The sequence below is a fragment of the Lissotriton helveticus genome, chromosome 5_1 (assembly GCF_964261635.1).
Source record: "Lissotriton helveticus chromosome 5_1, aLisHel1.1, whole genome shotgun sequence".
Taxonomy (NCBI): domain Eukaryota; kingdom Metazoa; phylum Chordata; class Amphibia; order Caudata; family Salamandridae; genus Lissotriton; species Lissotriton helveticus.
The window spans coordinates 30,995,971-31,140,149 of NC_136065.1; the positions used below are offsets into that span (position 1 = coordinate 30,995,971).

The window sequence follows — 144,179 nt, forward strand, 5'->3', positions numbered from 1 at the left end:
AAGGTGAGTCCTATAATGAGATCCTAGCCCTGTTCTCTAGCTCCCGTCAGTCTCCAGGTGAGGGAAGGTGAGTCCTTATTATGAGATCCCAGCACTGGTCTCAAGCCTCCCGTCAGCCTCCAGGTGAGGGAAGGTGAGTCCTTATAATGAGATGCCATCCCTGTTCTCAAGCTGTCGTCAGCCTCTAGGTGAGGGAAGGTGAGTCCTTATAATGAGATCCCAGCCCTGTTCTCAAGCTTCTCGTCACTCTCCAGGGAAGGGGAGTCCTTATAATGAGATCCCAGCCCTCTTCTAAAGCCTCTCGTCAGTCAAGTGAGGGAAGGTGAGTCCTTATAATGAGATCCCAGCCCTGTTCTAAAGCTTCTCGTCACTCTCCAGGTGAGGGAAGGTGAGTCCTTATAATGAGATCCTAACCCTGCTCTCTAGCTCCGGTCAGTCTCCAGGTGAGGGAAGGTTAGTCCTTATAATGAGATCCCAGCCCTGTTCTCTAGCTCCCGTCAGTCTCCAGGTGAGGGAAGGTGAGTCCTTATAATGAGATCCTAGCCCTGTTCTCTAGCTCCCGTCAGTCTCCAGCTGAGGGAAGGTGAGTCTTTATAATGAGATCCTAGCCCTGTTCTCTAGCTCCCGTCAGTCTCCAGGTGAGGGAAGGTGAGTCCTTATAATGAGATCCTAGCCCTGTTCTCTAGCTCCCGTCAGTCTCCAGCCGAGGGAAGGTGAGTCTTTATAATGAGATCCTAGCCCTGTTCTCTAGCTCCTGTCAGTCTCCAGGTGAGGGAAGGTGAGTCCTTATAATGAGATCCTAGCCCTGTTCTCTAGCTCCCGTCAGTCTCCCGCTGAGGGAAGGTGAGTCCTTATAATGAGATCCTAGCCCTGTTCTCTAGCTCCCGTCAGTCTCCAGCTGAGGGAAGGTGAGTCTTTATAATGAGATCCTAGCCCTGTTCTCTAGCTCCTGTCAGTTTCCAGGTGAGGGAAGGTGAGTCCTTATAATGAGATCCCAGCCCTGTTCTTAAACCTCTCATCAGCCTTCGGGTGATGTAAGGGGAGTCCTGTAAGGCTCCTCGCATTAAAGGGCCAATTTGTGGATTCCTCCCAGGGACGCCACTAGGACCCCTGCGTAATTTACATATCCTTTTCTTTCCAGAATGCATCTGTGCAGGATAATCATCCATATTCATTGCTATTATCACACGGGACATCTTCCCAGTTAGAATCTCCCCGGTACCATCGCCGGCATGCGAGGCGCTGCACTTTGCCATTAAATTGAATGCGTCACACAATTTTAAGGGAGTGCTTATCTACAGGCCACCAGGACCTCGCTCAGAATTTCTCTCCACCTTTACCTCCTGGTTGGAACCCCTAGCCATTGAGGATTCCTTTATGGCATTAGGAGACATAAACTTCCATCTGGACAGGACAGATGAGGCGGATACACAAACGCTATTAGCAGAATGTAACACACTGGGCTTAAACCAGTACATAAAAGCTCCAACACATGACGCAGGACACACCCTGGACGCTATCTTTTCTAACATCAGTGAGCTGGAGGTATCTAAAATTCTGCCGCTCACATGGACAGATCACCATGCTATTTTGTGTCACCTACCGTTTAAACGACCCAAACCGGATAAACAGGCCCATTATCAAAATAAATTCAGAGTATGGAAGGACATCGACGACGAAACCTTCAAGATTTCCTTATCCAAGACTTGTCCGAATATTCAGTCTGACCCCACTGAAGCAGTGGGGCAGTATCTCAACTGGGTAGGCAATGCGGTAGACATGCACGCTCCACTAAAAACCATATCAAAAAACAGAAAGGTGCCTTCAGCACCGTGGTACTCAAAAACCCTCAGAAAGCAAAAACAGATCTGTAGAAACAAGGAAAGAACCTGGCGCAAGACATACGACAACTTAAGCAAAGCCCAGTATAAAGATGAACTCACCATCTATAAAAAAATGATTCAGGAGGTAAAAAAGGACTACTTCGAGCAGCAAATTAATAAATCAAAAAATTCGAGTCGACAACTGTTTGAAGTAGTTAAGACTCTGGCAGGGAAGGTGGTAGATCTGAACCCTCCTCACACTCAGGAATTCTGCAATAATCTAGCAGGTTTCTTTTTTTCAAAAGTAAACGATATATATGCAGAATTCTCGGTTACTCCATCAAGCACCAGCATACATCCTAAATCATCAAAAAATAGCTTGGATTGTTCGTTTACTCGATTTAGGGATATGACGAATCAGGAAATAGGAGATCTCATGAGACTGGTAAAAACAGGCTCATCCTTAGATCCCTGCCCCCCTAAAATCCTCATTCCAGTAATTGATGTGGTGAGCAAAGTCATTACTCCCATCTGTAACGCCATGTTCCAATCTGGGATTTTCCCAGATAAGTTAAAAAACACTCTGCTGAAACCCCTATTGAAAAAAACTGGTCTTGATAAAACAACTCTCAAAAACTACAGACCCATTGCCAGCCTGCCCTACCTGGCTAAAATAGTGGAAAGAGCAATGAATATTCAACTAGCTGAATATATCGAACAAAATGACCTCCTGGATGAGTCGCAGTTTGGGTTCCGGAAACTTCATGGAACGGAGACTGCCCTCATTAAGGCCGCCGATGATATCAGAACCATTAGGGACCAAGGAGGAACAGCTATACTGGTCCTGCTGGATCTCTCGGCGGCCTTCGACACGGTCAATCATGCTGTCCTGATTGACCGTGTCGAGGATATGGGCATTTGCTCAAAGGCCAAGGAGCTTCTGGCTTCATTCCTGTCCAATAGAACGCAGGCAGTGACATTGGGCGCATTTCAATCCCCTGAGCTCGCCCTCCCATGTGGCGTCCCGCAAGGCTCATCCCTAAGTCCGACACTCTTCAACATCTATGTGTCGGACTTAGCAAGGGTGATTAAGAACTACCGGATGAGCCTTACCTCTTACGCCGACGACACCCAGCTGGTGATCGCAATTAAGAACAATGGTGAGGAGGTTGCCGCCAGATTCCAAGAAGGCATGCTTGCCATCAAGGAATGGATGTCTGAGAACTGCTTGCGCCTCAACTCGGAGAAAACCGAGGTAATGATCTTTGGAAATCTATCGCCGCAGTGGTCCACTCTTTGGTGGCCGACACCTCTCGGAGCCCCCCCAGAACCAGTGAAAAAGGTCAGGAATTTAGGAATTATATTTGACGACAATCTTAATTTTTCCAACCATGCCAACCAGGTTGCGTCGTCTGCTTTCTACAAGCTTAAGATCATTAGAAAAATCCTGCCCTATCTCCCTGAGAGTGCTAGGAAAACAGTGGTGAGCTCCTTAGTACTCTCATCACTTGATTACTGTAACGGACTGTTTGTAAATTCCCAGGCACGGGTGGTGGCCAAACTGCAGCTCATACAAAACGCTGCCGCAAGGCTACTAGCTGGCATTCCTAAGTTTCAGTCCACCAAGCAAGCGATAAGAAACTTCCACTGGTTAACAGTGAGAAATCGCATTAGATTCAAGACCTTGTGTCTCACCTATAAAGCCCTCAAGGGTCTTGGACCAGCATTTCTCAAACAGAAACTCTGTTACTATCTACCAAAAAGATCCTTACGCTCCGAACAGAGACACCTACTGGTAGTACCACGCACCAGGACGGTGACATGGGGCGATAGAAGCTTTACCAACGCTGCTGCCAAACTCTGGAACATGCTTCCAAAGGAAATAAAACTGTCACCCTCGTTACTTCAATTTAGAAAATTGGTAAAAACCTGGTTATTCGACCAATAATCTGTTCAGTACAATACGTTTTAAGGTAGATACATCTTCAATTTGGGATTTTCAGCAAAGTTATAGCGCCAAGACACCCACGGGTATACGCTGCGCTTTATAAATTTTTAAAATAAATTTAAAATAAATAAATTTATTTACGCTGAAGCTCAGAAATAAAATATTTAAAAAAACAATACAACAATAAACTTTGGCTGTACTGATCTTTATTCAAAGATGCAAATCGCCAAGGTAACAACAACCGAATTATTGTCAACCTCCTCGGATATTATTCAAAAACATATTTTATTTTTCATTTTTCAAAAATCCTTTTGTATTTTACATAGTATCATGAATCAACGATTTTTGACGTTATACCACAAGACCAACAAAACGATTTACCACAAATTTAATAACTCCAAATAAGTACTTAAAAAATTAACAACATTCAAAGACGACTTACTCACATACGCAACATAAAACAAAGAACATATACACTGAATGGTCTTTTTCACAATTTTTTTACATTGATTAATCAAACTTGAGAAACCAAGAACAACAGTGTGAATGCTTTAACGGAAACATTTCTGCACTATGCCAATTTATGGACATGCATTTCATAATTCTCTTAACCATGCAGAAAAGACATCTTATCAATGATCCCACTTGTTTTATAATCACAAAGAAGGGGGTTGTTTGATAATCACAACAAAAGAAGGTCGACGCGTTTTGAACCCCGTAAGTTGTAAGCTGGGGCTTCTCTTCAGGACCAAACACTATTTAGCGAAATGAGCCGATTTCGCATCTAGACTGAATCAATAGCTGACTAAAAAAAGTATTAGTCTTGTATAATGTCAAAAATCGTTGATTCATGATACTATGTAAAATACAAAAGGATTTTTGAAAAATGAAAAATAAAAATATATTTTTGAATAATATTTGAGGAGGTTGACGATAATTTGGTTGTTGTTAACTTGCTGATTTGCATCTTTGAATAAGGATCAGTACCGGCAAGGTTCATTGTTGTATTTTGATTAATGGCTCAGCCTTGCTAATTAGAGCCAGACCCTGTTTTGTTAGAAGCTCAGAAATAGGCAGTTAAAGCACAGTGCTGCTCACAAGAAGATTTCAACCACAAAACCTGTGAAATCTAAAGTAGGATCCTACAATTCATAACTACTTTAATGTGTTTGAGTTTAATATATTTGGAAATGATAAATGTTCTTTCATTTTGTTTTCACTGGTATCTCATCATCTCAATACCAGTTTTTCATCCCTTTAACTGTGTGTGATGTTATGCATTCTCTATTTACTGGATATTACATCATAACTTTCCTATAACTGCTGGTGATGTCATGCATTGACCATTCCCTCTTTATAGCATCCCAAATGTATCTTGCCTGCTTCTCATACAAAGTGGTAATGATCAGTTATCTGTCTGACATAACCCCATCCCTTTGACTGACTGTGATGGCATACAGTGATTATTCCATATCTATGACATCACACCTCACTTGCATACTGTGATGTCATATATTCACTAATCCGTGTCTATGACATCACACCATCTCACTGACAGACTGTGATGTCATACATTGATTATTGCTTTTTATGATAACACGCCATCTCATTGTTTTATTGTGATGTTCTACATTGACTATTCCCGGCCTATGAGATCACACGATCCCATTGATTAATCCCTGTCAATGACATCACGCCACCCCATTGAGTGGCTGTGATATCATATATTGATTATTCCCTATATATCACCACACCTTCTCATTGACTAGCAGTGATGTCTTCCATTGACTATTCCCTGGCTTTGGCATCTTACTTGGCTGGTTGTGATGTCATATACTAATTAATCTCTTTGTATGACATCATGTCATCCATTGAGTGACTATTATGTCATAAAGTGATGAATTCCAGTCTGTGACATCACACCATCCCATTGAGTGACTATGAAGTCACAGGAAATTAATATTCAACACCACAAACGGTCCATGGAATGTCAATAAAGACATCAAACTTTTTAGTGGCACCTCCTAGACCAGTCTTTTCTTATTACATAATTTGATATATGATTTTAGGGAGAGGAAACAGATCCTAAGACGAATCAAAAAAGGAATTAGGTGAGGAGGAAAAAAGCATGCTGCCTGTCGCAGAACCTTCTTGCTTACTTCAATGCAGTTGTGACTCAGTACCTTGCTCTGCACCATTACTGGTCAGGAGAAGAGTCTCCGAGTTTAAGATCCTCCATGTTGTTGTGAACCTCTTCCCTCATGACCAACATCAAACCCACACCAATCTGCAAACCCTTCCAAAGTATGCTAAATGTTCACCCTCAAATGAGATGCCGCTACCACTGACTCATGTAAGCCCTAGTACTCAATCGTACCCCCTGGTAGTCAATCCAAGACCCATCAGTTGTTATTGGCATAGTCCAGGTCCTCGAACTGTGTTTTGTACCGGTCTGTTTGTACCGAGGCATAGAGGGGGTGTTGAGCCTCCACGGCCCGCGGGCAGCTCTCTTCTGTTTCCCAGGGTCCTGCCCAGGGGCAGTGGGCTGCGGCGCCCCATTCAGCAGAGTCACCACGTCTGCGTACTGGATGCCGGAGTCAGTCATCTGCTGGACCGCTGCTGGTTTCATCACCTTCAGATTGGCGTAGCACATCTTCTGCAATGAGAGAGTTTTGAGGACCATGAAGGCTTCTCAATGCTCCACAGAAGAGACACAACCACATTCATTCAACACAAATTTACTACATGATAAATTCATATCAGGGGACACAAAAGAGAATGGTGCTCCTCTTAAGAGTACACAATACATACCATTCCCTCTCCTTCAGTCATATCCTTGTTCTATTATCACCTGCCACCTCCTCATCAAGGTGTGGGCAGCATTATTTTATCAATTACCTTGCCATAGCGTCCTCTATTTACTACTCACACAGGTCTTGCCTTTTTAAGATTACTTTTCATTGAATAGCTAATATTTAAATATTTCTGACTTATCCAAACCCTATAACTAAATATAATTAACACTGCCCCTCGTTTAATGTTATTACATGTTTTTACTTATTTAAATGCTTTTAAATTTTATTTTTAATACCTGAATCTAATGCTAAAGCTATGTTGTATCTCTAGAAATCTCTTCCACAAAGCAATTTGCACCCCCATCTTGATTTTAAGTTATTAAATTCATGTAAAAATTATTTTACATGTTTAAATTAATTTAATTTAATTGGGGGACCCATATTTTGACCCTAATGCTAATCATAACCTTAACCGATGTTTAATGACTTAGGGCCATATTTAGAGTTTGGTGAACTGTTTCCTCCATCACAAAAGTGGTGCTTAAGTGGACACCTTTCTGCACAAAAACAATCCTTAGAGTAATTTCCCTCTTTCAATGGGTGCTCCGTTACTCTAGATTCATCAAGCCAGGCAGGGCCACGCAAGGTGGCCTTGGGTGACTTGATATATCTGATTTAGTAGTTGTGTCACTCTTGCGCCCCCTTGCGTGGCGGCGCAACTCAATGATCAATCTGCCTCATGTGTTTTGGTCGCGTTCAACAACTTTTTTATTTTTAAACAAACTCCCAAAGTGGGAGCTTCTTTTTGAAAAACAAAAAAAGGACCTAATGTCATGGTTATTGTTGTATTTAACTGTCCATGGTGGTCCAGGACAGGGTACTCACGTGACAGTCGCCCCATCCAAAATAGGTCTCTATGACCTGGACAGGGCACCAGGTCAAATGCTTCAACCAGCAGAGCCAGCAAGGGTCACTGGTGGAAACCCTGTGAACTTAACCAGCTTGGTGCATTTATGGCCATTTACCTACTGAGGCATCTCTCTGGAGTATATCTATTTAGGCTCCTTTGTAAGGGCACAGGGTCCATGCCCTGAAGGGCCTTAAAGACGATACACAACACTTGGACTCTATAAAGTCTATTTATAAGATATTCCGGTGCCCCAAGTAACAGCGAGTTACAATAATTGACTTGCTTTAGGGAATGTATTGTTGTATTTTAAATCCAACACCTTCCTTACTGTTGCACAGACTGGAGTTGGAATAGTAAAATATACTATTCCAAAGTCCAGCACTTCCTTAAGGCAAGTCGTTGTAACAACTTGCGTTGTAATGGAACATGTGGTAACTACACGTTTGTTGTATTGCCAGCATTGTAAAGGCATGCGTTGTAAAAGCATGCATGAATACATCATACAGCCAGGCTGCACACTAATTGAGATTTAGCTTGAGCTGGCAGCAGTGGGAAAACCTTCCTAAGACTACACAGAAGCACAAAGCAGGTCCCTAATACTTTAATGACATGGTTCTCCAGGGATAGTTTTTACATCAAAAGTGACCCCAAGGTTGCGGACCGTGTCAGGAAGAAGCAGCTATTGCTCAGTTGGAAGCGGCCAGACATTAGAGGAGAGTGTCATGGGGACATTGTTTGCAGAACAGCATAAGAATTCAGTTTTCCCCCATTAAAATTGAGGGAATTTGTATTCAACCAGTTAACAATGTCTATCACAAGGTTATCGAAGGAGTCAACGACATCTTGCAGGTTATTATTGATTGACAGCGTGACTGCGTGTGGTCAGCACTGTTAACTAGCCTGATATGGGCTTTGATAAGGGTGATGAGAGGCCTCGTATAAATATTAAAGAGGATAGAATGAGTGCCGAACCCTGTGGAACTCTATGTTGGATAGTTTTGAAAGCAGAACGATATGGGGGTAGGGCAACCAACCTGGCACCTAAATGAAAGATAGGAGCTTATCCACTTCAATACGGTCCCACCACCTCCAAAAGTGGCTAGTCTATTCAGGCGGGTTTAGTGGTTGACCTATCAAAGGTGGCCGACAGATCGAGCAGTATTGGCAGCTGTCCACCTTCAACTGGATTTCGTCCAGGGCAAGGAGTAGGGTCAACCAGTCCCATACCCTGGCCTAAAACCAAGCTGGGTATGCTCAGACGTGAGTCCCCTGCTCACTTTGCAACTGGATTCAAGCACGCCGGGCTGAAGACGGCTGCAATGCCAGAAACCGGTCCTCGGAAGCTTGTTTCCGGTCCAGGGAAGGGATGGCTTGGCAGTTCGGGCGGGACTGTTCCCCTGAGGCACAGGGTCAGACTGATTTGCATATAGCCATGTCTGAACTGGGGTGGCAGAATGGGGTAAAGAACGGTGATGGATTAAACCCAGATCAGTTGACTGGGGGTGAGTGCTTGTATTGTCAACGCTCCGTCCATCACCACCTTTGGTTTTGCTTTGTTCGCCATAAGTTGGCAGGGTATGCTCAGACGTGAGTCCCTTGCTCACTTTGCCACTTGATTCAAGCAAGCCGGGCTGAAGACGGCTGCAATGCCAGAAACCGGTCCTCGGAAGCTTTTTTCCGGTCCAGGGAAGGCATGGCTTGGCAGTTCGGGCTGGACTGTTCCCATGAGGCACAGGGTCAGACTGATTTGCATATAGCCATGTCTGAACTGGGGTGGCAGATTGGGCTAAAGAACGGTGATGGATTAAACCCAGATCAGTTGACTAGGGGCGAGTGCTTGTATTGTCAACGCTACGTCCATCACCACCTTTGGTTTTACTCACCCGTAAGGGCCTCAAGGCGCTGGTCGTGCTGGGTGCAGGATCATTCTAAGAGCCAGGTCTGGAAGACCTTCTTGAATTGGTTCAGTGATGCAGATTGCCTGAGGTGGAGGGGCAGGGTGTTCCAGGTCTTGGCGGTGAGGTAGGAGAACAAACTTCCTCCGGTTCTGGTCCTGTGGATCCTGGGATGGAGACTAGGGCGAGTTGGGTGGAGCAGACTTGTCTGGCAGGAGGGTGGAATCCGAGGCAGTGGTTCAGGTATGCTGGTCCTTCGTCTGTAGAGCTTGGTAGGCATGAGTGAGAAACGTGTTTCTCTTGTTGACTGGGAGCCAGTGGAGTTGTCAAAGGTGTTGACTGATGTGGCTGCGGCGGGGATGTCGAGGACCAGTCTGGCTGCGGTGTTTTGAATGTTCTGTAGTTTCTTGAGTTGTTTCTGGGTGACGCCGACGTAGAGTACCTTGCCGTAGTCAAGTCTGCTGGTGGTGAGTGCATGGGTGATCGTCTTTCTGGATTCTGTGGTGATCCATCTAAATGTCTTTAAAAGCATGCACTGCGTGTGGAATCAGGCTGAGGAAACTGCGTTGATGTGGCAGTTCATTGTGAGCAATGAGTCCAGAATGATGCTGAGGTTGCGTGCCTGGCCCGTCTGGGTGGCGGGGAATCCCAGAGCATCTGGCCGCCAGGAGTCATCCCAGCCTGAAGGAGTTGGTCTCAGGATGAGTACTTCGTCTTGTCCAAGTTGAGCATGAGGTAGCTGTCTTTTATCCAGGTAGCAACAGCCTTCATTCCACTGTGGAAGTTGGTTCTGGCGGTTGTGGGTTCCTTGGTGAGAGAGGATCAGCTGGGTGTCGTCGGCGTAGGAGACGATGTGGAGTCCGTAGCTTCTGACACTGGCCATAAGAGGGCCATGTAGATGTTGAAGAAGGAGGGGCTCAGGAGGGAATCCTGGGACACTCCACAGCTGATCTCTCTGTGTTCTGAGTTAGAGAGTGGTAGTCTAACTCGCTGAGTCTGGCCGGTGAGGAAGGAGTGGATCCAGTCCAGTGCCTTGTCATTGATGTCGACGTCATGGAGTCTCGTGGGTAAGGTGCGTTGGGAGACAGTGTCAAAGGCGGCCAAGAAGTCTAGTAGGATGAGGGCTTTGGTCTCGCCCCGGTCGAGGAGGGAACGGATGGCGGCGAGGATTGTGGTCTCTGTGCTGTGGTTGCTTCGGAAGCCGGATTGGAAGGTGTCCAGAAGGTGATTAACTTTGATGAACTTGGAGAGTTGGCCAATGATAGCCTTCTTGATGACCTTGGCTGGGAAAGGAAGGAGGGAAATGGGTCTGAAGTTCTTGACGTCCTTCAGGTAAAAGGACGGCTTCTTCAGCAGGGAGTTGATCTTGACGTGTTTCCAGTCGTTGGGGAAGGTGACGGTTTCGATGGAGCAGTTGATGGTGTGGCAAAGCTGGGGGGCCATGGTGGTGTCTTCTCTGTGGAAGATGTGGTATGGGGAAGGATTCGTCAGGGCTCCTGAGTTGGTGCTCTTCATGGTCTTGAGTCTGTTGTGAGCAGGCTCCAGCAGAGCACGGTCTGTTGGGGTGCAGTGTGGTTGTTTTCTATGGTGCCGGGTCTAGGGTGTCCAAGCTGTTGTGGATCTTCCTGATCTTGTGGTGCAAGAAGGTGCTGAGTTTGTCGGCGAGGTCTTGGGAGGGAGGAACGTCTGTGGTCTCGCTGTTGGGCCTGGCAAACTCCTTAATGATGGCAAAGAGTTTTTTGCTGTTGTGTGTGTTGGCATTGATTCTGTCTAGAAGGTCCATTTTCTTTGTGTTTTTGAGGAGGAGGTGGTGTACGTTGACAGCAGATTTGAAGGCTGCATGAGTTTCTGGGGTTTTGTTGTTCCTCCATCTCTTCTCAAGTCGTCTACAGGTGCTCCTGGACTCGTGGACCTGGCTTTCTTGGAAGGTTGCTTGCATGGTCTTTTCTTGAGGGGTGCCAGGGTGATTGGCGCAGTTGGAGATCCATCGGTGGAGGCCATGTGATGTAGTGTTGGAACCCATTGGTGTAGGTGGAGTGGTTGTGCTGAGGGATTTGACGAGTAGTTCTTCGGTGGCCTTGATCCAGCTGGGATAGGGGGCGATGAGGGTGGTGATGTACATTGGATGTGACGAAGGCGAGATGAACGCAGTGGTGGTCGGTCCAGGAGAGTTTGGTGGTGTGGCTGTAGCTGATGTTCCTGCTGGCGAGGAGGATGGGGATGAGTGTGTGTCCAGCTGTGTGGGTTGGTGCAGTAACTAGCTGGTCGAGACCAATGTTGTTGAGGTTCTCCAGAAGGCAGGTGGTGTTCTTGTCCCTGGGGTTGTCCATGTGGTCATTGAGTTCTCTGAGTAAGATTTAGACAGTGGATGCAAGAGACTGGTGTGCAATGAGGTCTATGATGGTGTAGGTGAAGAGTGGTCAGGCCGGGGGGCCTGCAGATTAGGGTGCCACGACAGGAGGCATTGGGTTTGGTCCAGATCTGGAAGTGGAGGTGTTCCATGGTCATCTTTGGGTCATTAGAGTGCGTGGTCAGTCGGAGTGTGCTCTTGTGGATGATGGTGATGCCTCCTCCTGAGCGGTCGGGTCAGTATTTACGGGTGATTTTGTAACCGTCGGGGATGGCGATGTCCAGTCCAGAGCAGGGGTTAGTACAGGTTTCTGTGAAGAAAGCGATGTCAGGAGAGGTGGCATTGAATAGGTCCCAAATTTTGGTGGCATGTTTGTGGAGGGATCACATGTTGAGGAGGATGCAGTTGAGCCGGACAGGTGCGCTGTTGGTCGGCTGGACAACGAGAGGACCTGGCGTGTTGATGTGGGTGAAGGTGTGGTTGCAGTTCCGGCAGGCAAAGGGTCCATGGGCCTTCTTCACTAATGCAAGATGACAGGCAGTGTGGCGTCCAGGGTTGAGGGCGAGGAGGGTGCTGGCGTCATAGTGGTGCAATGTCTGAGAAGCAGGGTCCCTGGCGCTGGGTGCGGTCCAGGTGTGGACGGGCACAGACAGGGTTGCCTTTGGCAAGCCGTGTCTGCCATTAAGTAGTGCTGTGGGGGCTGGACAGCTGGGAGGTGGAAATGAACACTGGAGAGGTGTCTGGTAATGGGGGATCGCAGTGGCAGGGGTGACAAGGGAGAAAAAGCAGGAGGAAAAGGTAAAGGGAAGCAGAAATAAAAAGAGAGAGAGAAACACAGAAAGAGAGACAGAAAAAGCTGAAAGAGAGCCAGATGGGCCGTCAAGCAGCAGAGCGGTGATGCTCTACCACTGGACCATCATGGATGAGGCACAGGCAGGTGCCTGTGGTTGGAGGAGGGCCTCAAACTCTTGACCTTTGGGTCAGCAGCAGCAGATGGGGACAGCAGCAGCTACCAGACGGTGCTGCACTGTGGAAGGAGCAAGTCCACTAAAAGATAGTGTACCGCACTTTCACCGTGCCACCATTAAGTCTTGTTGCGGGTGGGCTGGACAGCTGGAAGGTGGGAAAACCCAGAGGCTGGAAAGGACACTGGAGGATGGCATGGCTGTGGGGGATCGCAGAGGCGAAGAGAGAGAAAAAATAGGAGTAAAAGGAAAAGGAAAGAAAACAAGCCAAAGGCAGATGCAAAAATAAAAAGAGAGAGAAACGCAGAAAGAGAGACAGAGAAAGCGGAAAGAAAGACAGAAGAGCAGTCAAGCAGCAGAGCGGTGACGCTTTACCAGTGGACCACCGGGGTTTTGGCACAGGTAGGAGCCTGCGGTTGGAGAAGGGCCTCGAATTCATGACTTCTGGGTCAGCAGCAGATGGGGCCAGCAGCAGTCACCAGACGGTGCTGCGCAGTGGAAATGCAAGTCCACTAAAGGATAGTGATCTTCTATGCTCTATTAGGAATGGCCATGATAGCAGCGGCATAGTAGTCGGCCTTTACTTTGCATACAACTGTTTTATATTCATTCAGAGAGTTCTTTAAACATTTTTTGTCCTTTTCTGAATAAGACCTTAGCCACTGCCTTCAAGTTTTTTACAGACTTGTTTTAACTCTTTAAAAGATGTGCCATATTATGGGGCAGAGGGTCGGCGAGGCGTTTTTAGATTAGTGAGGGGTATTTCTTTATCTAGTGTTGCTAAGAAATCCTACTCGAGGGCAGAGCAATTGTTCTCTGCTGTGTTCCTAGAGTTAAAGGTATTAGAAAGGCTGAAAACCTGCCCATATGTTCGCCTAGTACCTGCCCATATGTGCGGATAGTACCTGTCCATATGTTCGCCTAGTGAGTGTAAGCCAGGCCCTACCTTTCCTTGTTATGGCTGAGCCCGTCTTTGGAGTGTGAGGTTATTTTATATTGAGGAGGAAGGCTAATAATTCTAGGTCGGTCCATTACAAAGCTAAGATCTCTTTTACTTGGATTGACCCATCAGGTGAAAAAATAGGATCAAGGGTATGACCACCCCTGTGGGTGGGGCCTTGCACTAACTGCTGCAGTCCCAGAATTCCTTTGCTTCACATTTGATTTCCAGAGATACTGCTTCTTCTTATACTTGCTCTTGTTTTCTACTATCCCTGACTAAGACGACTGTTTAGGAATCAGAAAGAATAAAGGAGACGAACTATCTTTTTCAATCTGAAGCAATTAAGAGCCCTCCCTGGATTAGGGTATCAGATGCAGTCTTAGACGGAACAGTCAAGGATACAGTGATGTGCATTCTGAACTGTGCTCGAATAAATATTCAGCCAAATAAATGAGCCCTTTTTCTTAAGACCCCATTCCTAGTTTCCATAACTTCTGACTGAAGATAGAGTGATGGGGCGTGGCTTGGACAGCAATGAGGACGGGCGCCTGAGTCCGTTACTCCCACCAACCCGAGGAAAAAAACGCGAATAAATGAGCGAAACGATCAACTGTGAGACCTGAAAACCACATACAAAGACGTCGGAATATTGGGGGCACAAACAGGCAAGCGAACTGGACCGAGCGAGACATAAGAGGAGCAAGAAGATGGTGCCGCACCGAAGCTGAGTCCGCGGGCAAAGGAGACCAGGCGGGAGAGGGAGAACTGTAGCAGAGACACTCCGCACTCAGACCCCCAACACCCCGGTGCCGCCGCCCAAACCAGCCAAGTAAGTGCAAGCGGAGGCAGTAGGCAGTAACGGCAAGCGCCAGAGGGGTTAGAACAAGTTTGCGAGGAAACGAAACTGAAAGCGAACACAGGCAGCAGACATTTTGGCTGTAACACACGCCAATGCAGAGGCCCTAGTCAGCTATAAGCACAGGCAGGAGGGCTGACGGTCCGGCACAGATGAGCGGCGTACAAGCAGCCGAATGCACAACAGCCCCCTGTTGCGACTAGCTACCATCCAGCAGCCAAACAGCCATGCAGCCAAGCAGCCAAGCAACCAGGTGTGGCCGAGCTGAAGCGAGAAGGGAGCGAAACCGGACATGCTACAGGGAGGGGGAAACACCCGGCTATGGAGGCACACTCACGGGGAGTGCGAAGCCAGCGACCCAACTGGCCTAACCCCCCACACGAAATCGGAAGTGAAGCACCATAACACAGAAGGGGGCAGTATTTTGGGGACACCAGGCACCGGAGAAATGAGTACGCAGCCCAACCTAGCGATAAAGCACACGGCAGCGGAGATAGCACGCCGCAAGATCGCCCAGGGCACGAGAAGGTCAGACAAGGGGAGACCACAAACAGTGAACAGCAAGACCGTCTGGGAAGCCCCGATGAGACACGAAACAAAACAGAAAGCCCTGGTTAAGGGAGCGGCCATTTTGGACACACCGTGCGATTGAGAAATCAAACCTAATCAACCCAAAGGCCAGTCAAGACCTGGGGAAGGGGCAGAGAAAGTCATAAGCAAATGACACAGCGCACATCTGTCCAGGCAAACCTCCCACAGCAGACATAGACCCAAGCCAGGCCAGACCTCGCAGCGACAATTATCGAACAGCAGGCCCAGCCCACAGCAGGACCACACAGTTTTATACAATACATCGCAAGGCAGGCCCCGAAGGGAACGATACAAGGCAGCACACCAGGGCCTCTTGCCAGCACCCAAAGGCGGAGCTGGCGGGTGCAAAAACCAGAACAAGGTCCATCCGGGAACCAAGCAGATACAGACTCGACCGCCAACACACAAGGAAGAGCCTACCAGGCTCGGTAGGAGAACAGCCCAGCTCAGCAGTAGTAGCACAGCGGAAAGGCGGTAGGCTAGAAAGTTACCTAGCCAGAAGGGGTTTCAGCGAAATGGCAAACCAAGAAGACAAAGGTGCCAGCGAAGTCAAGAAATATAAAAACAACCCTCCAGACTCACCCCTAAAGCTGAGAAACGATATAACTCTGGACATGATCCTCAGGAAAGTCCACGAAGGGAACGAAGTTGCAAATTCCACCAAACAATCGATAACATGCAGCTAGAGCTAGCAGCTAGAAGGGCGGATCAACACTAAACAAACAGCAGGATGGACACTGTCGAAATGCGAATCAGCGACATCGAGGATGTCAACACACAGTCAAACAAGGCACTGCTTTCAGTCTCCAAAGCCACCAATATCCTCCAGAAGCAGCTGGCTGAGCAAGACGACCGCACCAGAAGAGGGAACATAAGGCTGCTTGGAATTTCGGAAGGCGAAGAGGACAGTCAGGATCCTGCTCAGCCCTCCTAGAAGAGCTTATCCCACAAATTACGGGGCTCAAGTTCGACAGACAATTTGAGCTGGACAAAGCATATCAAGTACCTGTGATGAAACTCCAAAATGGTCGGGGCCCGCACCCAATCATATGCAAACCCCTAAGGTCGCAGCAAACAGAGGCTATCCTTACAGTTGCAAGGAAAAATCAGACCTTAAAATGGAAGGACAACAAAATAATAATCACACAAGACTTCCTACGTTAAACCGTGGACACGAGGAAAGGCTTCCTGGCACTGAGAGAAAGAATGAGGAAGGACAGCATCACTTTTAGCTTCGCAGGCCCGGCAAAACTGAGAATCATGGTCAAAGGGCGTACCCTTGTCTTCGATGACCCGGACGAACTAAGAAGACACCTCCGCGGTCCTCCTCCAGAGGATATGGAAGCCCAACCCTCGGGTACGGCAAAGAGAAGAGCTTCGCTGGACAACACAGGGCCACTCCAGCCCAGGTCACTAATGCGGACACAAGGAAAGGTCAACCATGGGAAACAACAATCGTACCTCAAGCAACCGCCCTACCACAGCTTTACCTCAAACTTTGGACTGCTACCCGGAAAAGTGAGACACCTCAGTCCCGGGGTGGGACCTAACACTACCTTATTGCACCGACTCTACCTCAGGGTAGGCCACTCTACCTCACCCACCCAGGGACAGGGGAAACTGCAACAATGTAGAGACTTTTTCGTATGTGGACCACAAGTATATCCTTTACTAGTGATCATTATGCAAGCGCCTGAGGCCGAGATTTATGAGGGGGAAGAGGGTATGCAGGGTAATCTAACCCTTGTCTGCCACTTAGATCTGCTCACTTCGAATACCTCGGGGGAGGGATGGGGGAGGGAACTTTGCTGGTGCACACCCATATTTCAAAACGCGGGGGGAGAGGGGGAGGGAGGGCGGGGGGCAGGGGAGGCGGGAGGGTGTCTCAGTACAGATTATACACATCTATTTTGTCTTTCTCTAACTTTCACCTTCTTAACGGATATGCATACTCGGTCAGCAAGACTATCGGAGCAGCCCATCTGGTAACATAAGGATGCACCATCGGAGGGCGGGGCGGATACAACTGCAGGGGGGGCCTATTCCCCAAGGAGAACACCAAAAAAGAGCGACAATAATCACAAACCATGACACAACATAAGCATTCCCAGCTACTCTCAGATCTAAAAGTAATCTCACTTAACGTTAAAGGGTTCAACCACCCGATCAAAAGAAGGAAAGTAATCGACTACTTAACAAAACTTAAAAGTGATGTGTGCGTGCTTCAGGAAACGAAACTATCTGAAGAGGACGCACAACGTCTGAAGGCGAATTGGATAGGCCTAACCCTCTGCTCGCCAGCTGTGCACAAAAAGAGAGGTGTAATAAACTAATAATCAAGAAAGCTAGACTAACCCTACACGAGTATTATGCAGGTGAGGATGGGAGATTGCTAATAACTAGTCTCAAACATGGGGAGGAAACAGTACATATCGCCAATATTTACGGCCCTAACACAGAGGACGAGTCCTTCTGGAGAGAGGCAGAGAACAAACTCAGCAATCTCCCCCAGGACGAGCTCCTGATAGTAGCCGGAGATCTCAATCAGGTTCTGGCTCAAGCCATAGATAGACACCCACAAAGAGCCAGCCACCAAACTCAGGGACAACACACCCTTAAGAATCTGTGAGCCAAGCTCCACCTCGAAGACCCATGGAGACTCCAACACCCAGACGCTAGAGACTACACTTTTTACTCTCACCCTCATAACTCGTACAGCAGAATAGACTACATCCTTATCTCAGCCACACACACTCACCTCATAGAGCATACAGAGATCGCGCCGAGAGCAGTGTCAGATCACTCCCTCATCAGCCTAACACTTAGCGGACCCCATAACGAACAAATAAGCCATAGATGGAGATTCAACAGCGACATCATTAGGAACCCAGCGAATGCAGTTGCCATGGAGGAGGCCATTAAAGATTACCTAGAATTCAACGACAAGCCAGGCACAGACAAAGGAGTACTCTGGGGTGCCATGAAAGCCACAATCATGGGCAAAATAATAAGCATCAAGTCTAGAATGAACAGGGATAGAAATAAAACACTACTGGAACTAGAGGGGCAGATCAAAGACATGGAGATGCACCATAGCGCCAATCTAGCCGACAAAAACACACTGACGGCCCTAACGAGGAAAAAATACGACCTTAATAAACTATTAAGCGAGAGGGTTGGCACCTGGATAAACAGATACAAAGCCATAAACCTCTGTTCAGCGAATAAAGCAGGTAAAGCCCTTGCCTCATACCTTAAAAAGTAAGCAGAGGCAACACGCCATTGCGGCAATGACAGACTCTAACAAGACATCCCAAACAGCCAATAAGGGTCTTTAAAGACTTCTATGAGGAGGTGTACAAAGAAGACAAAGACCTTAACTCGGATGGGGGAGCTGCTCTCCTGGACAAGCTGAACCTACCCAAGCTAACAGAGGCACAACGTGCATCCCTAGAGCCAGACATAACAGGAGCAGCGATAGACATGGCAGTGGCTGCCCTAAAGGATAACAAGGCACCTGGCCCGGACGGCTACACAGCAAAATTCTACAAATGCTTCCTCCCCCTAATTAAGAACACAATGAAAGAGGTTTTCGCACACTGTATCAAAAAAGGGAAGATGACAAATTCAATGGTGGAGGCCAACATAATAGTGATCTCCAAATAAGGAAAAGACACACACTTCCCGCAAAACTACTGCCTTGTCTCTCTAATTAACGTAGATTGCAAGATCCACGCGAAAATACTAGCAGGGAGACTCAACGCGCAGCTCCCAAGCCTCATCCACAAGACGCAGGTGGGCTACCTTAAAAACAGGCTATCCCAAGACAATACCAGACTCCTATACAACATAATAAACCACGCCTCTGCCAACACAAAACCAGCGGGTATGATCGCGCTGGACGCAGAAAAGGCTTTTGATAGAGTTTCATGGCCCTTCCTTGACCAGTGCATGCAAAAGTTCGGTCTAGGTGACAACTATAGGACAATGGTGATGGCACTATACAAAGATCCTAATGCCCGGGTAGTAATAAATGGGGGCACATCAGAGCCCCTTTGTCTGGAAAGGGGAACCAGACAAGGCTGCCCACTTTCCCCGGCACTTTTCCTACTGACCTTAGAACCCTTGCTGACCATGATCAGGAACAACACCGGGATAAAAAGGTATGCCGGTCAAGGGCAACACGGTCAAACTAGCTGCATATGCAGATGAAGTACTCATCATGACAGAGGACCCAGAGCCCTCTATAGAAGCACTAATGAACAGCATCGAAGAATATGCAAAGGTTTCCGGATACAAGCTCAATAGAAGCAAGTCCGAATGTAAGCCACTCAATGTTCACACCACTAAGGACGTGCTGGGGTCTCAGGACTACACTGGCAAAGAGGCGCCCTAAAATACCTAGGTATCTATTTCGACAGGGACCTCAAGTCAACACTTGATCACAACGAAAAATCAATAATAAATAAGATAAAAGAGAGGCTAGACACATGGTCCCCCAAGTATGTCAGCTGGTGGGGCAGGGTAGAAACAATAAAAATGATTATAACCCCCATGGTTAACTACTTACTGAGCATGCTCCCACTAATAGTCATGGAAGACTTTCACAAAAAGTTAAACATCATGACAAATAAGTTCCTCTGGAGACGTAAGAAAGCCAGGATAAGCCTCCTGAAACTAATGCTGAGCAAAGACCTAGGGGGGCTGGACGTCACAAAATTTAAGACTTTCCAGACAGCCTGCCTAGCCAGACAAGGCATATACTGGCTTACGCCAGACCAGGGTTATACACCGGCTTGGCTGGAGCTAGAGTGAGCAATGTTAAGTGGCCTTAACCCAGCGGCTCTCCTCACTGCAAACAAACACCCAGAAGCGGGCAACATAATTCTCAAGAACACCAAAAACGCCCTCCTATATGTAGACATAAGAATGGAAAGGAGCATTAGGAACACAAAATGGGAATTCATTTGGTTCAACACCAAAATAAAATACAAAGACAGTATACTTACCTTAGCCTCATGGTCTCAGTGGGGAATCTCTACCCCATCCCACCCAGAGGAACACGATTCCCCGACCACTTTTGCCAGCCTATAACATGTGTACGACCTTCCTGACAAAGAACTATATAACTTTCTTAAAATAAAGGCAGCAATCACTAAAGCAGGCCTGAGCAAGGAGATCCCAACAATCCATCAATACATGGCCAACCTCAACAAAATTGGGCACCAAACGTCACACCTATATAAACTCCTAAGCGCAAAGACAACAAGATTAAATAGGAAGACCATAGATTACTGGGAAATGCTGCACGCCGGTCATTTTAGCGAGAGAGAAAGGGGACACCTCAGGTCATCAGCAAGCAGGAACAAAGTCACCACTACGGGAGCACAAACCAAATTCTGGCTCCTACATAGAGCGTACTGGACCCCGGCGCGCCTAGCGGCTGTCGGGCTCAGAAACAACAATATATGTTGGAACTGCCAGAAACAAAGGGGAGACTTAGCACACATTATCATCCACTGCCCTAAAGTAAAGACATTTTGGGGGAAGGTAAGAGATTTCATCTATAACGTAATGGGGTACACACCACAACTAGACATCCTCAACACAGCCACCGCTTTCATGGCCCCAGAGATACACTCTAATAACGACCTACTCCTCACAGCGGCAACTAAGAATATCCTTTCTAACTGGAAGGACACAGGGAAAGCCACTTTCAAAGTCTGGTTCAACTGGGTCACCTTCCTAAGGGGAGCAGACAACATAACACAAAAACGCACTTCCCAAGACGGCCCAGACAACCAGATGTGGCATTCCCTGGACAAATACCTTGACTCGCAAAAACTGCAGTGAACACACCACACAGCCATCCCTCCCGCCTCTGACCCCCCCCCCGGTGCCGCCCGTCTCTATGCTCTGAAGTCAAAGCCACCAACCACTAACTAAACTCGTGTCCGTTTTCCCTCTTCCTCTCTCCTTTTCCTCCCTTCTCTCCTACTTACCTCTATACACTGTCTCTTCCGGCTTACGAAGGCAACGCACAGGAACGCTAAAATGCTGCCAAGGATATAAGTCGATTATGTATAAGCATCACTCAAGCGTCTCAGCATAGCCAGTATTTATCATCAGTTATGTCCGACGCAACAACAAGACCAGTATTGCCTTCGTTTTGTTTTACTCTGTACTGTGATTGTCAAAAATTTCTTTCTAATAAAATCTTTTGAAATCAAAAAAAATAAGATAGAGTGATGTGCATTCTGAACTGTGCTCGAATAATTATTCAGCCAAATAAATGAGCCCTTTTTCTTAAGACCCCATTCCTAGTTTCCATAACTTCTGAATGAAGAGTCAGTGAAATCCAAGCATATCTAGCTTCAGAGCTTTATTTACACACAAGCTAAGTCTGCCAGTTCCATCTAAACAGGGGTCATGTGCTTATTTAAAATATAATTCGGGGGGTTGTAACTAGGGGGTGGGTGGGGCTGCAGCACCCACAGGTAACCTTTGAGGGCTAAGCTGGATTTCAGCCATGAAGAGGGCCTTACAGTTCATTTTCACGCAAAGTAGTAAGCCCCAGCCAGCGCGCTCCACGATAAATCCTCCATAAATGAGAGACGAACATCACAACATTGCTCGAGTCATAGAAGACAGTGTTTGTAAACTGAGACTACCCTCACTAAAGGAACAATCTGTTGGCGCGTAAAATCTATTTACTTGCTGGACAACAATGACACTCTTGTGATACCACTTCGGATCACCTTTTAAAATTTCTACCAAACCCACACAAACTACAACCAGTGCTGGTAACACTACCCTAGCTGCTTGCTAGTTCTATGCAAACCACGATTATCCTATCCCTGAAATGTTGATGTGCATATCCTTGATTGTGGGATCCTCTGCTACAGTCTACTGGTGTCCTTTCTCTATATATATATTTTGCATCCTGAAGAAGACCCTCTTCTAAATAATTGTTATTGAGGTCGAAATATCAACAGGCAACTATTACAGTGGTCTGTTTTTAAATTGATATAGTATATCAAGACTCCAAATGGAAGTGTTTGCTTTAACATCCTGAATGTCCTTATCCGTCACATGTAAAGACTTGCATCATGTATTGCACTTGCGCACTATTCAGTCACCTTATCACTATCACTGCGCCATCATACTTTAGGAGCACCTTGTTATAAGATTGATTTGAGAAATTGAATTCTTGTTAATAACGAGACATTTTCATTATGAAATACCAATAAAATTATACACTAAATTAAAAAGCCTTATTAGTGAGGGTTTTTCTATACCTATTGCCATGGAAGTCAAGGGCTACACTTCTGCCATAAGGACCAATTATGCCTTTATTAGTTGTCCTGCCCAGATACCAGGGTTACTGGGTTGCCCCTTATTTTTAAATATTTAGCTTCCTATGATAGACTCCTTCCATTTCTCCCATTGTGGAGATCTGTGTTTTCCTGTCATTCCTGTACCTAGGGATGCTCGTGCATGGTACATAACTGTGAAAATGGGGTTGTTAGACTATGGAATTTTTTTGACACACTTGTAAAGTAAAATATTAGCTTAATTTGTGTAATTTCAAGTTATATCAGTCCATCCAGAAAACCACCTCACAGCAAGCGGAAGGTCGTCCCTCTTCCCTCCCCCTCCCCTGTGACCTCCTCTCCTATTCCTCCCCTTCACAGTATGCCCCCTCCCACATCACTTCAGCCTTACCGCTAGCTAATACGCTCCTCGTCCAATCTGCACCATCCCGGTACTCCAAACTCCTCTCCTCCCCCATATTCCTTCCCATCAACCCCCTTTTTAGTCCACCTCTCCTCCAACCTTCTCCCACAGTGAACTTTCCCTACGCTCCCCTTATCCCTGCCTCCATCCCTCCTTTCCACCCCCTCCTTCCCTCATTATTCACCCCGATTTCTCCACAATCCCACTGCATCTCTCTCCTCCCTCCCACTCCTCCAGCAAGGCTGTGCTACTCCCTTTCCCCCCTTGGTAACCCTTTCCATTTCCCTCCCTCGAGCCCAGCAGAACCACTTCCTTTCCTCAACTTCCCTTTCTCTCAACCCCCTCAATCTGCCAGATGCCCATTCCTTCACAGCCACCTCTACTAGCTGACAGGACCTCCACAACCACCTCACCTCTTTTCCTCCCAAACCTCCGACATTCCCATGACTCCACACAGTGCTCCCCTCTCCTTCTACCCTACCGCTGTTTTCCGCACCCATCTCCCTCTAAATTTGTCCTTAATTCCTCTCCTTCTTGCAATACCAACAAAGACAACTCTCCCTTCAACTCCCGCTCTCAACCTCCACCTTTCTCCACTTGTGAACCCTATACCCCAACTCACCTCCTGTCCCCCCACCTCTCCCTGCCTTCCACCACTAATTCCGCCCCCCCCCCCCTGTTTCCATCGAGCCACCCAACCTTCCGTGCTCTGCCTTACCCTCTCTGGAAAATAAGCTAGGCTCTCTTATCACCTCCATCTCCCAGCTTACAGCTGCCATTTCACTTTTAAGCTCTAAGATTTCCACCCTTCCATGCACCTCTACTCCTTCCCAACTTCCCACGAGATGCACCTCGCCCCCTCACCCCAATACAGCCAAGCTCAACCTGTCGTCTGCAAACTTCGTTAACTCCCACAAGCCCTTTTTTTTTTTTTGGGGAGTTTTATATAGCGCGAACTAGAACCGAACCGAATCAGTTATCAGAGCGCTTTACATAGAACCAGTTACGTTACATGAGGACACACTTTCATTTTTTTAGGCACGGGGAGATTAAGTGATTTGCCCAGAATCACAGGGGGTTATTGACGTTGTTACCGAGACTCGAACCCAGATCCCCAGGTCCGAGGTCGAGCGCCTCAGCCGTTAGGCCAACCCCTCTCCAACCCTTGAACACCACCTTTCTACAACCTGCATCCCCTAGCAACCCTACTATCTATACTATTCCGACCATCTCCTCTGTCAGAACCAAGCATCCACCTAAACCCTCCCGAGCACCCCCCGCATAAGTACAATATCCTGATCACCTTCAGAGCCCAAGTGCCCCGTCACCAAAACAGTCTTGACAGAGCTGCGCTGTCTGCTCCACAACTGCATATCTGCAGTAAAACACAAACTTGAAATCTCCGATACCATCACCCATCACATTATTGACATGCTCTTCCTCACAGAGACCTGGTTCAAAGATACCTCTCACTCTATGTTTGATCTCCTATTACCCACAGACTATTCTATATTTAGGAATGACAGAACTGACAACACGGGGGAGGTGTTGCCGTCATCTTTAGAAACTCCCTACAACTTAAGGCTTCTCCTATCAGCTCCTCCCACACCTTTGAATGCCTTTCTCTTGAGCTATCTCCTGGTTCCGTGATGCTAAAAATATTGATGTCGGTCCCCTCTGTGAATCAGCTTTGTTATCACTTCCAAGGCTAGACCCGAACCTAGATGTTGACGAACTCACCTCCCAATGCCTCACTGTTCTTGCAGCCGAAATCAATAACGTTGCTCCACTCAAAAGCAAAAGGATAAGGCCCACTCCCTCAGCACCTTGGTTCAACAAATCCCTCTATGAAGAAAGGAAGCAGCTAAGATTCCTGGAGAAACAATGGAGGCAAGTGCCCTTCACCGATAATTTGGCCACGCTTCGCTCAGCAAGATCCAAGTACCACAAGCACATCTTCCTTGGGAAAGCGGCGCACTTCAAAACCCTCTTTGACTCAGCCAAAAATAGACCCAAAAAACTATTCGATCTCATCAAGACTCCTAACTGCTCTCCCCCAACCTCCAAGTTGGAGGATTCTACAAAGAGAGCAGCGGATTTCGATATATTTTACGATGAAAAAGTGAAATCACTTGTGGATCAGGTCGCTCATCCTACCCCTCCAGAGGAGCGCAAATCTTTAGCCATTTGGCAGAACTTTGACCCCATATCTGAAGATGCCCTTCTCAAGTGCATCCGCGAAACAAAGCCCTCCAACCATTATCTGGACCCCATCCCCAGTGCCATTGCCATTGACTTCTATACCCTTTCCCTTTCCTATTGGACCACTCTGGTCAACCTCTCCCTCTATCAAGGCTCCCTTCCTGTCTCCTTCAAAACTGGGCAGGTCACGCCTCTGCTTAAAAAACCCACTGCTGATGTGACTGACCTCAACAACTTCCGCCCCATCACTAACCTACCCTTTCCTGCGAAGATCACAGAAAGATGTGTAGCGAAACAACTCTCTCGTCATATCAAGGACAATGATCTTCTTGACAATTGTCAGTCCGGCTTCATCCAAAACTGCAGCACTGAAACAGCCCTACTGCAAGTGGTTGTTGACGCGCTGAGGATACTCGATTCGGCGGGGTCCTGTCTTCTAATTCTCCTTGACCTTTCTGCAGCCTTTGACACTGTCAATCACAACACCCTCCTCAATACTCTTCACCAGAGAATGTGCATGGAGGGCACTGTGCAAAAAATGGTTTGCTTTCTTCCTCTCTGACAGATCCCTAATGATCCAAATAGCGAACAGTCTTTCACCTCCTGTGGCGGTAGGTTAAGGTGTTCATCAAGGCTCTATACTTGCACCCACATTGTTCAATCTCTATTTAGAACCACTGGGAAATCTCCTAAGTAAATCCGGGATCCACTATCATCTCTATGCAGACGACACTCAAATCTACCTCAAGGTTGCCTCCACTCACGATCTCTCCATCCTAAGCTCTACTCTCGACTCCATTCAAAACTGGATGTCAACTCATCAACTGGTTCTGAATCCCTCCAAAACTGAATTCCTCCTCTTCTCCTCCTCACTCTCTCCTCTCCCGGTTCAAACATGGATGGATCAGATGAAACTACTTAACAATAAACCCATCATTGTCGACAGCGTAAAATCCCTTGGTGTCCTACTCGACAAAAAACTCAATCTAATCTCCCACATCAATTCCATTGCAAATTCTGCTCGATACCAACTGCGACTTCTTTGGGGAATACGGCGCTTCTTCCCGGAGCAGGACCTTTTAACCCTGGTGCAATCGCTGGTCCTCTCCGGACTGGACTACTGCAATTCTTTTCTTACTGGCCTCCCCAAATCCCACTTGTCCCCCCTTAAATCTGTTTTCAATTCAGCAGCTCATTTCATTTATGGGGCCAAAAGAAACGACCACATCACACCGATGTCATCCACCCTCCGCTGGCTTTCCATCGAGGCTAAAGCTATCTACAACTCTGCCTGCATCACCCACAAAGCCTTCACTCTCCTCCCCTCGCTACCTGGCGAATAAACTGAAACTCTCTGGAGGCTATAGACCATGGGTACTCACAAACTTTCTCTCGGGGGCCAAATTTACAGTGTGGTTTGTTTCCGAGGGCCGCACCGGTGGGGGCGGGGTCAGTAGGGCAGGGGGCGGGGCTAGATCAACAAAAAAAACTATGACCATGAGGTTGATCACAGGTCCCTGCAGCGGATGCCTTCTTCGACTGCGCCACCACACCCGGCATACACACATCTATCTCTCTCCCTCGCTCCCTCTCTCCCTCCCTCCCTCTCTCGCTCTGTCTCCCTCCATCCCTCTCTCGCTCCCTCTCTCTCCCTCCCTCACTCTCCCTCCCGAGCTCCCTCTTTCTCTCCATCCCTCACTACCTCCCTCCCTCCCTCCCTCCCTCCCTCTCTCTCCCTCCCTCTCGCTCTCTCCCTCCATCCCTCTCTCCCTCCCTCTCTCGCTTCCTCTCTCGCTCCCTCTCTCGCTGCCTCTCTCCCTCCCTTGATCCCTCTCTCTCTCCCTTACTCCCTCGCTCCCTCCCTGTCTGTCTATCTGTCTCTCTCACTCCCTCTCTCTCTAACTCCCTCTCTCCCTCACTCCCTCTCTCCCTCACTCCCTCTCTCGCTCCCTCTCTCCTTCTCTCCCTCCCTCCCTCCCTCCCTCCCTCTGTCCCTCCCTCCCTCCCTCCCTCTCTCCCTCCCTCTGTCTTCCTCCCTCTGTCTGTCTCTCTCTCTCTCTCACTACCTCCCACTCCCTCCCCCCCTCACTCCCACCCTCACTCCCTGCCCTCACTCCCCCGCCCTCACTCCCTCGCCCACATTCCCTCACCAACACTCCCTCGCCCACACTCCCTCCGTCGCCCTTACTCCCTCCGTCGCCCTCACTCCCTCTGTCGCCCTCACTCCCTCTGTCGCCCTCACTCCCTCCGTCGCCCTCACTACCTCTATTACCCCCACTCCCTCCGTCACCCTTACTCCCTCCGTCACCCTCACTCCCTCCATCACCCTCACTCCCTCCATCGTCCTCCTCTGTCGCCGCCCTCCCTCTGTCTCCATTTTTCTGTCTCCCTTTCCCTGTGTCCCTTTCTCTGTGTCCCTCTCCCTCCCTTTCCCTCTACCCTCTCTCTCCCTCTCTCTCCCTCCCTTTCCCTCTCTCCCTCTGTCTCCCTCTCTTTCCATCCCTCCCTCTGTCTCTGTCCCTCGACCTCCCTCTGTCACCCTCTGTCATCTCACCCTGCCTGTGTGTCAGCCCCGGGTGAGACAGCTTCCTGGCACACACAGCCGCACCCAAGCACTTCACGGGTTGTTAAGGCCATTTGCATGCTAATGAGGCTTTGTTGTATTGCACCTCTTCTTAGGCCCCTGCAGCTCCACTCTGGCTAAGTGAGAATCGCCCGCCCCTGACCCCCACAGAGCAGCAGAGACTCTCAGAGTGCTGCAACTACATTTACATTTACATTTACTATGAGTACCCATGCTCTAGACCATCACGTAACGCGGAAATTCTACTGCTTGAACCTCCCACTTTCAAGAAGGAAAGATCGATGGCCCAATCCTTTTCAGGCGACGTGGTGAGAATCTGGAACTCCCTTCCGACTCAGCTCCGGACCACCGCCTCCTCCCAGGCCTTCAAAATGGACCTCAAAGTTCTCTTCCTCCAAAGACACTTCCAAAAGTAATTCACGTCCTCTCTATTATATGAAGGAAGACCTCCCATTACTGAAAATTCTATTCTCCATGACTATGGAAGTGCCTTCCCAGTGTGTTCTTGTAGTTGGAGTGTTTGCCATTTTTTGCAGTATTATCCTTGTACCTGTGTTTGGAACTCTTTTGTAACATGCACACAACAATTTTCTCTTGTAACACACTGTTTGCTACCTCTCACATTTTGTTTGTCTTTGATACATGCACAAGTGCCACCATTGCCTACGTAACGTTTGTTCTTGTGCCTGAGTGTCTAGCATATATTGCAGTATTATACCTCTAATTGTACTTTGTTTTCTCTTGTAACCAGCATACTTGTCACTTTTTCCTCCTGTGCACTGTTTGCTACCTCATGTATTTTGTTTGCTCACAATTGTCACTTTTACCTCATGTAACTTAATGTTTGCTTTTATAATCTGTTCACGTGTAATGTTCTCCTCATGTATCAGTTCTGTTCCTATTGTGAAGCGTTCTGATGCCTTCGGGTAAAGTCCGTGCTATATAAAAACACATAAATAAATAATTGCAACAGTACCACAATGGGCTAAATGTACAGCTACATATGTGAAAAATTACTCCATATGTGTCACCACACTTCATGCCTCATTTTTATTTTTTAAATACTAAATCAGAAGGTTGATGTTCATGCTTTACCTCCCTATTTAGCAAAGGGTTTATTTTGGAGTTAAATATTGTTTTTATTTTTGCTATACTTTACCACACAGTTGGGATGAAGAACTCTGCATGGTAGAGTATAGGAAAAATAAAAAAGTTTAAGTCAAATATCAAATATTAATATAAATATATTGTATACATTTATTTTATATGTAGAACAAAATAGAAAAGCTACAGCACAAGTAACTTAATTACAAGAAATATATAAAATTAAATTGCAATTATTTTCTGAAGTTTAAATTAAAACATTAATTTCCACCTAAAGAAAAATATTTTTTATTATGCAATACTAACTATTAAAAGTGACGTAAAGAATTAATTGAAATGAAATGAATTATATTTTCCTAAAAAATATTATTTTAATTGTTCAAACCAAAATAAGGTAAACATGTTCTATTTTTATATATGTTTACCATTACATTAGTTATATTTTAAACTATTTTTAAAAAAAATATTAATTAAATGTAATGTTATTTCCCATAAGGTTTTATTTTAATTCCCTACCTCCATTATTTTTTGGGGAGGGTTTTCAACACCAGTGGTAAGCCATTTTGGTTCTTAACTTACTGCCGTGTTTTTTCATAGTAACGTCCGCTTGGTTTGGGTTTATAGCCTAAAGTAGTAAACTTACTCAAAAGTGTAAGTCACCTTTGTGAATCAGGCTCTGTATTTCTGAAGGCCTCACTTGTCTTGGCTCAGTCCTCAGGATGGGAGTTACATTTGATGTGGTCAATGTTTCAGAATGAGACAATTTGTAAAACTGCACAAACCGCATATTTCTTCAGAAAAAGAAAGAGAGAGACAAGACAGGGGCAGATCGTCCTCTGAGAGACAATCAAATAACGCTAGGATTATTCATTGGCCTTAGAAAGCTCACGTCAGTGGCCAATATCCCGACTATCAAAATGTTCCCGCATCACTGATATAATGTGCAGGGAAGTCTATATCTGTAGCAGAAGCAGGCCCCCCGAAAGTGCGGCCAGTCACAAGGGCAGAAGTACCTGCATCCTACAGATGTGGCTCTCAGTCACAGCTGTGGCATAGGTAAAGTGGGGGGCTGGAGGGGACGAGGGGACGAAGTAATAAAAAAACATACCTGACGACACCGGCCACCTCGGTGCTCTTCTCCGGCTCTCCTCTAGGCAGTCACTAGGGCACAAGCTACCCACCCAATCCCAGCACTGCTCCCAGTAGCATGAGAGCAACACCAAGATTAGTCTGAGCGGCCCGGTTCGCCACTCAGAAAAAGCCTTGGGGTCTGTGCTGTTTCTCCAACCTGGCTGTGCAGCAAAGCTGGGTTGGAGAAACATAAGTGCGCATGTCTGTTTGGCCAGACTAAGATTCACACTTTACAGTACCCATCACTTCTCCCCATGGTCCAGCCCCGCACCGCCCTACAATGACATCGGGTTAGTAAGTCAGCGGAAAATAAAATGATAATATTGTTTTATTATCATTTTATTTTTCTCTGACTGACTTTGACAAGTGAGGCTATGCTCCTCCGCCATTAGAGAGGAGCCGCCCCTTAGTCTGGAAGTACAACAAACCCATTCACATGGTGCTTGTTTGGGTCACAGAAGTCACCCGCCTCCCTCCCTTAAAGTCCCTGCTTGTAATCTATTCACAGATGAGGGGTGAATCGAATGCTTGTTCCTATGGTAGCCATGTTTCTCTTAGTCCCACAGATGCCCCCTCTCAGCACTGGCACCTGTTTATCAGTTTTCAATGTCCAGCCCTCCCCGACCCCTACTTAATGGTGGCCGCTGCGGGGACAGGCAAGAAAGACCACTGACTCATTGTCAGTGAAATTGCTCTCCCACCTGCGCAGCTCCACCATTAAGTGAGGCCTACCCCTGCACTCTCGAGTGTTGGTGATCGAGGCCCTCCTCCACCCGCAGGTTTCCCTGCGCCTCATCCCTGGTGGTCCAGTGGACCTCTGTCTCCTTCCTCTCGCTCTGCTTTTTCACTCGTTTTCACTCGTTTTTCTACCCTCTTTGATTTTTCACCTTTCTGCACTTTTCTGCTTCTCTGCTCTTTTCTGCTTTATTTCTGATTATTTTCCCTTTTCCTTTATTCCTTATTTCCTCCCTTTACCTTTACCCTCCGCTGCTGCCCCCACGGCCCCTCCCCACCAGCATGACCAGTGCGACTGGCCCAATCCAGCTCCCCTCCCTGCTCCCGGCTGTCCAGCCCTCCCTGACCCCTACTTAATGGGCACGGCAAAGGCAAGCCCGTCTGCGCCCGTCCGCGACCAGCGCCATGAACCCTGGACCTCCGCACCACCAACGCTATGACCCAGCAGCACTCCACGCACTGCCAGGAACTCAGACCCAGCACAACCCAACCGTAAGAACACACCCAAACCGAAGACCCTGCAATACATCCTCCTCAACGTCCGATCCCTCAACAAACACGCCACCGAAATCTGGGACCTCCTCGACAGCACCAGCCCGGATGTAGCATCCTGCACCGAAACCTGGACCAACACCACCTCGGGACTGGACATTGCCACCGCCATTTCCCAAGGATACAAGATCTCCAGGACGGACCACCACACCCGCCCAGGAGGAGGAATCGCCATCGTCCACAAATCCACCCTTCGCCTGAGCACACTCCTCAACGAGCCCACAGACATGATGGAACACCTAAACTTCAGGATACTGACCTGCCCCACCACCACCCTCCGAGGAACCCTCATCTACCGACTCCCTGGACCCCACGGACCGTTCACCAACTCCATCACAGACATTATTTCCCTGCATGCATTCGCTTCCACCAGCTACATCCTGTTGGGAGACCTCAACTTCCAACTCAACAACCAACTGGACCCCAACACCGAATTCCTCCTGGACAACCTCCACATTGGACTCTACCAAATCATGACCGAACCCACGCACTCAGCAGGACATACCCTCGACCCCCTCTTCGCAACAGGAACCTCTATCACCTTCAGCCACACCACCGAAGTCCCATGGACTGACCACTGATGCGTCCACTTCACCTTCAGAACACCCACCATCCACAGACACCAGCACCTGCTCCCACGAAGAAACTGGACCAGAATCACCGACGACCAGCTCACCTCTCACTCAGCAACTCCACCCCAACCATCGCAGAAAACGACGACCCCAACACCGCAGCCCGAACCCTGCACAGATGGATCTGTGACAGCACCAACACCATAACCCCCCTCAAGCAAAACAACAACACCCACGCCAAGAAAGCCAGATGGTTTACCACTGAACTTCGAGAGTCCAGACGCTACTGCTGCTGCCTCAAAATAGCCTGGAGGAACACCAAATCCACAGAAGCACACAACAACTTCAGAGCCGCCACCAACACTCACCACCGACTCATCAGAATAACGAGGAAAAAAGCGATTGAAGACAGAATCTCCACACACGCACACAACAACAAAGAACTCTTCAACATCATCAAGGAGTTCGCCCAACCCACAAGCTAGTCTACTGACATCCCTCCCTCCCAAAACCTCTGCGATAAACTCAGCACCTTATTTCACCACAAAATCAAGAGCATCTATGACAAGTTCGACAAAGACAACCAACACACTGAAACCCCACCAACCACCCCGACACCGTGAAGCCAGCGATTGACAACTGAAAAACCCTCACCACCGAAGACACACTTAAGACGATGAAATCAATCCACTTCGGGGCCCCGCAGACCCCTGCCCGCACCACATCTTCAACAGAGCTGCTGACACCATCGCACCCTTGCTCCGCCACACCATCAACCGCTCCCTGGCGACCGCCTTGTTCCCCGACGACTGGAAACACGCTGAGGTCAAAGCCTTTCTGACGAAACCCTTGGCAGACGTCACCGACCTCAAAAACTACAGACCCATCTCCCTGCTCCCGTTCCCAACGAAAGTCATTGAGAAAGCCATCAACAGCCAACTCGCCACATTCATCGAAGAGCACAACATCCTCAACTTCTCCCAATCTGGCTCCAGAAAAAAACACAGTACAGAAACTGCCCTCCTCGCCACAACAGAAGACATCCGCATCTTACTGGACAAAGGAGAAACAATAGCCCTCATCCTCCTCGACCTCTCAGCGGCTTTCGACACAGTCTCCCATCGCACCCTAATACGCAGACTCCATGACGCAGGGATCCAGGACAAGGTCCTCGACTGGACAAGGTCCTCGACTGGTTCCGCTCCTTCCTCTCTGGCAGAACTCAGCGGGTCAGACTTCCCCCTTTTCTCTCGGACCCTACACCAACCACCTGCGAAGTCCCTCAGGGGTCCTCCCTCAGCCCCACGCTCTTCAACGTCTAATGGCTCCGCTCGCCCTTATCATCAGAATCTACGGCCTCAACATTGTGTCATACGCAGACAACACCCAACTCATCCTCTCCCTATCCAACGAACCCAACCCCGCCAGACACAACTTTTGAGAAGGCATGGAAGCCATCGCCAAATGCATGAAAAACAGCTGCCTACAACTAAACACCAACAAGACAGAAGTACTCATCATGGGCTCAAACCCCGACGCCTGGAACGACACCTGGTGGCCCCCCGCCCTCGGAAACCCGCCCACCCCCATGGACCAAGCACACAACATAGGAATCGTCCTGGACTCCAAGCTCATAATGGACCACCAGATCAACTCCGTCTCACCCTCCTGCTACCACACCCTCCGCCTCCTACGCAAGACCTAAAAATGGATCCTTTTGTAAATAACAGGGAGAGGCCCTACTATCCAAGGTACAGGGTGCCCAATATAGTAACAATAGAAAAAGTATTCCCTTGGACTAACTACCAACCTGTGAGCCATATTCAACCATACATCAGGTAATATCCTTTCATAAATGTATACTTTTGACACGCATAATTATAAAAATACACAAATTTATATAAAAATGACATACATTTATTTAATGTACATTAACAATGACCAATAATACAATTCTTTAAAAAACAGCAAACACTGTCCACAATTCATAAAAACATTTCATATGACAAATCCATCAACAAAATAAAGAGACAACACCAGGTGACATATTAAAATCATCACTAAACCGTTAATTCAATTGAATCTATATTGCAGTCATGTCATAAAGAAAATCCTTTGACTCAATAGTTCCTGGAATTTAACACCCCAGCAGCGTAGAAGCGTTTCGGTGTGCAAACAAATAGAGCCCCACCTACATGAGGACTTTTCACAATAACTGTCTTTTTATGAGGAACTAGCTGCCCGTCCCGACGTTGTCCGGGTATGAAATGTTATGTGTGTAATGTTTGTAATAGTAAATGTTAATTTATAGTAAGATTTCACGGTATACCACATTTTTGGTCTCATTTGAATCTGGCCATAGAATAAATTGATTTTGCACATTGCTGCCTACCTTCAGTGTCTGCTGGAGCTGTTGGAGCGTGAATGTCGTGGTGACTGAATTGCGCGTTTGTGCCCGCCTTTTTTTTTCTTCCCTGCAGCCAGTTCAGAGAAATGTTGATTTCCTAAAACAGTCAAGTTTTGTTTTGTTTGTTTAATTGTGTACTCCGTATGGCAAGTGCCGTCAATGCGGCGCCCGTTGGTGTTTTGATACGGCCGTGTGAGAAGTGATCAGAACGCCAATGCGTAGCGTGAATGTGCGCGCACATTGGTGGCGAAATCTGCGCCCCTTGTTATGTTTATTTTAGTGCAGCCCCCTCTGACAACGTGAATGTACGCGCATATTGCTGGCGAAAGGCGCGCCCCTTTTTATGTTAATTTTGGTGCAGCCCCCTCTGACAACGATGACGCCCACAAAGGCTGCGCCGCAGTATATGTGATTAATGGCACCTGAATGGCAAATGCGGCGCAGCTTGGTGTTTGTAGACGGACATGTGAGACACAAAGGTGGATCGTGAATGTGCACGCACATTATTTGTGAAAGGCGCGCTACTGAAGTACGCGGCCATTTTTTGTTTCATTTGTGGCATGGCCCTATGACAACGTTGTGTGGCACGCCCCTCTAACAACGCTGTTGTGCCACGCCATTTGTGTCACGCCCCTCTGACAACGCTGTTGTGCCACGCCCCTCTGTTACTGCTGCACGCCCACAAAGGAATAATGTAGTGCAGTTTGACACGCCCATGCCAACGCCCTAGTGTACTTTGACACGCCCACACCAACGCCCACAAGGGACTACTTTACCCCTAAGGTTGTTTGACCTTTGTAATGTATATGGTGGCCAGCTGTATAGCCTATGTCCATCTGCTGCATCCCCCCTTTACAGTGCTGTATTGGGTGTTGTGATTGGTGCGTACTTCTGGAGTTTACCCGCCTCAAAGGTTTCAGTTCTCTCTTTATAATAGTAGTATAGATAGAAGATATAGATATAGATAGCACATAAACATGTGTGCCTTAGAAAATGGATATAAAAGGCAGAGCTTAATGTCCGTGTGATTTTCACTTTAGTCTCTGCTAAATGGGCGTTGTGTTGTCTGATTTAGTGTGAATATGTATTGGCGGACACGTTTCCTTACATAAGGGAAAAGGCCATGCTGAACAACGTCAGAGCCTATCATCAAATGGACACAATAACGTTTTTATTGGTAAAAACACCCTCGATAATTTGTCTACGTCCAAAGATTAAAATCTGTGATGTAGGTCCCTTGTTGTTTGGGTTTGTAAGGTCTCTTAGCATATTATTATGTATGCAAATGACGTCTTATTTTTCATATCTGATGTTATCCTTCGTAATTTCTTCAAACCCAGTTTCAAACGATGCCTCTCGTATTCCCTTGCATCCAACGCCCTGGTCACCAGCCGACTTGACTACGGCAACACACTCTACACCGGAATAAACACAAACCACAAAGACTGGTCCTTAACCTGCCAAGACACTGCCACATCTCCCAGCACCTGCACACACTCCGCTGGCTCACCATCGAGCCTAGAGTCACCATCAAGATATTCACCCACGCAACAAGGCCCTCCACGACACCGGAACACTCCCAGGATGCTTGCTTCCAGTCCAGGGAAGACATGGCTTGGCATTTCGGGCTGGACTGTTCCCATGAGGCACAGGGTCAGACTGATTTGCATATGGCAATGTCTGAACTGGGTTGGTGGAGTGAGCTAAAGAATGATGATGGATTAAACCCAGATCAGTTGACTGGGGGTGAGTGTTTGATTTGCTCAAATGCTCCGTCCATCATCCCCCTTTGGTATTGCTTTGTTCGCCCTAAGTTGGCAGGGTATGCCCAGACGTGGGTCCCTTGCTCACTGTGCCACTGGATTCAAGCTAGCCTGGTCGATGACGGCTGATTAGCCAGAAACAGGTCCCAGGATGCTTGTTTCCGGTCCAGGGAAGACATGGCTTGGAATTTCGGGCTGGACTGTTCCCATGAGGCACAGGGTCAGACTGATTTGCAGATGGCAATGTCTGAACTGGGTTGGTGGAGTGAGCTAAAGAATGATGATGGATTAAACCCAGATCAGTTGACTGGGGGTGAGTGTTTGATTTGCTCAAACGCTCCGTCCATCATCCCCCTTTGTTATCGCTTTGTTCGCCCTAAGTTGCCTGGGTTGCCCAGACATGGGTCCCTTGCCCACTTTGCCACTGGATTCAAGCTAGCCTGGCTGATGACGGCTGATTAGCCAGAAACCGGTCCCAGGATGCTTGTTTCCGGTCCAGGAAAGACATGGCTGGGCCCGTCGGGCTGGACTGTTCCCATGAGGCACAGGGTCAGACTGATTTGCATATGGCCATGTCTGAACTGGGGAGGTGGAGTGAGCTAAAGAATGATGATGGATTAAACCCAGATCAGTTGACTGGGGGTGAGTGTTTGCAATGTTCAACACTCCGTCCATCATCCCCTTTGGTATCGCTTTGTTCGCCCTAAGTTGGCAGGGTATACCCAGACGTGGGTCCCTTGCTCACTTTGCCACTGGATTCAAGATAGCCTGGCTGATGAGGGGTATAAACCCAAAACCGGTCCCAGGGTGCTTGTTTCCGGTCCAGGGAAGACATGGCTTGACAGTTCGGGCTGGACTTTTCCCATGAGGCACAGGGTCAGACTGATTTGCATATGGCCATATCTGAACTGGGCTGGTGGAGTGAGATAAAGAATGATGATGGATTAAACCAAGATCAGTTGACTGGGGGTGAGTGTTTGATTTGCTCAAACGCTCCGTACATCACCCCCCTTTGGTATCGCTTTGATCTAATTAAGGGTGTGGCGTAAAAACACGTAAGCTAAAAATGTGTGCTTAGCATAGTGTGCCGCCCAACCGTTATTGTGCTGCCTCTGTCATTGCATCCAGATATATAATACAATAAGTAGCATTATACCTACAACAAGCCAGGACTATTGACTTTGTTAATGGTTGTTAGTTGCATAGGATAAATAAGCAATAACTACAGCTTCGTTGAATATATTGAAAATGCCTGAGTTCTGAAATGATCAGACTGAAAAAACTATAAAAAGTCCTCTGAAGTTACACCAAAGGCTTTCACCAGTTGCACTGCTGCAGAGTTGAGATTTTTGTTTTACCCTGAGTGTGAGGGCAAAAATTAAGAGCCTGATAGGGACCTGTCTCAGCACCGGCTTTTAAAAATTCAGCATCAGCAGGACCCAGCCCACTTAAAGCCCTGGGCTTGCTGCATGCTTTTTGTTAATAGAGCAAGGCTGCGGGCAGATTGTGTGCATTTTCGAAAGTATACACGTTAATTGCAGCAATTAACATAAATACTTTAAAAAATGCACACAATCATCCTGCAGCCACGCTCTATTAACAAAAAGCATGCAGTAAGTCCAAAAGCAGGAGGTGTGCTTTCAGAATCAATACATATATTAGCGATTGCAAAAGCACACGTCATGTTTTTAGGCTTGCTGCATGTCTTTTGTTAATAGCGGGCGGCAGATTGCGTGCCTTTTGGAAAGTTTTCATGTTAATTCCAGAGCACGACATACTAATACATGGGGCTGCATTTATCATGAAAACTTTCAATAAGGCACACAATCTGCCACGCTCTATTAACAGCAAGCCTAAAAGAACAACGTGTGTTTACACATCGTTCTTTTCTGCTGGCTGCATTTATTTTCTTAATAGAGCACGGCTGCGAGCTTATTATGGGCTATCGTGAAAATATTTATGTTAATTGCAGCACCGTCATGCGCTGCACTTAGATGCCAAGGTTTCAGATTGCTTATGTGTGACATTTTCATAATTTCAATGTAATTATGAGTGACATTCAAAGACTATGAGTGACACTTTCACGCACACAAAATCATGCAATGAAGACGAGGGGAACATATAAATGTCAGAAATTATACCCATTTGAGCAACGAGATGCATAGGATGACTTTTTGGGCTTTTTTTTTAAACTCGTTTAACTCTGCTCTTAACATTCACCCTGCTCGGTACACTTCAACAAATAATAAAGCCTCCGCCTTTTCCGAACAGCTCCTTAGTGCCCACACCGTCATCCGCTCCCCCCAACATGTCACATTTTGTCCATATAATGATCACACTGGACACATTGTTTATGGGTAAGAACTGCTGCAGGTTTATTTTCATACAACAAATTACGACGTTTGTGGGTTATTTTACGGGCGATCCAAGGCGGCAGCCCCTGGCTGCCCCGCCTGCCTAACGAGCCAGCCAGCACGGTGGGTCCACGCCCGGATAGTGCAGCACCTTTGTAGATCACTCCTCTGGACGACCACGTGATCTTGACTTATACTCCCGCCCCTTTCCGGGCTGAGCGGTATGGCACACCCCCGGTTGGTTTATGCCCCCCAACCGCCCGAAGGACTAACGAGGCGCCGTCGTGGTTTTCCCAGAACCTCTTGCGGCTCCAGGTCCTTGGCTCAGGCACCCTTACTGTACCCTTACTGTACCAGTCTGCCGCAGGGGTACCCTTACTGTACCCGTCTGCCTCCAGATCGCCCTGTAACTCCGCCTGCAACACAAGAAAAAACGTTAAAACAAGGATAGGGTGGGTGCAGCGCGGCAGGCGGGTTGCAATAGTCCCAGTCAAGGACTAACGCAAAAAGAGGCCGATCTGGGGGTGACCGGGGCATAAGTACCCGCACCCCCATGCACCACGCGCCCTCCCCCAAAAGTGCGTCCAATGCGGTCCCCGGGGAGGGCAGGAATGCTCAAAGGGGGCCTCCCCCCTCGCCCTGGGAAGGGGGGAGGGGGGGGCTGCGACTAGTGGCCACTAAGGGAGATGCCCTGCTGATGTCCCCCTGCGTGGGACGCGGGCAGCGGCATAGTGCCCACACCGTCATCCGCTCCCCCCAACATGTCACATTTTATCCATATAATGATCACACTGGACACATTGTTTATGGGTAAGAACTTCTGCAGGTTTATTTTCATAAAACAAAGTATGACGTTTGTGGGTTATCTTACGGGCGATCCAAGGCGGCAGCCCTTCGCTGCCCCGCCTGCCTAATGAGCCAGCCAGCACGGTGGGTCGACGCCCGGACAGTGCAGCACCTTTGTAGATCACTCCTCCGGATGACCACGTGATCTTGACTTATACTCCTGCCCCTTTCCGGACGGAGCGGTATGGCACACCCCCGGTTGGTCAGGCCCCCCAACCGCCCGAAGGACAACCGGGGCGCTGTCGCGGTTTTCCCAGAACCACTTGCGGCTCCAGGCCCTTGGCTCAGGCACCCTTGCTGTGCCAGGCAGAGGTACCCTTACTGTACCAGTCTGCCGCAGAGGTACCCTTACTGTACCCGTCTGCCTCCAGATCACCCTGTAACTCTGCCACAGCTCTGGATGAGGCTACCGTCGATGACAGAGCCCCCCCACCTCAGAGTTCCCAATTTGCATCCTGCAGCTTCAAGTGCCGCGTGCACATCAAGGAGACCATATTTATCCTGATTTGAACAGGTGCACACCATCTACACTTCAAGAAATAATGAAGGCTCCGCCTTTTCCGACCAGCCCCTTTCTCACCACTCTAGTGCCTTACATGATCACACGTGGACCCACTTAATGTGATCCCATGCGTAGTGCGCCGGCCCACCTCAAACACACGAGGAACTGATCTTGACACTTCTTTTCAGAGTGGGATAACACGCAGTGCCCACTGGCGTAACGAAAAGTGAGGGGGCCTCCCTGCACGGTACTTAGGGGAGCCCCCTCCGAGCTCAATCAGGAGCTCTCCGGCCAGAGTGCAGTGCCGAGGGGGCCCCTTGGAGCTAGGGGCCCCCCGCACTGCGTGGCTGCAGGGGCCTGTGTTACGCCCCTGGCAGTGCCCGCTCACATGAGCAGGCGTTACTCGGGCGGGGCCTCTTGGCTCCTCCCTTATAATTATTAATGATGCTTCAGTCTTGGAGCAATCACGTCAAGGTCTCTCTCCCAGGTGGGACCCTGCCCAAACAGCATGTGTGTGAAGCAACCCCAACTGACGCAGGAACACATTGTGGACCTGGGCTGGCCATCTGTGTTGCTAACAATGACCTACCTTCAAACCTTGACTTGTGACTGGGACTGGGCCCTTGGCTCCTCCCTTGTAATTAATAATGATGCTGCTTAATAACATCACTCCAGGTGCTCTCTCCCATGTGGGTCTGAGACCTGGACCAAACAGGATGTGTGAGCCCCCAACACACTGGTGCCTAGTTTTGCCAGGCAGGCAGGCAAAAAAACAGAGCACTGAGATTGACAGCCAAATCAATCTGGAGAACACCATCTCAGGACTCTGGGACTCTCTCTGTGACACGAGTGACGTCACCCGGCCCAACAGCAGTGATCATGTGATAGGCCTCAATGCAACAGTTAGTCACGGACCCACCTGTGTCTCGGTGATGGAGCACCCACTAAGTAACTCAGACAGCAAGCAGCTGCAGAAGCGCCATGATCGCGTGCTCCTAGGCATTGGTATTTAATTTGTGTTAACACTGACAAACACTCTGGGGTAGCAAATGGCTGGTAAACAACTGTCTACTTCCAACTGAATGATCTTTAAAGGCAGCGTGACTCAATTAACATAAATATTTTAACAATGGGCCACAATCAGCCCGCAGCCGTGCTCCATTAAGAAAAGAAATGCATCAAGTCCAAAAGAACGACGTGTACAGCACACGTAGTGCTTTTGGACTTGCTGTATTTCTTCTCTTAAAGGAGCGCGGCTGCGGGCTGATTGAAGGCCATTATGAAAATATTCCTGTTAATTGCAGCGCATCACGGTGCTGCAATTAACAGGAATATTTTCACAATGGTCCACAAACAACCCTCAGCCGCCCTTCCTTAAGAAGGAACAACAGCAGCAAGTACAGGAGCCAAGGCGACCAGGAAATTAGCATTTTTCGCACTGCTCCCTTTCTAAAAGTGGCGGCTCGAATGCTTTCCTGGAATGTGCTGTGGATGTGCGCTCCACACACAGCACTGCACGCTCGGGGGATCAGACGTGCGCGCGCGTTACTCGGAACACTACTCTGGGCACCCTCACAGGATGAGTCAGCCGTTAGACCTGCTAGCTCTACCATGCCACTGCCACCCCCCTGTATTCTACAGTGTGGTAGGTAGTTTCTGGCAACCACTATACATGACCACCCTGATTCCTCAGGTTTCAAGAAAGCGGCACAGTATCTTTAGCTCAGTCACTCGTGCTTGCTTTCTTTCTATATATAGAATGACGATTGTTAGTTAGTTTAGGTTATTGTTAATTAATTGCAATTTTACAATGTTAGGAAAAATAAAAATATCATGAAAGAAATCAATTTTACCATTATTGTTAAAATCACTAATTGTGTTAAAAGCATGTTTACATATCTACATTTATAGGGAAGCGACAAAGGACAATTTCCTCATATAATAGATAAGAACGTTTTTGTACATAAGACTTAAAAGTATGATCACATAAATATATGCCATTATTGTTTCCACTGCTCTCATAAATTTCACAAATATACAATTAAATTCCATATCAAATGGGTTAAGACATGCTATCACCGCTTGTGATAGCATGTCTTAAACCACTACCGTGAATGACGATTGGAAAGGTTTCAATAATTATTTACTGGTCAAGCGTCAGTCTAGTATGAAACATGTTAGCGGTGTAGGAATCTGGCTCTGTATATACTTGACCCAGGCCACCTGTCAGGTCGCTCCTTGGTTCGTGCACCGCATTGTCTTCTCTGCCATCGGTAATTGCGTCCTGCTCTGCTAATTGCACTGTATTTTGCACTTTTGTGATTGCCTGTTTACCTGTATTTGCACCGTTGTCTTTTGTCCTTGGCCACCCGTCCCCCCCCTTCGCTTCCGGCTGCTGAATTCCCTGCGGCCCCGTCCACCGGCTCTCCCATTTGCAACACCACTCCCGCCTCCCAGCTGCTCCTCCCTCCCACATCCCCTCATATGAAGGCCGCGCAGTAGCCCCGTGCAGCGGGGGCACAGCTGGCGCGCCGCATCGCGCCTAAGGCAAGCCCGTCTGCGCCTATCCGTGCCTGGACCGCGCCCAGCACCAGGACCCCTGGCCCACGCAAACGTCACAATGCCCATCTCCGCTATGACTCCAGCACCCTCCAAGCACTCAACGCCGGACTGCCTGGCTGCCCCGAAGCACACACAAGGACCCTTCTTCTGCCTGAACTGCAGCTTCACCAGCCTCCGCCCCGCCAACCCACCTACCAAAGAACCTAACTACCTCAGATACATCCTACTTAACACCCGCTCCGCCGCAAACACGCCGTCGAACTCTGGGACCCACTTGACTCTGGCTGAACGACTCCTCGGCACCCGACATCACCATAGCCATCCCAGAAGGCTACAAGATCACCGGCAAGGACCTCACCAACGGAGTAGGAGGAGGAATAGCCATCGTCCACAGGAACACCCTCAGAGTCTCGACCAGCACAGACGACACCCTCAGCATCGCCAAACACCTGCACTTCCAGATCCACACTGACCCCAACACCACCATCAGAGGAACCCTCGTCTACAGACCCCACAGATCCTGACCACAGTTCAGCAACGCCATCGCCGACTTCGTCAGCACACGCGCCCTCGCCTCCATTGAGTACATCCTCCTCGGGGGACCTGAACTTCCACCTCGAGAACAACAACGACTCTAACTCTTCCACCCTGATCGCCAACCTCGCCAACCTCGAAGTCAGACAACTCGTCACAACACCCACCCACTCCGCCGTCCACACGCTTGACCCCATCTTCTCCGCAAACGCCCACATCTCCTTCAACCACACCACCGAACTCCATGGGACAGACCACCGCTGCATCCACTTCACCTTCTGGAATCCCTCCACACACCACCGCACCCAACAGATGCCTCGCTGCTGCTGGAGCAAAGTCACCAAAGACCAGCTAACCACCACCCTCGCCCGGAGCCCAACTGCAGGCCCGACCGACCCCAATGTCGCCGCCCGCAACCTCAGACAGTGGATCGATGACTGCGTCAACACCCTCACCCGCTGGTCCAAATCTCTCATAATACCATTGACGGACATCACACACCCACACCCGACGGAGTTCCCAATAGAGTGGCAATCAGATCCAGTAAAATATCTCGGGGTCTGGTATCACCAGAATCCAGAAGTAGTGATCCGCACAAATGATGGCAGGGTGATTAATGTAATGGAAGACAAAATAGGGCATTGGATTCAATTACCGTTATCATTGGCTGATTGCCTGGCCATTGTCAAGATGGTAATTTTGCCAAAATGTTGATATCTTTTCAATATTATCCCTATTACTCCCCCAACTGCAGTTTTTTGAAGATTATCAGCAATGGTGATTCGCCTGATATGGGAGGGCAAACAGGCCCGCATTGAGCTGCGTGCTCTTGCACTAACCTACTCACGTGGAGGGTTTCAAGTACCGGATTTTCTGCTTTATTTTTTATGTGCACAAGCGCAATAGCGCATTTTTGGTATCATCCAGTCCCTTTTCTCACTCATGTGGCAATTGAAGAGGGAGATGCGTTCCCAATCCCGTTAAACGCTATCATAACTCATGGCCGGCCCCCTCTTAATGATCGAGATATAAATTCTATAGATACAACAAACACTGCTTGGCGTAAAATGGGTAGACTAGCGCATAAACTACCATTATATGCCCCTGCACTGCCACTACATCATCACCCAGAATTATCGGTTAATCAGGAAGAAGTGGACACGGGTCTGCTGAAACAAGTGGGCATCAATACCATGGGGGAATTATACGATAATAGCACATTTAAAGCACCTAATGCTCTGAAGTACATTAGTAATCAGAATTTAATGTGTAGATTCACATATCATAGATTACAGGGAGCGGTCAAGAAATTATACCCCTCGTATCCCACGGAGCCACCACAGCTGACAGCATTACAATGGATGCTTACTACTCCTAGTAACACGCACATGGTATCCAAACTGTACATCAAACTACAGGATGACATAGCGGACACCACGCACAATGCCTTAAGAAAATGGAATGCTGTACTAGATGACCCACTAACAGAGGAGGAATGGGCTACTTCGTGTTCCCTAACTGGTACGCTAATACCCAATGGAAATTTACGTATGTTGCACTATAAGTATCTTCACCAAACCTACTACACCCCAGCTAGGCTTTGCAGATATGGTCTACGCACAGATTCAAAATGTCAACGCTGCAAAGCCGAAATAGCAGAGTTTATACACCTTGCATGGTCCTGCACAGCAGTAAATGATTCTTGGGTAAAAGTAATACAGATGCTGGGTGCCATGGTGGGTATTAACGTTGTATGCACTATCCGCACCTGCTTGCTAGGCCTTATACGTGATGTGCGCGCTACTAAGCGCACATTTTGCATAATTGCTTTGCTTATAGCTAAGCGTAGAATTTCGATGTGCTGGGGCAGTAGAGATATCCCAAAGATTAGACAGTGGATTCAGGATATGACATATTGTAAAGATACTCTGAAAACTTACGAGGAGGAGCTGCTTAGTGGTTCCAAGCCTAGAGACTACTGGAAGCATTTTACTGAATATTTGCAAACGGACCAAGTTTATTAATTGTGCATAACAACTGTACTGTAGCAAGTGTATTGATAGGTAACATTGTAAAATCGCAGCAACTGGATGATGGATGTTGTTGTACAATGGTCTGTATGTTTTTCGAAGGTTTGGACATTGTATGTCTTTGAAAATGCTAATAAAAATTAAAAAAATTTAAAAACACCCTCGCCCCGCTCAAGAAACCCTCCAACAGCCACACCAGAAAGAAAGCCAGCTAGTTCACTGAAGACCTCCAGACCTCCATGCAAACCTGCCAAAAGCTAGAGAAGAACTGGATTGGTTAAACGAACACCAGAAAGCTACGCAGCCCACAAGAACGCCACCCGCAGACACCACCACCTAATCAGATCCGCCAAAAGGCCTCCTTCAAAGACTGCCTAGACAACAACGCACACAACAGCAAAGATCTCTTCAACATCATGAAGGAACTCTCCAACCCCAGCTTCAACACCAACGTCATCTCGCCTTCGCAAGACCTGTGCGACTCGCTGGCCACCTTCTTCCGCCGCAAGTTCACAGACATCCACGACAGCTTTGATGCCGCGACCGCCCCAGCAACACCGAGACCTCCACCCCCACGGCCACCACCCACAAAAACTGCCTGCTCTCCTGGACCAACATCAACGACAACAACACCATCAAGATCATGAACACTGTCCACTCCGGATCCCCGTCAGACCCATGCCCACACCCCATCTCCAGAAAGCCATCAACAGCAACCTTACCGGAGAGTTGGAAGCACGTCGAGATCAACGCCTTACTCAAGAAACCCAAGGCGGACCCGTAGGACCTCAATAACTTTCGTCCCATCTCCCTGCTCCCGTTCCCGGCGAAGGTCATCTAGAAGGCCGTCAACAATCAACTGACCAGCTTACTCGAGGAGGACAACATCCTGGACACGTCCCAGTTCGGGTTCCGCAGCAACCACAGCACCGAAACTGCCCTCATCGTCGCCACCGATGACATCAGGACCCTGCTAGACAACGTAGAAACCGCGGCCCTCATCCTCCTGGACCTGTCAGCCGCCTTCGACACGGTCTGCCACAGCACACTACGAACACGCCTCCACGATGCCGGGATCCAAGAGAAAGCCCTAGACTGCACCAACTCCTTCCTCTCTGCAAGAGCGTCCGCCTCCCTCCCTTCTGCTCCAAAGCCACCAAGATCATCTGCGGCGTACCCCAGGGATCATCCCTCAGTCCAACACTGTTCAACATCTACATGGCACCGCTCGCCCACGGCGCCCGACTGCACAACCTCAACATCATCTCTTACGCTAATGACACCCAGCTGATTTTCTCCCTCACCAAGGACCCCCACACCGCCAAAACCAACCTCCACAAAGGAATGAAGGCCGTCGCCGACTGGATGAGAAACAGCCGACTGAAGCTGAACTCGGACAAAACAGAGGTCCTCATCCTCGGATCCTCCCCCCGGCATGGGATGACTCCTGGTGGGGATGTATGACATTACAACGCATGCTTTTACCACGCATGCCTTTACAACGCGGTATTTACAACGAATACCTTTACAACGCATAGTGCTTTGGGGCGCTGGATAGTGAATAGTTTAATTTACTATTCCAACTCCAGTCCCCATGGATAGTAGGGAAGGTGTTGGATAGTAAATTAAATCTATTCCCTATCCTAGAGCGCCCCCCAGCGCAATGCGTTGTAATGGTTTGCATTGTAAAAGTTGCGTCGTAAAGGCACTGCGTGGTAAAAGTTGCGTTGTAAAGGATGTTTCCCCCCTGGTGGCCGACCACACTAGGAACAGCGCCAACACCCACTGACCAACACCCACTGACCACGCACGCAACCTAGGGGTCATCCTCGACTCCACCCTCTCCATGACGAAGCAGGTCAACACCGTCTCTTCCTCTTGCTTCAACACTCTCTGCCTGCTCCGCAGGATCTACAAGTGGATCCCCCACCATAACAAGAAGGACGGTCACCCAGGCCCTCGTCAGCAGCAGACTGGAATACGGAAACGCCCTATTCACAGGAACCTCGGACAAACTCCTGAAATCGCTACAACGCATCCAGAATGCTTCCGCGCGCCTGATCATTGACATCCCTCGCCACAGCCACATCACACCCCACCTGAGAGACCTGCACTGGCTCCCCGTCAACAAGAGAATAACCTTCAAGCTCCTCACCCATGCACACAAAGCACTCCACAACACTGGACCAACGTACCTCAACAGCCGACTCAGCTTCTACACCCCCACCTGCCAGCTCTGCCCTGCTGACCACGCCCTCACCACTGTCCCCCACATCCGTAGAGTGGCCACCGCCAGTGGGAGGGGGGCATAAGCCTTTCCCTGGTTGGCTGAGTCCTCCCATCTGCAAGATGGTGGGGACTGAGAGTTGTGCTTCACCTCGCCTACCCCACGTGTGGGCAGGAGTTGGCAGAGTTGGGCACACCTATCTTCCTCACTTGTTTTTCCCGCCGGTTCACCCACCCAAAGTGGGGGTCAGAACCAGTTGCTGAAAGCAGCGAGTGGCCTGGGGAAGCTCACAAAGGTGGCAAGCCTTTGAAGCTTCCCTTTCGTGAACCCTGCCCATCCTGGGGAAGGAGGCTTGGCACCTTGTCCTAGGATGTGCATTGTTTCAGGCCCCCAAGAGCAGCAGGGTCTCGACCCAGGGGTCCAGAAACATGTCTGGTGGTGGCAACTGAAAGCAGCCACTTAGCCTTGACACTAGTGGTAGGTAATTTTTCAAGGGGCATCTCTAAGATGCCCTCTGTGTGCATTTTTCATTAAATACCACACTGGCATCAGTGTGGGTTTAATGTGCTGAGAAGTTTGATAACAAACTTCTCAGAAGCAGCCATCTTCAGTGCAGCCATTATGGTGCTGTGGAGTTCGTAATGACAAACTACCAGCACCATATACTCTTTTTTTTAAATGTTTTATTAATTTTATGACAGCAGATAGTTATTTAAGGTACAATACATAACAAATACATACAGAAGAAGAATAATACAAAAAACCATACTAAAGAGAAAAAGAGAGTCAATCCAGCATAGCATCCTTTACAAAGTAGTGTAGAGATATTGCAAAAGGAAAGAAGAAGAAAAAGACATGGAGAATAATTTATAACATTAATTCAAGATTAGCAAAGTTAAATCCAGTTAGAAATAGGGGCCCAATGTTTTTGACCAAATAACTTTCTTCTCCGTCCCTTTAGTTTGTAAATCGCTTTTTCAAGATGATAGATATTTAATAATTTAGATTGCCAAAGCTGAAAGGTTGGTGGGTCAATATCTAGCCAGCGTGAAGTTATACAGTAGCGAAATACAGACATGCATATAAACATCAGGCCTTCTTCTTCCATTGGTTTTTTACCAATTTGGTCCGATTGTATTCCCAATATTACTAATTCTGCGGATAAATGAGTTGATGTCCCCAAAATATTGTTTAGAAAATATTGTATGTCATTAATAAATTGAGTTAATTTGGGGCAACTAAAAACATGTGAATAGCGTCCGCCACAAAAAGGTTGCATCGGCTGCATTTATCTCCTCTGTTAGCTTTCCATTTAGCAAGTTTTGCTGGGGTGTAATATAAATCAAAAACAGACATAAAATGTTGGCTTTTAAACGAACCGTTAAATAATACCCTGCTAGCCAGTTCAATTGGCCTAGATAGATCGATAGTTCCAATTCCAAACTTTCTTTGCCATTTATCTATACATACATACAAATCGTCCTGTGTTCTATTTATCATCATCTGATATATACACCGATTTTACTTCCTTTCCTACAGCTTTCTAATACATCTATTTTTCCCATCATTATAGTATTTAATACATTTTTGACTCCAAAAAACTCAGTATTTGTAAATATTTAAAAAAAATCTGTTTTTATTAAATTATATTTTTTCTGTAGGTGGGAGTATGAGGAAAATTGCCCCGCTAAATATAAATCTACCAATAAACACAGCTCATTGGTATGCCATCTCTGAATTATAAGGCCTCTAAAGATTTCGGGTAAGACCGGATTAAACAAAAGAGGTGTATAATAGGTTAAATCTAAGCAGCAATTAAATCTCTTTTTGAACTGTTTCCAAATTTGAAACACTGAAATCATAATTTTAAATGTTGTTTTCTTGTAGTAACTGGGTTCTATTAATCTCAACAAACATTGTCGTGCTTCAGAGCCCAAAACCATTTCATAAATTGACGGTCTAACTGAATCATCCATAGGGTAATTTTGGAAAATTAGAATACACATATATCTTAAGGAAACTGCCCAACAGTATAACATAAAATTTGGAACCCCCCAGCCTCCCCTAATCCTAGGTAAAGTACACCATTTAAGAGATGATCTGGCTCTCCGATAGCCCCAGAAGAATCTGGAGACAGTTCTATCTAGTTTACTAAAAAAAATAGAAGGGAACAATAAAGGTATAGTGCGAAACAAATAAAGAAATTTAGGGAATATCCTCATTTTTAGTACATTAGTACGACCGTACAGAGATAAATGCAAATTATTCAGTCTCTCCAAGGTCCTATTTACTGTATCTAACAAGGGGTCTGTATTAAGTCGCACAATATCTTCCACTTTGGCGGATATTTTTATACCAAGGTATGATGCTTCAGACGAGATCGTCATACCATCCGGTCTGCCCTTAGTAGAATGAATCACTTTCAATTTATATCCAGATGATGCGCCAAATTCTTGTGCTAGTTCTATGATTTTAGGTAACGCCGATTGGATGTTAGAAGTGACAATCGCGACGTCGTCGGCATATGCAAAAACTTTGTATTCTACTTGATGAATTTTGACCGGGGGAATAGCGACTTCTTTTGTTAATCTATTCAAATAAGGATCGATATATAACGCGAATAACAAGGGGGAGCAAGGACACCCTTGCCTTGTCCCCCTTGTTATCATTAGAGGTTCGGAGGTCTCAGTAGCGACCAGAATAGCGGCTTTAGGATTGGAGTATAACACCCTTATTGCATTTATATATTCAATAGGAAATCCTTTCCATATCAGAACAGACCACAGGAATCCCCAGTCGACCCTATCAAATGCTTTTTCTGCATCCAGTTGGGTTGGTCCGACTGGGGATCCCATGGCCTGCGCCCAGTCCAGCAGGGCAATAATACGTCTGACATGGTCAGTTGTGTCTCTTTATTTAATAAAACCATGTTGAAACTTGGAAACCAGAATGGGCATAAAATCCTGTAGCCTATTGGCGAGAATTCTGGAAAAAATCTTGCTATCCGCTGTTATAAGAGAAATTGGCATGTATGATCCTAATTCAGTACCATCTTTGCCTTTTTTCCTAAACACGACTATAGTGGCCAGAGACCAAGAATCAGGTGGTTAACCCTGAAAAGCTTGTTGGTACAACTTAAATAGTTCTGGTTTCAGGACATTACGAAAAGTGCGATAAAATTCCAGTGGTATACTATCGGGACCCATCGCTTTACCCAAAGCAAGACTTAGGATTGCTGATTCGATCTCCTCCCAAGCGATGGGAGCAGCAAGTATCACCTTATCGCTTTCTGTAAGTGCAAGCTTATCCAAACTATTCAAATATGCCGATAAATCACTTGCCATACCTGGACAGTCATTTGACTTATTATATAAAGTGGAGAAGTGTGGCTCACTGGTTAGAGGAGGCAGACCTGGAAGCAGAGGTCAGCCCTGGACCAGGGTTCAATTCCCAGCTCGGCGGGGTCTTGAGTCCTAAAATGTCCATGGACTCGACAAATCTCGCTCCAGTGCCTACTCGATTCACGGGTTCACACTCTGCGACTCTGGGCAATAGCTTGCTTAATCTCCACAACGGCCCCTCGCGGCAGGATGCCTGGCTTTCACCTTGCGGATACCCTGCCGGGGTTATCTCACAGGGGAATACCAGGATGGGTTCCCTAAGCAAGCGCTTAGAAACCGCTTGGTGATTCGTGCTATATAAATTCCTGTACATTTACATTTACATTTACATAAAGAATAATAAAATTCACGGAACGCCTTTAAAATCCCAGCTTTAGATTCCTGAATTACTCCATTTTGATCTATAATCTTTATAATATCATAAGCAGCTTTTTGTCTAAGTCTTTGTGCTAACATTTTGCCAGTTTGTTCATTTAACTCATAACATTCAGTCTTGTATTGATTATATTTAAGTGCTAACTGATCAGCTAAATAAGAATGCACACCGACGTGCTCGATGGTTAAAGCACGTTGAGCATCTTCTATACCATGACCGATTTTAATATTAGTAGCAAGTCTTATTTCTGCCTTCATCACTTAATCTAAATCTTGTTTAAATTTGATGCGCTTTTTTACCTGTAAAAAATTGGAGTAACTGATGGTTTCTCCCCTAATAATTGATTTAAAGGCGTCCCAGACTTTTTGGACCGAAGCCGTCTCGTTGTTACGTGCAAAAAACTCAATAATAATTTTGGACATATGTTGTAGGTAGTCCTCATCTAACAACAAATTTCTTTGAAAAGACCACTGACGGCAAAATTTTCTGTGTTGAGAAACTAATTGTATTTCCAAAATAACAGGGTTATGATCTGAAACTAACTGTGGCTTAATATCAATATTTGCTTTCTCTAAAAGTTCTGAAGAAATAAAGAAATAATCTAGACGCACAAATTTTTGGTGTGGAGCCGAAAAAAACATAAAGCCAGACTCCAGAGGTCGCAGCCTATTCCACGCATCAATCAGACTATTTCCCAGAACAAGTTCTCTAAGGGCTTTATAGGTCTTAGTCTTATGCCCATTATAACTCCAAGTTGTCCTAATATTGATGTCAGCATCAATGTGCACATTTAAATCACCACAGAATATTATCGGTATTAACCAGGTGGCAAGCTCTAAGTTAACTGCATTCAATGCCACACTATCATCTAGATTTGGCCCGTACATTGAGCAAACGGTAAGCCTGTTTCCCTCAATATCTAATGTTACTAAACCCCATCTGCCCCACTTATCTGCTAGGGTTCTGATACAGTTCCCCAATCCCTGTTTCATAAGAATAGCAATTCCTCTTTTTATCCCAGTCTGTCTTGAACAAATTAGAAGTTCCAGACCCAGTTGCTTCAACACGTTCCGCTTGTCCCAGGAAATATGTGTCTCTTGTAGACACAAAATATCTATTTGTGATAACTGAATTATATTACGTAAAATCACTCTTTTCTTGAAATCATTAAGACCATTGATTTTCAGCGTACATATTTTAATTTTTCGATTCATTGTAATGCTTTTAGAAATGGCAAGATTAGAACTTCCTTATTTTCATACATACCACACACGCCACCTAATACATTAATCTACACTACTATATTTTCTGAAATAACTATCGCTGTCTTACACCCCACACCCCTCCACCCACCACAAACCCACCACCACCCCCTGGCCGGTAGCCACCCCCCCACCCTGCCCACCCATCCCATCAAATGAGGCATTGGGACCATTAGTCCCTGGGAACCCTAGGTGCCCCTCTGCTCCTTTACAGGTTGGAAACAAGAGAAATATTATAAAGAAGAACCACTTTTTTTTTTTTTTACAAATTACTGGTGATCATTGACATCAAGCTCAGATTAAGGAGGAACAGAAAACCACTATGGCTTTAAGAATAAGAAAATAACATAAGCAATAGAAATAGGATTGTTAGATGCATGTGACCATTCTATAATGACATCAAATATTCCTTGGCCATTATTTCTGAGACAAAAAATGTTGTTTGTCCTTTAATAGTTACTTTTAACTTTGCCGGGTTTTGAAGATACACAGTAGCTCCTTTCTCTTGAAAGCCGGCAATGAGTTGCCGTAAATGCCAACGTTTCGAAACAGTAGCAGGGCAGAAATCGGGCCTTACAAAAAAACGACACCCCTTTGCTGACCTCAATTTGTCGGGCCTAGCCAGGCCGAAAACCGCCTCCCTAGCCAGAAACGTATTAAAGCGGACTAGAATTGCTCTAGGTCGTTCAATCTCTGATTGTTTTGGTTTTCTCAATAGAAAAGGGAAGCGGTGTGCCCGTTCAATGACAGTGGGCCAATCCCAAGAGGTGAGTTCTGGAAAAGTGTCTTGAAAAAGATCACACACAAATTTCCATACATCAGGCCCCCCAGTTCTTCCGGGACCCCTAAGATACGCAGGTTACTCCTTCGTACTTGATTTTCTAATTCAGTAAGTTTGAAAGTTATATCGTCCCGTTGAGCCTTTATAGCATTAAGTTCTGTTTTTTGCGCAGCTACAACGTCCTCTAACGTAGATATTCTTGATTCAGCCTCTGTAACTCTGAAGGACATGTCTGAGCAGATCTTAGTAACTTGTCTGACAGCATTTTGAACCTTCCTGCATGTAGCTTGTGTGCGAGAAATTTCCATTTTAGTTTCTGCCCGATGAGCGACCATCGTCTTGTAGATCATATCTAATGTCACTTCTGAAGCATTATCTGGCTCATGGACCTGACTGGTATTAGAGTTCACCACTTGCGTTCCATCTTCCATCCTGGCCTCCCCAGCCTCAGATGTTTTACCCTTTGAGGTAGATTTCCTAGCTTTATGTCTCCTAATAGTTGTAACTGACGTTGGCGAGATCTCACTTGCTCTAGAATCTTCATCAATGCTACTATCATCCGGATAATCTCCCCAAGCCTTATCAATACGCTCATCTGAGGAGGGATCTGACATAGAATAGAAGTTATCAGCCGCCTCTTCGGGAGCCAAAGAATTAACATCAATCGCCAGAGGTATTATTGTCTCCTCGGTAGTCTCATTAGGCTTGACAAGATTGGAAAGGCTCAGACCTGGAGTTGGTCGGACTCCAACTCCCATAATGCACCCACTCGAATTCGTTATAACTTTATCGTTAACCGCCGGTTGCTCTCCCATCCCTGTGATAGCTGGTGGTGTAATAGCAACATCATTACCTTGAGTACCAATTCCAACTCCCATAATGCACCTACTTGGGCTTTGCTCGGCGTTTTCCCTGATTAATATAGGAGTTTTAGGAGGAGCAGCAGAGTCTAATAGTACAGTAATAACATTTTCACCCTGGATTTGCGGACACGATAGCACATCCTTAGTGGGCGCTTGTGGATTAGTGTGCATCGCCTGTTTGCCAAACATTTCGGGAAGCGTTAAAGTTGTATTTTTCTTGCGCTCACCTCCTTTTTTAGAATTCGGCTCCATCTCTGGCTGCAATCCGCTCGACGGAGTTTTTTCAATCACAAGTGCCTCCTCAGCAACCACCTTCGTTTTACAACTTCTGGTGACTGGAGCTTTCACCGGAGGTTTCAGTGGCATCCTCGTCCGTGAGCAGGTTCCTCCACACAAATATGCTGATACTCCGAGGGAAAAGGAAAGCTGCCGCCAAACAGATATTCGAGGGAAGCCAGAACACAAGAGAGCGGCAATCATGAAGCAGTGAGAGGCCAACGCCCCCGGTCTTTACAGGATACAGCCGCTGGTCGTGAATAACGAGGAGGTAAGAGCCAAAGATAATCCTTTCACTGTCCACCGATATACTACATAGCCGTAAAGCCAAACAGCCGCATGTCCAACGAGGTTCAAAAACCGAGTATCACGCTAAGCTTCACACAGGGCGAATTCCGGCATTTAAAACGGCAGTATAGCACCAGCAATTTTCTCCTCTTCCTTCCAGCCGAGAAGCAGAGAGCAGGCACCTCCCTCGGCCACTGCAGCGGCCGCCATCTTGCCTCCAGCCCCATATACTCTTAATGGCAGCACTGCACTTACAATGTCTAAGAATTGACTTAGACACTGTAGTGGTACAGGGCTCACGCTCCTGTACACTCACCACTGGCATAAGGCACCCAGCTAGAGGGGTGACTGACCTATGCCAGGGCAATGGGTTGTAGGCATGGCACACAGGGAGGTGTGCCATGTCGACTCTTGCACTTTGTTCTGCACCAAAACACGAAGCCTGCAAAGGCAGTGTGTGAGTGTGAAGGTACAGGACCTCTAATGGTGGCACAATAAGTGCTGCAGCCCTTAGAGGCCTTCTCTGGTCACAGTGCCCTGGGTACCGGTGGTACCATTTACCAGGGGGTGACCAGTGGCCAGAGATGCCAATTGGGTTTAGGCATCAATGCAGTTTTAGGTAAAGAACATGGGCCCTGGGTACCTGATTAGCAGGAGCCCAGGGCACACTCAGACAAAACACATCAGCAATTCAGTAAAAAGTGGGGGCAACCATGCAGGTGGCATACACCCAAGTGTTGTGGTGTGTCATGGAATCGCATAGAGTGATGTGGAGTGGAGCAGGTTGAGTGGAATGGAGCAGAGTGGAGTGTTACGGAGTGTTTTTGAGGGAGTAGAGTGTCATAGAGCAGAGTGGCGCAGAGTGGAGTGGCGTACAGTGGAGTAAAGTGACATACAGGGAGTTGTGTACAGTGGAGTAGAGTTTTGCAGCATATAGTGAAGAAGATTGGCGTAGAGTGGAGTGGCTTAGAGTGGGCTAGAGTGTTATAGAATGGAGTGGCATAGGCTGTCAAGGAGTGGTAGAGTAATGTGGAGTGGTGTAGTGTAGAGTGGGGTAGAGGGGAGTGGGGAGTCAAGGAGTGTTGCGGAGGGAGTAGAGTGGAGTGAAGAGGAGTAGGCAAGCATAGAGTAGAGGGGTGTAGAGTGGAGTAGTGTGTCGTACAGTAGAGTGACGTAGAGTTGTGTGGCGTAAAGTGAAGTAAAGTAGCATGGAGCGGCATATAGCAAGTTATGTACAGTAGAGCATTGTGGCATATAATGCAGTAGATTGCCATAGAGTGGAGTGGCATAGGGCAGAGTAGAGTGTCATAGAATAGAGTGTCACAGACTATCAAGTTGTGGCATAAAATGTCGTGGAGTAGAGCAGAGTGGAGTGGCATGGGGTGGAGTAGCATAGAGTATCATGGGGTAGCATAAAGTGTCATGGAGTGCGTGGAGTGGTGTAGAGTGGTACAGAGTGTCCTGCCATGAGTAGAGTGCCATGAAGGGGGATAAAGTGGAGTTGAGTGAGTAGAGTGGCCTCGAGCGGAGTAAAGTGATGTGGAGTGGCATAGAGAGACTTGTACAGAGTGGAGTAGCAAGTTGTAGAGTAGAGTGGCGTAGAGTGGAGTGGCACAGAGTGGATTACAGTGTCATAGAGTAGAGTATCGTTGAGTGCAGTGTCGGAGAGTGAAGTGTCATCGAGTAGAATGTTGTCGAGTAGAATGTTGTCAAGTAGATTAGTGTGGTACGTAGAGTGGAATGTCATATAGTAGAGTGTCGTACAGTGGATCGGAGTGTCGTGGAGTAGAGTGGAGTGTCATAGAGTGTCATACAGTGGAGTGCATAGAGTGGCGTTGTGGAGTAGAGTAAAATAGTGTGTCATAGAGTGGAGTGGCATGAAGGGAGTTGTGCAGAGTGTTGTAGAGTAGCATAGAGTGGAGCAGAGTGTTATAGATTGGAGTGGCATATAGTGTTTTAAAGGGGAGATGGGTAGAGTGGAGTAGAGTGGAATAGAGTGGTGTATCATAGAGTGAAGAAAAATGATGTAGAGTTCAGTGCCGTGGAGTGGAGAGTCATAGATTGAAGTGTAGTAGAGTGGCATGTCGTAGAGAGGTGTGCCATAGAGTGGAGGGATGTAACGTGGAGTGCTGTGTCATAGAGTAGAGTTGTGTGTTATAGAGTGGCATAGAGTGGAGTGGCATAGAGCGGAGGTGATGATCATTGCCAAACGTGTGGAACATATGTTGAAATGTGTTAGTGAATTAAGTAAGGTGGGCAAATCACCTAGTCAACCAGAGAAAGTAGAAGTTGTGTGTCAGGCTGTACAAAAACCTGTTTCCTATAACAACAAAAGTAAAGAAGCAGAGAATAAGACTGTAAGTGCTAACTATGAGAAAAGAAATGTAATGGTATTTCAGGGAACTTGGTTTTGCTGTGGTAAATTTGGAAACAAAGCGAATGCAAGAGAATGTCCTGCTCTCAAAGTGGTTTGTAGTTCTTGTGGGAGAAGGGGTCACTTCACAAAGGTCTGTCATTTTCGTAACAAGTCTAACAGTAGGGATGAAATGAGAGAGGTTTCATTTCAAGTGAATGAGAATGGGGTGGAACATCCCTCTGAGTGGGTGAAGGTTAAGGTGGAGGATGTAGATGTTAAAATGAAATTTGACTCATGTTCTCATCTCACTTTTATTTCCAAGGAGGAGTTTGTAAATAATTTTTCAAGTAAGGTCAAGTTATTGAAGCCTGATGTAAGACCTACTGGTTATGGAGGTACTCCCATAAAAATGATAGGTCATTTTATGAGTTGTATAGAATACAATGGGAGATTCACTGATGCCAAGATTTATGTGGCGGAGAAAGGAGACAATTTGTTGAGTTGGACTCATCAGGCACATTTAGGTGTTATCCTAAATCCTTATGGGAAACCTCCTGTACAGGTACAGTCTATTGAGAATGTTGACAACAAGTTTGTAAAAAAGTTTGATGGTTTGTTTAAAGACTCTTTAGGGCGTTTAAAAGGCTATAACCATAAGATCAAACTCAAGCTTGGTGCAAGACCCGTTACAGCATAAGTGAGAAGAATTCCTATCAGTGTGCAGGAGGCTGTTCAGAAAGAGATTGATAAATTATTGGTTGATGGTGTGATAGACTCTGCGGAAGCTACCGAGTGGTTGGCTCCCATAGTGGTAGCACGTAGGACCAATAATGAGATTCATCTGTGTGTGGATCTTCGTGCACTGAATAAGGAGGTAGTTGTGGACAAGTTTCCACTACCTAATATTGAAGAAATGGTGTCCACTCTAGATGGTGCTTGTTATTTTAGTACCTTAGACTTAGCATTGGCTTACCACCAAGTGCCTCTTTGTGAAAGCTCACAAGAGTTGACAGCGTTTATAACTCCTATGGGGGCATTTAAATTTAAAAGGATGCCTTTCGGGCTAGTTTCAGCCGCCTCTATTTTTCAGAGAATTATGACTGATGTCATCAAAGGGATTCCAGGTGTTAGATGTTACCAGGATGATGTGTTGATATTTGGAAAAAACATTGAAGAGCATGATTGCAGGGGAACTAAGGTTCTAGAGAGATTACTTAAGGCAGGACTGACTTTACGTCGAGACAAATGTAAGTTTGGTGTAACTGAGGTTGATTATCTTGGACATCATATTTCTGGAGGTGGGGTTTCACCAAAAAAGGAGTTAGTGGACACCATAGAGAGATTGAAAGAACCTTGTTCGAAAGAAGAACTGTCCTCTCTCTTAGGGATGGCTGAATTTTACTGTAAATTTGTAAAAAAAATTTGCAGATAAGACAATACATCTTAGGAGTTTACTTCATAAAAATGTTGAGTTTGTGTGGGATGAAGTGTGTAAGGAACATTTTTTAAGAGTTAAGATGGAACTAAAAAATGCTCTTAATTTACAGGCATTTAAACCAGGTGATGTGACATTTATAGTAACTGATGCCAGCAAAAAAGGTTTGGGTGCTCTTTTGTATCAAATGAGAGATGGGCATGAGCAATTGGTTGTGTGCGCTTCCAGGTGTCTAAAGGGTGCTGAACTAAATTATTCAGTAATAGAAAAAGAGGCTCTTGCCATTTTCTGGGCACTCAACAAATTCAAAAAGTTTGTTTGGGGTACTTCTTTTATTGTCAGATCTGATCATAAGCCTCTAAAATAATTTTGGGGAAAAAAAGGTCTTGATGCAATTTCCTCTAGGATTAGGAGGTGAGTTATTTCTTTGCAAGAGTATGATTTTCTTTTTGAATATATTCCTGGGAGTTTGAATGTGTCTGCTGACTGTCTCTCGCGTTTAGTGGACAATGTGGAGTCAAATGATCTCTCTTGTGATGAGGGAATGGAAGATGGGTTTGATGTACGTGTGTGTGATGTCACTTTAGGAGTGATAAAAGAGAATGAGTGGAAGGATGAATTAAAGAAAGATGAGGAGATTTTAGGAGTAATGGAGTTGTTTTCAGAAAACAAAGAAAACAAACTTGTGAAGCCCTGGTCATTGGTGTCAAATGAACTTGCCATTGTTGATGGCATTTTGACTAGAGGTACCAGACTTGTTCCACCAGAGAGTTTAAGGAACATCATTGTTAAGATGGCCCATGAAGGACACATAGGTATTTCTAAAACAAAAGAATGCATTAGACAAGATGACTGGTGGCCTGGGTTAGATATCATGGTATCATGCGGTGCGCGATTGTGTTCCTTGCTCTTTAAGCGACAAAATTCTCAAGCCCAGACAGTCTCCCATGGTTTGTAGGAAATTACCCATGTGTCCTTGGGATGAAGTGTCTATAGACATTGTTGGGCCTCTTCATGGGGAACACCAAACACCATATTTGATTGTGTTGTTAGATTTGTATTCACGATGGGTTGAAGTGAGTGCAGTGAGGGACATCACGCCACAGTGTATAATCAAGTTTTTGGATTCAATCTTCAAGCATGAAAGCTTTCCTTGTTCTTTGCTCTCGGACAATGGGCCACAATTTTGTTCACGAGAGATGGAAGAATATTTGGTGAAGTGTGGAATTGAACATAAAAGAATTTCACTATATCATCTAGAGTCTAATTGTGCCATTGAGAGATTCAATAAAACTTTGAAGGAAAGCTAGCAAGAGTTAACTGTTTAAACTGGAAGGAAGAATTACAAAATCGAATTTCAGTGTACAGATTTACACCTCACTCTACAACTGGGAAGACACCTTTTGAATTATTTAAAGGAAGATCTGCAAATACCATTTTGTGTCCAGGGTGGATGTTTCTGGATAAAGCTCTAAAGGACAATAGTATTGGTGAATGGAGGAACAAGGAATTAGCTCTTCAAGGGAAAAGGAAGGTTTATTTTGATCCACGTAAAACTTGTAAGGTTAATAGGTTCAATATTGCTGATAAAGTTAAAATCAAAGCTCCAGTTGGATGTCAAAACTGGTCAAAATTCACGCCTGTAAAATGTGTGGTTAAACTGTTTAAAAATGCTGTTAAAACTAATGGTGAAGGCATTAGGAACCACAGTCGAGTCGTTCATGTTAGGCCTAATTACAAAAAGATGGAAGTATCGAGTTTTCTTGACAGAGTCTCTCCTTGTTTGGAAAGCGGGTCCACTCGCAAGAGTGTTAGAGTCAGGAAAATCCCAAGTCATTTTAATGATTTTGTGAGGTATTGATTCTGCATTCATTGGTTTTTTGTACTGCTTATTGTTTTGGTTATCCAGTGGGAAGAAGCTATGTTTTATTGGTTTACTTGTGTTTGTATTTCTTTATTCTCTTTAAAAATGTATTTCAAGTGTAAGAAGGAAGAAGTGTGACATGGTCTGGTTCCACGCTCCATGTTCTAGCGTGGAACCATAGTATCGGGGAATTCTAGTGGAGGCAGTTTGCCCAGCCGTCTAATGGTTGGGGTTGTATTAATAGTCTTTCTTAGACTTTCTTCATAGTCCCTGTAGCTTTATTACAGATGTAACGTGGGGTGCTGTGTCATACAGCAGAGTGACCTGCCGTAGAGTAGAGTGGTGTGTTATAGAGTGGCATACAGTGGAGGGATGTAACATGGAGTGCTGTGTCATAGAGTAGAGTAACCTGCCGTAGAGTAGAGTGGTGTGTTATAGAGTGGCATAGAGTGGAGTGGCATAGAGTGGAGGGATGTAACGTGGAGTGCTGTGTCATAGAGTATAGTGGCTTGCCGTAGAGTAGAGTGGTGTGTTACAGAGTGGCATAGAGTGGAGTGGCATAGAGTGGAGTGTCAGGAAGGGAGTGGCTTGTTGTAGAGCATCAGAGTGGAGGGGCATGGAGTGGCATGTCATAGAGTACATTGGAATGGGGTGCCGTATAGAGGAGTGGTATGTCATAGAGTGGAATGGAGTAAAGTGACGTGGAGTGGAGTGTCATAGAGTGGAGTGGAGTAGAGTGACGTGGAGTGGATTGTCGTGAAGTGGAATGTCAGAGAGTAGAGAGGGGTCTCATTGAGTGGAGTGTCAAGGAATGAAGTGACTTGTCATAAAGTGTCACTGAATGCTGTAAAGTGGAGGGGCATTAGTGGAATAGAGTATTGTAGAGTGGAAGGGCATAGAGTGGAGTAGAGTGTTGTACAGCGGAGGGGCATAGAGTGGAGTAGAGTGTTGTAGAGTGGAAGGGCATAGAGTGGAGTAGAGTGTTGTAGACTGGAGGGGCATAGAGTGGAGTAGAGTGTTGTAGACTGGAGGGGCATAGAGTGGAGTAGAATGTTGTAGAGTGGAAGGGCATAGAGTGGAGTAGAGTGTTGTAGAATGGAGGGGCCTAGAGTGGAAGTGTTGTAGAGTGGAAGGGCATAGAGTGAAGTAGAGTGTTGTAGAGTGGAAGGGCATAGAATGAAGTAGAGTGTTGTACGGCGGAGGGGCATATAGTGGAGTAGAGTGTTGTAGTGTGGAAGGGCATAGAGTGGAGTAGATTGTTGTAGAGTGGAGGGGCATAGAGTGGAGTAGAGTGTTGTAGAGTAGAAGGGCATAGAGTGGAGTAGAGTGTTGTAGAGTGGAGGGGCCTAGAGTGGAGTAGAGTGTTGTAGAGTGGAAGGGCATAGAGTGGAGTAGAGTGTTAGAGTGGAGTCGTGTAGTGTGAAGTGGTGTAATGTGGAGTATGCATGGGGTGGTAGTGCACTGCCATTACAGACAACACATTTTCAATTGAAGTGTCTATTACATTTGCACAGACATACAGTTTTACGGATAAAAAGGGCACAACGTACAAACTATGATGTGTGGAAATGTCGTCACCTAGAGTATTGATTTAATTTGATCATATTAAAATATGTGTTTCCTCCACATTTAAGAGAGCGAGAGTGGGAGAAAGAGAGAGAGAGAGAAAGAAAGAAAGAAAGAAAGAAAGAGGGGAAGAAAGAGATTTTTTGGGTTGTTTGTAAGATGCAGGTTAAACTGAAAGCAAGAGCCTGTGGCCTGACTTTGGTTGTAGCCCAGCTTGAGGTCCCAAAGGAATTTATCATATTTAAACACGCTGTTTGTTGCATAATGTACATGTCAACGACTTTCAGGACTCTGCTCATGCGTGGACTTAGAGTCACTGGCTGCATGTGTGTGGTTAAAGGGAGGGTATATTTAAGTGAAATGTCAGTTAAAACTTTTTGTGAGTGGGAACAAGCTATTCTTTCATGTGCCTGGTTACATGATTTATTTTGCTTATTTAGAGTTTCTTATTGTATTGTATTGTACTGTATTGTATGTTAGATTTCTATAGCGCCTTATCACCCAGGGGTCTCTAAGCGCTTTGCAGAGAGTGAGCACCATACTAGAGGGGAGAGAGTTAGGCATTACCCCAGGCCTCCTGAAACAGCACCGTTTTTAGCTTTTTTCTGAAAGATAAGAGGTTTGTTTCTTTGCGCAGGCTCTCTGGCAGTTTGTTCCATGCACTGGGAATTGTATGGGAAAACGTGCGCCCTCCAAAGGAGGATAGCTTAAAACGCGGACAAATCAGTAGAGCAGCGTCTGCTGATCGTAAATTCCTGCTTGGGGCGTATGGAACTAAACGTTTCTTGATATATTTTGGGGCTTGTCCGTACAGTGCTTTATGCGTTATGCATAGGCCCTTGAATTTGGCCCGTTGTTTCACCGGCAGCCAATGGAGTTTATGGAGGAGGAGAGTAGCCTGAGTCCTTCTAGGTTAGTTGAAGATCAGTCTGGCGGCGTCGTTCATGACTATCTGCAGTCTGCTCGACAATTTTTGAGGGATATTGTCATACAGAACGTTGCCGTAATCCAGGCGTGCCAGGATCAGTGCTGATACTGCTCTTCTAAGCGTGTCTACCGTCAGGATAGGGGATAGTTTGCGCAATTGCCTCATTAGCCCCACACAAGTACCCACTACAGCTGAGACTTGGGCAGACATGGTGAGGTTTGCATCGATAATCAGGCCCAAGCTTTTTACTGCTTCAGCTGGTATTGGGGATGGCCCTAATTCGGTAGGCCAGAGGAGGTCGTTCCAGGGGCTCGATGCCGTAGTGATCGCCAACACCTCGGTCTTATCGGGATTTATTTTTAATGAGTTGGTCGTCATCCAGTTCACGGTGAATTTTAGAATGTATAGCGCTACATAACCACAAAGGGTGTCAGTGTGCTATATGAAAGGGTGCCCTCACTGTGTACTTTTTAAACTAACAAAACCACTGATATTCACCATTTCTCTAGTAACTAAACTATAACTTGCATCCCCCCATCCAAAGTGCTGTTTTCAGGGGCCGTTAGGGATGTTATCAATTAAGTCATTGAACATGTCATGAGTGAAGCAACGTCAGGGTACAAGCTGAGTTGTAATTACTTTAGGGCACAAGTTATAGTTCTGGTGTTCTGGTGTTCCAGGGGTGGAGGAGCATTTCAGTCAGGACCACACAGGACCATATAAGACCATATAGGACCACGAACTCCGCGGGCGGCCAACTCGGGGGGGGGGGGCACAATCAAGGGCTCAGGCAAAGGAAGGGAAGGGAAGAGACCCATTCAGTTTGCCTACTTCGTATGTTTTTCCGTCAAAAAGGCGAACGCAAAGGACGGTCGGCATCTTGCACAGAAAGGAGAAAATAACGAAAAATCCTGTGGCAAGCGCAAATTTGAGCAGGAAAACAGGAAGCGCTTGGAAAATCAAACATTCGTAGACAAAAGTTACCTAAAGAGACCACCGACAGAGGAACAGGCGACCACAGGAGCCCCAGGCGCCCTTAGGTTCCGGTACAAGGAATAAATAAAGAAAAAAGAAAAAAAGAAGAAAAAAAAATATATAGACATAACAATAACAGAATGAGATCTGGAACAAAACAGCAAACTGCCCCAAGCAAAAGACAGAAGAAAAAAAAATTCAAAATTTGCACGATCCTCCAAAGAGGTCTCTACTCTATCAACAAAAGGCGAGACTGTGGCACAGGGAGAAAGTGAGAGGTTGTACTCAGGAGGTTTGGTCTCAATAAACGACAATCCCGGCCCAGCCTCAGGAAAACAGCAGCAAAAAATTAACTAATTTTTTTTTTTTAAAGACCCTGTTTCAGCGATCTTTGCATCTACAAAGGAGGCGCAATATCTCCCGAGTCCAATCCAGCCTGACATGATAAATCCTTTACCCCCGTCAGAGACATTTAACAAAGACAAACAGCTAACGGATCCATTTCATCACGAGAGTCCAATCAAACCACCTGATTTAAAGGCCCAGACAGAGAAAACCAACACTCCGGAAAAATATACGGAAACCGTACAAGCCCAAGTCCACAAATCTATTGGGCAATTCAACAACACGGATCCCAATATGGACACGGTCAACAAAACTCCAAGCTCTCCAAGTATACAAGAAGTAAAAGTCACACGTAAAACTCCACCATACCTATTGACATCACTGGGACAGGAGTCGTTTGAAAACATCTTTGTCGAATCAGGATCCTTAAACAAAAGTAACAAAGACCAAGGCAAGTTACATAAAACAAACAAAAGGAGAGAATTAGGTGGCATGATAACTCAGAGACAAGAAGGGGAGGAAACTCGGGCAAACTCCCTCCTAGTTTCAAGCGTCCTAAAACCAATTGAAACAACTAACATAAAAACAAAAACACGGAGGGTACTTCAACTAGGGCAAACTATAATGAAACTCCCTACTACAAAGGAGTGCAGGCAAGAGCCAGTGGAATCAACACAGCGCAACTTAGAGGTCAGCAGCAGCAGTCATAGAATCCTGATTGACGACCCCACCAGCGACGGTAGCAATGTAAACAAGGATCTCCAGTCGGAACCTATTTCAATCTCATCAGCAAGTAGGATCGAACAGCCGGATGATCATTCAGGGAATGGAGGTAGTCCACAACCCAACACAAACTGGGGGAAGGCCCTAATTAGCTCATTGGACCAGGCAATAAGAGCCCTAAACTACCAATCTGATAAAATGGAGGTTCAAATAGACCTAATAAATATCATCGCAAAGCATATAGCAAATATAAGCTCTAAGGCAGACACCATAATGACCCTACTGGTTAACAAGGGAAACGCAGACAAAACTACAAACACAGACAAATACATCAAAGGAAATATAAAACAAATCCCAAATAAAGTTAAACAAAACAGCTGTGAATGTGGGAGTATAATTGAAAAACTCACGTCTCTCCCAGACATTTTAAATAACATTCTAGGAGTAGTAAAATCTTCATGTGACCCAAAGGGAAATCGGGAATACCCAGATAACATCCCCAACAAAGAAATATCAAAAGCCCCAATTGGCTGATCAAAACTGAATACTGACAACAAAGGGGTCTGGAAAGATAACCCTCGCACAATCAAATAGCCTGAAGAAGGGGTAATGGAAAGCCACGAGGTACAAATAAATGATCATTCACCTTTCCCTCCATCGGAGCTCCAAGACAAACTAACAAAAAGACAAAGGAAGAGAGCCAGGAAGGCACGGCCTAAACAAAAAAATAAACAAAACGTAGACTCTGAACACCTCTTACCTATCTTTACAAAGAACGTAAGTCAAGGGCTCGAAACGAATAACGTCATGTTGAAAGCTTCCACCAGCAGACAGGACCAACTATACTCGGAAAGGGTGAGCTTCTCGTTTGAGAACTCGACAACGGTGGAATCTTCTCATGAATTAGAACTAATAATTTCAGAGGGTTTAAGGCCGAGCATACAACAAATTGTAGGCTCACACAATCCCAAGAGGACAATAAAACAAATAGCGCATCCAAGAATTCCAGCGGAAAATCATTTAAAGGAATGCATAAAAGAACCAGCTCTCCAAGACATACTCAACAACATAGAGGTTAGCCTGGCCCCATTACGTGGAAAAAAAGGAGACAAAGTACGAAATTCAAATAACGGGCCCCCGAGCGACAAAACAAGAAACCAAAATAGGGAACTGTTAGAACTGGCTATTTCTGGTAGGCTAAGGCTGGCGCCAAAGTCAGGCAGAAACCACCATTCTAGTCAGGGCAATGGAGTCACACGCCAAGATAAGCCCTGCTCACCCCCTTGGTAGCTTGGCACGAGCAGTAAGGCTAAACTCGGAGGCAATGTGTAAAGCATTTGCGCCAGCACACAACAGCAACAACATCCAAGGCACACCACAAAAGGAACTCCACACAAGGTTATATTCAAATAACTTTTGTATTGTCAAAACACATCAGATAGAAATCACACATGTACATTGTGCCAACTGGCACGGGCAATATTCATAAGGGATTATTTACAAGACAGGGCCACATGGGCCACTGTCAGAATCTTTAGAAATAGAAATACTGTCAGAAATTAGAATAAAAGGATATAAAATCACTGTAGCACAAATTAGCAAGAATAGTGTTATATAGCTCCTATATATCCTTATATCGTGTTAAGTTAGCATAGGTACATTTGAGATTTAAACGCCATTTTTCCTTTCTTGCAACTTCTGCACACGACCCTTAATTGTTGACTTAGCTTTCAACCTAGTTGTTTGCCGTGGTGTATGTGAGAATAATATGTTATTGCTCTGATATCAGTTTTGTTTAATAAACCATGTCTGCACGGAGAGTGCTGAAGTTTCAGGAGCAACACGATATGGAATTGTTATGAGGTCTGACCTCCACGCCTTCATAGTCATAACACAAGTGCAGCCTTTGCCAACTTGGGCTTGAGGCGGGATTGATATTGCTTTGCACGAGAATTGTTAACACACTTGATGCGGTGCACATGCAGAGAGAGCTGGTGTATGCTGATGTGATTCCTTCATGCTAGGACACTAAGGTATGGGCCCGCCCTAAAACAACCCAAAGAGACCTTCTTAGCTAATAATATAATATATGTGTTAGGGAGGGTGAGATATAAGTGTTGTTAACTCTTATTCATTACAGCATGTTAACATGCTGTCACCATTCGCTTTTTATGTCTTAGTAACTATGCTGATAATTTTGATACTGATAATAAGTATACTTGTATTATCTAAGATACTGCGCCTGAGAAGACGGCATTAGTAAATAAACATTTCAAATGCACATGTGTCTTCTTTACTCCATGTTCTGGTTTGTAATGATAAATATAACGAAAGAGTGTTCATGAGTCCCACGTACCCTGAGGTACTGTAAGTTCATGTTCTGGTTTGTCTAAATATTGGGAGTTTGATATGTCCAATGAGACACTGTAGCTAGCTCGGTAAGGGGTGAGTTGGTTGCTAAGGTAAGTTTTGGGACACCCTAATTTGCCGAGGTTCCACTCCTCTGTGCACAGTTCTGTGTGAGTACAGAAACCCTGCAACATGGCGCCCAACGGTTTCGGTGGTCTTATATCATGACACTCGAGTAGTTTATCGTTCAAGCCTTAACCCCTTCACATCCGTTTCCGGAAAACGGGGTGTCGGTGAAACCTACCTATTTTTTGAAATAGGTCTTTATTCAAGCTTGATTCTTTCTTAAACGGTTTCTTTGAATTACTACCCAGTTGTGCTACAAAGTATTCTTTGTGTGTTCTTGTTTCCAGTGTTGTCATGGCGGCGGTGGCTATTGCGCAGCATAGTCGCGTAGCGGTACGCAACCATCTTCAGACGTACCAGGTCCCAGTAGATGGGATGGCTGTGATTTTCGTGGTATGTGCAGATCCGGCGTTTCCTTACGAGTTGTTTTACTCTTGGGTTACGTTTCCGGCTGTGGACGCTAATTCTGGTTTGTTCCACTCCTACACTGCCTCGGATGTCCCGGCTGAATATACGCCGTACAGGGCATTGGAAATACCTATTGATCATTGGCAGCATCGAGTTTGGTTTGATGGCGCCCTCCCCCACTCTTTGTCCGCTGCGAGGTTAGGTCCACTCTCAATTCCAGGTACTAATTGGCCTGCGTTGGGTGGCTTTACCCCGCACCCGAATCACGGGGCTTGTACCCTAGCAGAAATTCGCAGGCTACATGTTGTTTCCATTTCCGTGATTCGTGCATTAGTGCAATACATCGGTCGCCACCTGCCTGGTGGTGCCCAGGGGGGTGCGGCCGTTCCCGTGGATCGAGGCGGAATGCGTCTCAATCCAGTGATGGTTAATTCGGTTTTTGGTGCTCGTCCGGTTGACAACGATGACTTCCCATTCTGGCTAGCGGAGAAGTTTGATCAACTGGAGGCGGTTTTTCCGAATTCTACTCCTGCTGATAAACATAGAATGTTAACGATTACTCTACCGAAGGATATTACTCCTGAACTTGCTGACTGTGAAAGCTGGGGAAAAACATTTGCGGCAGTTTATACAAGGTGCTTCGGCACCCCGTCTATGACTGCCCTGCCTGAAATCATTAGACGTGTTCAGAATGATCACGGTCCAGAGGCAGCGGTTGAATTGGGTATGCGCCTGTGTGGTTCTTTTGAGATTGTAAGTGATCTCATTCTCTCCAATGTTAAAGGAGATGCAGTTAACTTTCAGGTGTCGAATGCTTTGGCTGCTCTGCCCGATGCCGACAAACCCCGCCAGTTAGCAAAGATTGTGGTGGCCGCTTATAAGACAATTGGCCGCACAAGTAGAGGTCTGAAATATTTTCCAGTAAAGGAGAAAAAACAACCTCAGGGACAATCTGCAGTGACAGATGTCCAGCCCAAGTCCAAAAAACAAAATTGGCCTAAGAAACAGACACAGGGGAAGAAGAATACACAGACTCAGGAATCTTTCCCTGCAGTACAAGCACCTGCGCCGACAGAAAAAGTTTATGATTTGCGCGATCGCGCGATGATTAAATCACCTGATCGATTTCAGGGTTCTGATCAACGCTCTCCTCGTTCCTTTCAGGACACATCGGCCCCGAAGACCGGTGGAGGAGGAGGGGGTGGACGTGGACGTGGTGGCCAACAAGGACGTGGTCAGTCCCGCCAGACGGACGGCGCAGTGAAGCAGGAGGATTCTACGCCTAAGCGTCCGCAGTTTGCGAAGAAGAAAGTCGCAGCCTTAACAGCGCATAGATATGCCACAGATAGTGAGAACGCGGCTTCGGAATCTGACGTGGGCTCTGACCTTGCTGGACAGCGCGGCGGAGATTACCATAGTCAGAGAGGCGCTCCGTCCACTACTGAGGGTGACAGCGACTGAAGTGTTTGTTGTAATAGAAACAGCCGATACGAGATTAGCTCCCCCTGAAAGACTTTTTGAAATTGTCCTGTTAATTGAGGGTGACATACAGCGTACTGTCAGAGGGGTATTTTGGGAGAACCTTTCGTCTACGTACGACATTTTGCTTTCCGAGGCTGACTGGCCCCCACCCTTTGTGCTCGCAGCGCCGCGAGGGGAGGAGGTAATCCTTCCCAGTTTCGCGCACACTGTCTCGACTGAGCATGCGCAGCATTTTGCAGAAGAGTGGGCTCGGGCTCTTGCACCGGCTCTCTACCGCAACCAATGTGGTTGGGACAAATTGTCCCCATGCCACGAAATTCCTTTGCGGTCTGAGCCACAGCCTCAGCCTCAATATCCCATACGGCGTGAAGCTAAAGCAGCCGTCGCAGAAATCCTTGAACAATTGGAATATCAGGGAGTTATTGAAACGTGTGTGTCACCAATGAATAATCCCCTTTTTACTGTGACCAAACCTGACGGATCATATCGTTTGGTATTGGATTACCGGCATTTGAACTCGCATTGCCGTAACTGTGCAGTACAGAATACTCACGGCTCTGCCCTAGTGGATAGTCAAGTGCGTAAGCGTTTCAAGACAACGCTTGACATTTCCAATGGTTTTTATGCCCACAGACTGGATGACTTTAGCTCCCAGTGGACAAGTTTTACGTCCGCTGGGGTGCAAAAACGCTTCCGGCGACTCCCAATGGGCTACAAAAATAGTCCTGGAGTCTTCACCTCCAGAATAGTCACTCTGTTGGAGGGAATCGATCCAGATGCATGTTCTTATGTTGATGATATTTATCTCACAGACGACGAGATTTGGATGCATCTGTGTCGAGTGAATTCCATAATTTGTACCTTTGCTGATATGGGTTACAAATTTAATTTTGCAAAATCGCACATTGCAGAACACACGGTGTTGTTCCTCGGCTATGAGCTGAACAATGAAGGTAGAGGTTTGGCTCCTCACTTCTTGGAGAAATGCGCACAATTGCGCGCTCCTACAACACTGAAAAAATTACAGTCTCTGCTGGGCTTTTTGAATTTCGGCAGAACTTACATTCCTGAATATGCCCAGCGTATCAAGCCTTTGTATGCTTTGATACAACCAACTTTCTCAAAATCATGCTGGCTGCCTGAGCATTCAGCCATTTTGCGATCCTTGCAGGCTGATCTGCTCGCTTCTAAATATTTACTGACTCGTGATAACCACACCAACCTGGTAATAAGAATAATTCCTGGGACGGTGGGTTTCACATACCTCACTTTTAATGAAGGTGACACAGTACCTATTGCTTACAAGTCACACTTGTACACTTCGGCTGAGATGCGGTTTCCCACAGTGGAAAAGGTTTTAACTGCTGTACAGATGGCAATTCTTAAGGAACGAGCACTGTCTCAGGGGAAACGCATGCTAGTGGTAACACCCTGTCCTCACTTGGAGGCAGTCACAAAAGCCAGTGTACCGAATTCAAAAGCTTTGCACCCTCGGTGGATTCAGTGGGCTGCGTCATTGTCATCCACGGATGTCATGTTTATTTTTGACGCCTCCTTACGGTCGCAAGAGTACTTGCAGTATGAATTCGTTCATCCTGCTCCTCTGGCTATGCGACCTTTGGAGGACTTCCATTGCATCATTTACACTGATGGGTCGGCGCAGGTTGCGCATGGCTCTAAACATGCCTACGTTTCCGCATGCGCCATTGTGGTAGGTGCTATGTTGGATGATGAGTTCATTTCCAGGGAAGTGCACACGTTGCCCCTGGGCGATTGCACCGCACAATTGGCAGAGCTTCGTGCTCTCTTACTAGCTTTGGAGTACGCAGATCCAAGTGTTACTACTCTAATTGTAAGTGATTCTTACTACTGTGTCCAGTCTTACAATGAAAACTTGTTCTTTTGGATTCAAAATGATTTTCATGATTCCAAGGGTAGCACAATAAAACATAAAATGATCTGGGTTCGAGTGGCAGAGCTTAAGGCTATGTTGCCACTCGTTTATGTGATTCATACTCTCGGTCATCAGCGCGTAGGAGTTCACGCTGTTGGCAACTCGCTTGCTGATGAAGCAGCGAAATCAGCAGTATCTACATACTTAGTTGCAGCAGTTACTAGGTCTAAAACCAAGATTGATAGCGACATCTTGGCAGCGATTGCTGCCTCTGAGAAGGGAAGTAAACATCCTGCGGGATTCCCTTCGAAGTATAAATACCACTTAAGTCCCGAAAAGGTTCCTTTTGTGACAATTCCTGATGTTGGGGAACGGCTGATTCCCAACTCGGATCGCAGAACAGACTTGATTACAGCGGCTCATGAAGGTGTGGCATCTGCGCATGCGGGCGTCTCAGCCACTGTAACGCAACTACAACAACGTTTCTGGTGGCGGGGACTGTACAAACAGACGCGTGATTATGTCCTTCTTTGTGACATATGCCAGCAGATTAAACCTTCAACTGCTACGCGTCCGCCACAGACTCAGTTGTACATTTCTAATAAACCACTAGGCTGTGTTTATTTAGATCACTGCGGTCCTTTTTCATCTGATACTGCGTATAAGTACATCTTAGTAGCAGTTGACTCATGCACACGCTTTGTGTGGGTATGGCCACATCGCAGCGCTGATTCACGGACTGTCATTAGAGATTTGCGTATCTTTATAGGGATTTTTGCCTGTGGTACCTTCCATTCGGATCAGGGTCCGGCTTTCGCCTCTAAGGCGTATAAGGATGCCATGACTTCGATGGGGGTCCAAGTCAAGTTTTCGTCACCCTACAGACCTGAGGGTAATAGTGTAGTTGAACGAATGAACCGTGATTTAAAGCAATCTTTGACAGCCCGAGTTATAGGCACTGGCAGAAACTGGCTGGCTCACCTCTATGGCGTGCAGCGTGCTCTTAATAATCTCCCTAGAAGGTCTCTGGGTGGGCGGACCCCATACGAAATGCTCTTTGGCATCAAGATGTACGTCCCTGACCTTGACGGTCTAGACTCTGTGGTTCGCGCCGCTTCCTTTGACGCAGATGAACATTGCAATGTTTTACAGAATCTACAAAAGACCAGAGACAGTCTTGCAAAGGAACATTTGCCCTCCACGTCGGATGATGCGTTGCAGATCCCGGTAGTTGGCTGGCTACCCCAAGTCGGAGAACTGGTTCGAGAGAAGATCGACAACAAGAAAGAGTTTGGTCCCTCCTATCGAGCTCCAGTCCCAGTGCTTGGAGTGAAGGGCACAAGAACAGTCATTTTACCACCACTTCCAGGTCGTAAGGAAAACAGGTTTATTTCTATTGACAATGTCAAGATACACAGAGTGGCCGATTCTTCTTAGCATGACACCAGCTGTCTCCTGTCCTACCATTGTGAGAAATTCAATAATGCCCACTGCTTCTAATATTGAACCTGAAGTGGCCATCGAATTACCTGCTGTTTCCAGTCCTTTATTAAATAATTTACCAGGAACTAACATTGATGAGACAGACTATACATACCCCACTGATTTGTCCATGCCTGACCTGCAAGCTCGTTTAGCCACGGAATCCAGATTTTCATTTGACTCTGCTTCCCTTGCCTCGAAAAAACCCTCTCAAATTGCGGTATATGCTAGCCTGTTTAAAAAACATTTTTTGATTCCTCCTTGGATATACATTTGGCTGGTCCTTTTTTCGGTTTACCTTTTTATGTCAATTGGTTTTGTGTTTTATTTTTTTCGAATTATGAATGGACACTATGTCGAGGAGAGAACTTGCATTACTCATTTAAATGGAACTTTGGCCCCACTTTCCTCTTCACATTCTACACACAGATTAAAAAGAGACTTGACTTTGGTTAACATCACAGCATGGCCTGTTCTGGATGGAATCGCGTGGGATGCAGTTCGTTTTCAGATTCATGGCCCAACGGAAGTCGTTAATGTTCCTAATGTACTAAGAGTTAATATGGGGGATGTGGTGAAACAAAACATTCGTTCTGATGATTGGGATGTTAATGCTGTGGAAAGTTTGTTTTCTGATTTGAAGTACTATGCTGCATTTGACGCTGAGGATTTATATTTAGAATCTGCTAATTATGGTGAATTGTTCTGTTACCAACGTTATGGCAATCACTTCTTACACAAGACATCTTCCCGAAGGGATGCTGTTAATTTTACTCAGTGGGAACATTGCCCGGCACCTACACAAGGGAGTTCGGAAACGTTTCTTAAAAAGTATACTTATTTCACTGACTTTAACCAGACCAATCCCGAGTCCTTTTATTTTAAATTTCACAAACAGCCACTGTCCAAGGTTAGACTTACCGATACAAAATTGTTGTATTCAAAGGCCTTCCTAGATCAATTAGTTACTGGGGGCTATGAGTTATGGAAGGAAACAATAGACCTTAAATCGGTTTGGGGTTCAAGGGCCTGGCAGGTACGAGGCACTGAGGCTTTGCACCGTGCATGTCTCATCCCGAATCATATGTTGTTTTTAAATGAAACCATTTCCCAGACCACATGCTTTGGATTGGCTACATCTAAAAGGTTAAACACCCCGTCTTTCCCGGAGTTGGAGGAATATGAGAATTGGAGTAATTTTACTCAATTGTCCATTAAAGATATACAGGCTCTGCTTCTTAATTCCTCCTTTAACATTTCCAGTATGAATCCCAAGGGTTGGCTGCTTTGGCACCGTAGTGCTGATTCTTGCCGAAAAAGATTTTTAAATATAACTGACGGTTTTAAGACTGTTAGATCAGATCCACGGTTTGATTTGAGTCATACTGTCACCTCTTACTCTGTGGGCAAGTTGTGTCAAGCTTGGCTGAAACATTCAACTTTACCTGCGGTTAAGTATCACCTTTCCAAATTGAATGCAGACGTGGATTTGAATGATTTCATTAAAGGCCCAGCTATTGGCAGGTCGAAAAGGTGGTTATATGGAGTTTACAATGAAATTTGGAAACTCTCACAGATTGAGGCTGCTTCACGCCTTAGGGCTATTGATCAGGCGAATCTTGAGAAAGTGCTTGCAGTGGTTGACAATAGCATTAATGTGCTTTCCTCTAGAATTTACACATTAGATAATATTGTGTCGTCTGTTGTTGATATTGTGCATGATGAAGTGTCAGTTTTATACCATGGTCAAAATCAATTACGGTCAATCATGCAGTTTGCATGGACACTTCAGACTCTGAAAATGGGTAAAGTTCCCTGGGGATACATGAACGTTTCCTCTTTATTTGCACCGTTTAATTTGACATACAAACAACGCTTGCTTTCAATGCGTGATGCTTCCTTTTCTATGCTACATATTGAAAGGTTGGAATCTTTACCTTTTTCTGTGGCAGAAGCCACTGCTGCTACGTGGCTTATCCACGGTTTAATAACGCTGCCTTTTGCTTTATATAAGTTTTCAAATTGTATGAAATATGTGCCAATAGGTCGTTTTGAACCCTTAGGTAGCGGTTTTCTTCATGAGGTCTGGTCACTCCCATACACATACAGATGTTTCAAGGATGAACAGGAGGTTTATCTAACAGGGGATGAGTGTACTGAGACGCCAGATCATTCTTTAATGTGCAGACACATACAGTTACACGGTTCATGTAACAAGGACCGACCGAATATGGCTTGCGTTTTACAGGGCACGCCAGTTCCTGCTATCATCCCCACGTTTAAATTGTTAGAGAATGGTAGTTATTTAATGCTCAATAATGAAAACTGTTGTGGGTTAATTAAAGGTATAGCTTTCATAGTAACAGTAAGTGAGCGAGTTATTTGCTGCAGAAATGTTCTTTATCCTCCCACACGTGAACATAGGGAGTCTTCCATTTGGCCACAGATACCGACCTTGGGAGCAGAATTCAGCGGCATGGCTAGAATAAGAGCTCTATTGTCCCAGAAAGAGGTGGCCTTGAGCTCGGCCCGTGAAACTTTCGTGCTTCACATTGCTAACACGCGTACGGAGGTTCAGGCTCTTTTAAATACTGATTTGCCTTTGCATTTCGGAGCCATGGTTCGTTCTATCTTTAACGCATCCTCCACAACGGGCCTAGCACATTTTTTTAAAGTTGTTAGCGGTGGTCTCGTGACTTCCTTTGAGAAGATTTTTGGAGTCATCCCTGCCTTCTTCCATTCTATTTTTTCATCCTTATTTGGAGGGTTCCCGTTTTTACTTGCATTAGCGGCTGGCGCTTTGGTGGTTTTCTGCCTTTTTAAATATGGATGCCCTTCCTGTGCAAGACCACGCTCAACTGCTACTGACGCGGTTTCGCAACCGCATGCTTGATTATTATGACACACTGCCGTTGGCGACTCTAAGCACGGCGTTTGGATTATCTTTTCGGTTCTCCTATTTCACCTGTGTCCAGCCTGTATTTCGCTGCCTGACCTGTGATTTCCTTTGGGCCATTGATTTGTGTCTCTGCGGACCGATATCTTCTGACGTCGATTTTGATCAACTGATGAGTCCTATCATTGCTCACGAGTTGGTTTGTTCTGACGAAAGGATTATGGCCTTGGCGGTGGCACATGGACTAATGGGTCCCTGGGATGTGTTGTCGGCAGCGCAAAATTTCTTGGAACGAAGTTTTCTTGAGAACCCACCGAGCTGTCCTCTGATGGTTATAGAGGATCCGGTGCTGGGAGATCACGTATGTTCCTTTCATCTTTTAAATTGGATGGCTGAACTGTTTTCGGATGAGGATAGTGACTTCCTCCTGGAGGCTGTTGCAGCTTACTTTTCATATACAGTCTTATCATAAACAATGCCTCGAATTGACATGCTGATTAATAGCATTTCCTTGATTTTATTGACTTTTGGTCAAGACATTTTATTTTTTGCTTGCCTATTGGCTTGAGCCACATTATAATTGTGGGCTATTTTTTAGCATTAGTTTTTATAATTGAATTTTTATTCATGCTCATTTATTGTTGGATTCTGCTCTCATGTGATGGCACTTCTGTTGTCTTATTTAGTCCGTTCTCGGATCATGGGGGGGTGTTATATAGCTCCTATATATCCTTATATCGTGTTAAGTTAGCATAGGTACATTTGAGATTTAAACGCCATTTTTCCTTTCTTGCAACTTCTGCACACGACCCTAATTGTTGACTTAGCTTTCAACCTAGTTGTTTGCCGTGGTGTATGTGAGAATAATATGTTATTGCTCTGATATCAGTTTTGTTTAATAAACCATGTCTGCACGGAGAGTGCTGAAGTTTCAGGAGCAACACGATATGGAATTGTTATGAGGTCTGACCTCCACGCCTTCATAGTCATAACACAAGTGCAGCCTTTGCCAACTTGGGCTTGAGGCGGGATTGATATTGCTTTGCACGAGAATTGTTAACACACTTGATGCGGTGCACATGCAGAGAGAGCTGGTGTATGCTGATGTGATTCCTTCATGCTAGGACACTAAGGTATGGGCCCGCCCTAAAACAACCCAAAGAGACCTTCTTAGCTAATAATATAATATATGTGTTAGGGAGGGTGAGATATAAGTGTTGTTAACTCTTATTCATTACAGCATGTTAACATGCTGTCACCATTCGCTTTTTATGTCTTAGTAACTATGCTGATAATTTTGATACTGATAATAAGTATACTTGTATTATCTAAGATACTGCGCCTGAGAAGACGGCATTAGTAAATAAACATTTCAAATGCACATGTGTCTTCTTTACTCCATGTTCTGGTTTGTAATGATAAATATAACGAAAGAGTGTTCATGAGTCCCACGTACCCTGAGGTACTGTAAGTTCATGTTCTGGTTTGTCTAAACATTGGGAGTTTGATATGTCCAATGAGACACTGTAGCTAGCTCGGTAAGGGGTGAGTTGGTTGCTAAGGTAAGTTTTGGGACACCCTAATTTGCCGAGGTTCCACTCCTCTGTGCACAGTTCTGTGTGAGTACAGAAACCCTGCAACAATAGCACACAATAACAGTTATAAATCCCATCCAGTAACTACTGGGAACAGGTAAGTTCCACCTACGCAACCCTAAACACCTTAGGAGAATGTCACGCAGGGGACTAGGACCTCCCTAGGACCACCTGTACTAAATACATTTAGGGGTATCAGCAAGAACACATTACACATGATGCATCAAAAACACATTCAGAGGTGTAGGGAAGGAAAAACACATGATGCATAAAAATACATTCAGTGGTGTAATGAAAGAAAACACATGATGCATAAACCTACACATTCAGCGGTGTTAAGAACAAAGCACATGATGTATCACAAACACATTCAGAGGTGCAGCGCTAGGAGACACATGACGCCTAAAACATTCAGAGGTGCAGCGCAGGGAAAGAAAGACACATGATGCATAAAAACATTCAGAGGTGCCCCAACACAACTCAATAGCGCAAAAACACATAGTAGGCAATTACCATCCTAAACATAGCAGGTAACCACATTGCGCAAAACTTACATAAGCCACCACCTGTGGCAGTCCCTAGGCCAACTGGCCTTGTTGGGGCTAAGACGCCTTGTGTCCAGAATGTCAGGGCGCGCTGCCAGGCAGCGCCAGTCAAAAGTAAAAGCCTAAACGTGGCAGCTGCCCACGAAGTGCTGGGCAGCTGTAAGCAATCACAAAAAGGCCTAAACGGTGCAGCTGCCCACTAATTGCTGGGCAGCTGAGAAGTCAAATCTGGGGCATGGGCTCTCAGTAGCCCTTGACATAAAACTGCGCCACACGGAGCCACACAGGCTCTGAACAAATATGCCCCCTGAGCCTAGCAGGCTCTGTAAACAACTGTGGGGGGTAGTTGGAGCCCCCTTCGGGGGCTCGACATCAAGGAAATGCCCCCACAGCCTATCTAGGCTCGCCAAACAAAAATGCGGGGGTCGTTGGAGTCCCTCTCGGGGGACTCAGCCTCAAGGAGATGGCCCAGGAGCCCTCTCCGGGCTCTACATACGTTGGGGCGGCCCACTGTCATCCGGGGCCGCCCTGGCTCTGTCTCCATTCGGCACCGCCAGCAACATCACGGAGCCCCCCCCAGCCCTCTCAACTCACCGGGCTATTCTCGGCGGGGCTCCTCTAGGCAGCGCGGGATTCTTCTCTTCTCCGCCGGCTGGTGGCCTGGACTCGCGGCAGGGGCGGGCACCGGCAATGTGCCCCGCGCCCCCACCGCACTGCTCCACCGTCTCTCGGGGCTCCCTCCAGACCACGGGAGCCCCGCCTCAGCCCGCGATGCTTCTTCTCCGCTTCTCCTCCGGGGCTCCCTCCGCACACGGGAGCCCCGCACCAGCCAGCACTTCTCCTCCAGGGCTCCACGCGTCCCTGGGCGGGGCCCCACTTCCGGGTCGCCACGGGCAGCGCGGCGGCCCTTCCTCGGCACTTGCAGGCGGGTGGACAGTATCCGAGGGGTGGGCTCCCTTGCGATTAAAAACACAAACGGGCATAAGCGGCGTGGGCAGCCGCGAAGTTACAAATAAAGCGCTCTCAAGCGCTATAGGACCATGAACAGCGCTCCAAGCGCTAGAAAGAAAAATAAAGCGCTCCTAAGGCAGCAGCACAGGGTGCTTAGGGGGACAAAGGTTCCACACTTCCCCCAGCGCTATAAGTCCAAAGAGGGAGCACATAGCCCCCAGCAGGAGATGACCCCTACAGCGAGAAGGGTCCAAAGAAGTCCTGGAACATCCAGATGGAGCACAGCAGCTCCAAGCCAGGCAATTCCTCCAGCGTCCAGGGATCCAGGGGCTGGGCAGAGCCCAGGGAGGCAATTCCTCCTGGCCCCAAGCAGCAGCACGCCCCTGGTTTGATTCAAGTGGAAACAAGAACATTTTGGAAGGGGACACAGCCCCTTCTTATACAGAGAAAAGTCTTTGAAGTCTTTGTGCAGGCAGTGTGAGAACCAGCTAGAACTTGTTATAAGGAAGTCCTTTCAGTATCAGTGACAGAGGTGACAGTCGCCCAGCGGGGAGGTGGAGCCAGCATTGTGGCAGGCAGGCACAGCCTCATTCACTCCCAGGTGCTATCTCCTCCCACTTCCCTGGCAGCAGATGCCCTCTTTCATCCACGGGCTGACTCAGACAACCTCCTGGGCTCCCCAGCCCCTGCCATCCTCAAACCAGACAGTCAATCCACAAGCAGGCCCAGGCACTCCTGGGCCAGGCTCACCAGCCAATCACACGCCAGCCACAGACTACACAAATATGCCAACTTCTAAAAGTGGCACTTCTAGACTAGACACACTCATGCCGCATACACCATTACGCAGCATTCAATCTCACGAGTTCGCACATATCAAACTCGGCCCTGCACTCCCCACACATCAGGAACTACCATGGGCATACATATTCCCTATTCATTCCTATGGGAGGGCAGGTCACTCACCACACATACACAGAGAGCTCACGCACTTTACACTGTACCACAGTGAAAAAGTGCGCAAAGGCCTAAAATCACCACCACCAGGTTCCAGAAACAGGCAAGGAAAAAGCAAAAAAAGTTTCGTGGTGAACCTGCCAAAAGGGCCAGGTCCAACAGGAACCAAAATCCGTTCATCTTGGAATAGACCAGACGGCACTTAAGATTACCACAAACGGTAGGGGCAGGAGTGTTATTTTAAAGAGTGTTACTCATGAATACGAGCAAATTACTCAATACACAGAACTGGGAAATGTGAAGTCATCTGAAAAGAGTAATGTGGTAACCAAAGGTCAGGCAAAAGATACAATGACAAACATAGGGACCATAAAAACAAAAGATCCCAAAAAGAACCGGGAAGGAAATCAAACAATAGAACTGGACGAGATCGAACCAGTACTGACCTTTATCCCGGAGTATGCAACAAAGGGAAGACAGGATATCCTCAATGGAGGAAATATTTTAAAATTAGTTAAGGAAATCCCGGAATTAAATGGAATAGTCTCACAAGACTTCGAAGCAGTAGAGTTCCAACAAAACAAAGCCAAGCCAAACATTGAAAACTCGGTTATTACCTGGTCATCAAGGGAGCTTGCAGTTAAAATCCTTGCCCACAAAGCAACATTCAAGAGCTGGGGAATAACCCTGCAGCAACACAAGCGCCCAAGATATCCCTACCCCCTTTACAATAGCTTAGTCCTTCTAAAGGATGAAGAACCGCAAAGCCCTAAGGTAAAAACGTGCCTACATGCAGCAGGTGCAACATCCCAGGGCAAAATAACAGGAACCAAAATCAACTCCAAAAACCAGACTTTTAAAAGCTGACCCCACTGTAGCAATTAGGACTGGTCATGGATCCCATCGGCGCTAAGCGAAAAGAGTTCCTAGAAAAGTAAAAAACGCCACAGTTAGAGAACAAACACAAGTCCCGCACACGGAAGAAATAAACCCGGGAACGATCAAAATATGCTCATGGAATGTGCACAGGTTTAGTAGTATGGAGCAGGACCACGAAACCCAATCTTTTTTTGGTGAACAAGATATAATACTCCTACAAGAGACCTGGAACTCGACTCATCTAGGAATTCCAGGCTTCACTGACTATCACATACTAGCAGAGAGGCTGTCAAAACACGGGTACCCGCGAGGCGGCCTAACAACCTTTGTGTCACAAAAATTTAACTGGGACCAAGAGGAATTGGATGTCGAGCTAAACTGGGTTCAGGCCACAAAAATTACAATAAAGCCTCAGTTCCAGCTTCTACTGTTAAATATTTACATACACCCAGACCGAAAAGTAAAAAATTAAAAAATGGGAATTCTAATCAAACTTATTAAAACCATACAAAAAAACAATAAATCAAGCTCGATGATAATATCGGGAGACTTCGACTGAACCTACTGAGCGCCGACAAGGGCAAACCCAACAGGGAGAAAAGAGTACCACATGGGTCAAAACAAGTTCCATGGGCCTAACAATCCTAAACAGCAAAAAATACGGCCACTCTTTGCCGGAACCTACCTACATGAGTGGAAAGGTTAAATCCACTATAGACTTCACAATTGTAAGTGCTAGTATAATAAATTCTATAGTGGATTTCTCAATAGTACAGCGTTTGGAAAGTGATCACTTTCCTCAAACCATACGGCTGATCATCGCAGTTACAAGAGCTGAAAAACTATGCTCGCTTCAGCAACAACCAGAAAAATTTAACCTCCGGAAAATAAAGTGGAGGGGAGGAGAAACAAAGAACATCCAGACCACAGCTAGTAACTTTGTGACTAAACTCGGGAGCTTCGAAAATGGAGACACCGTAAACAACTGGGAAAAGTTATTGGAGGACATAAAGGAAAAGCACTCGGTCCTGCCAGGGGTGAAAAGAGATGGAAAAGCAAAGTCGGCACCATAGTTTAACTCCAAACTAAAACTTAAAAAGAGAAAACTAGCCAGGGCATTAAAAACCCAACAAAGATTGGCCACACAGGGACACAACCTAAACAATAATGACATTGGAAGCATGAGACAAAAATACCGGAAAAAGCTATGGATGGCGAAGATACAATATAAAGAATCGATCTGGGAAAAACTACTGTTTACAAGCAAAAAATCAATCTCCCAAGACTTTTGGGCCATCATTAATGAACTAAACTCAGGCGCAGTACTGCAACAGGACCCCGGAATCAGTGACAGGGCTTGGGGGGATTATGTGAAGAACCTCTATCTAAAAAAGGAACTATATAGATACGAAAATAATCGAGGTCCATCAACTAACACTGAACATGACAATCTAAAAGTCACATGTGCTAGTGAAAGAATGCACGATAATGCTAACCTTGAAAAAAACGTTTTTCACCAAGACGTTCTGACTACCCGCGCCCATTTAAAAATGCTAATTCATAAACTAAAAGCAGAGGGGGCTCCTGGACCAAACGGTCTTCCAACTGCAGTATTTAAAACCAATGAAGACTTTTGGGCCGAACACTTAACAGTGTTATTCAACCACATTTTTATAAAGGGAAACATACCTGCTTCATGGAAAGGAAACATCTTTCACCCAATCTACCAGAAAGGGGATCGAAAACATCCAGGGAACTACCCTTAATCGACGTCGAAGCCAAGCTTTATGCTTCGTGCCTATCGGAAGAGCTGCAGGACTGGGTAAAATCCATCAACATAATCCCTAGGTTCCAAATTGGTTTAAGACAAGGGATGGGGACAATTACAAATTTGACCACCTTGGGCCTACCAATGGAGAACGCCAAAAAAAAGAACCAACGACTATATGGGTGCTTTGTCGATAAAAAAACAGCTTTCGACCACGTAAGTAGGCCAAGAATCTGGAGTAATTTAAGAAAATGGGGGCTGCCAGACAATTTAATAAACGCAATAAACAGCCTGTACAGCGACACATGGGCAAAGGTAAAACAAGGGAAGGGGACCAGCCTAACAATAAAAATCGAGACTCATGACGGCTTAAAACAAGGCTGGGTCCTATCCCCCAGCCTTTTAAACTTATACCGAGCAGACATTGGACGCAATCTAGAAATAATCGAGAGTCATGCCCCGAAACTTGGCAACGTTCCAGTTCCAATTTTGCAGTATGCAGATGACATAGTACTACTAAGCAAAACACCAAAAGGTCTCCAACGCTTGGTAAATATGTTATCGTCCTACTTAGCACAAGAAAATCTGGAGCTGAATAAAGAAAAAACAAAAGCGCTTCGGCTAGTGGAGGGGAAGAAATTGAACTTCAAATAGTCAATTAACAACTCAGTACTAGAAGAACAGGACTCATACAAGTATCTGGGGATGACCCTTGAGCAAGGGAATACAAAAAAGAAGTACACTCTGGCACTAAAAGGAACGGCGCAAGCCCTAATCTACGTGTACAGGCAACTGCAACAATAAATGACCGGCCCAAATTATACCCACTTATTAAAAGTAATGGCCTCACAAATTATACCTACTTTGTCATATGGGTTAACTACGTGGCTAGGAGGGGAATCAATAATTTTAAATAACCTACAAAATACAATCTACAAAGTAGTGTTTAATCTGCCGCACTCAGCCGCGCCCGCCCAAGTCCGCCTCGAATTTGGTTTACAGAACCAAAAATTCCGGTCAATGTCCAAGTTTGCAAAACTATGTCATAAAATTCGTTCTGCCACAAGCGAGTCAATGGATAACATCTGCTGGAAGGAAATACATTATCAGGAAAACCAGCTTAACATCACCCTATGGGGAAGTTACCTTAGCCCCAGTTTGACCACATTGGACCTACAAGAAGAATGGAAAAAAAAACAGATCAAGTGCACTTCTGTAAAGTAGCCAACATGTCATCAAAAAGGATTTCCTTGCTAGAAGACAAAATAACTCGAAACTGCGCCACGCCTGGACAGTAGTCACCCACCAAAAACCACAGGGATACTTAGCCTCACATTATAGTCAACACTTAAAAAAAGCTTTGATAGCTTATCGAATGGGCATGCACTACTCAAAGGATTTAAGGCCCTCTTGGAAATACCAAGTCGAAAGTTCCAACTGTAGACTGTGTGGATACCAGAAAGAAACTTTGCTGCATCTGCTATGCGCATGTCCAGCTTTACTAGCTCTAAGAAGAAGGCACCTACGGGCCATCTTTATTACATTAAAGATCCGCCCCTGCCGGCAAGCAGTGACAAGCTGGCTAGGAGGCACATCATCCATCTTGGCTTGTCGGGGAGTCAAATTCATGACCAAGGTAACAAAACTGATACAAGAAATTTAACTGATAAAGGCATCTAATGCCCAGCATAAATAGTGGCCCAAGGAAGGAAGTTCGCGACGGCAGAAAGAACAATACTGAAAACTTTGCTAATGAATTTAACAATGTGTTTTAATGGAAGAAATATGACCAGTGTTGTCCCTATCTGGGACAGAACACCATTGCTTTAATATTTGTGATTTTTTTTATCTTGTTCGAATATTGTAACGATTTTAATTAATCAAACAATAAATGAAAATTGAAATTGAATTATAGTTACCTGAGATAATTATAACTGGTTCCCACTCACAAAAATGGAGCACCCACTGAGTGAGTGCAGAGAGTAAATCTGAAATATCGTACTAATGAGTAACCTCAAATCCCATATAAGGATCAGTAGTGCTTACCTGGGGCTTCGGGGCGCGCTGAGCTGAGGGTTCCGGCTTGCCCACCATTTCGCCGGCCACAAGAGCTTCTGTTGGCAAAGGACTTACAAAAGGACTGTTAATGTGAGTGGGAGCAGTGACCCCCAACATTTCACTGGGCATCCAGACACGGTTTTTGCCATGGAAAGAAGCGCCTAGCTGAGGGGGAGCCTGGAGCATTGCAGCGCTAGAGTGGGAACATAAATCAGACCCGAGAATGCTCTAATGTCACCCCAAAGGGGCACGAGGGTGGAGGGGTTCTCCAGATCGCTTATTGTTTTTAAGTGGGGTCACATGATTAATTTAAGAGCACAGCTTTCCAAACATTGGGGATAAGCATGAGGTGTACATGACAGATTCACAGAAGCAGCAAACAATGCATGTACCTGCTAAATCCCTCGGGTCTATGTTTCCTCCTCTGTGGGATGAGGGACCCTCAAACTTACACCCTCACGCCCACCAGGGGGTGCCCAGTGCCCGTTTGGTCAGCCTAGTCCTGGTACAATGGGGAGGAGATGGCTCAGTGGGTCAGAGGGGCAAAGACCTGCACCAGTGTCACTCACACCACAAGGAGGCGCCATTGTAAAGGAAGGGCAGTAGAAAGAGAAGAGGGCTGCAGCAAAGAGAGAAAAGAATAGGAGCCAAGGTCACCAGTGCAGGAGGAGGGCTAACACAAATACACTGTAACATGTGACCTAGCAAGCATGATACAATGTAAAATGTGTCCTAGCAAGCTTCATAAATTGTAACTTGTAATCTTGCCAGCTTTATACATTGTAACCATGTAATCTAGCAAGCTTTATACACTGTAACATGTGTCCTAGCAAGCTTGATACAATGTAACATGTGAGCTAGCAAGCTTGAAACATGGTAACATGTGTCCTAGCAAGATTGATACATTGTACTGTGTGTCCCAGCAAGCTTGATACAGTGTAACGTGTCCTAGCAAGATTGATACAGTGTAACATGGGTCCTAGCAAGATTATTACACTGTAACAAGTGTCCTAGCAAGATTTGCACACTGTAACATGAGTCCTAGCAAGATTTGCACACTGTAACATGTGTCCTAGCAAGATTGGTACACTGTAACATGTGTTCTAGCAAGATTGGTACACTGTAACATGTGTCCTAGCAAGATTTGCACACTGTAACATGTGTCCTAGCAAGATTTGCACACTGTAACATGGGTCCTAGCAGAATTGATACACTGTAACAAGTGTCCTAGCAAGATTGGTACACTGTAACATGTGTCCTAGCAAGATTTGCACACTGTAACATGTGTCCTAGCAACATTGGTACACTGTAACATGTGTTCTAGCAAGCTTGATAAACTGTAACATGTGTCCTAGCAAACTTGATACACGTTAACATGTGCCCTAGCAAGATTGATACACTGTAACATGTGTCCCAGCAAACTTAATACACTGTAACATGTGTCCTAGCAAGCTTGATACATTGGACCGTGTGTCCTTGCACGTTTGATACATTGTAACTGGCAATCTTGCCAGTTGTATACATTGCAACATGTAATCTAACAAACTTGGTACATTGTAACATGTAATCTAGCAAGCTTGATACACTGTAACATGTAATCTAGCAAGCTTGGTACATTGTAACATGTAATCTAACAAGCTTGGTACACTGTAACATGTAATCTAGCATGCTTGTTACACTGTAACATGTAATCTAGCAAGCTTGGTACATTGTAACGTAATTTAGCAAGCTTGGTACACTGTAACATGTAATCTAGCATGCTTGTTACACTGTAACATGTAATCTAACAAGCTTGGTACACTGTAACATGTAATCTAGCATGCTTGTTACACTGTAACATGTAATTTAGCAAGCTTGGTACACTGTAACATGTAATTATCAAGCTTGATACACTGGAACTTGTAATCTAGCAAACTTGGTACATTGTAACATGTAATCTAGCAAGCTTGTTACACTGTAACATGTAATCTAGCAAGCTTGGTACATTGTAACGTAATTTAGCAAGCTTGGTACACTGTAACATGTAATTACCGAGCTTGATACACTGTAACATGTAATCTAGCAATCTTGATACATTGTAATTTGTAATCTAGCACGCATCATACATTGTAACTTGGATATACAGTACGAGGAACAGAAGCCTCCGCTGTACATGGATGATGGAAGCATGCCTGCAACCCACGTGCAGTGATACTAGGTGGGGGTCTTGTATGTCTCATGAATGGAATTCTTGGACGGGTGCGGATCTGGGTCCAAGCATGATCCTAGCAGGTAAGCAGAGAGACGTCGGCACATTGATGCACAAACTCATGGCTGGCCTGGTGACCGCGGCCACTAAGATGGGTGAATGACCCTATAGATCTGACAGGGGGGCAGTGGGGCCAGTATGGATCATATGTATCTGTGATAAAGTGACCTCTAATGTGGTGAGGGGGTGCAGGAAGAAAGGAGCTTCCGAAGGGGGGGCTCAGATAACGGAAGCCCCGCCTACCCATCTCCAGTCATGGGAAATGGAAAACCGCTGCCCAGAGTATGAAGAGATAAAATGCATATCTAGTGACCTTTATCAAATAATGACCATCGACAAATTCCTTGTTTGTAGTCACAAGTGACGAACAAGGTGTTCAACAAAAGTCAATAATGAAACAAAGCACATTGCAAGGGAAACACTGCTCTTTTTGAGAAGACAGGACCCTGCTAGCAAGGAGTCTGACCTTGGAGGCCTTATGCAGTGATGGCCACGGCTGGAGCAACAGCTGCCCCAGACACTGCCAGTGTGGAGTCTGGCCATGAAGGCCTTATGCAGTAATATCCAGGATTGGAGGGACAGCTGGCCCCAGACCCTGCCATTGAGGAGGCTGGCCTTGAAGGCCTTATGCAATAATCTCCAGGGCTGGAGGGACAGCTGGTCCCAGACACTGCCAGTGTGGAGTCTGACCATGAAGGCCTTATGCAGTAATCTCCAGATCTGGATGGACAGCTGGCCCCGGACACTGCCAGTGTGGAGTCTGACCATGAAGGCCTTATGCAGTAATCTCCAGGGCTGGATGGACAGCTGGCCCCAGACACTGCCAGTGAGGAGTCTGCCTTGAAGGCCTTATGCAGTGATCTCCAGGGCTGGATGGACATCTGGCTCCAGACCCTGCCATTGAGGAGGCCGGCCTTGAAGGCCTTATGCAGTAATCTCCAGGGCTGGAGCGACAGCTGGCCCCAGACCCTGCCATTGAGGAGTCTGGCCTTGAAGGCCTTATGCAGTAATCTCCAGGGCTGAATGGACAGCTGGCCCCAGACTCTGTCATTGAGGAGGCTGGCCTTGAAGGCCTTATGCAGTAATATCCAGGGCTGGAGGGACAGCTGACCCCAGACCTTGCCAGTGAGGAGTCTGCCTTGAAGGCCTTATGCAGTAGTCTCCAGGGCTGGAGGGACAGCTGGCCGCAGACCCTGCCATTGAGGAGGCCGGCCTTGAAAGCCTTATGCAGTAATCTCCATGGCTGGAGGGACAGCTGGCCCCAGACCCTGCTAGTGAGGAGTCTGCCTTGAAGGCCTTATGCAGTAATCTCCAGGGCTGGAGGGACAGCTGGCCCCAGACCCTGCCATTGAGGAGTCTGGCCTTGAAGGCCTTATGCAGTAATCTCCAGGGCTGGATGGACAGCTGGCCCCAGACCCTGCCAGTGAGGAGTCTGCCTTGAAGGCCTTATGCAGTAATATCCAGGATTGGAGGGACAGCTGGCCCCAGACCCTGCCATTGAGGATGCTGGCCTTGAAGGCCTTATGCAGTATTCTCCAGGGCTGGAGGGACAGCTGGCCCCAGACCCTGCCATTGAGGAGGCTGGCCTTGAAGGCCTTATGCAGTAATCTCCAGAGCTGGAGGGACAGCTTTCCCCAGACCCTGCCATTGAGGAGTCTGGCCTTGAAGGCCTTATGCAGTAATCTCCAGGGTTGGAGGGACAGCTGGCCCCAGACCCTGCCATTGAGGAGTCTGCCTTGAAGGCCTTATGCAGTAATCTCCAGGGTTGGAGGGACAGCTGGCCCCAGACCCTGCCAGTGAGAAGTCTGCCTTGAAGGCCTTATGCAGTAATATCCAGGATTGGAGGGACAGCTGGCCCCAGACCCTGCCATTGAGGAGGCTGGCCTTGAAGTCCTTATGCAGTAATCTCCAGGGCTGGAGGGACAGCTGCCCCCAGATCCTGCCATTGAGGAGGCTGGCCTTGAAGGCCTTATGCAGTAATCTCCAGGGTTGGAGGGACAGCTGGCCCCAGACCCTGCCATTGAGGAGGCTGGCCTTGAAGTCCTTATGCAGTAATCTCCAGGGCAGGATGGACAGCTGGCCCCAGATCCTGCCATTGAGGAGGCCGGCCTTGAAGGCCTTATGCAGTATTCTCCAGGGCTGGAGTGACAGCTGGCCCCAGGCCCTGCCAGTGAGGAGTCTGGCCATGGAGGCCTTATGCAGTAATCTCCAGGGCTGGAGGGACAGCTGGCCCCAGACCCTGCCAGTGAGGAGTCTGGCCATAGAGGCCTTATGCAGTAATTCCAGGGCTGGAGGGACAGCTGGCCCCAGACCCTGCCAGTGAGGAGTCTGGCCATGGATGCCTTATGCAGTAATCTCCAGGGCTGGATGAACAGCTGGCCTCAGACCCTGCCAGTGAGGAGTCTGGCCATGGATGCCTTATGCAGTAAACTCCAGGGCAGGAGGAACACCTGGCCTCAGACCCTGCCAGTGAGGAGTCTGGCCATGGGTGCCTTATGCAGTAATCTCCAGGGCTGGAGGAACAGCTGGCCACAGACCTTGCCAGGGCTGACTGTACTGATGGCCAACAGGGTCGCTTTGAGCTGCTGTATCATTGATTTAAAAAACAAAATAACATCACATTTCATTAACCTGTCCCATCCCCCTCCCCACCCCCTAAATAAGGAGAGAGAGGCGAGTCACACCGTGTGCAAATAAATATAACTCCATACATGACATCCAAAGCACAAACAATCTTGTCTGTAACATGGGCACCCTTGTAGTATTAGGGGAGGGTGCGTTTGTGGACGCTGGGCAGCCTCCAGTAAGAGCTGGTGCCAGGCCTTAGCTGGGTGCCCAGCTCTGACTGTCCAGATCAATGCATTTTAACCCATTCCGTGCTTGCGTCCGCTGTTGCTGCGCACAACCGTTGGCCGACGCAGCCCCGCCCACCCTTTAGAACGCCCACACCGCGGCGGAATGTCCGCCACGGTTAACTGGTTAAAAGGTACAATTTGAAACAGCATGTAAATATCCCATGCATGCATCCAGGAAGGACACATTGGCAACAGATCTGGTCTCGCGCTTTGAACTTCTTGTTGTGAGAGTTAGTAGACACGAGCCTAGGCTACCAGTGCTCACCTTCCTGTAGAAAGCGGAGGTTGCTGTACAGTGGGGCCTCCTCGGATGACGTCACGCTGAAAGAGAAAGGAACAGAGTGGATTAGACTCATAAATCATTCAGGGCGCGGACCAGACGCCAGAGGGTGCTAGAGAGCTGCACGAGTTGTCGGCTAGATTTCAGCACAACAAAAGGAGCAGAAACAGTAGTCCACTCAAACATGTATTTAAGAAGTTGGCATTCTGAGCACCGGGGCTTGTGGCCGGAACCCTCTGAACAGGCAAGAGGGCGGACGTTCTTCACCATAAAGAAACTTTTGTTAAAAAGCATTTTCATGATAGATTTCAAATCTATTTGTTTTTAAGTTAATTGGCCAAAATCACCATTACCAATTAAAATATTAGAAAAAAGGCACAACCATGAACGCACACACACACACACATATATGCAAACGCAGGCCCAGATGTATGAAGGACCTGCGCTGTCCTTGCATGACACATGGAGCTCCTCTGTGCCCCCTTGGTAACTTTGTAAAGAAATGCAACGCAACACAGTGGCTTGCGCTGCGTTACATTTCTTTGGAGTAGGGATCTGTGCTCTGTGTTGGAGTGGGGTTCGCTAGTGCTGGAGGTGGAGAGTCAGAGGGAGCTCTTGTGCGTGATGGCGAGTCCTCCTCCTGGGCTGTGGGGGCGGTCCTTTCTCTGGATCTTGTATCCGTCAGGGGTGGAGGTGGCATTGGTCCATGTTTCAGTAAAGAAGGTGAGGCCTGGCGAGAGGGTGTTGAGCAGGTCCCAGATCTCTAAGGTGTGTCTGTGTAGGGAGCGCATGTTAAGGAGGATGCACGTCAGGGCTTCGGTGGTACGAGCGTCCAGCGTGGGTAGAGTGGCCGTGAAGGGGCTGTAGATGGTGAAGGATTGGCGGCAGTGTCAGCAGGAGAACGGGCCATGGGTGATGTTTGCCGCCGCTCTCCGGCAGCTGTCGTTCCTTCTAGGGTTGAGTTCGAGGAGATCAGCGGAGTTGTAGTGGTGGGTGGTTGTAGATCCAGGGTTCCTGGCGCTGGCCGCAGACGGGCACGGACAGGCTTGCCTTTGGATTGCTTTCGGCCGCCATTAAGCAGGGGAGAAGGGAAGAAAGCATGGAAACCGGCGGGGGGAGGGGCCGCAGGGGCAGGAGCGGTGGGAAGGCGCATGGAGGGCAATCGGCCCGGAGACAGAGATGGCTAAGTAGCACAGAGGACACAGGTACAATTACTAGCAAAATTAAAGGCACAAAGACAAACACGGGCACAGAGACAGAAAAAGAGAAGTATAGCACAAAGGTAGACATGGGCAAAGAGACAGAAAGACAGAAAATAGCACGGAGGCAGACACAGACAGAGTGGCCAGCAGAAGAGCAAGGCTCTCCCACTCAACCACCAGGCATGAGGCGCAGGCAGGAGGCTGCTGGTGGAGGAGGGCCTCGAACACCTACCTGTGCGAAGTGATCACATTGCCCGGTGCAGTGGCACTTAAGAGCGGAGCTACGGGGGAGAGCAGGTCCCTGACCAGGAGGTCAGAGGTCTTGCGTAAGCTAAGTTGGACTTCCATGTTCTTCGTCCATGCCCTCCACATGGTCTTGGTTGGAACCTTAGGTAGGCTCTAACCAGAGCACTCTATAATCTAATCAAGGATTTCCTGAGGTTTTAAAAAAGCAACAGAACTATCATGAGGCATTAGATTATTGAAGCACCTGCTTTTAGTCTCCTCAGCGCGTGCCTGTGAGCATTATTCAAACTCTGCCATCCAATCCATGAAGCCAGTCGGGCCATGATCCAGCAATCTCGGCAAACCTTGTATCATCCACACTCTGACTAAGTCCCACAGATCTGGTACAACTACAGACACTACAACAGTCAAAGGCATGCACACGCGTTTGAGGGATGCCATTCTCCAAACTGCAGGAACGTTACCTGGAATATCCCCGCATCACACCACAACTTAGGCCACAGCACTGGCTCCTGATACACAACCACACCCACCTTAAACTCGTCACCAACACCTTCAAAGCACTCAACAACTCTGGCCCTGCCTACCTGTGCAGTTGTATTCACTTCCACCAACCTTCCAGACACCTCTGCTCTGCCGGCCTCTCACGAACACAGACCCCGCACATACACTAAAGCAGAGCGGGGAGGCCCCACAGTCTCGCACCTGGCCCGTAAGGCCTGAAGTGACACAGCAGAGCCTCCTCCTCGCTTCTTGAGACCTCCCGCAACACATCAGAGTCTCCTCCTCTCTTCTTGAAATCTCCCTCAACACATCAAGGCCTCCTCCTCGCTTCTCGAGACCTCCCTCAACACACCAGAGCCTCCTCCTCGCTTCTTGAGACCTCCCTCAACACACCAGAGCCTCCTCCTCGCTTCTTGAGACCTTTCTCAAGACATCAGAGCCTCCTCCTCACTTCTTGAGACCTCCCTCAACACACCAGAGCCTCCGCCTCACTTCTTGAGACCTCCCACTGCACATCACAAAATCCTCCTCGCTTCTTGAGACCGCCCTCTACACACCAGAGCCTCCTCCTCACTTCTTGAGACCTCCGTCAACACATCAGAGCCTCCTCCTCGCTCCTTGAGACCGCCCATTGTACATCCGAGCCTCCTCTTCGCTTCTTGAGACCTCCCTCAACACACCATAGCCTCCTCCTCTCTTCTTGACTTTCATAAAAAGCAGAAGACCAGTTGCTTCTAGAAAGCCCCCAGGGCTGACCTCACACACCTTCCATAGTGCGCTTGGACACCCTCACAGATGATTAATACACTATAAAAGCATAATAACAGAAACAGAATAACAGAAAATAAGCATCCGCAAAGCCAATAGGTCTAGTATCTTTTATGTGTTGTAATGGGCATCTACAGATGTGTCATATGTGGATAATGTGGATATTTGAAAGTGCTGATAAATTTGGCCTCCAGAATCCAAATAAACAACCTCAAATTGAAAACAGAGCTAACAACTGGGCTTTTTAGGAAACCAGTCAGTCAGAAAGCTGATTGCGGACTATCCCTCTTCCATCCATCAAGGACTGACCAATCGAGCAAACATAGAACAGAGAAACAGGCCCAACACAACAGTCCCCAGGACTCTAGAGCTACACACCATCCGAAATGGTTGCCACTTAATGCAATTAATGAGTTGAACTCAAAGCAACAATGCAGGGCCTGGCCTTAAAATGGACTATGAGCAAGAATTAGTGAAGGAAAGAATGAGTGCACATGGAACTTTACAAAATTAGCAGTTTTCCAACTTACAGAGGGAGAAGTCTACTGACTACCAACTCACTTAACCCCTTGCATGCGCATAACGGCAGGGAGCTGTCACGCGTCACAGTGGGCGTGGGCGTGTGCGGAGGACAGACCCCGGCCGTCCGAAACCCGCCCACTCATTAAAACGGAGCACTGCGGCGGAATTTTTGCCGTGGTCAAGTGGTTAAAGTAAATACTGACAAGACTGAGGTACTAGCTATCACCAGAGGTGGCAACCCCTCGGCCAATTCCTTTTGGCCACAAGAGCTAGGTTCCACTCCACTACCGGTGCCGATTGTGAAAAGCTTAGGCATCAAGTTGGACACCAAGCTAACGCTGAATAACCACGTACCCGCTGTGGTAGGGAATTGTGTGAGCCTTATGAGGCAACTTCGGAAACTTGTACCCCTTCTGTCTTTCTCCACTATACGCACCATGATGTTGGCACTATTTGTGTCATGACTGGATTACGGCAATGCGCTTTATATTGGACGACCTGACAAATTGTCAGGGAAGCTTCAAGAGGTCATGAACGATGCAGCGAGACTGATTTTCAAGCTCCCTAGAAGATCACATCAACACCATTGCTGCAACTACACTGGCTCCCAATTAAGCAGAGGGACGGTTTAAGGGTCTGTGTATTGCACACAAAGCCCTGCACGGGACGGCACCTGACTACATCAAAGCTCGTTTGAAGAGTTACGTACCAAGACATTGCCTCCGATCGCCCCAGGCAAGCCTGTTGTCCTGCCCACTGTTTGATAAAGTCACAATGTTGGGGGGGGCGAGGTTTTTCGGTTGTGAACCCCTCAGCTTTGGAACAAGTTGCGGTAAAATCTGCGTAGGGAAGCCACTTTACTGCCCTTTAGGAGGAAACTAAAGACCATCCTGTATATACCTGCCCGAGTGGGCCCTGGAAGGATTAACCCTTGTTTTGCTCGATGTTCCCTCACATGCGCTTAGAGACCGTCGGTGATTTTGCGCTATATAAATGGCAGTTAACATAACATAAGTCGTGAATTCAGCCGCCACTTAAGACCTACTCTCATTATTTCTCTGAAATAAGAATCAGGCAACAAAGATCCTGGCTAGTCTGTAGTCAAACATGCGTCTGGCTACTATCTCCCCCTGGCTATTGATAAAACTGAAATAAAGGAAGTCTATGGACATGTTTTTGCGTAATATGGTGTTTTGAAGATCAAGCTGGAGCTAATTGCTGAGTTTGAAACCAAGGGATTGAGTTGAGGGGGTTGTTTTTGGTGAAAGGCTTTTGAAGCTCTGTCTTCTGTGGGTTCAGCTTCAGGTTCACTTTTGTCCTCAAGATTCAGAGTCCATGCAGGGTGCTAAATGTGCTGAGGCGGTTGGAGTTTGCAATCTTGTCTTGATGCAGAGCTCGGTGTCGTCAGTACATTGGGTAAAAGAGATTCCCTGTACTGCAAAAGACCTCGCCTGGTGGTTCCACACAAAGATTTAAAGGTAAGTGTTTGAAGGTGAAACCTTGAGGGACTCTGCTTGGGATTTCGAAAAGGTTGGAGAATGAATTGCTAAAGTGTATATGTTGTCGACAGACTGAAAGATAGGACCAAAACCAATTGAGGACGGTATTTTAATACTCGTTCTGTCACTCATGATGTTTTTTGGAAGATTTGCAATCTCTTTTTTTGTGTCGCAATTTTGAACTATATCAGGGATTGGTGCAATATAAAAATGAAACAGTAGAAGGGGAGGGTCAGTGGAGGTGAGGGAAAGGGCGTGGCTGGAATACAGGGGATGAGAGGATGTGGCCTAACGGCTAGGGCGGTCGACCTTGAATCGGGGGAACCGGGTTCGAGTCTCGGTAATGACGCTGAACATCCTGTGATTCTGGGCAAATCACTTAATCTCCCCGTGCCTCACAAAAATGAATGTGCGTCCTCATATAACGCAACTGGTGCTATGTAAAGCGCTCTGATACCCGATACCAGGTCAAGTTCGCGATATATAAAACTTTGTAAAAAAAAAATTGCTATGCAGCCTTTCGTCCTTCCACCTTGTTACAGTGTGCCAGAGCTCTGCTGTTGGTTGTGGCATGTTGGTTTTTGACACTCAACCTGCACTATCGTGTGGTGGTCCTTCTGAAGTATAGTTTCAGGGGATGGGGAAGGGGGGAAGAAGAGATCAACCGTCTGGTGTGGGAACGCGGTGCAAGTGCAAGGGCAAAGGAGATAAGCCTAGGTGTAGGGGGGAGAAATGGCTGTATCACAAGGTGGGGTAGGCCGCAGGTTTTTGACTATGGGGAAATATGCAGTGACGTGGAGGGAGGTGAGAGAGGGGGGGCAGGGTATGGTGGAAAACTGGGGTGGGGGGTTAGGGAGAAAGTGGTATGATTTGATCAGTGACCCCAGGGTGGGGACGCGCCCAGTGTGCAGAAGTGTTGTGTTTGGGGTCTTCGACAGGGGGCAGATCTAGAAGTCTGAGTGCCCGGCAAGGCAGGGTGGCTAGGAGGGGAGGGGGAGGAGAGAGGGCAGGGGGAGTAGGGGTGGAGGTTCGGTACAAAGAGGGGAGCTATAGGGCATTTGAGACAGGGAGAGACAGATGGGGAGAAGAGGGGGGACGGGTGGTAAGTGGGGAGACTGTGAAAGCGGTTGCAAAAGTCAGAAATCCAGCCCAGTGGGGGGCGGTGGGGGGGTCAGTATCACTGCGTCTGACATAATGCTGTTCACTGTGATCAGTTGGGGCGTGGGGGTGGGGGAGGGAAGGATTCAGCACCAGTGTAGGCAATTTTATGGAGTATCCTGGAGGAAAGTCACCCTTGGATGAGTGGGTAAACAGTCAGAATATCGAGTAGGACATGTCGACTTGCACTAACATCGAGTGCAAAATATTGTGATACAAATTATCGACTGTCAGAATATTGTGGACAAGAATATCAAGTCTAAGGTAAGTAATATAGTTTTTTACAAAATCAAAGTCATTAATATCGTTTGAAAAGATATCGAAGTCATTAATATCATTGTAAAAAATATCGAATGACCGGAGTGGTTGCAGCTTGTATAAGAGATGGGGAGATTAAAAAATAGTCAATCCTAGAATGGGAATTATGGGGATTGGAGAAAAAGGTAAAACACTTTTCAGTAGGGAAATGCAATCGCCAAATATCAGCTAATTTGGTAGTTTGCATAAAGGATTTAAAGGCATGAAACACTCTAGGGGGACGAAATCTAGTTGTAGAAATCCTATATAACAGTGGGTCAGCAATGACATTAAAATCACCTCCAACAATCAGTGGAACATTACCTAACTTTAAAACTTCCTATACCTGCCCTCAGAATCTGAAATTTTATTTAAAACTTGACAATGTAACCTTTTCGCAAAGAAAATGGCAACCCCATTTTTCTTTCCATTAGCAGGAGAAGAGACAATAGTGTCAACCCACTTTTTATTCATATACTGTAATATCTTATCATCAATATGAGTCTCCTGAATAAAACAAATACCAGCTTTGTAATTACGTATATAATCCAACATTTTTGTACGTTTGACTGGATGTCGCAAATCTTTGACATTAAGAGAAATAACTTTAATATTGTGAACAGTAGCCATTATGAACAAGAAAGGAAAGAGAAAAAGAAAAAGATATTGCAACAAGAAGAGATGAAGAAAAATATAGTTGAATTACAGATGAGAATAGTAACTCTATAGTCAAGAATAAAATAGGAAGAAAAGAAAATAGGCAAAGAAAACCAAACAAGATACATAAATAGAAACATAGAAACTCGCACACGTTCTACAAGCATGGCCAGAACCGCTGAAGCCCATAAATATAAGATAAATCAAATATGTGTCATTTAACTTCCGACTAGAAGGAGTCAAGTGTTAGGGTCATGAGTATCCATTGCAGGTGGAACTTGTTGATCAAGAAAGTGCTTCAATTCCTCAGGACATTGAAAGGATTTGGAGAAGTTATCTTTCCATACGCGCATTGTGGAAGGATCAAAAAGTCCATATTTAAAACCAAGGCTTCTAAGCTGTGGATGACAAGCAGAGAACTCTTTACGTATGGCAACCGTTTCCTTAGCAAAGTCCAGGTGGATAAAAATGTTGTTACCATTCACCATTAGTGAGGGAATTTCTCTTGCAGCTTTCCTTATCAGGACAAGATGGTGATGATGCAGTACTTTAAATATCATTTGCCTCGGTTTAGTAAGTCTAGCGTTACGATGAGAAGGGATTCTATAGGCTTTATCCACTTCAAATTTTTCGGGAAACTTGATATTCAAAAGACCAGGAAGCAAAGATTGCAGATATAAACGACATTTAGAACCCTCAACTTCTTCCGGCAAATTAAAAATGCGAAGGTTGTACTGTCTATTCCGATTTTCCATGTCCAAAAGGTGAGCATGCATAGGAAGTATTTTAGCCACTAAAGGTGTGAAAGTGTCCACTTTGTTTTTATTATCCTGTATTTTAATGGAGTTGTCAGACATTTTCATTGACAAAGAAGCCATATCTTTACGCACACTTTTAACTTCTGAGGCAATGGTGTCAGTATTAATACGTAAAGCTTGAATTTTTTCCAAAATGAATGAAAGAGAAGGTTCAGATGACTCCACCGCCTTAGACTTAACTGGAGGAGGAGAGACTTGCTGTCTCCTTTTGTTGTTGACTGGAGTTTTGTTATCCATTTTGAGGTAAAAAATTCCACAATTAGTTGTAAATAATACACAAATGCGGAGAATAATCCCAAAATATGGATTAAATGGGCTAATAGGTAAAAAAAGCAGTGAAAAGCTCTTCAAAACTAGTGGTGCAGCAGCTATATTAGACTGTGGGCGTGGCTATGCCCAAGCCAGGCCCTTTCCTGAATAGCACTTCTCCCCCTGAGCACACAGAGCAGGCAGTACCTGTGAGAGAGGCTGGGAGCAGGAACCAGGAGGCAGGAAACAAGGCTTCCACTGCTGGAATTCACCCAAAAAACGCCACCAAGGTAATACATCTGATTAATAAGCAAGCGCTCTTATTTGCGCTTTCTGCGGCGGCCATCTTGTTTGACGCGCTCGCGCGTCTCCGTTATTTTATTTTAATTACATTTTGCATTTTAGTTCCGTAGCCATTTGTGGGTTCATAGGGGAATAGGGTGAGAAGTAATTTAATATTAGTTAAATTATTATTCATAATAATATTAATTTGTTTAATATTTTATATTGTTAATTGTAGGAAATAATGTATTATTCATTATTTATTATTTAATTCATTTTATTAATACATTGATAATTATGTGAACTGTACCATTTTTTTAGGAGCAGGTTGTGGGTTGATAGGGGAGTAGGGTGGGAAGTAATTTCATTTTAATACATTGATTAATAATGTATATATAATATGTATTCATTATTATTTTATAGTGTTAACTGTGTGGATTATTGTATTAATATATATTTATATTTTGATTATTAATTTATTAATTGTTAAATAATTATGTTACTTGTGTAATTGTTGCTGGCATTTATAGGGGAATATGATGGAGGTAATTTATTTTTAATTAATTACTTCTTTTTTTAATTGACGCTAATTAATTAATTAAATTTTAATTTTGTCAATTGTTTAATAATTCTGATGTGTGAGTTGTGGGGTTTAAAGTGGTAAATGGTGGGAAGTACATGTTTTTAAATGCATTCATGATTTGTTGTTAATTTATATTAATTTATTAATGGAAAAGTAGTTATGTAAATTGAGTACATATTTTTTAGGTGTATTTTGGTGTATAGGGTGGAAAGTAATTTAGTTTAAATTAATTAATCATTACTTAATCATTATTATTCATTTATTAATTGATAAATATTTGTGTTAATTGTTTAGTTTTTATTTTGTTTGGGTATTTCTGTTCAATAGCTGTAATGTTTTATTAGTATTTTAATTTTAACCTTTTTAAATGTGTTTTTTAATTATTAATATTTGTATAATTGTTAATTAATTGTGTTAATTATGGAGGTACACTTTCTTTTTAATGTAGATGTGTGTTGTAAATTGTGTGGTGTTATAGGGTAGGAACAAATATTACTTTTATTTAATTTTTGGGATTAAAAATAATTTGCATTACAAGATAGTTGTTTGTTTGTATTTTTTTCATTAAAAGTTATATTTTCATGTCAATTTAACATTTTTGCTACATTCTGTTTCTATGTTTTATAAATCTTGATATGTTTATATATGTTTGTTTTTGTTTTTTTTATTTATTTTTGTATTGTAGTAGATATGTAACATTGATTTTTTTTTGTGTGAATAGTAATTTTTACCCCTCCGCTATCCAACACTATCCATACTGTTGCACTCGCTGGAGTGGGAATCGAAATGTTTACCCCTCCGCTATCCAACACTTTCCCTACTGTTGCACTCGCTGGATTGGCAATAGTAATTTTTATCCCTCCACGATCCAACATTTTCCCTACTGTTGCACTTGCTGGAGTGGGAATAGTAAATTATTTCCCTCCGCTATCCAACATTTTTCCTACTGTTGCATTCATTGGAGTGGGAATAGTAAATTATTCCCCTCCGCTATCCAACAGTTTCCCGTCTGTTGCATTCATTGGAGTGGGAATAGTAAATTATTCCCCTCCGCTATCCAACACTTTCCCTACTGTTGCCCTTGCTGGAGTGGGAATAGTCATTTTAACCCTCTTCTATCCAATACTTTCTCTACAGTTGCTCTCACTGGAGTGGGAATAGTAATTTTTACCCCTATGCTATCCAACACTTTACCAATTGCTACACTCCCTGGAGTGGGAATATTAAATTGTACCCCTCCGCTATCCAACACTTTCCGTACTGTTGCACTTGCTGGAGTGCGAATAGTAATTTTCACATTTACGCTATCCAACACTTTCTCTACTGTTGCACTCATTGCAGTGGGAATAGTAAATTATTCCCCTCGCTATCCAACAGTTTCCCTATTGTTGCAAATATTGGATTGGGAATATTAAATTATTCCCCTCCACTAACCAACACTTTCCCTACTGTTGCACTCACTGGAGTAAGAATAGTAATGTTTTCCCCTAAGCTATCCAACACTTTCCCTACTGTTGCATTCAATGTAGTGTAAAATGTACTTTAAAAAAAGAATAAATATTTTATTATTTTAATTTCTAACAATTTTTTTTTTTAATGTGAGTTTGCCCAGTATTAAAAACACGGCATGTTGTGAACCACTTCAAAGACAGCCAACATGTTTCATTGCCTGTTATATATTAGCGGCAAATTCATCAGGGCAAATTCACATTTCGGATTAAAGAGTTACAAGTATGTGTGTGAGTTTAGCTCAATTTTATTAGAGACTTCTCTTGTCTCGTTTTTCACTGGGTTTTTACACCTTTCTTTCACTGGACACACACTATTTTCAATATGAGAAAGTTATCGATGATGACAAGAGCGTGGGCAACCTGGTGAGAACCTACCAGTAGCTCCTCTGGTGGTGCGCACGTGAGATACTTTCTCAGTTCTCTACACATTTTTTCTTTGTGGTAATAATACACTTAACTAGAGTGGGTATGTTGAGTGAATTGACTGACTTTCTTGTCCGTTTTTGTTTTAAAATATTAATCAAGTGGGAACAGAGGATTAGGTCAGACTGTGCAAATGAGCATCTGAGTTTGGATGAAGATAAGAATATCCCCCATACCAATCCTATATATAAAAATGTATGAGGGGGCCTGACAATGGCAGGTCATTGGTGTTTGAATGTATGATGATTGGAGGGTGATCTGGCACGTATTTCCCTCTTCAGCTCCTTATTGAAAGCATCAATCTCTATTGTACCAACTTCAGGTTTCCTGGGAATATGTTAATTTACTTGGAGGTAGAGGGGGTTCGTTATTCCTCAATGCAGGAAGATCTCTTCATTATAATGTTCTCCTAACCAGGAGCAGTCACTATTTGGCTCCAATTGTAATTTTGCCCCTTTTTGTTAATGTGTGTTGGGTCTCTAGAATGTACTGTTTTCTGTTCTGCATGGTGAGGAGGCCTTTAGGGTTAGTATTTTGAAAGGAACGAAGAGTCGTCCAACTGATCTAATTTAAGATGGTTAGAAAAGTGAATGTGGTTTTCGTTATGGACATCTGGTCAGGGTTAAGCATGGGCGGATTTTGCGGATCCACGATTCGCGGATTTAGCGGATCCACGGATCGTGGATCCGCAAAATCCGCCTCTTTAGCGGATTCAGCGGATTTGCGGATTGGGGGCGGGGCTTCCTCGAGTGTGTGGGCGGGGCCAAACGGACGGGGCTTCCACGCGAGCGCACATGCCTCTTGTGTGTCTAAAAGGTCAGAGACCGATCATAGCAGCATCGATGGGATATTTGGGAAGAAGGCACATCTGCCCAGCCTCCCAACGCTCACGATTTTTTTTGGGCTGATGAATGAGTCACTACATTTGCGCTTCAACTAGTTCCAGCGACCAAGTGTGTGTTACTATGCAATCGCGCCGAAGTGCGCAGGGGTCCCTTTAGTGAAATGTCCATCATAGTGGGTAAATGGCGGGAAGACGGTGCACACCTCGAGTGTGTGGGCGGGGCCAAACGGACGGGGCGTCCATGCGAGCATGCCTCTTGTGTGTATAAAAGGGCAGAGACCGATCAGCAGATTAATTTTTGGGCTGATCAATGAGTCACTGAATTAAAGCTTCAACTAGGGCACATGCTTTATTGATATCTGCAAGTGTTTCCTGTTGAGGTTTATTTTTTTGTGCCAGGACCGTCATGCCCGAATGAACCCTGCCCTTCATATTTACTCAAGAAGACACCACCGTTGAAATAATTTACGATGGCGCCGGCAAGCTGCCAGCGCCATTCTGCAATAGTTACTTAATTAGCTTCAACAGGAAGCTCCAACTGTTAAAATAAAGCAGGCGCTCGAGCCCCTGCTGTATCTTATCTATTAGAGCTTCCTGTCGAAGCTAATTAAGTAACCATTTGAGGATGGCGCTGGCAGCTTGCCGGCGCCATCGTAAATTATGCAGGCTTGAACTTTTGACCGCAAAATCCGCTCCGATCGCGGATTGCGGATTCTCGGTAAATCCGCGAGAGTTCGCGGATCGCGGATTTACCGAAAATCCGCAAAATCCGCGATCGGAGCGGATTTTGCGCTCATGCTTAGTCAGGGTAGAGCATTTATTGTGAAGAGGGAGGCTCAATGTTGTAGTAAGTTGTTGTCTAATTGGAAGGTTTGTCTCTTTTTTTTTCTAGTGGCGGTTGTTGAATCTTCCCATGCCCGGTAGCATGCAAATGACCGCGTCACACAAGGTGCTCAGTAGTGCACGTCTTTATTCTCATATTGCAACCGTTAACTGCATGCACTGCGTCATAAACTTTATTAACCACACCCTGACTCACCCAAAATGATTATGTAATTTCCTACAGAGTCCTTCAGGGACCAGAAAGGTCCTACTGTACATACTCACTGGGCACTACAGCGGTTGAAACCGCCCAAGGAAACCTGATCCACAGAGTAGGGGAGCTGATCAATGCTATGTAAATGTAAATGTAAATGTACAGGAATTTATATATCGCAAATCACCAAGCGGTTTCTAAGCGCTTGCTTAGGGAACCCGTCCTGGTATTCCCCTGTGAGATAACCCCGGCAGGGTATCCGCAAGGTTAAAGCCAGGCATCCCGCCGCGAGGGGCAGTTGTGGAGATTAAGCAAGCTATTGCCCAGAGTCGCAGAGTGTGAACCCGTGAATCGAGTAGGCACCGGGACATTGTCGAGTCCATGGACATTTTAGGACTCAAGACCCCGCCGAGTCGGGAATTGAACCCTGGTCCCGGGCTGACATCTGCTTCCAGGTCTGCCTCCTCTAACCAGTGAGCCACACTTCTCCTATGATCAAGGGAACCATCAATAAAACGCCGTCAGGTGGGCAACCAGGAATTATCATCCTCAATGCTTTAGGCGTAGAATGGTTAATCTCCACAGCGAGGAACTCGAACAAGAAAGAGACTGTTGAGTAAATCTGTTTGCAATTAAGTGACAGCTTGAGGATATAGAGAAGCCCATCTCAGTTTTTTCTTCTTTGCGAGGTGGCAGATTTACAATAGTGGTAGATCAAATAGTGGTAAAATAAATGAGCAGAACCAAGGTGCTGTAAGATCAGTAGACTCAAGAGCCTTGGCTTGGATGAGGGCAGAGGTGCAGGATGCGCTGTAGGCTACAGGTGCATCTCAGAAGGGTGGCTAGGATGGGAAACAACCTTTACAACCCAGTCATTACATCGCACTACATTTACAACACAGTTGTTACATCGCAACATCCTTTACAATGCATGTGACTTCAATGCAGCCATTACATTGCATGTCACTACAACGCATGTCATTACAATGCATGTCACTACAACGCAGGCATTACATTGCATGTCATTATAATGCATACCATTACAACCCATAGTACCCCTACATGATCCAACACACACCCTACTGTTGCACCCACGGGAGTTAGAATAGTAATTTTTACCCCTACACTATCCAACACTTACCTTAAATGCAATGTAGTGGTATGCGTTGTAATGGTATGATGCGATGTAATGGAATGTATTGTAAGTGTAGTTTTAAAAATGTGTTGTAATGGCATGCGATGTAAAATTATGCCTTGTAAAGGATGTTGCAATGTAAAAACTGAGTTGTAAAGGCATGCGTTGTAAATGTATACGGCATACATTCGGCTATGATGTGATGTAGAGTCGATGGGTTACTGGGCTGTAGGAATAGGTTAATCTGAGGTTGCTTCAGCAGAACAATCTTTGAGTATGTTCAGGATGTCTAGATGTGTTGTGGGTTCTGAGATCGCAGTCAATTAGAGCGTGTATGGCGTGTTAGAGGACATGTGATAGTAGAAATACCCTGAAGTGGTGGTGTTGGTGTCCATGTTGGGCGCTTCCGGAGAAGCTTCAGTAAGTGAGGTTGTAACAGGATAGCCGAGGGAGGATGAGAAGGCTTGTGAGCAACGGTGAGTGTGGTGTACAGACGCGAACATCTCATGCCGGTGACTCAGCTTCAGTGTGATGTCAAGAAGTACCTTTTGGGAGTGTATAAGAGGTTTATTTATTTATTTTTTACAGAGTTTTCTATAGCGCAAACTTGACCCGAATCGGGTATCCAAGCGCTTCACATAGCATTAGTTGCATTACATGAGGACAAATTCATTTTTGTTAGGCACGGGGAGATTAAGTGATTTGTCCAGAATCACAGGAGGTTCAGCGTCTTGGTCGAGATTCGAACGCAGTTCCCCAGATTCGAGGTTGACTGCCCTAGCCGTTAGGACACCTCCTCTACCCCAAGTTTCCTCTCTCCAGGTTTGTGCTCTCTTCAGCAGTAAGTGGCAGCAATTAAGCGTGAGGCGAGTGATCAAGACTCCCGCCTGAATCGAGTCTATGGGCGACGGGCTCCGTCTGCGGAGGGTCAGTCGAGTGCTGTTGTTTTGATATAGTGGAGGGGACCATGGGTTTGTATCGCCCTTACGCTGCGGAAGGGGGCGCCAGAGTGACACAGAGCCTTGAATGATATTTACCGAGCCACGGAAGGCCACCTTACGTGGCCCTGCAAGGCCAGGTAAATGTGGAGTAACGCAGGCAGGCACAAATCGCTGCGTTGCATTAGTCAGCCCCAGGGGGGCGTTCCATGGGTGGAGCGGGGGTGTTCCCGCGCATCCACCCAAGGATTTTGGCACTTTCCTGGATTTACCATTAGTGGTGGACCTGGGGATGCGTCCGAATGCGAGACCTCCCAAGTGAGACATAACGAGTAGAAACATATTTATTTCTCCTCGTTTTTCCTCTTTCTACGTGGGTTGCACTCTGCAGCGCAGATAGGAAGAGGGAAATGGCTCTACAGCTTGTTTTTTGGCAGGAAGGTGCCCCTTCCTGCACAAATACAATCTTGCCTGCAACGCAGACACCCGGCACCATGGTGCAAGGAGGCCTGCATTGGCACTGGGCAGCGGTGAGTGCTTTTAGGAGCACATACTCCAGTTAACCAGTGATGAAAAACATTGCAGTTAGGGCAAAGATGCTTTTAGTTGGAGGAAAATAATAATTTGTTGGAAAATGACCCTGAGTGCAACATCGGAAAGGTGTGTGAGTATCTCTGTGAGTACACATCACACACAGGAGCAAAACCACATTAGGAGGGAAACTATAATTAGGTGCAAGAATACATGTAAGTGTACAACAGTCTCCTTCACAACACCAGCAGGACTGTGGTAATGCTTTCAAGTGCAAAAACACATTTAAGTGTAAAAACACATTTTTGGTGCAAAATCCACTCAGTATAGAAACACTGTCACTGATGATTTATGCGAATATGCACATATAATTAATAATAACAGACGTGCTTTAAAATGGTCGCACCTTCTAACCGAAGGTAAGACCTTAGCATCAGTCTACACACTTTTTAGCAAGATTTTTGCACCTTTAGTAGGCCAACCCTTGTTAATTGATAGCTGTGACCACTTTGTTGAGCTACATAAGGTTTTCTTTAATGAACTAAGAACCCACATGTCCAAATTGCCAAGAAAGAAACAGCAAAATGTACGAGTGGGATGTCATGGGAAGATTTGGTATGACCACCCATGTAAAATGGCCAAGAGGAAGCTTTTAAATGCTATCAAAAATAAATCCAAAGAAGACGTTAGAATTGCCAGGGATGAGTATAAGCATGTTCAAAAAGTTTCAAAAAAAACATGGGAAGAGTCGATCTGGGCTGACATGTTGACTGCTGCAAAACAAAATGATAATGTCGTCTTCTGGAGGTTGGTTGCAAATGGGGGGCATACAGGAAGACCTGTGAAGGATACATTCATTGATGAAATGACATGGGTGACACATTTTACTAATTTGTATAAACAATATGATAGTGGTGTTGAAGAGATTCCATGTTCACTTCCACTACCTGTATGCCTCGATTTTACCCTGGACGAAACAAAAAGGGCAATTAATGAATTAAAAAATAACAAAGCACCCGGCCCAGATAAAATACCGGGCGACCTCTATAAACATGAATCCGATGTCTGGGCCCCCTATATTAATCGTCTGTTTAATGCCCTGTCTGAAAGTTGTAAATTCCCTGATAGTTGGCGTGCAGCAGAAGTTGTCCCAATTTACAAAAAGGGGAATAGATCTGTCCCCTCAAATTATAGACCTATTAGTTTAATGGACATCCTACAAAAACTCTATGCCAAACATTTGCTATTTAGGATAAATGATTGGCTGGAGGAGTCAGCTATACTTTCCAAATTTCAGGCAGGCTTTAGGTCCAAGACCAGCACCATAGACCAGGTCTTTAGACTATGTTGTTTATATTGGAAGTACGTTCACATTAGGAAAGGTCATTTGTACGTAGCTTTCATTGACCTGAGAGCGGCATTTGACCTTGTTCCTCGCAACCCACTTTGGAGGTCTTTAAACAAAGCCGGTCTGCCAGGGAGCCTTCTGGTCCATATAATTGAGCTACACGCTAGAAACCATGCTAACATCAGATGGGGTCCGAATGGTGAACTGACGCGTGACATCCCGATTAAGCATGGTGTCCGACAGGGATGCGTCTTGGCCCCCACCTTATTTTCTATTTATGTTAATGATGTTCCTGAATACCTGAATGCTTGTAGCAATGACTCACCCCAGCTCAATGGAGAGAGGGTGCCTGCGTTGCTCTTCGCGGATGATACCATCTTAATATCCCAAACCAAGAAGGGCCTCCAGGCACTCTTAAACTCCTTTAGTAGCTACTGTGTGACCAAAGGGCTAGAAATAAATGTTGATAAAACCAAATGTATGGCTTTGAATCCTAGCAGGCCGGATAGAGGGAACCTGAGCCTGAATGGGGAAACTTTAGGTAGTGTGGAGAACTTCACCTATTTGGGGATAGTACTTGACTCTAAGTTAACATGGAAGGCTCAAATCGAGAAAAGCAAGGTGTCATATGCTCATAATGTTAAACCAATAATCTGTAGATTGAATGCTAGTACAAGCAAAAGTGTAACACCTGTACTTGAACTGTTTAAATTCAAAATCCAATCTGCTGCCCTATATGGGGCCGAGATATGGGGACCGTGGGCCAGGGAGAGTTTCCAAGGCCTGGATAATAAATTTATGAGAACAATTGTAAGGGTCCCAACTAGTACACCATTAATTCCCCTTCAACTCGATTTGAACTTCAAACGAACTGACCATCTAACCACCATAAGACCGTTAATGTTCTGGATAAGGATCTGGTCCACACCGGAACTGATAGATTACAGGAATGGTCTTCGAGAAGTAATGAACTTGGACTCTTTTAATTCCCTTCGGTGGTTCGGGCACATTAAAAAATGGCTCATAATTCTAGGCTTGCATTCGTTCTGGGAAAACCCAGAGAATTTACCTCCTTTTGCTAAACTTATGGTAAAAAGAGCTTACTGGTGTTTTGTGAACAATAGGCATGCTCACGAAAGTAGAATTGGCACTCTTACCCAAAAATTTTTAACCTTCAAAGATGAACCTTGTTTTGAATTATTTTTGGATGAAATAGAGCCCCCTGTTGCTAAGCCTCTCTATCTCAAATTTAGATATGGGAATCTCATGTTGAATTCCAACATAGAGCGCTGGTTAAAGAAGAAACCGGAATGTTTGAATATTATAAGTGGGAGATGCCCTATGTGTTCAGTTTTGTGTAAAGAGGACGAGGTCCACATGTTGTTTATATGTAAAGCATATTTGAAAGCTCGGAAAAGATGGCTTAAACCCATGTGTGTACTTCTAGGAACTAGATCCTGTTTAACAGCATACAGGATCTTAAAAACTAATACTGCTCAGTTTATTGTATATAGCATTAGTAGGTTCCTTTATTCTGTGCACATTACCCGAAGAAGATTGGGACAAAAGCTTTAACTAGAACCAGTTCTAAAGATTGAACCTTGCAGCTTAACGGATAATGTCTTAAAGAGATTGGTGAAAATTAGTTCTGCATTCTATTTTATAATCTGTTGTTTTAAACGAACTGATGCATGTATATTGCTACGATTTTTTTGTTTTATGTATGTATATATGTGTGTCTTTTATGGCCATTTGGCCGAAATAAAGAAATAAATAGAAATAGAAACACATTAATGTGCTAAAATGTCCTGTTGTGACCTGTCACATTAGGTGTACAAGTTGGGCACAACAAGGTGCAAAATCACCTTGGTGCTGCTTCTAAATCAGTGTGAGAAACATTTTGGAACACAAATCACATTCAAGAAGAAGGTAGTTTAAGGTCCCTTGTCGGGTCAATTCTGGCCATGCTGCACCCGGTCATCAAGTTGTTTGCGCACTTTGCACCTTCCATACACGCCTGCAAATGTGCCACTTGCTGCTCTAACCATACTGCTGCTGAGCTCTTGATCAAAGAGGTTAATTAGCCCGGCCCTGCCGCCAATTATACCCCTATAATAGTCGCCAGCCTTCTATGTTCATTTATCGCAAACTCTAGTACTGGTACTACTGGCAAACATTTGCACACTTTGCACAACACGCACTTTAACGGGACAACTAAGTTTGAATTTTAAAATCAGTTGTCTGGACTCTACTGCTTCTTAGAAATGGCTGCACATTTTGCACACTCAGCCCCCTCTAGCTTTCTAAGGGCTACATATGAATGTGTGTGCTTTATCCCAGTACAAAGGCTCAATTAACACAGAAGATTGCTCAAAGCCCTTCGGTGGGCTTTTCCTGACCTCCTGCTCGTGGCCCGAGTCTTTCTTGCACTCGGCACAGCCTGTACCGGTTGCTCGCTGCTCGAAAACACTCGGCTGCTAAGTATGCATTTAAGGAGGCTAGTTAGGTCTGTGCAGCAGCTAATCTCACGCCTATAAACTGCCAGTTTGCATTTTTTATTCATGATGCTTTTAAGTGGAGACGTTTTATGTCTGTGCATATTTTAAAGCTTTTTTTCTTCCTTGCTTTAATCGCGGTTTTTACTTGATTTAAACTGTCACCACGAACATGTGTTATGAGATATACGTTTGTAATGGTTTCAATTAACTGTACAATAAACTTACTTACTTACATTCTTGTGCAAAATGAAAATGAATGTGAATAACCACTTTTAGGTGCAAATTCAAACATGGTGCAAAGTAAGCAGGATTGTACTACATTTAAAAGCAAAATCACATTAAAGTGCAAAGGAAGTGGGATTGTGGCATCACATTTAGGAGCAAAAACACGTTTGGATGCAGCATCATACATAGCAGCAACATCGCTGCTAGTGTAACATCACTATTGGTGCGGGATCCCTTGTGGAAGCAAAGATCACGCGTAAATATAAAAACACATTTATACACATCACTTAGAGGTGCAAATGCCCTTTGTTGCAATATTAACCTGAGGCTGGGAACACTTTTAGGTGCAAATTGATCGATGGTGCAAACTCAGCAGGAGTGTTGTGTGAGGTGCAAGAGAAACAAGAAGGTGCTGAGCTGACTAGACAAAAAGAGAATATAACATGTGGCACATTCAATAATTAGAAGACCTTAATAAAGCCATTTAAACCTAAAAGCAAGACTGAACCCACCTCGTTCGGGCTTGGCGAGGAGACCTCACGCTTTCACCTGGAAAAGGATCAGAAGAAACAGCAAATTTACAAGAGGCTCCTCAAAGAAGGAGTGAAGTTCATGGACTACACGTGCCCACCTGGAGGACCACCCACCTGCCAATCAAACACGCAATCACCCTGGCATCTACCACGTGCCACCCAGTGATGGACATGTTCAGACAGAGAGACCCAAAACCATGGACCCAGTTAAGCTCCTGCCTTCTGGAGAACTAGATTGAACCCCAAATGAGGCCACCTCCATGGGCAACAGATGTAAAGGACTAAGCCACCCCAGGGCCAGTTTTTGGGCCCCCTTCTTCAGGTTAGTCTATAACCCTGGTACATCCATGCCAGGGGTACCTTCCACGAGTCGTAGTTAAGTACGGCACTTACGTTTCTTGTAGCGCTGAACGCAACACGTGCTGTTTCCAACCAACGACACCAGGAGAACAAGGGCGGTCGCCCCAAAGAGGCACTGGAGCTCCAGGCTGCCGATGAGACAACCCCACCCTGTGAAGACAAACGCAAAGACCAACCTGAGAGATGCCACCTCGAACAAACCAAATACCCCGGACACGTGCAATGCGCCAGCAAGCTGGAAGCCGCCGCCTTGCACACACAAGGTGAACGACGCAAGCCACTCTTACACACCGCCTCCATCAATCCTCTGACAACCCCAAAAAGTTGTGTTGTGAGCAGAAAACTGCCGTGCCAAGCCTGGGAAAATGCCAACCCTCATTGCAACAATTTGGGGTAAAATGAAAGGGTCTTTCAGACCTCCCACCCCACCACAGAGAGATGGGAACTTAATTTACATAGTGATCATTCCAGAAATGTCTTCCTCCTCTTCATCATTTGTATCTCTGTTGAGGGGGGGGGTGTCAGGGGCTTGTTTCCAGTAAGGCAGAGATCTGGGCAGAGGCTGAATCCAGTGAAATGGAGATCAGAGCAGTGAATGGCACGTGGGGTCATTATTCCTATTTCAGGGTGATGAAGTCATCGCAGCCTCCCTGATGGTTCACCCTTAGCTTCAGCGACCCTTGGGGTATCTTCGCGGGTAAACGGCAGGTTGGGTGTCTGTCCCACCATCTAGCGCTGTGACAGCCACATCTAAGCCCATCCCAAGGTAAATTGGTGTAACGACATCAACCACTACACTGACAACCTTTACAAAGCCATATACACTTACAGCGACATTACATACATCCTTCTATATCATCAATGCCTCAAAGTCCTTACATTTCCAGTGACATAATAGTACCAGCTCCCCTTTAGTCCTAAACTGAACATCAATCACCACCCCCAACCACCTACCTTACCCCTAACCCAAGCCTTACAGCTATCTCAGACCCTAACCCTAAGATATTACAGCAACTCCTAACCATAACTGTAATACTTACCCCTAACCTAGTGCTCAGTCTTGACCCCTAGCTGCAGCCACTATCAAAACCCTGAAGCCTTAATCTAACTACTGCCCCAAACCATAGTCCTAACTCTAGGATATAACACCAGTTCTTAAATTTAAGTGCAATCCTTAACCCGACTGCTAACCCTAGTACTCAACATTAACCCCTAACTGCAGCCAATAACCCAACCCTGAAGCCTGCATATGCCATCTGGCATGTTGCACTAGCAGGATGCTGGAGGCCAATAGGCCCAAGAGCCGGAGGGTCATCCTGACTGAAACCCATGATAGAGGCTGAAAGATCAGAATCATAGCCTGAATATCCCGGACTCACTGCCCGAGAGGATAAACCCAAAACTGCGTCAAATCCAGAACCGCTCCGATGAAGGGGAGCTTCTGAAAGGGACTTCGGCACGTTGATGGAGAACCCCAGCAAATGTAGGTTAGCCATAGTCTGGAGGTGAGAGACGACTGCCTGGGGCGAGCCAGCCTTCAACAACCAGTCGTCGAGATAGGGGAAGACTGGAACCCCTGATCTGCGCAGATGAGCTGTGACCACCACCATCACTTTCGTGAACACCCGAGGGGCACTGGTAAGGCCAAAGGTGAGCACGGCAAACTGAAAATGCTCTTGGCATACCGTGAACCGCAGGTAACACCGATGGGCCGGCAGGACAGGGATATGAAAATATGCGTCCTGCAAGTTCAATGCTACTATTCAGTCTCCAGGGTCGAGGGCAACCAAGACCTGAGCCAGAGTCAACATCTTGTACTTCTCCTTTCGGAGGAAGCGGTTGATGTTCCTGAGGTCCAAGATGGGGCGCAGGCCCCTTTTCTCCTTCTTGGAGACCAGAAAGTAGTGGGAATAACAACCACGTCCTACTTCTGGACCAGGAATGCGCTCGATGGCGCCCCTTTGCCTGGAGAAGAGAAAAATGGTCCCCCGACATGCGGTGGAACTGATGTGGCATGGCTGGAGGGACAGACTCGAAGGGGAGGGAGTAGCCCCTTCGAATGATTTGCAGCACCCACCTGTCTGAGGTAACGGAACGCCGGTGGGAGAGGTGAAGGCGAATCCTGCCGCCCACCGGCGTGGGGTGTGCCCCAAAGCTCGGATTAGGAATGCTTTGAGGTGGATGCTGCGGAAGTGGAGGTGGACTGACCCGCACGCTGGCCCCCTGTACCACTGCGATGAGAACCACATCCGCGCAGAGGTTGGTTCTGCGCAGGCTTCTGGCTGAACGAACGTGTCGGGTGCCCATTCCGTGGAGAAACCCAAAGACTTGGCCGTAGCCCGGGAGTCCTTAACACGCTTCAGTGCACTATCTGCCTTATCGCCAAACAGGCGAGTACCATCAAAGGGCATGTCCATAAGAGAACATCCCCTGAAAACCCGGTGGACCGCAACGAGGCGTGGCGACGGAGGGCCACTGTCATGGAAATCGCCCTACCCAGTGAGTCCGTGGTGTCCAGTCCACACCGGATGGCAAACTTTGCTGCATCATTACCCTCAGCAAAAGCTTGGGAAAGCACTGTCCGAACCTCCTCCGAACACTGAAGCAGCACCTGCGCAACAGTGTCCCACACAGCGTGGGAGTAGCGGCCCAAGAGGCATGCGGTGTTCACAGACCGCAGCCATAAGCTGGCAGAGGAAAACAGTTTCTTGCCAAACTGTTCCAGCTTCTTGGATTCCTTATCCGGCGGAGCGGTAGGGAATGCGCTTTGGGAATTTGAGGCCTGGATGACTAGGCTCTTCGGTGTTGGGTGGGTTGTGAAAAAAGCTGGGTTTAGAGGAGAGGTCAAGGCCACCCGCATCCTCCAACTCTTCTGTCCATTCCTGTTCCAAACCACACTACCATGCAAGAGGGTCCTCAGACCCCTCCCAGTCGTCCCCTTCCTCCACTGCCCATGGAACAGGCAGCGGCAGTGGAGGAGGGACAGGGGAATATAAATGGTCGAATGGCGCCTGTCTGCGCCGTGTCCCAATTAGGGTCCCAACCAGGAGCAAAATTGTCCAGGCAAGGGAAGGGTGGAACGAACGGAACGTACTGCGGCGCCAAGGGCGGCGCCGGAGAAAGCCGGCGGAGGACCTTACGGCACCGAGGCCGGAGCCGCCAGCGGAGGATCTTGCAGTGGTGGCGCCGGCAAGGGAGGGTCCTCTGCTGGGACCATGGGGCCCGAAGGCGTGCTGGCAGGAGCACAAGGCGGTCCATGGTGTGAGAAGTTGGCCTGGCATATGCTGTATAGTGGGCACCTTGCACCAGTCCAAACAACCCTTATTGATGATAGGTTAAGACAACCTTTATTGAAAGCTATCCTAGTGGTAGCTATGGAGAGCAGCCTTCAGGTTAAGTCTTGAAGGAGTGTAAAGCAGCTTGGTTTACCAGATCATAACCTCGTGAATGACAAAATGAAAGGAGAACCACACAAGGTATATATAAAATATATGTATTTATTACTAAACACTCTCTAGTAATCTCTTTATGAGCTTACAGAGCAAGGTACACAATATAAACACGATATAACTTAAGTAAATAGCACAATCTACAATGGCCCAATGGGGAGACCAATCCATATTTCAAGAAAGTGGTATAAGAACCATGACTTGACTAGACATAGTGCCTAGAGCACGTAGAATCACTGGGACCCCAAGGAACCACCCAAGGTGGTGACACAGGGGACGCGTGCAGTGTGGGAACACAGCCACGAGCGCCGTTAGCTTCAATGGGGAAAGTCGCATTTGGAATTTTAAGGTTTAAGGACACTTAGGAGAGGACTTTGAGCAAACCCCTTTACATTTAGGGGGTTCTAGGGAGGACACCGACGGGAGCACCGGAGTACTCGAGTTACCTCACCCAAGGAAACCGGGTGCATAGGTGTCAAATGGTGTTGGGAATCGTAATAGTTTTTAATGGCGACCTGCTTCAAAGTGCTGCTGCCGTGAAGAAGGAAAGTGTCCGGTGTGATCCAAGCCTGGATCAAAGATGTGGAGAACCTGAAAGCAGAGGGGACAGAGTCGGGGTCACTTGCCAGTTTCCAGGGGCACGATAGACGAATGCCCACCGATGTCAGGTGCTTCAGATGCGAAGAGGTAAAGTTTGACTCTGCAGCCACGAGGACCAGGAGGCGTCAACGATGACCAGGAGCTGGATCCGAGCTGTCCCACGAAGGATGTCGAGTGCTGCGATGTCGGTGCTCAGATTGAACACAACAAGTCTTGGCAACAGCAACCCACGCAGAAGGATAAAAGATGCTTCGAAGAGGACCAGCAAGGTCCAAGGGACTCCCCAAGCGATGGAGAGTCAGGGCACATCTGGAGCAACCATGGAAGCCCAAGGAAAGTTAAAGTTGCCATCTCAGGGACCCACAGGTCGACGGACCAGAAATCGCAAAGGTACATCAAGAGAAAACACTAAGGTCCGGCTCACGGAAATCTAGTTGAGTGTAGGCTTGCCATCTTTGGTGGAATTGCTGCTCGGGGTCTGGGCTACAAGTAACCCAAAGCACAGCCTCAAGGATCGCCAAGAAGCATGTGCACTTACAAATGGTGCCGGTTCCACGGTCCCCACGAGGGCTACTGGTCTCAGCTTTGCTGGGAGCTTGGGTCAGCCTCTGGGAACACACCTCCTGTGTTGCAAATTCTTTGGAGTCTGGCAGGAGCTTCGGAGATGCAAACCAGTCAGATGCGTCTTTGGTGCCTCCTACGCAGGGAAGGAACTCCTTTACCCCAAGGGAGATTCTTCAGTCATCTAGCGTCATGTGAATTGTGGAAGTTCCAAGATTATGTATCAGAGTTTCATCCAGGTAAATCTAAAGTCCTGTAGTCAGGGGTTCCTACTTTACACCCAAGGAAGGGGTGGGACAAACTCTGGGGACCCACCTAATGGGAGTGTATAGAAAGAGGGGTGGCTACGCCCATTTCCTTTGTTCAGTTTTGTGCAAGAGCAGGGGCTGGTAGCCCCTGCAACCGGTTTGAACTGGGCAATGCATAGGGACACCAAATGTGCCCCCAGTGCAGACTGCAAAGAACTCTTGGAGTGCACCCACCAAGCCCTAATACACTAAAGCCTGTCTGGGAGGTGGTGACACCTTCCTGTGAAAGGAAACCTATAGTCCAGGCCTCCCCTGCCAGAATTTCGTCCAGCAGCAGGAGGACAGACTCGTGTCTGTGGTTGCAGCATCCATTTTGTGATGCCAGGGTTCTCTTAATCTGGTACCTGGTGTACCGGTGTGGCCATGTTTCTCCCTCTAGGAGGTTGGAATCATACCTCCGCTACCAGTACTGGCAGGGAGGTATGATTCCAAGGTGTTTGACACCAAACACAACATGTTTCTTTGCAGCCATTCCAAGGTTAGCATTTACTGCGAGGTTATATGCACTTAAGAATATATGGTCTGGCTGAATCACAGAACAACCCCAGAGGATAGATTCCGAAGGCTGCAGAGGGGCCCTGCTCATGCATGGGCACCCTCTCACACAAAACCCAGCACCCTGCCTCCAGGATTGATAAGGCCTGCCAAAGGGTGACTGATAGGTTTATATGTGCAGTGATATAAGGTAGATATAGGGAACCTATATCTAAGTATGGGGTGCATACACCACCTTACACAGGCAGTAGCAGACCTGGTGTGTCATTTTGCATGGTCTCCCAGGGGTGGCATAATACATGCCGCAGCCCCTGAGAGGCCTCTGGGGTACCTATGCCCTGGGTATATAGGATACCATATACTAGGGGCTTATAAGGGTACCCCATAATCCAATCTGTGGTGTACCTAAGGTACATGCAATCATTTTAGAGAGGAAGCAGCTAGGCTGGGGTCCTGATGGCAGGGCCCCAGCCAGACTAAAGTTGAAAAACAGTGAACATTAGCAAAAAGTGGGGGTACCTATAAGAAGCAGATCCTACTCTCCTACACAAGGCAGCAAGAAAATCTTGCACCTGGGCAGGAGTCGCCGACGGACCGAGATAAGGTGGGTAGGCCGCTGGACTCACAGGCACCAAAGGAGCCACTGGGTGATACCCCCGGCCCCCTCCTCCGCGTCCGGAGACCGATGGGGGACGTCGGAGAGCGTAAATGCTTATTTGACTTCTTCTTATGACGTCTCTTACCCGATTCAGAGTGTGAAAACTTCGACCCCATGAAGCGATGATGACGGCTCCGCGGTCGGTCCTTCGATCGACCCCTGGACCTCGAACGGCGCGGAGACGGCTGCCGGGCCTTCAGCAGCTTACGGGACCGCTCCCGTAAGGCCTTCGGAGCCATGGCCAGACAGTCGGAACATGACCGGGAGTCATGGTCGTGCCCCAGACAGTAGAGACAGACGCCATGAGGGTCGGCCACTGACATCGTACCGTGACAGGACCTGCAGGATTTAAACCCAGGCATCCCTACATGGCACCAGGAGTCAAGGCCTAAAAAATTGGAAGACAAAAGTCTCAAAAGTTAGTCAAAAAGTGACTGGGTACATGTTCTAACCGGATCTGCGCTTGCTGGCACGGAAGAAGAAAGAACTGCCATGGGTGGCACCCAAGTGGTCTCCGTGACGTCATCTCGGCGCATACACGCCAGCGACTGACGCAGAGCCGCAAAACGCCACCTTCCGATGCGCAGGGGTACTGCTGACGAAAAACGTTCCTGATCCACTCTGACGCCTGGGGATATTCTAGGGTAAGGAATCTATCACTAACGAGTCTCTTTCAGGTGTAAAATGTAAGCAACTATTGCACCAAACCTGAAGACAGGTAGACACAGATTAGGAACCTTAGCATAATGAGACTGTACTAAGTTCCTGCTGTGTGGGAGGAACTGAAGAGAACAAGCATTGGCATAGCCAGTAGGTCTCGCCTTTGGGACCTTACGTGATTAGCCAAAACTTTTGGCTATGTTGTAGAGCATTGTGGCTGCTGTGCATCATGTTGAAAAGCTACAATAAAAAGTTTTAAGCATTTTTGTTACCTTTATACAAACCGAGACGACATTATATACAACTGAACAACCTGATTAAAAAAAGATTTTAGGGGGCGTGGCTAGACCGGCGATGTGAGCAGACGTGCTCTTGCGGAGCTCCTGCCGCCGCTGGCCCTTTCATGTGCATTTAAGGCAGATCTAGGGGCGACCGGACCCTCCCTGAGACGCCCCTGTATGCGGGCTGACTGAGGCGGCGATTTTCTGGGACCATCGGCGGTACAGCAGTGCCGGGGAGACCCTGTGAGGCGAGCGACCGGCTTGGCGCGAACGCAGCCTACCTTCCGCCATCTTGGGCTGCTGCGGAGGCGGCTTGCTGCCGAGCCAGGAGAAGCATCGAGTGCGCCTACGGACTCCTGTCACGAGTTCCGCAGTCCGAACCTACATTTGGGAGCTCTCATCTCCCGCCGCGCCCCCGTCCGCCATTTCCAGGATCCGCACAGTGGAGCACGGGAAACAACCTTTACAACGCAACTTTTACAACGCACTACCATTACAACGAAACTTTTACAACGCACAAACTTTTACAACGCATACCATTACAACGCATGTTTTTACAACGCAAGTACTTTTACAACGCATGCCATTACAACGAGCTATTTCAGACGGAGATTTCGACCCACGGCAGCGCTCTGCGGCCTGAGACGTTCTCCCCGGGCCTACAAGGGCGATGACGCGCACGAACAGGGGCGCTAGGACGGATCAGACGACGGCCCCCAAAGATAATCCTGTGACAGCCATGTGGGGCAAGACGGGGGCGTCGGCAGCTGGAGAGGGCCCATCCAGGGGATCGGTGGATTCCCCACCAGTTACGCAGGCGTTCATGGCCAGCTTTATGTCTGAACTCAAGGCAGAGATTGGCTCCCTGAGGACGGAGGTGCAATCGTGCGTCACGGAACTCAAGCGGGAGGTCGTGGAGTTGGGAGATCGAGTGGATAGTCTGGAACGGACTATGGACAAGCGCACGGAGGATCAGGAACACTTGTGGCAGCGCCTGTCAGCCCTGGAAGAGCAGAACATTGAACTCCAGATCAAGCAGGAAGATTTGGAAAACCGGGGCCGGCGCAACAACCTCCGTATTCGCGGCGTGCCACTCGGAGCGGAAGGGAAGGATGTACTGGAATATGTGGCGCAGCTACTTCATGAGGTGCGAGGTGACGAGGATGTGTCACCCCCCACTCTCGACCGTGCACATCGGGTGGCGGCCCCTGCTGGCAGGTCGGGCCTCCTCCCGGATATTCTCACGAGGGTGCATTTCTTTGTGGAGAAAGAAGAGATCTGGAAATGCGCCAGGGACAAGCCGGACTTGCAATACCAGGGACACAAGATCCAAATTTTTCAAGACCTGGCGCCCAACACCTTGAATCGGCGACGTGCTTTCCGCCCGGTGACGGAGAAGTTGCGAAACATGAACATTCCGTACCAATGGGGCCATCCATTTGCACTTATCTTCCAGTGGGGGGGAGACGCAAAGCTCTGCGATCGTATGAGGAGGTGAAGGACTGGACTTTTAACAGAACCAGCGGTGCCAGGGAACAACACCTATAACCTTCATGGGATACCTGTTTCGGCGCACAACTACAGAGACACGAGACACTTCCTTCGGCGTCAAAGATCAGCGTTTATTTACTGCAGGGAAACAAGAGTCATTAGAAGTACATCGGCATGTAGGTTCTGCGAGTCTGCTTCAATTTGCATGTGTAGGTCGCTCTCTTTTATACAAAATGTTGCCATTGCACAACATGTGAACAAAAGATTACAATTCAGTTTCCACAGTAAACTTCAAGAGGGTCGCTTTCATGTGTTCAGAATCCCGGAACATAATTACAGTAGCAATGCCGGTTCCCAACTGTAAAACCACATCTTCCCACCATTAGCCACACCCATTAGAGTTGTAAATGACCAAGAAGAAGAGACAAGAGCAGCTGCAAGGAAGTCAGACACGTGTAGAGAAAAGAGTGTGGGGGTAATATTGAAAGCATGATCGTAGGATCAAAGAGCTGGATCCCATCGCCTGCACGGCTGTCACAATAGACCGGCACGACCAGATTACCCTCAAGCTGAGCCATCTGCCTTCGCTGTGTCATTCCTCCGGCCATAAAGACGCATGAAAGGAATATGCGTCTTCCGCAAGGCTTGGGAACTAGAGGGTCAGGGGGCGAGCAGTTACCTGCTCGCTGACTACGTGAGGGCAAGAAACAAAATGGATGCCGTATCTAAAATGGAACCCGAGGGTTCAGATGAAGAACCCGTAATATTAGGCGAACCCTAACAGGTAGTGTAGCGAAAATGCGTACGCTTACCGAACTCGCCATTTACGGTTCGTAGATACTAAACTCGTCCATATTCGGTAATGCCCAGAACGTTGTAATAATTTTTACGGAACCTCAGACGGTCCTTTTGCCCTCATGTAGGCAAGCACTAGTCGGAATCATAATCGATTTCGATACTCATCAGATCATTTAGATGTTGCTGATACATTATTCTATCCTTCAATGCCTCTTTGGTGACAACTGGCTGTCTTATACACGTTGTAGCACAAAGGCCACATAAGGCAGGACCACATTGCACACAAAGACAACATGTGAATAGAAACGTCACAACAACCCCTATGATCATCAGAATCTTCCAACCCCAAGTCGACATCAGACCCCAAAACCATCCCAGAAGCGTCCAATTTCCTTCGTCCACGTGTATGGACTCCAAAATTTTGTGCAACTTAGTGATGGCTTGGTAAACCGTTGGAGCGTTATCAGGTATGAATATGCAGCAGCTCGAATGGATGACTTTACAAACACCACCTCTATCTGCTAGAACAACGTCTTGAACCATACGGTCCTGTAACGTCATCAGTCTATCCGCCTGAAGCTCGGCTGTCAAATTACCAAGGGCACTTGCAGTTATGTTGGCAGTTGATTCTACTACACGAGTTAACTGCCTCAGGTTCCTGCTATTGACCATAGGGCCCCAGAACGGTAGGAAACCCTTAAAGAAGTCTCCTGCTTCTTGACCAGCAGTATCTTCTTCGTTGACAACACCTCTCACAACTCTAGTTCTGTGATAATCTGAGGCCACAGTGAAAGTCGGAGGCAAAAGATTTGCAATGTAGCAGGTACCCGAGAAGTCATGAGGTAACCACGTATAGGCTCGATCATAACATACAAAGTAGGTACCCTTGGCAGTCAGGAAGACAGGGGATGAGAGCGTTGGTAAGACATATGTCTCAGTACACGCACTCTCCCCAAACTGAGCTCTCGGATTTCGACCAAGACCTTTCAAGCAGAAATTACCAAGGTGAGGTACAATCCATATCGGTGATGAGTTTTTAAGCTGCCTATCACCCACTGATAAGCTATACTCAGCCTCATTTAGTTCCCTATATGCTCGCACCTCCTCCTCTGGGATAAGCGATGCGTCAAAAATATCTCTATCTAAATCAGCAATAGCTCTCGCCAGAGTCTTATGGTACGGGCCAGGACCAAAGTTTGCTGAGCATGGTTCTCGATGGGGGTAGGAATCTAGGGCCAGATGTAGGTAGGGTTTTACCGGTCGGTAACGGCCGAATTCGGCCGTTACCGACCGGTAAATGGAGTTTGACATGTAGGGGCAGATATTTACAGAATCTGTAAATTTACCGGTCGGTAAATTTACCGATTCTGTAAATTTACCGATCGGTATTTTTACCGATTCGGTAAATATGATATGTAGGTGGGACTCTTCTGAGTCCCACAAGCCTTAAAGAATCGGTATTTTACCATCAAATTTTATTTGATGGTAAAATACCGAATCGGGTGTGCATGCACATGTGTGCATGCACACCTGTGCCATATGACAGGCAGACCTGCCCTTAGGGCAGGTATGCCTGCCACATGGCACCCGAACCTTTTTTGGGGGTGCTAGAGGGTGTCAAAGTGACACCCCCTGCACCCTTGTCAAAATCGGTATTTACCGATTCGGTAAATACCGACCGGTAATGGCCATTCATTCCTATGGGCTTCAAAGCCCATAGGAATGAATGGGCATTACCGGTCGGTATTTACCGAATCGGTAAATACCGATTTTTACCGAATCGGTAAAAGGAACATCTGGATGTTCCTACATCTCCCCCCTTCTTATTTACCGATTCTTATTTACCGAATCGGTAAAATTCGGTAAATAAGAATCGGTAAATATTTCCTACCTACATCTGGCCCCTAGTGCGCTACGGAACATGGTTTGCAATGCTCGAGCTGACCCTTGGGCACTATAAGGCAGAACTAAGTACGGAATGCCCTTATCCATGGTATGTGGCATTAACCCTCACACCCAACAATTGGTAGTGTTTACCACTAACTGATGCTGGTGCAAGAGTTGAATAAAGGAGTTGTTTCTGAATTCCGCACGTCTGGCTTGTTCGTGTTGAGGCAGAAGATAAAAGGAATGTGGAGAGACAGTTGAAACGAAATTTAGATCATGAGATGGAAGAGTAGGTATAGTAGAAGGCAATAAAAGTTGGGACCCATAATATACTCCCCCCACCAGCAACATAGATACAGTCAGGAACAACATGAAAACCTGTAGAAAGAACCATTTTGTACGAAACATCTTATGTAATGCAGATCTTTGCGCCAACATTTCCTCTCTTCTCGACAGCTCAGACAATGACGATTCCATTCCCTAACGACCGTCCGCGACGTTCTTGACGCACTTCGTTCTGAGTAGCGATTGCCAATACCCAGGAGTTCCCGGAAATCGACAAAAGAAACCGACCTTGTGTCGATAGCTGCTAAACAGAAGGAAGTACCCGCACGGCCCTACGGCCAACCTGGATGATAGGTTCTAGCTAAATTGAACATTCAATTTATTATAATGTTCTTGGCTGTACGAAGAGGAAAAAGGTACATAATATACAATGTCCACTATATTCAGGGCAAGTGTGAAAACCTAAAAACAAAAATCTTTTTATTTAGTCTCTGCTGCGTGGACGAAGAAAATATCGGCTGCTCCCAGGGCGAGTCTGATCTTCAAATAGTGAATTGGACGGCAAAGGAGTGTTCGATTGTTCAGGCAATTGTTCAGCACTTGAATTTTCCAAGGTTGACGGAGAGGAAATTGTTTGAGGACAATCAACAAGGGCGTCAGATACAAGCTGAGCTTCGCTGAATGGGACAAAACGTTGTGGAGTGTCGGTTTCAGATGAAGAAAGACCTTTTCTCATCCAGGTGTCCGACTGCAAAGGAAGCGGGACTCTCTTGGTGTGGGTAGCATGTACCCAGTGTTTGCGTCCCTCCAGCTGAACTGCCGTCCTCGTAGCTAGCTGTACCTGGAACGGTCCCACGAATCTCGGCTCAAGATTCCGTTTTCGTCCGAAATTGCGGACAAGAATCCAATCTCCGGGTTGGAGCCGATGGCCAGGACCCTCTGTCCGTGACGGCAGAGCCTCAAAGACCTGTTGATGAATCAAACTCAATTTAGCAGTCAGATCATAAAGATAATCAATCAACATGGGATATTCGATTCTATCAAACTCTTTAGGCCTTGGGACTCCCCATATATTAGCAGGTCGGCCGAACACAATCTCGTATGGACTGAGCCCTACTCGAGAGTGTACAGTTGCCCTGGTCGATAGGAGAGCTAGAGGCAGGGCGTCGGGCCATGATAGACCAGTTGTCGCCTGAATTTTAGCCAATTTTAGTTTTAGGGTGCCATTGTATCCTTCCACCAAGCCTGCTGATTGTGGATGGTTTGCACTATGGAACTTTTGTACTATCCCTAAGCCACGACACACACTCTTCATCACACTTCCCACAAACTCACTTCCGTTGTCCGACCATACAACCCGAGGCATTCCGTAGCGGGGAAAATATGCTTTGAGCAAAATTTTTGCCGTGGATAAGGCCGTATTATCCTTAAGGGGGTAAGCCTCAATCCATCTAGAGAATGCACACACCACAACTAAAACGAATTTCAAATTGTTACATCTCTCCATGTGGATGAAGTCCAACTGGATAACTTCGAAAGGGTACGTAGGAGGGGCAAAATGGCCAGGTGGAGTGGGAGTGCCCTTACCAGGATTGTGCATCAAACACACCATACAATTCTTAACCACTCTCTCTGCACACTTAGTAATCCCATCATTCTTCCATACATGAGACAATAACTTGCATATGCCTTTTGTGCTGATGTGCGCTGTACCATGAGCCATTGTAACGACAGCGAGCACATATGCATCCGGTAACATCCATCTCTGCTTTTCTGACAAATCAACCCAACATCCGTTCTCATCCAATCTTCCCGTGCTCTCTTTCCATTTAGTCCTTTCCGTCTCAGTGGCTTCATTCTGTATTCCCTTCACACTCTCAATCGTGTCTTCACACATACCAGTCTCTGTTGGCCATCTCACTGAACTCGTAACATACATTCTGTTCGTCAAATCTTTAGCTGTCTCTTTAGCCGTTTCATCCGCAAACGCATTACCACGACCCACATCGTCCGTCACTTTCTGATGTGCACTACATTTGACTACGGCCACCTGTTTAGGCAATGTGAGTGCATCTAAAAGGTCATTCACAAGCTGACCATGCTGAATCTTCGTGCCATGCGACGTAAGGAATCCTCTCTCTCTCCACAATCGCCCAAAACTATGTGCCACACCAAACGCATACTGGCTATCTGTAAACACATTCACCCGTTTATCTTTAGACAATACACACGCTCTTGTCAATGCGATCAGCTCAGCAGCCTGAGCCGAATTCTGACTCAACCTCGCGCTTTCCACAATCGTACTCAATGTTACTACAGCATACGCAGTCGTCACATCACCATTCGGTAACTTAAAACAGGAACCATCCACATACAAAGTACCATCGGGATCTGCCAATGGAGTATCTTTTAGGTCAATACGACCCTTGGTTTCCTCTTCAGTTCTGAGATAACAGTCATGTAGTGCTTCACCACTTGACTCTGCGTCGATCGGCAGCAATGTTGCTGGATTCAACACATTACATCGTTTTATCCGTATATGACTGGCCAGTAACGTTAACTCATATCCAGACAATCTTGCGCTCGTCAAATGTTGAGTTTTCGTTCGGTTCAAAAGAGTGTCAACTGCATGCGGGACCATTACTGCAAGCATATTATCCATGACCAGACCTGCGGACTGTCGAATGGACGCCGCAGCTGCCGCTGTTGCTCTTAAACAACTCGGCAAGGCTCTAGCTACTGGGTCTAAAGTCGAAGAAAAATAGGCACATGGGCGTTGTTTGTCGCCAAAAGGTTGTGTCAGAACACTCAACGCACAACCATCCCTCTCGTGAACGTATAGTGTAAACGGCTTACTGTAGTCAGGAGTGCCCAACACAGGAGCCGAACACAACGCATCACGTAATTCAGAAAAACCTTTCTGACACTCTTCAGTCCAAGGCAAAGGAGATGAAACCTCCTTGCACGTAAGGGCTATCAATGGTTTCGCCAACAATGAAAAATTTGGAATCCATTGTCTGCAGTAGGACGTAATACCTAGAAAGGCACGAACATCTCTCTGGGTTTTTGGCACAGTCATTCGGGAAATCGCTGCGATTCTCTCTGGGGTCAACCTTCTCCCTTCTTTTGACAATAAGTGACCTAAATAGGTAACTTCTTGACAACAATATTGTAGCTTAGAAGGCGATACCTTGTGATGTAAGTCATGTAGATAATGCAATAATGATACTGTAGCCGTTTTGCAAATAGCTTCTGTATCAGCTGCCACTAGAAGGTCGTCAACGTATTGAATCAAAGCCGCACCCGTCGGTAACATAAAGGCATCTAGCTGACTTTTAAGTGCTTGACTGTAGATTGACGGACTCTCACAGTAGCCCTGTGGAGCGCGTTTTAGCCTAAAACTGCGACCACCTAATGAGAATCCGAATAGGTCTCTGCTTTCCTCAGCAATCGGGATACTAAAGAAAGCATTCTTTAGATCGATCACCGTGAACCAGGAGGCAGAGGCCGGAATCATTGTTAGTAAGGCCGTGATATCAGGGACCACGGGGAATTGTGGAATCACTATTTTATTTACTTCTCTCAAATCTATTACGAAACAATACACAGGAGGTTTAGATGGGTCAGTTCGTTTCAAAATAGGCAATACAGGGCTATTACACACGTTTCCACGAGTTTCTTCAACCACACCTTTTCCAATTAGATCATGAACGATCGCTAACAGCGCTCGCTCACCATCAAGTGAGATACGATATTGAGGTAAACGTGGTAATCGCACATTTGGTTTCAATTGAATCACATACGGTGGAATGTCTAACAGACCCACATCATTGGGACCTGTGGCCCATAGAGACGCAGGGAGGGAACTCAATTCCGGTGGGAATTTATCGACCGATAAATACATAGGAGAGATCACTCTCCGTCCTAATGTAAGCTCCACTCCTTCGGGGGAACAATACAAAGTTGCATATAGTCGTTTCAACAAATCCAGACCCAAAAGATTCTCACCACAACCTGTAGATAGAATCAGTGGAGCCGTTAGCTCACGAGGTCCAATCGTAAGGGGCAAAGGACTAGAGACGGGATTGCTAACAGGGGCGCCAGAGAATCCAACGGAAACGTTCGTTAAGCCAGACAAAGGTGCGCCAGGGAGTTTCGAATGCATGATGGAACTTTTCGTCGCACCAGTGTCTAACAGAAAAGGCTCAACTACGCCCGATGTAGCCACTGCAACGTAAGGCCCACTCTGATCGACCGGAACTGATACTACTCCCTCTCTTTGTCGTTGGCTGTCCTAGTAATGGTCGTTTGCAACAGTCTCATGTTCTACGTAATAATCGTCCACATTATATTGTGCAGATCGAACTGGCCCCGCATTTCGCTGGTCAAAACAATTATTCGTATCCGATTGATTTTGAAGACGATCACTCTGATTTTGAGGTGCACCGCGACCTCTACCTCGTGGTGCCTGTTGAGGACCACCACCACGGTTTCCTCGTATCGACACACCATTCAGACGGTCCCGTAAAGCAGGACAATCATATTTTATGTGTCCCTCTCTCCTACAATATGCGCACTGATTATACCCAAGTGAAGATCTATAGTCAAAGTTATCTGATCGCGGCTGTATTCTATCGGGCTGTGTTCGCGGTCGATACTGCTGTTGCGAATCATTTTGGTTTGATCGTGGAGGATATGCTTGCTGCAACAAAACCTTCGTTTTGAGCTCCTTCGTTTTCTTTTCTACACGATCACTTTCTTCCTTTTCCCTGTTCTCATAGTATTGAGCCGTTGCTAATATCTGTGCAGTGGTTGAAACCGCCCACGCACTTTCGGAATTCTTCAATTTGTTGCATAGCTCAGGCAACAAATTCGACACGAACTTGTCGACAAATAACCGCTGGCCTCCCTCAGCGCCCATGTCCTGACCGCTGTGGTCAACAAACGCTTCCTCAAACCTTGTGAAGAAATCCGAGACACTCTCGTCTTTCTTTTGCTTACAGGCTGATAACTTATCCCAGTTCACCTTCATCGCTGGCATGAGAGTTTTCATGAACGTAATGATTTTCTGAGGCAAATCCAAGATCAGCTGTTCAGGCTTAGCCCCACCAACTTGTAATGCATCAGCCGCTATCAGTGCGGCCCAATCACCACCTAACTCATTTTCGTGGTTGGCTTGACGAATTTTTGCCCAAACTGGTTGTGGTACAACATTACCAAACAACATGTCGATATCGGCAAGGTTCATAACAGAAGCTTCCACCAATTGGGATAGTTCCTTATAATAACCAGCCGGATTCTTACGCGGATCAGGTAAGGATTGCTTCACTTGCAAGACTTCCGATCGTTTCCATGGGAGGTGTATCCACACTCTTCGAAAATGCGGTAAAACCGGAGGGATAGCTTGTGGATCACCAGGCACCCAAAGTGGCGGAACCTCTCTCATAGGATACTGACCAGGAGCCGCTTTCCAATTCTCAGTGGCATCATCAAATGACACCCGCGAATGCACTGTGGATCTGAACGCTAACAAGCGTTCCAAGGCACGTCGTACATCTCCACCTACGATCATACCGTTCGAAAAGTGACTCTGGAGTTCAGTTAGATCGGGCGGTACGTTATCTAAATCATTGTTATACCATTCTTCCCTCAAAAAGTTACACATTTCTTCGAACACGAATCTCTGCGTAGGCTCATTAAACTGAGAAAACGTGTCGAAGACCACACGTGGAGTGTAGTTAGCAGGATGTCTTATCCATCTATGTGCCATAGTCACTAACGTCTCTTTCTCCCTACCACTAGGGATCTGACTCCGTCTCTGAGGAGTTTCGGAATGATCAGGCGGGAATAACTGACCAGAAAGTGGTGAATAAAGGGTAGCAACAGTGTTAGGAATACGCTTACGAACAGAAGGAGAGGAAAAAAGGAGAGCAGGAGCAACAACATTAGAGGCGAAGGAAGGCATAGTAGAAACAGACAAGGTAGTCGGGGTAACAGGAATAACAGACTGAGGAGGTACAGGTACAGGGGCAGTGGGAACAAGGACAGGTGGTGGAACAAACGTAGGATTAACAACGGGCTGACCCGCAGCCGCTGGAACAACAGGAGGAACTACAGGAGGAGCTACAGGAGCAGTAGCACCCTGTGCATAAGGAGGTGGCGATTTCATTAAATATGATAACAAGGAATCCTCCTTCAGATCTTCTTCTTTCTTATCTAGACTAATCGGTAAAACCGGATAACACTTATCTATACTCATGTGATGTAGTCTAGTGGAAACTTCCATTTCTTTTTCTTCTTTTTCTCATTTACTTTGTTGTACAACTTGCATTATTGGAACAAACCCTTCTCTTCGATCCTTTTTAAGCTGTTTGATTTCCTTCTGCTTGGCCTCCTTACGCCACAGCCGAAAAGAATCAAACATAGCTGGCCTAGCTTTCTTTAAAAATAATTTAGCCTCAAGATTATCTAAAATCGTAAGTTCAAAACTTCCATGTGGTGGCCAACTAAGGTCACCGTCTTTCTTCGTGTAGCGGACCCAGTACTCATTATATATAATAGGACCCACACCGTGTCGACTGTAGAGCTCATATATCGGAGTTCCAACTGGAGGTATCGGACACGAGTCCTCCAACCGGGAATCCATTGCGCAACATTTGAAGATACCAAACAAACCACTATGGCTAGGCATCGTGCACACTAACCTAGTATCAAACTTCAAGGGTTACCGAAGTACTAAACCTTCGTGTAAGACAAAACCCTCGGTTTTTGGCAATTGCAACTGTCAAATAAAATACTAAGAACCAATACTAAGAACCACAAATGCAATGGAACCATGCAATACAACAAAGCCTTAAGGCTACCACAAAGCTCAGTGAGCTGCAACAACAAAGCCTGTAAAGGCTACAACAAAGCTCGATGAGCTAATACAACAAAGCCTTAAAAGGCTACAACAAAGCTTTCAAGAAGCTAGAACAACCACTAAGGACTAGGAGCGACCCACAAATACTTAACTCAGAACTTCAATGGCGTCACCAGGAAGGCCCGTCTATCGTCTCGCTTGTACGTAAGGTCTGCGCCGGGCGTCGAAGACAGGTCGACAGTCAGGGCATCGGTCCGTCGCAGCCGTCAGGAGGTGGGAATCTTCGCAGGAAAAATCTTCGGGCCACTTATTTCGACAACAGGATCGATGAAGCGGGGTGCACCTTCCCTCGGAGATTTCACACGAAGTTCCTCGCGATCGTCAGGCTTTGGACCGGTACCGCTGATGTCGCCCCACGTTGGGCGCCAACTGAAGGACTGGACTTTTAACAGAACCAGCGGTGCCAGGGAACAACACCTATAACCTTCATGGGATACCTGTTTCGGCGCACAACTACAGAGACACGAGACACTTCCTTCGGCGTCAAAGATCAGCGTTTATTTACTGCAGGGAAACAAGAGTCATTAGAAGTACATCGGCATGTAGGTTCTGCGAGTCTGCTTCAATTTGCATGTGTAGGTCGCTCTCTTTTATACAAAATGTTGCCATTTCACAACATGTGAACAAAAGATTACAATTCAGTTCCCACAGTAAACTTCAAGAGGGTCGCTTTCATGTGTTCAGAATCCCGGAACATAATTACAGTAGCAATGCCGGTTCCCAACTGTAAAAGCACATCTTCCCACCATTAGCCACACCCATTAGAGTTGTAAATGACAAGAAGAAGAGACAAGAACAGCTGCAAGGAAGTCAGACACGTGTAGAGAAAAGAGTGTGGGGGTAATATTGAAAGCATGATCGTAGGATCAAAGAGCTGGATCCCATCGCCTGCACGGCTGTCACAATAGACCGGCACGACCAGATTACCCTCAAGCTGAGCCATCTGCCTTCGCTGTGTCATTCTCTCCGGCCATAAAGACGCATGAAAGGAATATGCGTCTTCCGCAAGGTTTGGGAACTAGAGGGTCAGGGGGCGAGCAGTTACCTGCTCGCTGACTACGTGAGGGCAAGAAACAAAATGGATGCGTATCTAAAATGGAACCCGAGGGTTCAGATGAAGAACCCGTAATATTAGGCGAACCCTAACAGGTAGTGTAGCGAAAATGCGTACGCTTACCGAACTCGCCATTTACGGTTCGTAGATACTAAACTCGTCCATATTCGGTAATGCCCAGAACGTTGTAATAATTTTTACGGAACCTCAGAGGCAGCGAGACTTCTCAAAATCTCGGGCTCTCCTCCAGGGAGTCCTTCTAAGCACTCATCCCGCAAGAGAACGCCATCTGGACCGGACTGGACCACGGTGCCGCGGAGACGGCGTACACCGCCTGCTGATGTGCCTACGAACAGCCAGCTCGGCAGGACGTTATAGCCCACATTAGAGCTTTGGAGGAAGCAGACCCTGGCCCTGAGGAGGGCTCCCCCACGGAGCGTCCCCCTGCGCCGTGATGATGGCGGGACATTTACTGCAATCCGCTCGAGGTACTGTTATCCTATGCTCCACCAGCGGGCCGGGGGTTGTCAGCTGGGGGGAGGGCCCGGGTGGGCTCCTGATCCCTCACTGCTGGGCCTGGAGGGTGGGGGCTCCATACCTCCTAGTACTTTCTGTCAGCCATGTCCCTCTGGAGCTGCCCCCTAGGGAGTGACATCCCGATGGGACATTCGAACCTGAGGGTGTAGGATGCCCTATTCTGGGGACAGCGAACTCTGGCCCTGTTGGTCACACCTTATTGGTTCATACTTCCAGCCTCAACGGCTGTGGCCTGATTGTTTTTTGTGTTCGACTCTCTTTTTTTCCCTTCTTTCCTCTCTTTTCCTCTCTCTTTCCTTCTGTAGGGGACCTGAGAGGGTAGGCGTGGGGTCGGGTGAGGTCGGGAAGGGTGGGATCATTACCGGGGATGTATGGGTGGTATGTGATGTGTTGAGGTTGGCGATGACTGCGAATCCTAGTAATCTTTGCCATGGCGAGTAAGGTGGATAGACCCCTTAAGATCTTGTCCTTTAACGTTAAGGGCCTTAATTCTGCCCAATAAGCGCAGGCAGATCTGGCATTATATCTTGCGACATGACCCAGATATCGTTTTCTTGCAAGAGACCCATCTTCTCCAGGCAGATACTGGGCGCATGGCGCACCCCAGGTACCCTCTCCAATATTGGGCGGTAGCAACCACGAAAACGGCAGGGGTGGCGATTCTGTGCAAAGCTGGCATCAGGCGAGGTACCGATAGGATCTTTCGAAGTGGTGATGGCCGTTTCCTCAAGGTGACTGTCGAGGCGGGAATTCGCCGCCTTCTGCTATGCAATGTGTACGCCCCTAATCAGGCACAGGATCGTTTCCTTCGGGATCTCTTGCGAGACCAGGTGCTTCGGGGTGGGCCCTCTGTTATCCTCGGGGGGGGATTTTAATTTGGTGTGGTGCCCAAGGATGGACCGGAGTGAGGGCTCCTTTCATGGGGCGGGGGCGATGTCCCTGGCCCTTCGCAAACAGATAGCAGACCTAGGGTTATTTGATGCATGGCGATACTTCTCCGCGGATAAAAGAGAATACTCTTTTTATTCGAGCGCCCACCGTTCTTACTCCCGCATTGATCATGTCTTCCTGTCCCATGATTTGCTTCACGATGTGGTTGATGCTGGGATGTCGGACATATCCATTTCGGACCATGCCCATGTGGAACTCCTTCTCAGGGACCCCCGGACTGGTCCCCCCAGGGAGCGGAAGTGGCATCTACCCCCGCACCGCCTTAGAGATGCGGCGTCCGTGGAAGACATCCGCGCGGCCATTACCTCCTATTTTGAGTTCAATGACCTCTCGGAGACGCCTTTTCAGGTGGTCTGGGACGCCTTTAATGCCACAATCTGGGGCCACATTACATCCCTCGCGATTGCAATGGCGCGAGAGGGAAGGGCGGTGGAGGATGGCTTGGTGAGGGATTTGCGGGAGGCGGTGACGCGAGATCAGGAGGGGTCCACCTTGAAGACGAGGCGCCATATGGCAAACATTCGGGGACCAGCTGCGGCTGTTGCGTGCTAATAGTGCCGAGGGATCCCTTTTGGCCCTGAGGCAACTACATTTCAATGGAGGGGACAAGGTGGGGAAACTATTGGCGAGGCGACTGAGGGTCAAAGCGGCCAGATCCCACATAGCGAACGTGAAGGTCCCCGATGTGTCTTGGGCGACGACGGCGGGGGACAAGCTAGGGGCGTTCCACGACTATTACACCTCACTATACACGGCGGATCCACCGGCACCCGACGTGTCGGAGGCCGTGTTGGAGCACTATAGCGGAACGCGGCTAGACACCCTCACGGCTGGAAGACTGGAGGAGCCGCTAACTCAGGAGGAGGTGACCTCGGCCATCAAGGAGTTGAACCTGGGATAAGCGCCGGGACCGGATGGCCTGCCGCTCTCCTTCTATCGAATATTCCAGACTCAGCTGACTCCGTACCTGCTCCGGCTTTTTGCCTCTTTTGATGGCGGTCAAGGCCCCTCCCCGGACATGGGGATGGCCGAAATAGCCCTGATCCCGAAACCTGGGAAAGACCCTGCGCTATGCTCGTCGTATCGCCCGATTGCGCTGCTTAATACCGACTTTAAAATATACACCAAGATGCTGGCCAAAAGATTGGATCCCCACATGCCTGACCTCGTGCACCCGGATCAGGTGGGCTTTATCCGTGGCCGTCAAGGAGCTGACAATGTGCGGAAAGTTGCTCATTTGGTGGAAAAGGCGTGCCATTGGCGTATCCCGGCGTGCCTCCTCTCGTTGGACGCTGAGAAAGCGTTTGACCGTGTGGACTGGTCGTTTCTCCGAGCGGTCCTTTGTAAGATGGGACTCGGTCCACTGATGGTTGCTCGGATTATGGCACCTTATGCTGCGCCTAAGGCCAGGGTCTGTGTGAACGGAGGATTGACGGATCCAATTGACATCGGAAGAGGGACGAGACAGGGCTGCCCCCTCTCGCCCCTTTTGTTCGCTCTGGCGGTCGAACCCTTGGCGGATATGATTAGGCATGACCCGGACATCCACGGTATTCTGTTGGGTGTACAGGCTCATAAAGTGGCACTATACGCCGACGATCTCATCCTTACCCTCACGGAACCCCGACAATCCCTGCCAGCACTCCATGCAGTGCTCAGCTCCTTTGAGGACGCCTCCGGCCTGAAAATTAACCATGATAAACCATGGGTGCTTAACCTTACGATCCCCCCAGCTAACGTCCCCTTGCTGGAACAGTTGTGCCCCTATCGCTGGACTGCTCGCCATATTCGATATCTTGGCATATCCCTGACCCCCTCCCTGGAGGATTGGTCGGCACTTAATTGGGCAGCTTGCCGTAAGTCCATTCTTGAGGACCTGAGACGCTGGAGGCCACTTAATCCCTCGTGGCTGGGGCGGCTGAACGCTATCAAAATGTCTATTCTGCCCAAGCTCTTGTATTTGTTCCAATGCCTTCCCACACCTATCCCCCTACCGAGCATCCGAGCCCTGCAAAATGACTGCACTAAGTTTATATGGGGAGGTAAGAGACCCCGCTTTTCTCAGGCACTTCTTATGGCCCCGCGAGACCGTGGCGGCCTTGTGTGCCCTAATTTCGTGGACTATTACTGGGCCGCCCACTTGCGGTTTGTGATTGAATGGGGCACCAGGAGGAGTGAGAAGGGGTGGCTCCATATGGACCGGGCGGTCACGGGCCGCACCGTCTGGAATCTGGCCTGGACTCATAAAGCGGGGCGGTCCCTTAGTGCGTATTTGGCGGTGCCCACGAAAACAGTTTTGAATGTGTGGGACAGGACTGCGGTACAGAGAGGTCTCACGACTTTCCCCTCACCGCATACTCCTATCGAGGATAACCCGTGGTTCCCTCCGGCTAACCATACTACTGCCTTTCGTAAACGGTCGCAGGGTGACTGTAGGGTCCTTACGGATGTCTTCGATGGGGGCACCCTCAAGACTTTTGCCCATTGTCGAGAGGAATTCCGACTCCCGCCGGAAGCTGAGCTACAATTTCTTCAATTGCGTCATTGGGCCTTGTCGGACGCGATATATCCAGGGGCCACTAGGACCTTTACCCAGTTTGAGCGTCTTGCACGCTCTTGCACCGACACGAAGGGCCTGATCTCTCGAATATACCACATTTTGCAACACCCTCCAGCACCCCCTTGCCAGCAGTATCAGCAAAAATGGAATGCGACGCTGGGTGAGGATATTCTACCGACACAGTGGGCCCGCCTCTGGAGGGACATCCCCAAAGTATACCACAGCGTACCGCAGCAGGAAAACGCGTACAAAGTAATGACACAATGGTATTACACACCACAGCGCCTACACAGAATGTTCCCCTCTTCCTCTCCTGGTTGTTGGAGGTGCCAACATGTGCCTGGGGATTTCCTGCACATATGGTGGACCTGCCCTCTGATCGCCGTCTTCTGGAAAGAGGTACTGAGCCACATAAGGGGGGTTCTGGGGTTTCCCTTGCCTGATGCCGCCAGTACAGCGTTGCTGGGAATCAAACCTGCCAATTTGCTAGCCCTGACCCGTAATGAATGGAGTGTAGCGTTACAAATGCTGGGCGCTGCCAAACAACTTATTGCCTTGTACTGGAAAAAGGCGGAGACTCCCCCTCTTGCCGCGTGGTTTGGGAGACTCTGGCAGGTCATCACTATGGAACTGCTCTCAGCGAGACTACAGTCCCGCACTATACGCTTTGAGAAGGTTTGGCGGCCCCTAGTGATGTATCTGTGCAAAAGCGAACATGCTAGAAACATGCCCCCCAGGCTGCGAGCGCTGCGCTTAGTGGAGGATGCTGTGCTTCCCTTTACCCCCCCGTAGCGCCCTTGACTGATGGCCTGTTACCCCGACATGGAGTTGTGACTATGGGCCCTGATGACTGTTCCTGACTGTTACCCCTTGGGTCCTATCGCTCCCTCTAGCCTGTCTACCTCTTTCCCGCCTTTCTCTCTGCTCTCCCTGGACTCTGTCTCAACTTTCTCTGTTGTCTTCCTCTAATCTCTGGTTATGTGTTGGACCGCTTTGGTCTGTTGTTGGGCCTCGTTTGCCGCACTTGTTGTTGCCCAACCCTCTGGGCTGCATTCCAAGCAGGGTGACAATTGGGCAGGACCGATTGCGGGTACTGTTCTCTTCATCTGGCTGCCTGAGCTGCTTGCCAGCAGGACATTGACTATGCGAATGAAAGAATTACGGGTCCTGCATACACCAGCAGCTATTGTATACCAAGTGTTGTGTCGCGGCCGGCCCCTTGAGGGTTGTAGGCTTAACGCCGTGTAAGTGTCACCTTTTCATGTGCGTTCCCCTACATGGGGGTTTAATAAAACAGATGTTGACAAAAAAAAAAAAAAAGATTTTAACATAAAAAATGTCTTCTAGTTTTTTGTACTTGCACTGCAGGCAACTTCTTCCTGCCTGTTCTCATGCTTGTTTGTTATAATTTTTTTGTTATGGGGGAGCGGGACATAAATAACGGGGGAGTGGAGGTTGGAAAAGAGTAATTTAATTAGAACACGAGCAGCTGATGGACACTAGGGGAGAATCAACAGATGCCAGATTCCGAGGACAGACTGACGTGATGCTTAGGTGATGTTTAGGTGATGCTTAGGTGGTGCGCTGATGCAAAATGGTGGTGGTGAGTGATGTTTGGTGCTCAGGTGGTGCCATTCTATGGTGTGGATTGGAGGTACTTTGTGGATTGCGGAGTTGAAATATGTTGTTTGATGTGTAATTATGTGGTGTGTATTGGAAATGTGTGAAGTTGAATTGTATGGCCTGGAGCTGTGATGTTGAGTGAAATTATGCTTAGTGAAATTGTGTTATGGTGTGGAGTGCATCTATTTTGATTGGTGGTATGTGGCATAGAGTGCATTTATGTAGAGTGTATTTATGTTGCATTGAGTAGAGTGCAATGATGTGGTGTGTAATTATGTGGCATTGAGTGGTATTATGTGGAGTGTATTTATGTTGCATTGAGTAGAGTGTAATTATGTTGCGTGTAATTATGTGGTACTGAGTGGTATGTGGAGTGTATTTATGTTGCATTGAGTAGAGTAATTATGTGTCGTGTAACTATGTTGCACTAAGTGGCATTTTGTGGAGTGTATTCATGTTACATTGAGAAGAGTGTAATTATGTGACGTGTAATTATGTAGTACAGTGGTATTATGTGGAGTGTATTTATGTGGCATTGAATAGTGTAATTATGTGATGTGTAATTATGTGGTACTGAGTGGTATTATGTTGAGTGTATTTGTGTTGCATCGAGTAGAGGATACATTTGTGGCGTGTTATTATGTGGCACTGAATGGAATTATATGGAGTGTATTGTATGGAAGAAATGTTGAAGAAGGACAAAGAGGTAAAGCTCAGGTTTAACTTAGTCATTCCTTGTCTTAAGAAGACTACCGGTATTTATTCTTACTGAACTAACCAGACATGCAATGAAACACTACATTTACAAAGACACTCAATATACAATCACTGAACCATATCAGAAAGAATGCGCCTCACACAGAGCCTGGCGAGATGCTAAAAACTACTCTGTAAAAAGCCGAAGGTTGCAGAAAAGAGTTCATTTTGGAATTACTTACCACAAACAGCCATGGGTAACTTCAATCTGGGCGATCATTCCAAAAATGTATCTCTTCCTCCCTTAAACCTCCAGCCTATGCTGGAAGGCCTCCTCTTAGGCAAAACACTACTTATTTGCCTCCAAGAGACACCAATCAAAGCCATTCTGTAAGCAGACACGACTAATCACCTACTAAAGAAAGTTTAAGCACATCTTCCTACATTGAGAGAACTGCACCGTTTCTCTTTCCCACTTCAAATCCTGCTACGTGATCAGGTATGCAACCAAATAACAGATATCCATGCCTGTAACATCTGCCATCTATGTGGCATCAGCACTAATAGGAGTGCATTCCTGGCTGCTGCAGGAAACCCAAAAGACTGCAAGAATGACCTTACCAATAGGTATTCTCTGCATAGTTACAGACTCTGGAGCAACCTCCCCTCGCAAGTTAGACTTGTCCCTTTGCTGATGCTATTAGGGAAAGAGCTAATAAACCACTTATTCGAATGCTGTACAATCTGAGACTACAGCCCTTCCCTCCATACCTCACTGAACTGCTGGGTTGCGTTTCAGATCTCTCTTTCATTATACACACTTCTTGAACTCAGTTCTCATTTGTAAACGTACTTGCATTTATTTGTAAAATCACAAGTCCAGCAGCAAGATCATTACATGATATTATATACAGCTATTAGCTTGCTTTGGAGGGTAAGCTGAAGCTTCGTAAGTACTACAAAAACTAATTCCTAACGTCCTGCTGGGGCCAATTATCCATATCTACCTCTACCCGCTCCTTCCCCATATCTGATATGCTGGAGAGAATCACAACAGGAAGATCCTACAGGCCTTTTAGTAACTTTCTACCACATACACCACCCAAACAGAGAAGGTAAGGAAGACGTCTACCGTCTTAACATACTTCACTCCCTCTAGCTAAAGGGTTTGAGACAATAGTACTGCTGATGTTAGATTCGACCAGGTGATGGCAGAAAAACCTTGGCTTGCAACCGGCACAGACTTTTGCAATTACAAACTACAAAATATATTTTTTTAATGTATGCAAATGCAGCTTCAATTTTTTGCAGTGAGCAAAAAAACGGCTTGCAGCAACACTGCCCGACAAAAAGTAAATAACATACTGTATGCACTACAACTGTAGACCAACTTAATCTAAACACAAATGGTCGACAGTTCCTTTGTACAGCACTTCAGCATTAAGCAAAGTCCCAATTCTAGACGACAGGAAGAAAACACTATCAATGTAGACAAAACATACATTTTGATAATCACCTCCCAAAAAAGCTATTGCATCCACACAGGAAAGAAACCACACATTACATGAGGAAGTGGCCCAGGTACATTGGTCGAACAGTCAACTCATAAAAACAAAACATTTGTCTTGACTAATGACAGCACTCGAAATGTCTTCACTTCAGAGCTTTTAACAGTCACAAGCACCTGGTGAACAACAAGCCCCATTGTCACCTTGGTAGCAGCATCAACACGATAGTCACAAGCTAGAAAGAAGAGTCAGACGGTGGGGTAATTAGCTTACAAGAAGTGTGCACACGGGGCCTGCGCCCCGGCCAGCCAGCCTGACAGTCATCTGTATACAATTAACGCAAGCGCGATAATTGGAAACAGATGGCGCTGTGTGGCAGGCTGCGCGTAACCGCAAGCCGTAGGCCGTGGCGGCTACAATTCCAGGCAAAGGTGGGACATGCACCCGCCTTTGCCCAATTGCGTGCTGTCTTTCTTAGAAAGATGCATGCAAAGGCCAATAGCGTGTGGTCCCAGTTGGAAGCCCTTACAAAAAGCCTCGAAGAGCAGTGCATGCGCGCTGGCTCAGGCGAGACCTCAAAAGGAGGGACAAAGAGACAGGGCTGATGACTAGCAAGAAAGAAGACAGTGAAACAGACAAATCAAAAGCAGGGGATGGCATTAAACACAAGAGAAGTTACAACAGGTCTTGAATGCTCGACCTAAAAACGGGAACAAGACCATGCCAAAGAACTATCGCCGAATTACTCTCATTGACAATGAGGCAAAATACTTTGCAGTGACGTTTCTGGACGAACTGCTGAAGTGGGCAACTGAAAGAAATAATACCACTAAATTCAACAGGGTTTTCAAAAACCTCAGGCAAGACAATTAACATTATGGCCATATTACTGCTCACAGATCAGGCGAGAGCCTCAAAACAGCCACTTCATCTATGCTTCATCGATTACAAGGTAGCATCGATCGTGTGGAAAGGACCAGGCTCTGGAGCAAACTGGCACACTGGGGGATACCCCGGGCTCTCCTGGTCTTGCTGATCACCCTTCATACAAAACATGGGTACAGGTGATGCTGAAACGCATCTCTTGAGGCGAATTCCACATACAACTGACTCAGACACTTAACACCTGCAACTCCCACGCCCCAAGGTTAGGGGGCCTGGTGCTGTCAAGTTTCATGTACACAACGACGTAGTCCTACTCAGTCGTACAAAGGCAGGCCTACAGCGGCTTCTTTACAACACACAAGACAAAAATGGACGGACCATCAACTTTGACAAAACATGCACCATTTGCAGCAAAAGGAAAAACTCCCCGGCATGGCTCTGGGCAAAGACGCAAATTTAGTTAACAAGAGACTTAAACACGCATTTACAATGCAATGGTCTCGGCATCATTAAAGGTAGAGCTTTTGGCATTGCTCATGACATTTCTTTTTTTTTTTTTAAATCATCAATAAATGGCATTGTCATTTACATTGCCAATAGCTTAATCGTTAAATAAATTGCATTGTCATTTACAATGCCAATAGCTACACCCTACACAGAGCCACCCTCACATAGACAGAGCCACCCACACATAGAGCCACCTACAAAAAAAATAAATGGCATTGTCATTTACATTGCCAATAGCACAATCAGGGGGGCAGAGGCAAGAAAAATGGCACAATTAGGGAAGCAGAGGCAAGAAAAACTGTTGCAATCAGGGGGCAGAAGGCAAGAAAAACGAGTGCAATCAGGGGCAGAAGGCAAGAAAACGAGCACAATCAGGGTGGCAGAGGCAAGAAAAACGGCACAAACAGGGTGGCATAGGTAAAAAAAACGGCACAAACAGGGGGGCAGAGGTCAGAAAAACAGCACAAACAGGGGGCAGAGGCAAGAAAAACGGCACAAACAGGGGGCAGAGGCAAGAAAAACGGCACAAACAGGGTGGCAGAGGCAAGAAAAACGGCACAAACAGGGTGGCAGAGGCAAGAAAAGCGGCACAAACAGGGGGGCAGAGGGGGGGCACTAGAGGGCACACACGCGGAATGGCTGCCTAATGTAGCAGCTCCCGCACCTTGGCCATCTATCCTGTAGTTATCCTCTACCACAGGCTACAAACATCGCTGCTTCACCTGGCATCCAGCGCGGAGAATAGTCCCCTACACTCGACCGAAATCCTGGTCTGCTGGCGACTTTGGAGCCGGAGTTCTAGCCGCTTGGAGTTTGACCGGAGGTGACCCTGGAGCCCGCGAGTCGGGAGAGACGGCTGCGAGAGGCCACGCAAGGTCGGGGCTTGCCATGTGGTGGTAGGCCCGCCACGAGCCTGTGCACCCGGCATCTGTGCGGCGCCTACCCGTGCTCCTCGGACCAGCGTGTACTGAGGACTTAATCACCGGCCTCCAGTCCCCTACTACGAGTGCAGGTTGGGAGATTTTATCTTTATTTCTGCCCGCGTTGAGGGACTTCACCCCCGATGGTACCGTAGGTCTGCACGGCTGAGGGAGGACGGCGGAACACTGACAACAGCGTGAGGCCACTACCAAGGCGCTGCATACGGCTATTGTAATTATATCCCACAGTTAAACACCATAGCTGCAACTGTCTGCTGGAGGCCTGCGTCCAAGGGGTGAAGTGGGCCCCCACGTCCTCACTGTGCTGTTGGGCCGGGCCTTGCGATTGCCTGTTTACCTGCCTGCCTCCTGAACTCTGCTGCGGTCCCTGAGCCCTGGCGGTTGCACCGCTTCTCGGCACCTACGTTCGGTGCACACTGCGCTGGGACCTAGCTCCAGTGGGGCCCGTATTGCTGCCGGCCTGTAATCCCGCCGCGAACCTGTGTTTATTGCTGCCGGCCTGTAATCCCGCCGCGCAGCTGTGAGCCGCATTGCCTCCTCTGTGAGTGGAACCGACGCCGGAGCAGCCTGGACAGAGAATCCTCACGGCGTGGCAGCACTGCCCATACTTGCCATCGCCTCTATACCACAGATATCACGTTGGAGCTGTCGGAGGCTGTTGGTCGGTGCCCCTTAGCTCCTACTGACATCAGGACCAGTGCACCTCGCGGCCCTCATTGCCCGACGCTGGACACCCCAGTGGGAAGCTTCCGGAGGTGGAATACTCCTGCCTTGAATCTCGCAATATTCCCTAACCAGAACCAGAGGGGGCTGAGCCGGTGGGGTGCTGGTGGGCGGCGGCTCCGGGCTTGGAGGCCAGGATGGTGCGCCCCGAACACCGCCAATCAAAAATCAGCTTCGATGGCGCTAAAAAGACAGCGAAAACGGTCCCTGCTGACCCCTGCTCAAGAGCTACTACCACGCCCACTGTTTCCTCTCCTGTTAAGGAGCTTGATCTACACCACCTGTTCCAGGAAATGCAGCAGGGCTTCGCCACTGTAGTGGAAAAAGTGGACGGCATGACCGCCAGACTCGATGCCCTGGTTCACAAGGTGGACCGTCACGAAGAACGGATCACGGCCACGGAACAGCGGATCTCTGATGCGGATGACATTACCTCCACTCATACCATGCAATTGGCCCGAATGGACAATCTGCTCAGGATCATAGCGGCGAAGAACGAAGATTTGGAAGCCCGTAGTCGACGCAACAACATCCGCGTCACAGGCGTTCCGGAGTCCACAAACACGGGTAGAATGGAACTCTACGTTGAGAAGCTCCTCAAAGGGTCTATAGGTGAGGACGCTTTTTCACCACAATTTATCATTGAGCGGGCGCGTCGATCGCTGGCACCGGTCCCTAAGCCTGGCCTGCCACCTAGACCAATCATTGCTAAACTGCTGAATTACCGCGACCGGGATGCTGCGCTGCGGGCTGCTCGGACCCAACGGACCCTTCAATACGATGGCATTACTTTCTCCATCTACCCAGATTTCACCCTAATGGTTCAGGAGGAAAGGCGCAAATTCATCCCTGTGAAAAAGAAACTACGCGAAGCTCAACTGGACTATGCTCTACTCTATCCGGCAAAGCTGCGGATTACTCATCAGGGAAAGCAACGCTTTTTCACGAACCCCCAAAAAGCTGAAGACTACTTAAAAACGCTCTGCAGGGCTAGAGGAGGTGACCGACATGCGGAGGCGGACCAGGGGGATGAAGATCCATCTGCAGCGGGGAATGAACACTGACTGTGTGTACTTAACTGGGCTGGACTTTTTGTTGCTCAGCGATATTGCTCTCTCTCAATGCGAGCTCTGGGGATGCTGACCACGCGCTGCGGAACTGCATTGACTCATCAATCCTGTGGTAATGTATCCCAAGGTCCACTTTCCCAGCCCTGGCCTCCATCGAGGGCGGTACAGTTTCGGAGGCCAAGGGCGGGCAGAGTGACTGTGTGCCCTTGATGTTGTTACCCTGTCGGGTGTACCCCTTGTTTGCTGTTAACTTGTTGAAGTCAGGGAGTGGAGGTGGGGGGAGGGGAGTGGGGGGTGGGAATTGTTGGCTGCAGGCATGATTGGGATGCTGTAGTGGGCGGGGGGGGTTCCTTTCTGGGGGGGTAGGGCTAACATGTCAGATGATGCTTCGGGCCACTTCATGCTATACCGCAATTCCTAGTTCAGGTGAAATGATCGTCGCTGACTTCCTATACGCAGGGGGGGGTGTACTAATGTCCCATTATTAATGGCGGTCTTAAGATCTGATATACAATTACACTGCATGTCATGGAATGTGCGTGGACTTAACAATGCTAAGAAATGTCGTGATGTAATAGCATATCTCAACAGACAGGATGTTCATGTTACCATGCTACAGGAAACTCACTTATCGCCACAAATGCGGGCCACCTTTGCAAGTAAATGGGCTGGAACCCGCATATTCTCAGCCTATTCCCACTATGCAAGAGGAGTTACCATCCTCCTTAGACGTAATGTACCGTTCCAGAAATGCGGGGAACTGACGGACGGGGACGGCCGCTACGCCCTACTATGGGGGCGAATGGGTCGCGACACTATCACATTCATAAACTGCTATGCCCCTAACATAGACACGCCTACATTCTTCACCACACTCTGGGGTAAGATTATGGACATAGGCTCCCGCCATATAATTTGGGGAGGAGATTTTAACTTGGCGCTGGCACCCACTCTAGATAGGGCAGACGGGGCGAGTCATTACAAACCTAGGGCGAGGGAGGCCCTGGAGGGTATCATTGCTGAGGGGACGTTGGAGGACATATGGCGATATTCACACCCGGCCGGGAGGGAGGGCACTTACTTCACATCGCAAACGGGCACGTGGGCATGACTGGACTATTTCCTTGTCTCCACGGGAATCACACCGGAGGTACTGAGAGTCTTACACTTGCAGAGAACATATTCCGACCACAGCCCTGTCCTGATGCATACACGCATACCCGGGTGGGATAACCCTAGGCCCCACTGGCGGTTACAACCAGCAGCACTCTTAGATGACCTATTTCGGACTGAGCTGGGGGAGGAAATAGCTGCCTTCTTTCCTAGTAATAAGGGGTCCGTTGACTCGGTGGAGCACGTTTGGGAAGCCTTCAAGGTCACCATTAGAGGATATTGTATATCTAAAAGTTTTGGCGTCCTGCGGGACATACAAGCCACTAAACGCAGGCTACATACGGAATTGAGGGCACTGGAGCTTCGAATGGTAAAGGAGAATGACCCTACTATACACGCAGAGTTCCGGGACACACTGTCCAAATACGAAGAGGAGGCTAATAGGGAGGCAAAATTCAAGGGTAAACACTGGCAAGCAAGACGGTACTGCGAGGGGGATAGGCCGGGAAAGGCTCTTGCGGTGTTAACGCGCGCCTCACGCGATCACACTACCATCCTGGAGCTCACTGACGACCACGGCCACAAGATCCGGGACTCGGATACACTGCTCGCCGCCTTTACCTCCCACTACCACACTCTCTACACAACCCACGCTGCGGCCGATGTGTCTTATGCAGATTTTCTGGGAGATGTGGCGCTCTGCTGGCTTAGTGATGGAGACAGGGCCTTTCTGGTGGCTCCATTCGAGCTAGACGAGATTCGCGAGGCCATCATGTCGCTTAAAAAAGGCAAAGCGCCTGGGTTAGATGGCATTCCGGCCGAGTTCTATAAAACGTACATAGACATCATGGCCCCGGTCCTCCGAGAAGTCTACGAGGAGTCGCTCGCGGATGGCGTCCTGCCTAGCTCTATGCGGGAGGTAGTCATTACCTCACTCCTTAAACCCGGTAAGGATCCCGACTCGTGTAGTTCCTACCGCCCGCTATCCCTGTTGAACTGTGACGTTAAGATATTAGCGAAAGTCCTGGCCACTAGGCTCTCCCTACTCATGACCAGGATTGTATTACCTGATCAATCTGGGTTCGTCTCAGGGCGTTCCACCTCTCATAACCTGCGTACCCTGTTCTCGCTCCTCCGCACGGTTCATCCCGACCTACCAGTGGCTGCCGTTTTTTTGGATGCCACTAAGGCGTTCGACTCGGTCGAATGGCCCTACCTGTTTTCAGTCCTGGCGAGCATGGGATTTCCCAGACTCTTTATCTCCTGGATACAGCTCCTCTACACACAACCGACGGCGAAGGTTCTCATCAATGGACGCCTGTCACATTCTGTTGCTATCACTAGAGGCACGCGTCAGGGTTGTCCTCTATCCCCCCTCCTATTCGCGATCGCGGTCGAGCCACTGGCCTGTCGGCTTCGCCAGCTGCATCGTGAGGGGGCTATCCAGTGCCTCCAGCGCCAAATAGATGTGTCGTTGTACGCTGACGACATTACGCTTTATGTCAAGTACCCTGATCTTCACCTCAATCCTCTATTGAGAGAGTTTGTGGTTTTCGGCAGGATGTCGGGGATACACATTAACTGGTCCAAGTCGCAGTTTTTCCCCCTCACTGATGCGGTCACTGACTTCCCCCTGGACTACCCGCTAGAGTGGTGCAGGACTGACCTCCGGTACCTCGGCATCCAGATCTCACGAGATAGAGAAGAGACGATCCGCTCTAATTATGGGGTGGCAATCACAGCACTTACGACAGCGGTTGATCGATGGATTGCCTTGCCGCTGTCCATGGCTGGCAGGGCTTCCCTCATTAAAATGGTAGTGCTGCCCCGTTTCCTCCACCTCTTCCTCAATATCCCATATTATCCAGGCGCTTTCTTCTTCAAAACTCTGCGGTCAGAACTCTGTCGATTGTTCTGGGGAGGTAAGGCCTCACGGCTGAAATGGTCTACGCTCATACTGCCCTACGAATCCGGAGGCTTCGACGTACCTGATCTCGAGGCGTATTACTTGTGCGCACAGGCACATTACGCATATCATTGGTTGGTCCCCACGCCCTTCATGCCACAACTGGCGGTGGAGGACTGGATCGTACACCCATTGCCGCTCTCTGGTCTACTCCATTGCCCAGAGTCGGAGATCCACACCCCGAATACCTCTGTCTCCTGCACTCTGGATGCATGGCGCCGCATAGCTAGGAGACTTTCCTGCACCTTTCCATATTCTCCTACATTGCCCCTGACGTATCACCCTGCGCTCGCTTTATTGCGGGAAAAGGGCTTTCGGTCGCTCTGCGAACGCTTACACGTCGCCAACTGGGG

At 47.0% G+C, this 144,179-nt stretch overlaps 1 pseudogene across 1 annotated transcript; it reads right to left on the reverse strand.

Moving 5' to 3' along the window:
- Positions 1 to 6,113: 6,113 nt before the first annotated feature.
- On the reverse strand, positions 6,114 to 116,600 carry LOC144752364 (signaling threshold-regulating transmembrane adapter 1-like; annotated as a pseudogene). The gene is made up of 6 exons (XR_013594113.1): positions 116,591 to 116,600; positions 109,331 to 109,447; positions 108,917 to 108,953; positions 89,116 to 89,171; positions 83,736 to 83,803; positions 6,114 to 6,427 (listed from the first exon to the last, which is right to left on the reverse strand). The product of XR_013594113.1 is annotated as a signaling threshold-regulating transmembrane adapter 1-like (transcript).
- Positions 116,601 to 144,179: the final 27,579 nt, after the last annotated feature.